Source organism: Lynx canadensis, chromosome B3 (assembly GCF_007474595.2).
Source record: "Lynx canadensis isolate LIC74 chromosome B3, mLynCan4.pri.v2, whole genome shotgun sequence".
In the NCBI taxonomy this organism is placed as follows: domain Eukaryota; kingdom Metazoa; phylum Chordata; class Mammalia; order Carnivora; family Felidae; genus Lynx; species Lynx canadensis.
This window is the reverse complement of record NC_044308.2, coordinates 61,000,740-61,101,853: the sequence shown is the minus strand read 5'-3', so window position 1 is coordinate 61,101,853 and position 101,114 is coordinate 61,000,740. Positions and strand designations below refer to the sequence as shown.

General features: G+C 44.8%; 1 protein-coding gene across 1 annotated transcript; it reads right to left on the bottom strand.

The window, feature by feature from the left end:
* Positions 1–611: 611 nt before the first annotated feature.
* EHD4 (EH domain containing 4) lies at positions 612–88,439 on the bottom strand. Its single transcript, XM_030318428.1, has 6 exons — positions 88,140–88,439; positions 66,994–67,170; positions 57,465–57,562; positions 23,854–24,266; positions 13,562–13,726; positions 612–4,745 (listed from the first exon to the last, which is right to left on the bottom strand). The coding sequence occupies exons 1-6, from the start codon at positions 88,373–88,375 to the stop codon at positions 4,209–4,211; spliced, it is 1,626 nt and encodes a 541-aa protein (XP_030174288.1). The 5' UTR covers positions 88,376–88,439; the 3' UTR covers positions 612–4,208.
* Between the last annotated feature and the right edge of the window lie 12,675 nt (positions 88,440–101,114).

The following is a 101,114-nucleotide window of genomic DNA, read 5'->3' as shown; positions in this document are numbered from 1 at the left end:
GCCAGTCAGGACCCACCTGGAGAGGGGTCTATCTCACCCAAAGCTTGTGGCTCAGACTGAGTGGGGGAGTGCTCTGAGAAGGAAATTCCAGGTCTTGGTCACCACAAGGGTAGATGGGTGACAGCAGGAAAAACCCAGGTGTCTGCTCTGGGGATGTGTATCTGCACCTGTGAGGTGACAAGAGGCAGGAACAGTGCCAGCCAGGGGGCTCCAACCCTAGCACTACTGCAGCTTCAGGCGCAGGGACTTGCCTCCAAACTGGAGAGGACGTCGTGGCAGGTGCTCTCTCCTTTGAGAATGCTCAGTGATGCCCTCCCTAGCCTCAGAAGGGTCTGTCTCCGTGGTTCCTCCAGTCCAGCTTTCCAGTCATCCTCACTTGGGGCTTGGTCCTGGACCTGACCTCTGCTGGGGAGCAGATGGAGTTGCTTTCCGGCTAAAGATGGCCCATTTGGGGAATGTCCTGGCTTAGAGGACACGGGAAGAGTTGGGGGTCACAGGGATGGTGCACAGCAGGAATGCACCCTCCCCCTAACGCCTTGGATCCCTGCTTTACTGCTGAGACAACTGCCACACAGTCACGGGAAAGCCAGAGCCAATGGAGGAAAGCTAGCGAATTTTTCACAAGTTTATTGATCAACAGATTGTGTCTTTTTTTATTTGACACCTGGAAACAGGATTACAAAAAAAAAAAAAATAGAAGCATTGTGTATTAACTGCATTGGCTAATCGACATGTAACCTGATACACTCTTAAATTAGGCCCACGTTCACCTGGATAAACTCAGTGGTTATCTGTCCTAAGAAGGTTATTTCTCTGCTACATTCCACGGAGGAAATACACAGTGCCGCTGTTAAATGCTTCCCTTTTCTTCAAGACAACTCGTCTGGGGTACTGCTCTGGGAGTACCGAAGGCGTGTAATGGTGCAAAGTGGGGAGGTCCCAGTGGTGGTAGTCGGGCCATGACTGGTGGTGAAACCCCACGCTGGACAAGGGACTGCGGTACGAGACCTTCCTGGTGTGGTGGAGAGGCGGCTCCCCAGAGGAACCGGCGGAACATGAAAAAGGGCTGTGCTCAGCGGCAGTGGGGCCATGGTTCTGCTGAGGCTTCTCCAGTGGGCCGAAAATGAGCAGGGGTCGAGAGGAGGGCGGGAGGCATTGGCTTCTCCTCATGTGCTCTCTGACCCACCTGGAAACCCAGTCCCGGACACACAAGAATTCAGCTCCTCAAAGGCCCACCATCCTGCAGGAGGAGTTACGCCTCCAAATCCAAAGATGTGATTGCTGCATAATGACAAGGGCTCCAAGGGGAACCCAGTCCGGCCCTGGAGGGATGGGGGCCAGCTAAATGAACGGCCCTCCCCACTGAAGAGCGACCAGTCCTGGGCCCTGCATAGCGCAGTAAGGAAGGTATCGGTGTACAATGCTGGGCTGGAGCCTGAGGCTGGAGCAGGTTGGGCGTCCCCATGTCGCCACGAAACTGGAGGTTTTGATAGGTCTTGGTGCAACGTTTCTTTGCAGATAGGTTCAGGAGGGCCTCATTAGTAGGTTTACGACTTGGAAGCTGTCCTCGGGAGGATCAGCCTGAACTTGCTTTTTCTCTTGAACTCAAGGCTGCAGAGGTTTGTGTTATGCAGCATCTTGTGAAAGCAGAGTTTCTTCCGTGGAATTGTGGAGAGCGTGGGGAGTGTCACAGTGCTAGAGTTTACCTGCCTCCACTACCCCGCCCAGCTGCAGACACTCCGGGGAGGGGGTGCTTTGAAAACTGGGTGGTGTGGGGAGGGCCACGTGCTGGGTCAGTGTGAACAGATTCGGGAGGGCTCTGCCGTCCCCCAGCCCTGCTGCACGAGGAGGGGTTCTGGACGCAGACTCCGGGAACTTTGTGCGGGTCCTGGGAAGATACGGGTCCTCAGCCTTAGCAGCCATCCCTAATGTCCTCCAGGGACATTGCTCTTTCCAATCAACTCTTCGTGATGACTGACTTCATGTTGTAAGAGATGTTAAGAAAAGTGGGCATGTGACTTTTTTTCTTTCTCAGCAGGGAAAGCATGCAGCTGCCTGATGTTGTCCCACCTGAGCGTATGGGGTAGGGATCACAACACCACCAAGAGAAGTTTCCTTTCCTGTAGAAAGCAGACACCTCAGTCTGCTGTCCTCTAATATAGTTTTCCCGTATGTCTCTGCATAGACGACACTTGGCCATATCTGCATATATGCATGTTGACAAGTGTCAAGAACACATACTCATGTGGTGTATGTATGTGTATGTGTTTATATATGACAACTGAGAAGATTAAAGGAGCAGGATAGTTCTGAGTGGAAAATCAGCTAACCTTGGCACCTCTAAACCTTTGGACCGATGAATTCTCTTTTCTGTTTTTCCCTTTGGTGGGCTCCCTTGTGGGTACACCCTCAGGCAGTCCTCACGCGTTCACCAACCCATCTGCTAATATGAGAGTAGTGACATTATAAACCTCTATAGGTTTCTAATGAGTTTAAAAGTGCTCATTAAGACTAAAAATCATATTATGAATTTATTTCTCTTAAAATGACATTATTTAAAAAGTGAACTAGGGAGTGCGAGGGCTGGCATCTGGATAAATACTTCCCCAAAATAAAAAAAAAAATTGACTCTTAATTCTGTACTTCTGACCCTGATATCACAGGTAACATCAGAAAAAAAAAAATGTGGTTTTTGGAAGGCTCAGGCGGGACTGTTCTGACTTCATTTCACTTCGGTGCTGGTGGGGCCCCATGCCGTGCAGCCATCACCATTTTGCGCCTCTCTTTTTTTAATTGCATAAATAATGATGAAATGAATACCCAAACTGCAGCCCACGAAGGAGGGAAGGTGGTAGTGAGCATTAACCACTTCCATCTGACAGGCAGTGGAGTGTGTGGACCAGAGAGGTTTATACCAGGACTCAGACAGAACACTCAGGAACCCACGTGCGGGATGTGCCCCAATCCTGCCTTGTGAGGGGCATGCATGGTTTGAACCTCACAGCCTTTTAAAGAAAAAGGTTTCATATGAAAGATGCCATCCTATTTGTATAAAGGTTTTTCCTGTAAGAAAGAAAAACTGGACATAATAAAGATGCCTATTTCTTTTCTTTCTTTCTTTTTTTTTTTTTTTTAATAAAAATAGCGTCTAAAGCTAGAGAATGACCTTTTCTACCTGACACCCTGGGGCAAGCTCACCTCTCGTTCCCTTGTGTCCCCAGACCGAGCATGCTGCAGGCACCAAGACATGGTTTTGCTGAATTTAAATCCTGCCATCGTCCAAGGGGCCTTGGGGACCTGTCACCACACTGATAACTACAGAGAACCACCTCATTCCTTTACTATAGTTTGAATATGATAAATAGACTTTGCTACAAATTACTGGACAGACCAGTAAGAAAAGCCAACCTTCAGACTCCAGCATGATTTGAATACTAGAAATCTTGCCAAGGGCTAATAAAGGTTCTGATTTCCAAATTCCTAACCAAATGCAATTTTGCTGGGAAGGGCCCAGGTTGGGGGAGCTCTGGGTGGGCTAGTCAGGGGGGTGTCGGGTGTCACAAATGCTCTCTGCTGGCCTGGTTGCCTGTGCTGCTAGAGCCTGCAGGAGGGACGGGGGTGCACACAGGCAAAGGGGACTCTCCTTTCACACCCAGGGGAAGCAGTCTTCTCTTTGGTAGGCGGTCTGGAGAGAGCAGAAACGCTCTGTGCTCTGCTGTTTTCCACTCTCAATACAACAGGAAATGAAATAAATAAGATCAACTTTGCTCCTTCTGGGTGCCCTCTAAGGGACAGACAGGGGCCAAGGCAGGTGCACAATGATGTGGTCCAGTGCGGAAGGCTCCCCCTGCTCCAGAAAAGCCCCCGGCTCACTCCCTGTGGCTGTCTGGCTGTGCACAGCCCGCTTCCACGTCTAGGTCTCTCCAGGCCTCAGAGTACTCTTTGGTCAATTTCTCTTTTTTCTTAACCCTTCAATCTCCTTATCCACACCCTCCTCCCAATATTTTAATAGAAACTCGGGGAATTTTAAAGGTGAAAGAACCTCATCTAGTGTCCAGTGTGTGCCCTCCTCATTCCATAGGTGGGGAAACTGAGGCACAGAGAGGGAAGTGCCTTGGCTAGGGTCAGTGAGTCAGCAGTGGCACGGGCCTCAGGCACAGGTCCCTGATGCCTACCCCCCGCTGCCTGCCCTGTGAGCGGCCCACCCCTCAGTCGGCCTTCGGCAGGGACTTCCTGTGGGAGGGGGGCACAAGGTGGGGGGGCAGGCTGTTGGGCAGCTCGTAGCCATCGAGCTTGATCTTGATGAGGTGCTTGGCCAGTGCGAACTCCTCCTCGTCCAGCATGCCGTCACAGTCACAGTCCGCCAGCTTCCAGATCTTGCCCAGGACGCTGTTGGGCAGCTTGGATGTCACCATCTCCTTCTTGGCGTTGACGCCCGATATCTTGCCATTGACAGGCGACAGAGTATAGAAGAGCTCGTCGTAGACGGGCTTGTCTTTGGCCACCACCCATTCCTCCTCATCGGCGCCCTCCTTGGCACCCTCCCCGTAGCCCTGGTTGAAGGGGCCCTCGGTGGTGCCGTCGAAGGCGCCGCCCTGCACGAGCTGTGTGGGCATGCTCATCTCCTCCTGGCTGATGAGGTGCATCAGGGACGAGATCTTGCTGCTCAACATGTTGTCCACTGCCTCGATCAGCTTGGGCTTCAGCGAGTGGAATTTGGTGAAGTCGTAGTTCTCGAGCTGTTCCTGCAAAAGCAAAAACCACAATTTGGTCACATGCCCTTTCTTCAGGAAGCAGATAGGGTCGGCTGTTGTCATGGGGGATGCCAAAACGCCGGGGCAGTCGGGAGGAGTCCCCGCAGACCAAAGAGTTCAGCCAGCTACGGGTCGAGGAGGCTGACAAAGTCATCCGAGCAAATGCCACCAACAAAATAACAGTCGTAGCTGAGCAAATCCAACATTTATAAGAACAAGCCAGGAAGGTACTGGAAGATGCTCGCAGAGATGCTGACTTGCACCATGTAGCTTGTAATATAGTAAAAAAACCTGGCAACATTTATTACCTTTATAAACGGGAGAGTGGTCAGCAGTATTTTTCTATTATTTCTCCAAAGGGGACAAGTTGTCCATATGACCTCCTTGGCATTTGCAAGCTACAGCATGACTTGTCCTGGACTCTGTATGAGGATATCGAGAAGCATGATGCTAAAATCAGCATATTGGCCAGCCAGTGGCCCTGCCTCCAAGCACTGAACCCGCCTTCCAGGGACTGACTGACTGAGAGAGGTCTCTGACAAACTGCTCTCACAGCAAGGACTTATCACTATCACCTCCTTGTTGCCCTGATTTTCTGCCTTGATGGGAGGGGGCATGAGAATTGAGGTCTTGTGGGGGAATCATAAACTTGAAAGGAGACACTGTGTGTACATAAATGCTGTCATAATCACTTTCATTTCCGATGGTAATGAATCATATCAGTCTCTTTTGGTATCCTCTGGGTTACTGGTACCCAACCAGTCACTTTCAGAGTATTGGCCAGTAGACTTTCCTTCTCCTTTAACTCCATCTGTTCTCCCATAAGTCAGAGCATTGGAGACAGAGGGGTGTCTTCTACCCACATAAAGGTTGGCAAGGCTTTTTCCAGAGAGGACTGTTTTTAGTCTTTTTTTGTAACTGGAGGTGTCTGAGATTGGGTTGAGGTTGAACATGGCGGGGGGAGGGGGAAGAGAGGGAGAGAGGCAAACCATAAAACAGACTTTAACAATAGAGAACAAACTGAGGGCTGATGGAGGGAGGTGGGTTGGGGATGGGCTAGATGGATAATGGGGATTAAGGAGGGCTCTGGTGATGAGCACTGGGTGTTCTATGTAAGTGATGAATCACTAAATTCTACTCCTGAAACCTGTATTACATTATATGTTAACTAGAATTTAAATAAAAACTTGAAACTTAAAAAAAAAAAGGAAGCAGATAGGGAGTGGGATAGCTGGAGTCAGAATTCTCCTCTAAGTAGACATCCCATTCCTGGGCTGTTCCAGAGCTTTCTCTTTGGTGGGGACCCCACATCTGAATTCACCAGATATAGGAGTGGTTTTCAGAATAAGAAACAAGATGCATGGAATGCAACTTTTTTTTTGTTTTTTTTTTTTTTAAATAGTAGCTAATCTTTGGCTAGTGGCCACACAAGTGATAATCCTAGGGCTTTTAGGTAAACTTCCTTCAACCTTGCCTTTTTTTTAATTAAAAAAATTTTTTTTAATGTTTACTTATTTTTGAGGGAGAGACAGAGTATGAACCCAAGAGGGGCAGACAGAGAAAGGGAGACACAGAATCCGAAGCAGGCTCCAGGCTCTGAACTGTCAGCACGGAGCCCAACATGGGGCTCGAAGCCATGAACTGTGAGATCATGACCTGAGCCAAAACGAAGAGTTGGATGCTTAACTGACTGAGCCACTCAGGCACCCCTCCTTTTTTTTTTTTTAAGTTTTTATTTATTTATTTTTGAGAGAGAGAGAGAGAGAGACAGAGAGAGGGGGGCAGGAGAGAGGATCTGAAGCAGGCTCTGAGAGGACAGCATAGAGCCCAATGTGGGGCTTGAACCCATGAATCGTGAGATCATGACCTGAGTGGAAGGCAGATTCCAAACTGACTGAGCCACGCAGGGGCACCTTGCCTTTTTTTTTTTTTTTTAAGTGCTCTAGAGATTTAGCATTTTATCTTTTAAGGTGATCTTATGATACACTTCTGTTGATCTTTACAACAATGCTGGGAGTAAGGAAAGGCAACTTTGAATAACTCTGTTTTACGGACAGCACACAGGGTGGACTACACCCCATGGCTTCTGCCTCTTGACTAATGCTCTTTGTACTGTAACATGAAGCTTGTCAGAGGGACTGATTTAGGTAAAACAATTATTTAAGGATTTTGTTTTTGGATCAGTTAAAAAAATGTAGTTTAAGGTACAAATAAGTAAAAGTTGAAACTGCTAAGTAGGAGAAGAGTAGAGATGGGGAGGGCAAATGGAAATCCAGCCAATAGAGCTGAGTATCACCAGCCAGCTCAGGGCAGGTCCAGGCTCCACAACCCAGGAGAACAGGCCCATCAGCAGACAGAAGTGCAGAAACATGTGCACTGGGGAGGGTCCTAGGACAACAATTGCCTGATTTGGAGGAGAGCTGACTATAGATGCCACACAAGCCCTGTGGATAGCTCTGTAGAAATAGTCCCTCCTACTCTGGTTCTCCTTGGTTACCCATCCATCCATCCATCCATCCATCCACCCATCCATCCATCCTTTCTCCATTGACCCATCCAACATTTACTGGGCATTTGTTATTGCCAGGCCCTGTTTTGGAGCCTGGGGATAATATAACCATGAAGAGCCATAATCTCTGCCCTCAGGGAGCTTATGCTATAAAAGAGGGAGAACGTTCTAGTTTTTTAGTTTTTTTTAGATCCTTCTTTCAAGAAGGACTTGGCTTAGCTTACAGTGAAAATATGGTAACATGAAATAGAAGAAAGTCGTTAGAAATGGAAAAGCTAAGGGACACCTGGGTGGCTCAGTTGGTGAAGCACTGGATGCTTGTTCTTGGTTCTTGAGTTCTGTGTCGGGCTCTGTGCTGACAACACAGAGCCTACCTGGGATTTTCTCTCTCCCCTTCTCTCTCTCTGCCCTTTCCCAGCTTATGTGCTTTCTCTTTTAAAATAAATAATCTTAAAAAAAAAAATGGAAAAGCTAAGTAATTAAGACAGAGAGGAAAGGGACCATTACATCAGACATCTAAGGTGAGAAAAGTTATTCTCCTCAGCTGCCAGGTTGCTGGGGGGCACACCCCCTCATTGTCTGAGGGAACACACCACCTGTTTGTTGCAAGAAAACAAACTTTGTCTGAATTGTGAGAGTTACCTGTGACTTTTTATGATCTTTGAAAAATGTCTTCAACAGCAGTTTTGCCAAATAAATGCAGAAAATTCCAGATACGCAAGTTTTTATATGGACTTTATGTAAAGTATTTCTGTTAGGAAAATTCTAGAAGGCCAGCAAGGGGCCATCCAGGTGTACAATTTTCTGGAGATGAGGCAGGGAGACTCTTGAGTAAAAGGGGTTTCATATACCCCTCAGACCTGACTATTCTGGGGAGAAGTAATGTGATAGGCAGGGAGGGGGAAAAAAAAGCAAAACTTTGTGCAATCATAAATATCACACTTTTTTTTGTAAAAATTTGGGGAAAAACTGATAGACCAAAAATGTAAATCACTTATAACTCTATCACCCAGCAATAACTTCTTAAAAAAATTTTTTTTAATGTTTATTTTTTGAGACAGAGAGAGACAGAGAGTGAGCGGGGGAGGGGCAGAAAGAGAGGGGGACACAGAATGTGAAGCAGGCTTCAGGCCCTGAGGTGTCAGCACAGAGGCTGATGCAGGGCTCGAACCAACGAACCGCGAGATCATAACCTGAGCCAAAGTTGGATGCTTAATTGACTGAGCCACCCAGATGGCCCCCAGCAATAACTTCTGCTAATGTTTTTTGAGCACACATTTCTAGCCATTTTTATAAATATACACATGCACATAAACACACACACACACACACACACACACACACACACACACTTTAACTGAACTAAGACCACACTGCTTGACACCTTGGATTTTTAAGAAAAAATGTATCTCATCTTTCTGTGATAATAACTTTTATACAATCTTATTCTTCATCTTTTTTTTTTTTTTTAATTTTTTTTTTTCAACGTTTATTTATTTTTGGGACAGAGAGAGACAGAGGATGAACGGGGGAGGGGCAGAGAGAGAGGGAGACACAGAATCAGAAACAGGCTCCAGGCTCTGAGCCATCAGCCCAGAGCCCGATGCGGGGCTCGAACTCCCGGACCGCGAGATCGTGACCTGGCTGAAGTCGGACGCTTAACCGACTGCGCCACCCAGGCGCCCCTTATTCTTCATCTTAATAGCTATCTAATATTGAACTGTACAGCTGGGCCATTTTGCCTTTACCCTGTCCCATGTGGTTGGACATTTAGGTTGTTTCCAATGGAGAGTCAAAATTGTGGTCTCTAGAGTGTACCAGCAGGGCAGACATCCTGTGCTGTTGTTTAGAAGCAGAGCCTTGAGCTTCACATGGAGGGAAAGAGCTGAAAGCCAAACGGCTTGACAGACCTCTAGAGAGGTGCCTCCAACAGTCTTCTCAGCAAACTCTGGGGCCGTCAGGTCTCAGTGTGGTATGGGCTTGGTTTCTAGACACATTCTGATTTGTGTGTCGCTATCCTGACAGACCATGGCCACCTGCAATTCACTCCAAAACCAGCTCTAAACAATGTTACCAACACTGTGGGCTCTTATGGCCAGTATCGCAGTCAGTTGGGGGAACTGAGAAGAGAAAGCCCAGGAGGAGAGAGCAGGCAGCCTACACAAAAATCTGAGTGCTGCTGGGGTAAACAAGTCTGGATTCCCCTGGGTGCACGGACACCTACCCTATTTCCTCATGAATGAGCCTGAGCTCTGAGCGCACACAAAGCTCCTGTGTCTGGCCAAGCAGACGAATGAGGGCGGTGTCTGCCTGAACTTTCCACCCGCCTGCAGGGTTCGCGGATTCAGACTATAAACCTCTGGAAAGCTGGCAAGAAGAAACGGCCACATGTTTGCAGGGGTGGACAGGAAGTAACAGCAAGCAGCCACCCTTGCCCGGAGGGCACATAGGAAATCAACCCTAAACTCTCATCCCTGGGGTACCCCTCACCCCCAAGGCCTGACCAGGGAGTGTGGGGTACAAGTTAAACCACTGCCATCTCTGCCCCTCCACCAAGTTCTCTCCAAAACAGAAATCTTTTTATTGGGATGAATACACACTGGGGAATTTAAAGATTTACCCTTCAACAGTTGTATCCATCAAAGCCACTGAGCCCTGGATCCTGGAACTTCTCCCTCCCAAGCTACAAAGGTCAGTTCCCAGCCCAGTTGTCGCTGGACTATCTCTTGCTCACCTCCTCCCAGAATTCACTAGAAGCAGTTCTCCAATTTACAGGTGGGCTGAGCAGGTGGGGACGGCTCTGCTGCCCTCTGCTGTTGAAACGCTGCCACCTCATCAGCTGAGGGGGCCAAATTCTCCGAGGACAAGTGAGTCTGCAATAAAAGTGGCTTTGCCAGCATTCTCCTCATTCTCCAGTCTGCACCTATCAGTGTGGTAAATCACATTCCCTCGCAAAAGGATGCAGGGCAGACACAGGCTGCTTCACCAGCAGGTCGTGGGCCTCTCCCAGCACCGGGCAAAAGCCTTCACAATACACTCAGTTTATCGCTACAGCTAAGAGTCACCCCAGCCAGCCTGGTCTGTGAGAGCACAGGGAGAACAGAGACTTAAAGCTGGCATCGGCGAGCTCTCTGAGTGACCCTGAGATGTGGAAAGATCATAAAAAAGTGATCTCCACACTTAGGTCCCCAGTGTTGTCCCAGATGTAGTCGATGTGAGCTTAAACACCTGTGTTGAAGGGGATGTCAGATGCTCAACAGACTCAGAGATGACAGAGGCCCTGACCCACACCATCAAGCCCCCAAAGCTTCCTGGGTGACAGCAGACTAGCTGGAAGTATCAGGCGATGGTAAGCATGCCCTATGGGCTCCAGGCCTGCCTTGTTCCTCGAGGAGTCCCTGAAGGGACTGGGGTGGTGTGACCAGGGCCTGGCCACTCTCCCATGAAGGAATCCCTTCCAGATTCCAGGGGCTTGCTCTGAAAACTGCTGGTCTATTCATAGGCCCTGTGCCTTTCTGGGTTAGGTCAGGGTCTGAGAAATTCACTACCCTACCGCCTGCTATGATATAAACACACACTAACTTCTCAGTGAGCTCATCTAACACCTGTTCGTTGGGCACCTGCTACAGCCCAGGTGCTGGGGGTATGTCAGTGAACGAGACATGGATCACTGAATGCCTCGTGGAGCTACAGCCTTATGAGGGAGACGGCCACTGTATAAATAAATCAACTGCTTGGAAGCGCAACAGTGTTAAGTGTCGTAACAAAGAGCACATGTCCTAACAGGAGGCTTTGCTGCCAAAACTCCATTGCCGGCCACAGTCAGTGGCAAATACTGTAATCCAGGGCAGGGATTTTTGTTATTTGTTCACTGATTTATTCCAGGGACCTAGAACAGTGCCTGGCCATGGTAGACTTAATATTTCTTGGTGACTGAGTGAATGAACACAGGTGAATGAGGATACCTGTCAGGTGGCACTCCTTGCATCAAGTCCTAAGGCACTCAGGTGTCTAATGAAGGGGCTAAGGCCTCTCCTGAGATGCTAGAAGAGGGGCACATGGCTTCCTTGTTTTCTTCCTCAGGGACTGCCCTTCTGTTCCAGCTGAGAGGCCTGGGCTTCCTCTGACATGGCCAGGCCCAGGCTAACATGGTCATGAGAAGCTCTCGTAGCGGTTTGCTACCTGCTTTATGGGAGTTCCTCTGGGGACAGGTCCTGAAAGGAGGCTTACGGTGGCTTCCTGCTGGGCTCAGTGGTGCCTCAGGTCTTTGGAGCAACATGTTCCTATGGGTGGCAGGCTAATGAGCCACAGAAGCCCCATTAGGCCAGAGTACACATGATGTATTTATTCATAGCTTTCATTTCAGTCAAGGAACCAATTTCCTTTAAACATATCTGAAGGATGTGGGGCGCCTGGGTGGCTTAGTCGGTTAAGTGTCCAACTTCGGCTCAGGTCATAATCACACGGCTCATGAGTTTGAGCCCGGTATCAGGCTCTGTGCTGACAGCTCAGAGCCTGGAGGCTGCTTCAGATTCTGTGTGTGTCTGTCTCTCTGTCCCTCACCCGCTCACGCTCTGTCTCTCTCTCTCTCAAAAATGAATAAACATTAAAAAAAATTTTTTAAAATATCTTAAGGATGCAAGGAAACATGTCCCCTCAGTCTGGTCATGTGGTGTAGGGCATAACCCAAGGGTGTGAAGGTGAACCCGCTCGGGAAGACTGCTCCAGAGGCCCCAGTAGCCCAGCCATCTTGTGATTGGAAAAAAAAACCCAATTCTTCCTCTGAGTACGGGGATACCTATTTCATTTCAGGAAGAAAAAAAGATATTCTGGATTTATTCTGAAGTGAGCTAAGTCACATCTGACGAGAGCATATATTCCACATGCACTTAGCACCCTGAACCCTGCCATCACAAAAGGATGACCCACTCCTATGTTAATGTGTCCTTTACAGAAAGTTTACATTAAAAAACTCCTCAAGGTCAAAGCTTCTCCTCCTGATGCCTGTTGATCTTTGCCTCCACTCCGTGATCTCTCCTTCTCCTACGCCCTCCTGAGGCAGCCAGGCAGCTCACAGGCCCACCTTCCAGCTGTATATCTCCAACGACTCTTCTTTCAGCCCCGTCTTCCTCTGTGGCTCAAGGCAAAAGATGAGAACTAGAGATCTCCAGGGTATAGCCAGCATTGCAGGGATGCTCTGTTTGGCCTATGTAGTACTTTTTGAAAGTTTGAGCTAAAGTTTGAAAACCAGGGGACTTTACGCACAAATCTAGATTTGCAACTTCTCGTGAACCATCAGGGCCTATGTTCCCACAAGGCGGTGGCCATCGGGGCAGGTCAGGCCTTCTCCACCCACTGAAGCAGGGCACAGATGTCCCAACTGGCCCCCGTGGTGGGTCCCCATAAGTCCTCATTGTACTTGCAGACTCGTTTTCCTCCTGCGAGGGTCATATTTCTCAGAATCCACATCTCCATCAAATGTGGGAAAATGAGGGGGTCAAAGAGGGCGACGTGGGTTTTCTTTCCCTGGTCTGCTTTCCAGAGAGGACTGTGGCCTCTAGTGCAGACAGGTCCTTGCAGTGGAAAAAAGCTGGTCAGTCTGGCTCTGTGAGGAGCCAGGTGGGTGGCCTCACTTGGGAAGATATGGTCAGCATCGATGTGTATATCTAATACCACGGCAGGGCGGTAGACGCACTGGTCAGGCCAGGCTGAATGCAGCACCCATTCAGGCTCATCTGGGGCTGCCCAGGCACAACTCAGGGAGACCCTAAAATCAGGCCCAAAGTTGCCCAACGCTGACTCGTAAGCACAGTCTTTAGTGAGCACAACTTGCTGTGCCCAGGGAAGGCCAGCCATGCCCCAGGAGCCCTCGGAACTCTGATGAGGGCTCTGAGCCTGCAGAAGCACTGTTGCCTGAGCATGTATTAATTACCACAGTGCCTCACAGCGCAGGCTTGCGGAGGCTGCCTGGGGTGACCTCTGAGGTTAATGGCAGCTCTCGTTACCTTAAGGTTCTGGGATTCCCCAAAACAGGTGTCACTTAATGCCAACACATGGCCTGAGAGGGATGCTCATCTGATTTTTTCATGTGACCTAAATTTACTTCTTGAAATGTGTCCCTTTTTGGTTAGTTTTGGGGGCCAGGCAATCTCTGCTTTACTCTCAGAAGCCTGTTCTCATGGATCACCATTAGGAAGATGCATTCATGGCATTCTCTATCCTAAACCAGGAAACCCGAATGTGGACCCAGCAACCAGCCAGACAAGGTCACATTGATGTTGCAATAGGCTCCCAGTACCTGCATTGCCTTGACCTCTGGGAAGTCCCCGGCAGAAATCTGGTATTCTCGCTGCAGCTGAAGGTAGATTTCTGGCAATCTGCTGATAAGCTCTCTCTTCTTGTTTTCCTTTCCGAATACACTTGGCATTTCCTTCTTCAGGTGGCTGATGATGTAGGCATGTACCTGAAGGGGTATATGTCAGTAAGGATGTGTTACTTAGAACTGTACCAGAAAGACAAACAAGATGGCATCATAATACATAACAGGCTCCCATATTCAGGGCCACAGCCCTCAGGACAGGAGGGTAAGGATCTGGGTGCAGGGGGTGGGGGTGGTGGACGTGGTGAGACACAAAGGACACATTACAAGTCTGTTTCTGGGCATGTAGAATGTGAGGTACATGAGGGACCCCCAGATGGCGCTGTCTAAGGGTGCCTGGAAAGAGGGCACCAAGCTCCAGATAGAGCTGGTCTGGGTGCTGGATTTGAGAGCTGGAGAAGAGGTGGTGACCAGAGCCACAGGAATGGTTGTGACCACTGAGGGAAAGTGAGCCAAGAAAACCCCCCCAAGAAGGACCGGGATGGGGAGGAGCCAGAAAAAGACCTCAGGAAGTGGAATGTGACAGATAAGGGCTGTGGGAGGGGAGAGTCAGGAAGAGATGACACCTAAATTGGGTCCTGAAGACAGGTAGGAGGGCTGTGGCTGTCCAGGAGAGGGAGAGCATGGATGGTGGTGTGGCAGTAACACAACAGGGGCCGTATTTGGGGCAGTGCCGTGTATGTGGCTGCTACACATCTCAGAGGCGGGGAAGTAGACCACTGCACATGCCAGGAGCTGTGTAGGATTAGAATGAGCATTGGCTAACCTCACGTGGTGCTGATGGCTGATGACGTTTCTGGGAGACCAGAGAGGCCAGAATAATGCCATGAGTGCCCTGCTTCCTAAGTGGGCTGGTGGTGCTTGCCTGGGGATAGGATGGGGCGACAGGCTTGGGGAAGGTCTCTGGCACAGTTCAGTTGTGCCTGAGGGGCTATTCCATGTCTGCGTCTGTGCAGAGAGTGAGCGGGGTGGGTGGCGCCTGGGCTGAAAGACTGGTGATTAACCACAAGACCTAAAAGAAAGTTTCAGCAGGGCTGGTGCCCAGGAGCACCAGGAAACGAAACTGAAGACTGATGTAAATGTCTGATCTGACGTAAATAGTTAATCTGCATGGAAATCTGTACCCAGTGGACAGTGAGATGAGAGAATTCCTGTAACCTCCCCGTGGAGGGTGTGAACTCCGGGATCTCTACAGGTGGCACTGAAGGAGCCTAGCTGGCTCAGCCGGAGGAGCATGCAACTCTTGATCTTGGGGTTGTGAGTTCGAGTCCCATGTTGGGTATAGAGAATACTTAAAAATAAAATCTTAAAAAAAAAAAAAAAAGATGGCACTGAACTCTTTTCTGCACAGGACTAGCTGCATAGGACCACCTTCCTCTAGGAGAGGAACCCCTGGGGAAATGAGGCGGAGGCTCCATAAACCCTGATCACCTGACACTAGCAGGCCCAGGACTGCACCCGAGGGGTGGTGAACCCAGCTTGGATGGCTCTGCTTGGCTGTGTCACCCCCTTCCTGAACACTTCCACTCTTTTTAAAATTCTTTTTTCTTTTTTTTTTAAGTTTATTTATTTATTTTGAGAGAAGGAGAGATTGCATGAGCGGGGGAGGGATGGAGAGAGGGAATCCCAAGCAGACTTCGTGCTATCAGCATACAGCCCGATGCAGGGCTCCAACTCACAAACCGTGAGATCATGACCCGAGCCAAAATCAAGAGTCAGACGCTTAACTGACTGAGCCACCCTGGTGTCCCTTTTTTTTTTTTTTTTAAATTTTTTTTTTTTCAACGTTTATTTATTTTTGGGACAGAGAGAGACAGAGCATGAACGGGGAGGGGCAGAGAGAAAGGGAGACACAGAATCGGAAACAGGCTCCAGGCTCCGAGCCATCAGCCCAGAGCCCGACGCGGGGCTCGAACTCACGGACCGCGAGATCGTGACCTGGCTGAAGTCGGACGCTTAACCGACTGCGCCACCCAGGCGCCCCTGGTGTCCCTTTTTAAAAAAAGTTTTTTAGATGCTTATTTAATTTTGAGAGAGAGAGAGAGTGCAAGCAGGGGAGGGGCAGAGAGAGGGACACACAGAATCCGAAGCAGACTCCAGGCTCTGAGCTGTCAGCACAGAGCCCAATGAGGGTCTTGAACTCACGAACTGTGAGATCATGCCCCAAGTGGAAGTTGGGTGCTTAACCGACTGAGCCACCCAGGTCCCCCGAACATTTCCACTCTTCTGCTGATTTCCAACTTTAGGACGTGAAGAAATGTTCATTACAAAACCTCTGTTTGTGTATCAGAATTCTACAGAGTAATTTAGAAGTCAAGAAAATAACTAAAAATAGGAACGGATGAAAAGCAGAACAGTGATTACCAAAAGAAAATGACTATGCAGCTAGGGAAAATCCTATTAAAGAAAACAGACTTCTGTAATCTTGTGGAAGAATGGAAATTGAATAAAGGGGATAAGCAGAGACATCCTCTAGCTCAGCTGAGAGCCTCTGTGTATGGACACACACTGGGCACAGCCAAAAACGTTCTGCTACTTAAAATAAGTATGTAATGTAAACGCTGACATGCTCAGACCAGACAATGCTAACTTTCCCATCTATATAAAGGTCATTTAACAGAAACCAACAGTGTCCTGCCTGGCTACTGATCACAAGTACAGATGAGAAGAGATGTGTCTGAACCTTTCTGTTACTAGTAAACTTATTTACTTATTTTTTCACATTAAAACAGCTTAAAATTTTTACATGATTCTTTGGGATAGAGAAACCCCAAATTTGGGAATCCTTTATTTAGAGTGTTGGACTTTAGCTGCATTCCTGAGGGTATGATGAATAAGTGGTAAGACTAGTAATTTCCCTGCCTTGGACAATGAATGTCTGGCTCAGTTTGGTGGGGTTGGGGTAAGGCTGTGGCTAACATTGAAGGACTTGGAGGGTCTGCCACACTCCAGTGGAGAACCAGCTGCTCACCAGCCATCCTTGTGTCATTTCCTTGGCCTCGGTCCTACTGGAACCTCTGGACTGGGCCTATGGATACCTCTCTCTTCCACGCGCAGGCCTGCCCCACTCTGGAACCAGCCCCAACTGAAGCAGGAGGTCCCAAGCGGCATAGTCTACTATCTACCAGGGCTTTTTACTGAACCCCACCCCAGATCCCAGCCCGGGGGCTGTGCCAGACCCCTGCAGGGCTCCCCAAGCTTCCCTCACTACCTCCTAAGGTGAGCCTTTTGAGTTGCCAGGCCTCTGCTCAGGGAAGGCTGACTCCCCACGCAGCCCCCAGCTCCAGTAGGATTGGCACCAGTTTCTAACACTGCTTCACTTGGCCTGACTCTGGGTGATGTGCACCTGCCACAGTTCTCCACCCACAGCCTGGCACCTGCTCTCTCACCTCAGCCCTCATGGTGTTCATTGGCTGATGACCAAGGCTCCCGGATGATGGGCTGCCATTGGACACCAGGCCTCCAGTGCCCTGACAGGAACTGGCCGGTTCTTGCACCAGGCCCCCCCATTCTTTCCTCCTTCCACTTTGTCTGGCACTGAGTCAGGACCATCAGGTACCTTGTTCATGCTTGCAGTCTGCTCTCAGCCTCAACCTCCACTTCCAGAATGTTCTACTGGCCTATTTTGTGAGAGTCTCCTGTTGTGCTGCCTCTGCATGGCTAACCCCTCCTTGCCCTTCCATGGACATCCTAAGACAATAACACAGGGTCAGATACTATTGTACGGGCCCTGCCTTTAAGAAGCTTATCAAGTCATAAGGTAAATTATAATCCTTAGAGTCATGGAACATTAAATCTGGAAGGGACCCCCTGCACCTAACTGAACTCCTGGTTCCAGGAAATTCATATGACTTACTCAAGGTCACAGAGCCAGTTAGGAGGTGCAAAGCCGGCACTGGCATTCAACTGTCTCATTCCTGTCCTTACAGACTTAATTGCTTTCTGTGGGTATGAATTAAAAAATGTTACTAAAGGTGTTGGAAATCTGGAATTGAAAATGAACTGTGTCCTATGGGACAACAGTGTGGGAAACTGCAACTTGAGGCTTTTGTTTTGGCTTAAGCCAAAAACTTTGGCTTTTGATTGTCCCTAACTCCCAGGGACACCATGGGAAGGGCATCTGGTCTCCCTCCCCACACACACACAAATGCATATATTATGGCACACAACACTATGAACACCACATAGGATGTGGGTGAAGACGGCACTCTTCTGGCAGGACGGCACCTTGTAATTTTCTAAAGACTTTTGGTAAACAGAGGGGACAGCCTGGAGGCTCATTCCTGCCCTTCTGTGTCAAAGAAGTCTTTCCAGATAAACACAGGACTGAGGGCCAGACCAGGCGACGGTCCTGGGGAAGGAGGTGGAAACAGTCTGAGATCTTTTCCTCTTTATAATGACAGAAAACTAACTGAGAAGAAGGGGGACAGGAAAGACAAGAGGGAAGAGAAAGAGGAGAAGGAGAGGCATGATGAGACCTGGGGCTGGAAGGCCAGGTTCACGCCCTGCCACCCCTGCCTCTTGTTGAGCAATGCCAGGTGACTCTAGCCCTCCACCTCAGCTTACTCATGCACAGACTGGAAGTTTTAACTCCTACCTCACAGGGTTGTTGGTATGAGAATCAAAAGAGATCATGGATTTGGATACACCAGAAAGAGGAGTAAAAATGTTGCTTGTTATTGCCTAATGGCCAAAGACCAACAGCTAGAGGGTTCGTAATGCCAGAGAAGGCTTGTGGTTGTTTAGTTCTTATGGAATAATGAATAAACTCTTACTGAGTTATTAATAGTTACTGAAATATTAATAAGTTCTATGTATTTGAATAGTAATAGGATGAATCTGGGTCCCAAGAGCTTCATTCACAAGTCAGTGACGTTGAACCCTGGTTGGCTTTTGAACATTCTTATGTATAAAACTGGGAAAGCCCCACTTCATCCAATGGTGATGACTGAGGATAGATCAAGTGGATCACAATGTCAGTTTCTTTATGGGCTATAACTCAATGAGCAAAAAGAGATGTCTTTCCCTTTATTATTAAAAAAAATTTTTTTTAACATTTATTCATTTTTGAGGGACAGAGAGAGAAAGTGCATGAATGGGGGAGGAGCAGAGAGAGAGAGGGAGACACAGAACCTGAAGCAGGCTCTGAGCTGTCAATACAGAGCTCCAAGCAGGGCTCAAACTCACAGACCGCGAGATCATGACCTGAGCTGAAGTCAGACGCTTAACCGAATGAGCCACCCAGGTGCCCCGAGATGTCCTTCCCTTTAAATATACATGGATTTATATCTAGTTCACATATATACTCTGCTACAATTGCATTAACTGTGTCCAGTGACAAGTGTTCATATATATCCAAGGTGGAGAAGCATGTACTCAGAGTGATATTGGATATATCCATCCTGGGTGTGGAGGGCAACCCCAGGCAGCGAGTGCTGGAAGCTTCCAGTGCTTATGGTCAGTAGGAGTGGAAATCCTCACGGAATTTGGGGAGCAGTTTGGAGGGGAGGATTCAGGCTGGGAGAACATGGTTCCACACTATGTGTAGGTCATACTATGTGACCTCATCTGTTAGCTAACACAACCTGTTGGAGACCTGCATCTTTGTAGGCCCAGCTTAAAACTTGCATAGAGCATTTAACATCAGGGGATCAGCGTATTTTAAAATTGGGTTTATGGGGATATAGGAAAAAATCAGTTAATGTAGTAGAGACCCAAAAGGTGGACCCATGGGGTAGTAAGACTGTGAGACTGTAAGAGGCAGAAAAAGGCAGCTCTTGGTTCCCATGGAGCAGGGGGTTTGTTAGTCTGTTGCAATCAAAGCTGGCACCCATAGCACCTGATTCTGAACAGCTTAAAGGGGACTCAAGGGGGCCCACCCACTCACTCATTTGAGGTCAACCTTCAAAGAGACAGGCTTCCCTACATGGACACAAATACTGACACACATACCCACAGCTGACGGAGCTATTTTTAAAAGTCCCTTGGTAGGCTAAGCATTAGTGGGTCGCCATCGGCCACTGTAGAAGGATTTTCACACCTTAGCCTGGGTCCATTTGGCGAATTTCAAAACATCTAACTTCTCTACAGAAGGAATTGGCAGTGTAGACAGATTGGAAAGCTGGGCCCTGGATTTTACACGTGACTGGAGAACACTCTTTGAAGACAAAACTAAGTGCCACAGAGCTAGGGTGAACCCTGAAAATCACTAACCTCTCCTTTTCTTTCTCACTTTTAGCTGTTCCTTCCTTAAATGTTTTTTTTTTTTTGTTGTTGGGTGAAGATCTGTAAAGGAGTAGGAACTTTTCCTACTCTTGGGCAATGTTTATAAAGGGTGGAGTCCTCACTTTTTATTTTTGTTCGTTTATTCCATAAGCATTATTATTTGGGATTTGTTTGCAAGAGTCTAATTTCCCTACTTTGGCTATTTTAATTATAGCTGAATAAAACTGAATTATATTTTTTAAATACTTTTTTGGGCTTTCCCAAAATAGCCCAAAGAATCATGAAATGAGCTTTGATTAGCATTTTAGATTGTAAACAGTCTTCAAAAAAGGATGCATATTGATATCATGAAGATGTGATCTTTGAGGTTAACCAAAAAACCCACTCTAAGGTTTTCTCATTCCTTAAAATAGAGAGTTGTGAAAAAAAAAAAAAATATATATATATTAAGAAGAAGCAGGGAAACCATTACATTTCAAAAGATCTTTGGTAAGAGTGCCATTTTTCAATTATTAAAGTGTCCTTTTTAGGACACCTTGAGTTTGATCACTGTGGAACCCAGCAGGACATTAGTGATAACACTTCTTTACTTCTGGATGGGATGTGACTTCTGTTGAATTAAGGTGTTCTATAAATAGATACAGGGCACACCCCAACCCAGATCTGACATCTCTTAGGTGACATCTGAAAACTTATCCTTCGCATGTTTTCAAATTGTCAGCTTGATGAACCTCTAAACTTTGCAGGGTTCCTGTGGATAAACAATTTTATAGAATACACAGAATGGCAGACTAATGCAGAAAGTAAGGACACGATGAGAAATTATAGATGTTGTCCACTCTGCATTTCAGGTAAATGGTTTCCAGACCAAGGAGTCAAACTAACTACGGCTTGAATTTATATTTTACAACTTATGGGCTGTAAGGCCTTGGGCAAGTTACTTCACCTTTCTGAGCTACAGTTCCCTTGCATGAGAAACAAAGATAATGCCCAGCTTTGTGCAGTTATTGGAGGGATCAGATGAAATAACACATGCAATACAAATTGTAGAGCTTCTGGAATACTGCAGACCCTCAGTAAGGTTGGCTTACAAAACCGGATCAAGAGAAATAAAGATCAATATACCAAAATCAAAGAGCGTTTTCCTGAAATACAAACACTGAGAAGAGAAAAACTCAGGCGACTGACTCCTTGTCCATTTAGGCAACAAGTTTACAAATGGCCATAAAATCGCAGATGGTGTAAAGCAGATGACGTTGGTTAGTGGCTAAGGCCACTGTGTTGAGTTCTGCTTCTTATCTGCCTGAGACTGTTTCCTGTCCCCCTTCGCAGGATGGTACCGCCCAGCACACTGGCACTGAGAGGCTCAGCCTGGAAACATCCATACTTCACACATTTTCCTTTATGAAAAGGAACAAGCCAGATACTATTCTTAGGAAGAAAAAAAAGACAAGCTTTTTTCCTAGAAGTAAGCTCAGCAAGTTGACCGCCCCTGCCCCCCACCCCCTGCATCTACACAAGGCTCTCATTATTCCCAGTGTCAGTACAGAGCAGCATTCTGTGGCCACGCTGATCCATTCAGAGGGCCTGATGCTCAAGGAGGGCAGAGAAGTCCCAAGGCACTTGGCACGCCCAGTGAGCTCTTTGCTCTTTATTTATTTATGTGACCGAATACAGCTGCGTCTTGAGTCACTAGGCCTTCAGCAGTGACTGGTAAAATAGAAATGTCCATGGGCATTTATAAATAGTTAAAAAAAGATCTTCAAATCTCCAAAGCTATCACATGATATCTCTGCTTTGGTTATAAAATAATGTTGGGTATTGTGTATCCTGAAGGGTAAGTTCAGCTGTATCAGCTGAAAAAGAGAAATATCACATGCTAAGGGGTTACCAAATGGGGAAAAAACAGACTTCCTGCCACTAAGCATTAGGCCCAGGACTAGCACACAAGAGAAACCAGCAAAGCTGCAAATACGTGGATTTACAAACTGGTTAGCACCACTGCCTTGCAGAACTGGAACAAAGTGGCCGGAGCTCCAGAAAGGAAGTAGCCTGGAAGAAAGGATAAAGAATGGTGGCTCGCAGGTGCACAGTGACTGGGGATCAGCTGGGCGATCCAGGAGTCCGTGTGAGGATGCACCGGGAGTGATGGCAAGCAGAGAGAAAAAGAGCAGATGGAGGTCCTACATGTGGAGCTGCAGCAACCGGGGAGGCATCTCTTTGGCTATAGAGAGATGCTGCTGGGTGAGCATCCTGGCATGAAGATAGAGGCTGCTGGGCAATGATGAGGAGGCGTTAGAAGGCCGATCGCCTGCCTGCCTGTCACCCTCAGCGAAGGCCTCTTGCCTTTCCTGGCCAAACCCCCTCCTCAGAGCACGGTGTCCACACCTCAATCAGCACACAGCTCACCACTCTGTAATGGGGGGTTTGGGGCCTCCTCTTCTACCAGCCAGGCTCCCCAGTCCCAGCCCAGGGGTGCTGAGCAATACTGACTGAATGAGGCAAGGGGCAGTGGATTCTAGAAGGCTGGCCTGCTGGACCCCAAGGCCAGACCAGAAGTCACTCTCTGTGCAGCAAGAGGATAAGGGAGGGGACATGGTTTCTTTGCCACCAGAAGACAAAGGGGAAGTAAGCTGGAAGTACCCTGACCAGAGTATGAGTGGATTTGGAAAGGCGGGCCTGTGGACTGGTTTCAGCGGACACGACAAAGGCACAGGGCGAGGCTGAGAGCAGGAGGGCTGTCTTTTGGTTCTAGTGTTGTTACTCATGGATTAGGTGACTCTGGAGAAATCGTTTATTCTACCTCATCCTTCTAAACTGCAGGAGTGGATAGACCTCTGGCTTCGAAATGTGGCTGATTATCAGAATCACCTGGGGAGCTTTACACACACACACACACACACACACACACACACACACACACACACGCATGCACACACTCACATATACACACACAGACATGCACAGACACACTTGAATCAGAAGCTCCTGGGCAGGGCCTGGGAATTTACATTGCTTAAAGCTCCAGAGTGCTTCTGATGATCATTGAGACTAGACAAACTCTGGGGGCACTTCCAGCAGTAGAGGAATAGGATTTTTTTTTTTAAAGCCCCAACATGGGGCTAGAACTCACAGCCATGAGATCAAGACATGAGCTGAGATTAAGAGTCATACACTTAACCAACTGAGCCACTGAGGCGTCCCAAAGGAATATGATTTTATGAAATGTGCACACAACTTTTAAAGAACCATCTTTTTTTCCATACTTTTTCTTAGAGGAGTCATGTGCTGTTCTCTCTTCAGAGACGTGACAGAATCAATGACAGTACTCGAGGGTGGTTACCAGATGACCACTTACCCTGTTGGGTACCCACCCCTGGGGCTGCTGAAAGGTTCAGCTACGAGGCGGAAGAGCCCAGAGGCCTGGCGGGCATGCTTACAGGCTCCCAGCCAGAATGGGGATGGGGTGCCACCCCCAAAGCAGCACACTCCGTGGGTCAGGCTGAATCTAGCTTCCTGCCTGGCTCCAGGCAGTAACATCGGGTTCTGCGCCTTAGACCCAGGGTGACTAATGCTGGCATCTCAGCACCATACTGGTCCCACCAATGCCACCCCTCTGGTTCAGCTGGCTACATTCCCATTGGGCTAAGAAAATAGCAGCTTCCATGTGGTGAGTGCATCGATCCCTCCTGTGTGCTCTGCAAGCCCGGTCACCCTGAATCCTCACAAGCACGCTATGATGTGCTCTTACTGGCTCCATTTTACAGATGAGAAAACAGGTTTGGAAAGGTTGACTCATTTGCCTAAGACCACAGAGTAGGAGCCAGAACCTAAACAGACGTACTGATCTTGAGGCTCCCTTCTTAACCTCTTCTGTGCTCCATTCCTGAGGTCCCCTAGAATGGAACCTCTCCCACCCCCACCTTCCCTTAGAGAGGAGAGAATGGGAAGCATCCCCTGCTGCCCACCGTGTCTCCTTGGCTCACCTTAGCCAGCCTCGCTCGCTTGATGAGGTCGTTGAGTTTGCGCACGGCCGCCTTCTGCGGAAGGCTCTGGATGTCTCTGAAGAGGTCCTGGGCCTCGGCCTCGAAGAGCCGGCGGTTATCAGTGTTCTGTAGGGGCTGTGCCCAGAAAGAGCCGATGTAGACTCGAAGGACCTCGGGTGTGTTGATGACCTTGCCCAGGGACCACATGAGGGCCCCGTAGACGCGCATCAGCTGCTGCGTGTCCACTTGGTCGGCCTTGTTCAGTACCACGCGGATCTTGTCATCTTGGCCGCGGAAGGCCTTGATGGCCTCTGAGAACTCGTCTGAGATGTCCAGTTTGTGAGCATCGAACAGCAGGATGATCCTGTCGACTCGCTCTGCAAACCACTGTAGGACCTGGCAGAAGTCATAGCCTAGGTGGAGAGAAGGGCACGTCAGTGTGGCCGACTGCTCAGAAGACACATTTACTAGCAGAGCTGGGGACTCACTGGTTCTCTGGCAGCTGCCAAGGACAGAGCACTTCTTTCCAAGGAGGCAGTGGAGGCTCTCCATGGACTGAAAATCACTTCACATGAGTCCCCTGGGGCTGGATGCATTCAGGAGATAATGCTGAGGACCCTAGGAACCCTTCCCTGGGAAGAAACAGGAACTGAAAAGGTGCTCAAGGGCACTTTGATTGGGCATCGCTTACTTCCTTATCTGTCATTTCATTTAGTCCCCACGAGTCTCTCATTTCACCTGGTACAGTCCTGGGGATGAATGGCAAATTTGATCAATGGCTCTGTAAAACCACAGGCCCTGGGTCAAAAGTTCTCCCTTCTACCAAAGTCTCACTTTTCTGAAAGAAGCAGAAATGGTGAAGGAAGAAAACCCGGGGGCCACTTGAGGTCTCATGGGGGGTCTAGTAAGCACAACAAAGAAGAATTATCTTCTCCTATCCTAAGTTTTTAAGAGTGTTAAGGAGGCCAAAGGTTGGCCTGCCCCAAACTTTGACCAGTATTTATCATTTGGACTATTTATATCTTAAGTAAGTTGTAAATATTAAAAAAAAAAAAAATCATGTCTCACAGCCATTGTGTGAAATGTCTTTTGCCAATTTCTTTTTAAAAATGGCTAGGCCCACAACAGACTCTGTTTAGTTCGGTTTGGCCATGTGCCAGTATACTCCAAATCGTGCAGCTACATAAACACTCCTCACAGGCCATGGTCAAGGCCTGTTTTGGGCATCTCCCTGGGGAGGCAGAGGCACATGAAAAGCAAGTAAGAGGAGACTAGTGCCACCAGGTTTATTTATTTATTTAAAAAAAATTTTTTTTTAATTTAACATTTATTTATTTTTGAGAGACAGAGAGAGACAGAGCATGAGCAAGAGAGGGTCAGAGAGAGAGGGAGACACAAACTCCGAAGCAGTCTCCAGGCTCGGAGCTGTCAGCACAGAGCCTGACACGGGACTTGAACCCACGAACCGGGAGATCATGACCTGAGCCGAAGTCAGACGCTGAACTGACTGAGCCACCCAGGCGTCCTGACCAGGTTTATTTTTAATCTCAGTCTGATTAGCTGTGGACTCAGTCTCAGTGCAGCCCAGTTAAAGCCCAGATGGCAACTTTCCTGACTCCTATTTGTTGCTATCACCCCTTTTAATAGATTTTGAGAACTCCCAAACACACATAAAAGTCTCGAAAATAATATGATGAATGCTGATATACCCAACCCATAACTTTAATAAATTTTGACACTTGGCCTTGTTTGCTTCAGATACTTTGAAGAATTTAAGTCTACTTTATTTATATTACAAAATACTCATACAGCAGTGAGGATGAATTGGATTTTCACTTGTCAACACAGGCCAATCTCCAAAAGACTGGTGAGTAAAAAATCAGGTTTCAAAAGAATGTGTACAGTAGGATAACATTCACTTAAAATGTTAAAAAAACAAAGCAATACTCAAGAGCCAATGGATACATACTATACAAACATACAAAAATATTAATACCAAATTTGGGATACTGACTGACTCTGAGGGATCTGAGGTAGATAAGAATGTGTCTAGGGAATGATCTATTTTCAAAAATAAAGGGGGCCGATTGACTAAAGTTTCCATAAATTTGAAGAACAGGTGTAAGGGGAGTAGTTGAAGAAAGAAAGGATTCAGACACAATTTTAATAAGGAAAACAAAACACGCAGAAATGCTGAAGCCCCCCGCAGACCCCTCCCCAAGCACATCCCCCAGGGGAAAGCACCGCCCTATATATGGTATTTATCATCATTACATGCTTGTATATTTCCCGTTTGTGCTTTTCACTTCTCTATTCTGTCTTTCATGGTGGCACTCCCTGATTCCCTGGGGACAAGGAAGGCAAAGGTAATTGTCAGAATGTGGGTCAGAGTTTATTTTGATCACTATCAGTAGTCAGGTTAGAACAGAGGAAGATCAAAGACCTACTGAACGGGGTCACACTGTAGTATGTAAGGAGTCAGAGTCAAGATTTCACTCTGAGCTCTGTCCCTGCAGGGCCAGAACATAAGACCTCCCAAAGTGGTTCTGTCATTTGAGACAGACTTGGGTGCCAGATAGCCCCAAACCCCAGGTAGGAGACCCTCAGCAGGTGAGTGATGATGCTATGCCCTGGTAGTCAGGTAAGATGTTTTGGAAGTGACCACTAGAAGGAGCTGCATGTGGACACTGGAGTGGATGCAAGTTGAGTTTTGCTGAACACCCTTCCTATTGGGAGGGGTGGGGTCCCCCGCGCATCACAGAAGCTGAAGGTGTGGCAGACAGTCCGTTGCCCCACTCGTTGGCAGTCTGCGGTACAGGCAGGTGATTTAGAACCAGAGAGTCATCTCCTTCCACCAGAGGGGGGTGTTAAATCTTGACAGAAGGATGCAAAGCCATAGGGAAAATGAGAATTTATTCATGGCAGAGAAGCTGAGTTGACAGTCCAGTGGTGGTGGTTTCCTAAGCTAGTTTTCGAGACTAGCTCTCCAACGTACCCATTAACTCGGTGAACAACCTGATTTTCTGCAAATTTCCTTTTCTGCCTCAGGTAGCCAGAATTAGCTTCTTTGATTTGCTACCAAAAACCACGGCTGGTGCATAATTTTCTCCACATGTGAGTATTTCTGTTCAGAAATACTCTTACAATCAGTGCCAAGAGAGACTTGCCGCTCCCCTCACTGTCACCACTGGCACATGTGTGAATTCAGCCATGGAGACACGCATCTCTTCCTCCAAGGAAGGATTGAGTGGCTGGCCTTGACATTACCACGGATTTAAACTTCCACTTAAATTTGGGCTCCTATAGTTATTTTAAATGTCTTTTTAAAAGACATCACTCCATGAAATAAGTCAGCCAGAGAAGGACAGATATATGTTTTCACTCATATATATGTGGATCTTGAGAAACTGAACAGAAGACCATGGGGGAGGGGTGGGGGGGGAGTTACAGAGAGGGAGGGAGGCAAACCATAAGAGACTCTTAAATACAAACTGAGAACAAACTGAGGGCTGATGTGGGGAGTGGGGTAGAGGAGAAAGTGGGTGATGAGCAATGAGGAGGGCACTTGTTGGGATGAGCACTGGGTGTTGTATGTAAGCGATGAACCATGGGAATCTACCCCCAAAACCAAGAGCACACTTTACATACTGTATATTAGCCAATTTGGCAATAAATTATATTAAAAAAATATAAAGATAATCTTCATTTCGAAAAAAAGAAGAAGGCAAAAATCACACACACAAAATAAATAAGTCAAAGACATCATTCCAATACTTCATTGAAATAAAAAGTTAGTGGGAATAGAGCTGCCAGATGTAAGTTTACTGTAAGTGAAGCCATTACTCATCTTTGGAGGAATGGCTGCATGGCCACATTTTCTTGTTTTAAAGTAACAAGGAGAGAGGTGCCTGGGTGGCTCAGTCGGTTAAGTGTCCGACTTCAGCTCAGGTCATGATCTCATGGTTCGTGGGTTCAAGCCCTGTGTTGGGCTCTGTGCTGACAGCTCAGAGCCTGGAGCCTACTTCGGATTCTGTGTCTCCCTGTCCCTCTGCCCCTAGCTTGCTTGCACTCTCTCTCTCAAAAATAAATAAACATTAAAAAAATTAAAGTAATGAGGAAAACGTAAGGTACAGGTAGATAGAACTGTATTCTATTTGTCATTATGCAGGTGTGAAAGGATTATTTGTTACATATTAGGGAGTATAATCAAAGGTGAAGAAATCACTAAGTGTCTCAGACACTAAGTGTCACTAAGCAAAGAATTACCACAGCTGGGAGAGGTTGGTCAGCTCATTTTTCTTCCATACACACTTGTTGTTATTATTATTTTACCATTTTAACCATTTTTAAGTGTACAATTTATTGGCATTAAGCACATTCACATTGCTGTGCAATCCCCGTCTCCAGAAGTCTTCATCTTCCCCAAATGAAACTAAGTATCCATTAAACATTAACTTCCCTTTCCTCCCTCCCCCCAGCCCTGGCAGCCACCATTCTATCTTGCTTGTCTTTATGAATTTGACTACTCTAGGTACCTCATATACCTGGAATCGTACGACATTTGTCTTTTTGTGACTGGCTTATTTCATTTAGCACAATGTCCTCAAGGTCCATCCATGTTGTAGAATTTGTCAGAATTTCTCTCCTTTTTAAGGCTTAATAGGTCTTGCTCAATTATTCTTTGTGATTTAAGATAGGCACCAAGTACCTATCTACCAAAAAGTTCCAGCTGATTTTATTTTACTTTTTAAAAGTTTTCTATTATTTATTTTTACACTTATTTATTTTTGAGAGACAGAGAGACAGAGTGTGAGTGGGGGAGGGGCAGAGAGAGAGAGGGAGACACAGAATCCGAAGCAGGCTCCAGGCTCTGAGCTGTCAGCACTGAGCCCGACGCGGGGTTCAAATCCACAAACAGTGAGATCATGATCTGAGCCGAAGTCAGATGCTTAACTGACTGAGCCACCCAAGAGCCCCATTCCAGTTGATTTTAAAGAAATGACTTCAAATTAATGATGTCATTTAATCTGCCTGCTGAAGGAAAAGTGACTCAGAAGGATCTATAGATCATTGATTCTCAAGATGTGCTCTTGTATTAGATTCATATAAGGCGCTTGCCAAAGTTTAGACTTGTAGACCCCTCCCTAAAAGCACAGAATCGGAATCCCTGAGGCTGGACTTGGTGATGTACGTTGTGCAAACCCTCCAGATGATTGCCATGTTTGGCGGTTTCAGGACTGAGTACCAAGGCATGGGATGGTACAGCTATGTCTACATTATTGTTGGTCAGCAAAACACATTTAAAGTAGTTTCTTTTTATTCTAAAAAGGTACCAATAGATGGTTAGATGGTGCATCACAGAATTGAGGAAACATGGAATTTAAATCTGCTTATTTGAAGATGGATTTTTAAATTAAAAAAAATTTTTTTTAAATGTTTTTATTTATTTTTGAGAGACAGAGTGTGAGCGGGGGAGGAGCAGAGAGAAAGACACAGAATCTGAAGAGGCTCCCGGCTCTGAGCCGTCAGCACAGAGCCCGACGTGGGGCTCAAACTCACAAGCCGTGAGATCACGACCTGAGCTGAAGTCAGACGCTCAACCGACTGAGCCACCCAGGCGCCCCTAAGATGGATTTTTAGATTTAGGAAAGTTATCCTGTCTTTGCTCACACTGGACCTTAGTCCCGGTGAACCCCTCCCCTCTGGCTTAGGATCTAGAAATCTAGCCTAAATCCTTATCATCCTTCAAATACACCTGGCCAAACCTTGATTCAGTTCCATGTTACTTAACTTCCTTAAGCTCCAATTCTCTCATCTGTAAAATTGAGCTGTTGAGTAATTATATGAGAAAATGCTCTTAATATGCTCAGTATAATGTTGGGACTTTTGTAAACTCTCAGTAAATATAAGCTTTTATTATTGTTTCTGTGCCCTCCCCCCAACCCCAACCCCTGCTTTAGGTGAACTCAATTGCTTCCACATCTGAGCTCCCTGAACCTCTTGCTTACACTTTATAATCAGATGGATGTATGGGTCTCTCTCATAGCATCATAAATTCTTTAGCCGCAGGGGCCATGTCTTCCTCATGGTCGCACAAGACATGGTTAAGAGTATGGGCTTTGTACTGGCCTTACTCTTTTTCAAAACTTAAAAAAATTGAGATATAATTGACATATAACATCATCTTATATTAGTTTCAGGTGTCCTAAGAAATCTCCTGACAAAGTGCTTCCAATTAAAAACAGTAACAACAACAATAAATCCTGAGTCAAAAGCAGTTCATAGGAAACAAAGGGAAGGCAGTGGTCAGATTTTTTCTTTTACTGTCGTTCACTTAGGATAAAAGATTTTTGAGGCTCTCCTTCCTAACCTGTTCTTATCTTCCAGTGGGGGAAAGATCTAGGCACCAGCAAAGAATACGGAAAGAACCAAACAAACAACTGCAGTGAAATTTCCTGATGATAGTATATATATGGATTTCCTCATTCTATAATTTCTAAGAGAATATTATGTGCTTATACGCATGATTTTCTATTACCAAATCATTACTCAGAAACTTAAAAAAATAACCTAGTGGTTTTGTTGACTGAACTTGTGAGAGTACAAGTTATTTAAGATAGACAAGTCAATACATCATTAATGATAGGAAACTCTATGATCAATTTGTAAAGAGGGCCATGCATATTTCTGCTTTAACCGTAAGTATAAGAGTGATCACAGTTGGAAAGCTGTAGATAATAATAATAATAATGGGTAGTGCTAATAATATGCTTACTAAGGCACTGTTCTCATCAGTATACATATATTCATTTACTTAATCTTCACATAAGTCTAGGGTAGGCACTATGACTATATTCATCAAGATTACTGTTTTTGCAAATACATATTTCTATACTATGTAAAGTTAATGCAAATTAAACACAATTAGAAACAAGGTGGTAACTAGGTGATGGATGTGTTAATTAGCTTAGTTGTAGTAATCGTTTCCTATATATGTACATTAAACCATCATATTGTACATCTTAAATAAATACAGTTTTTGTTTGTCAATTATGCCTCAACGAAGCTGGAAAAAAAGAAAAAAGTACAGGCTTTGGACTCAGCTGCCTGGGGTCTAATCCTGGCTCCATCACTTACTAGTTTTGTGAGCTTGGGCAAGTTACTTAACCTCTCTGTGCTTCATTTCCTCATCTGTAAAAATGGGGCTAATAATGGCATCCACATACCTCTTGGGGCTTTGGAGTTAACATACGAGAGACATTTAGAATCACTGACATCTAGAAAGCTCTCCAAAAGCTTTCAAGTTATCTACTGGTTATTTTTTTTTTTTAACATTTATTTACTTTTGAGACAGAGAGAGACAGAGCATGAATGGGGGAGGGTCAGAGAGAGAGAGGGAGACACAGAATCCGAAACAGACTCCAGGTTCTGAGCTGTCAGCACAGAGCCCGATGCGGGGCTCGAACTCATGAACCGTGAGATCATAACCTGAGCCGAAGTCGGACGCTTAACTGACTGAGCCACCCAGGCGCCCCTCTACTGGTTATTTAAAAGACCTTTGTAACAGGTGCATGGTGGGAGCATAATAAATGTTGAAGGATGCCTGGTTGGGACAAAGCATAGTCTTCAGCCATGGAGAAAACGCAATTAATTAGGGGAAAGGTGACAGGGCAATGATGCTTGAGCCAAGTGGAAGAATCAGTGTTCAGAAGACAGCTAATGAAAGACACAACTGAGCACAGAACTGCCCACATTTTGTAGAGCTGCTGGAACCTCAAAGATCCAGAGGCCTTTCTTTTCTTGTTTGTGAAACAGATGGAGTTCTACCAGTTGGTCTTAAAGGCCCTGAGTTGCTCCTAAAATAAAGCTATGATTCTAATCACAGACACTCCCTGGCTTACAAAAGTCCTGTGTGTAGCCAGACTGGCTGGGATAACCAGAGCATACACTGGACCCAGTGGGGGGAGAGTAATGAATTTTCGCGAAGATTCTGTTACAGAGGGTGGTCAGGTCGCTATCATCACTAGAGTTCAGCCACACTATGCTAAGGGGGTCTGGGAAAGAGCTACCACTTAAAACAAAGTTGAAAACCAGTGGTCTTGAGACTGAACAAAGTCCTCGGCTCTATTTTGTTTGGCCTACATAGTGTCTTTACTTTTGGAGTTGACTGTTTTTGGTCCAGACACGCACTGTTATTTTTTACAGATAGCCCATTCCACCTGGCACCCACTTCTGAGTGGAAATACCACAGCTCTGACTCAGACCAACCTTTGCCTCTGAAAAATCACCCCCAGCTCCTGGGCTCCTGAGAGGGTCTTATAGCTCTCCAGAGAACTGTACCATTTGAGGTCACAGGTGTTTCCCCCACTGGGCTGTGATCACCCAAGGGTTGGGGCCCTTTTACCCTGCTCTCTACAGTACCAAGACAGTGCTCACCAAGACCAGCCCTCAGCAAATGCTTCCTGAAGGACTGTTTTCTGTGGAAAACTGTTGCAAATTCCCCAAACTGGCTTTAAACAACCTTTTGGGACACCTCTCTCTCTGGAACTTAGAAGTGCAATAAACATTTTGAAATTTAACAATACATTTTAAATGAAAAGTCAAAAGTGGATGAACTAATAATGATCAAGTGTCCAGGATGTGCTTGGAATGGTTGCTGAGGGACATATGTCTGTAGAACAAAGGCTGCTAGCTTTATCCATAATAGCCCCAAACTGGAAACAATCCAAATGTCCCTCAGCAGGTGAACGGATAAACTGTACAGTGGAATACCGCCCAGCAATAAAAGGAATGAGCTACTGACACACAGCCGCTCGGGTGAATCTCAGAAACACCATGCTGAGTGAGAGAAGCCAGACGCTAAAGAATACACACTGATAGGAAATTCTAGAGCAGGCAGAGCCAAGCTGCAGTGACTGGGAGCACATCAGTGGTTGCCTCTGGCTGAGGGCGGCTGGGACTGACTGCAAAGTGGCACAAAGAAGAACTTCTCAGGGGGTTGGAAAGTTTCTATTCCTTGATGATGGCAGTGGTTACACGGGTGTGCATTGGTCAAAACTCACCAAACTGTACAATCAAAATGAGTGCATTATTATGTTATACTTCAATCAAACTGACATAAATAAATGCATAAGAAAGGAAGGGAAGGAAGAGAGAACAAATTCAAGGCTGCTAAACTTATTTAAAGATACACATCTCCAAAAACTGCTGAATGGACAAGGAAGTTGAAATCTGTTCATCAAAGGGACTGCACAGTGCATCTTGCTGGGCATAAGTTGAATTTAACTAAAGCAGGAGCCCTATGCTTTGGTTGAAATCAGTCTTTACCAAAGAGGTTATTGTAAAATTTGGCTCATCCACTGGAACTTTGAGAATTGTGTAATTTCACAAGTGTCCTACCTTCTGGCCAAGGTGATAAGAAAGTTTCTCACGGTGACAGGTCAGGGATGAGAATGCTCTGAGTTTATGAGAATCCGTTCCAGCTAGGTAGAATGCAGCAGACCCTGGGATACATTCAAACGTGTGTGTGTGTGTGTGTGTGTGTGTGTGCGCGCGCATGTGGGGGTAGTGCATGTATGTGTGTATTAATGAGTATGTATGGAGGGCACAGGAATCAATATCATAACAGACTTGTCCCATGGTGCTCAATGTATTTTTAACATTTATTCATTCAATTATAGACATTTCAATTCTATAAGACTTTTTTTTAATGTTTATTTATTTTTGAGAGCAAGTGGGGGAGGGGCAGAGAAAGCAGGAGACAGAATCTGCAGCAGCCTCTGCTGTCAGCACAGAACCCAATGTTTGAGCACAGCTCAAACTCATGAACTGTGAGATCATGACCTGAGTTGAAATCAAGAGTTGGACGCTTAACCAACCGAGCCACCCAGGCTCCCCATCAATTCTATAAGACCTTCTAATGGAACTTTTATTCGTCTAGAACAAAACAAGAGATGTCATCAATCCAACTGGTTAAAAATGTAGTTTCTATTTGCAAAGGGACCCACAAGCTATATAGCTGAGAAAGAGAATTTGTCCTGTGGAAGATCCCAGCTTGGCATCCTGGCTCCACGTTCTGGGAACAAAAGGAGGGGGCAGGAAGGAAGGGGCCACTTCTATCCAATCAGGGGCTTCCATCACAGCCCCCATGGAAACCATGGTCTCCATCTGAAGGCACCCACCAGGAAATGACACCTGAGATTAGAACAGTTGCCCCCTGGCTCAGGTAAATATAGGGCGGGGCCCCTGAGAAAACAAATTTGGCAGTCTGTTTTTAATAGAACAGGAAAAAAAAATGCTTAAGTTCCTTCCCAGAGCCAAGTTGCTAATTACATGAGTTTTAAACAAGATGTGTGTCAATAAAAGGACGCAAGATAATGCAGGACAGCCAGAACTGAGGCCAGGTTCCTCCTGCCCATGCCCCTGGCCCCATTCTTGGGGTGGGCAAGGCCACTTGCCCAGTTGGACATGGCCCAAGACTCTGCTCAGACCTCTCCTCCTTGGCGGGGCACTGGCCTGCCCCTTGTAGAACTAGCAGCTCCTGTCAAATGCCAGGTCCCTCATATCCCTACTGCAGCTGTTACTGGGCTGATTTGTTTGGGTAACACTAGCCTCTCTCCCAGAAGTCCCTTAGGTGTCATATCCATCTTTGTGTCCCTCCAGCACTTAGTCGATTGTCCAGCACTGACTGTCTACACAGCCATTGTGAATGTGCCGGTGGTGCCTCTTAACTGTAGTTCTTGTCCCCAGGATCCTTCCTTTCCAATCTCGTCCTCACATGATTCCCACCCCTTCTCAGAACTCAGAGACAATCTCCAAAACTTTGGGTGCCCTGATTCCTTCTAGAGCAAATGTTTACACATTCTCCATGACTAGTCACCACATTATCCCTCCGGCCTTTTCTCAGGGGCTCTTGCTAAACCTCACCCTCCTCTCCCCATAAACACTGGGCTCCTTGCTGTTCTCCAAAAGCATTCTGTAGCCCCCTGCCTTTGCACCTTTGCCCAGACTTTCTTTAGCTCCAAATGCCCTGCCCCTTTTCCATCTCCAGCTACCCATCCCTCTGGGTCACTTCCCTCTGGGACACCTTCTCTCACCTGAGTAGAATGGATCCTCTCTCCCCATTTCTTCCTGAGAAGATATGTGTTCTGCTGCAGCCCATCCACTGCACTAAATTATAAGCATCCTGAGAGCAGGGGCCAAGTCTTAATCATGCTTGGAACCCAAAAGCCCACCACAGGATACTTTGTACTATCTAAATCAGGTTCCCTGCGACGTATTCTTATAGCACCAATGATTTTTCTTTCATAACCCTTATACTTTCCAATGATATATTTATTTGGTGATTATAAGACAGAAACTCTATGAGGGCAGAGACTCTCTCATTCCATTCACCACTGTATACCCAGTACTCAGAACCTACTAGTGAATGTAGTAGATATTCAAGAAATTTGGTTTATTCCTCTAAAAATGAAAATCAGAACTACCATATGATCTAGCAATCCCACTTCTGGGGATTCAGAAGAATTAAATTCAAAAGAATTTAAATCAAGATCTCAAAGAGATATTAGCATTCCCATGTTTATTGTGGTACTATTCATAATAGCCAAGATATGGAAACAACCTTAATGTCCTTTGGCAGACGAACAGATAACAAAAATGTGGTTTATACATACAACAGAATATTATGCGGCTTTAAAAAGGGAGATTCTGCAACATGGATGGAGCTGGAAGACATTACACTAAGTGAGATAAGTCACTCACAGAAGGACAGATACTGCATGATTTTGTTTACATCAGGAATCTAAAATAACCAAACTTGGGGCACCTGGGTGGCTCAACTGGGTAAGTGTCCAACCTTGGCTCAGGTCACAACCTCATAGTTTCTGAGTTCGAACCCTGCATTGGGCTCTGTGCTCACAGCTCAGAGCCTAGAGCCTGCTTCAGATTCTGTGTTTCCCTCCCTCGCTCCCTGCTCCTCCACTGCTCACTCTCTCTCTCTCTTTCAAAAATAAATAATAATAATAAAAACATTTAAAATAACCAAACTTGGGGCACCTGGGTGGCTCAGTCGGTTGAGCGTCCAACTTCGGTTCAGGTCATGATCTCACAGTTTGTGAGTTTGAGCCCTGCATTGGTCTCTGGGCTGACAGCTCAGAGCCTGGAGCCTGCTTTGGATTCTGTGTCTCCCTCTCACTCTGCCCTTCCCCTGCTCATGCTCTGTCTCTCTCTCTCTCTCTCTCTCTCTCTCTCTCTCAAAAATAAATAAACACTGAAAAAAAATTTTTTTAAATAACCAAACTCATATAATCATAGAGTGGAATGGTGGTTGCCAGGGGCATGGTGCAGGGGAGGGGGATGGGACATTCTTAATCAAGGGGCACAAAGTTTCAGTTAAGTAAGAGGAGTAAGTTCAAGAGATCTGCTGTATAAGATGTGCCCAGAGTTAACAATACTGTACAGAACGCTCAAAATTTAAGAGGGTGGATTGCATTTTAACATTATACATATATACACATACATACACACATACATAAATAAAATATGAAACAGTAAAATAAATCTGATTAACAAAGTGAATTAACTTGAATGAGAAGTGTAACTGATTTTTAGCACATTAGAGGGTTTAGTTGCTTAAATAGTTCTGTGGGTTTCTAAAAAAAGAGCTGTTACTAATTGTAGGAAGTACAAATCATCTCAAAATAAACATCAGATATCTGGGATTGCTCAGGTATTAAATATATTTTTTCAAAAATAGTCACTGTTAACAATAGCAGCCACTTCAGTTAAACATGTGCAAGGAGTCCTTGTATCATTTCCAGGCTGAGTTTACTCTGCAACTGAAAAAGGCTGTTTCTGAAAATGTGATTGGGGGTAGGTACAGAATGATAGCAAAAAATTAAAGACGACAGTCAATATGACTGAGCTCTCTCAATATTCCTGCACTGCCCCGAGAGCTTTCTATTAGCACACTCTCCATAATCCTCACAACAACCCCATGAAACAGGTGCTATTATTGTCCCCCTTTTACAGGTGAGGATACAGAGAATCAGAGAGGTTAAATAACTTACCCAGAGTCACACAGCTATTTCCTAAGAGCCATGTTTCAAACCCAGGCACTTGCATCCCACAGCCTGTGCTTTTATCCATGAGCCCAACGTGGGGCTCAAACTCATGAACTGCAGGATGGTGATCTGAGCCGAAGTCAGATGCTTCACTGACTGAACCAGTGAGGCTCCCCCTTTGTGATATTTTTATTATTTATTTATTTATTATTATTTTTTTAAAACGTTTTATTTATTTTTGAGACAGGGAGAGACAGAGCATGAACAGGGGAGGGTCAGAGAGAGGGAGACACGGAATCTGAAACAGGCTCCAGGCTCCGAGCCATCAGCACAGAGCCCGACATGGGGCTCGAACTCACGGACTGAGAGATCATGACCTGAGCCGAAGTCGGCCGCTCAACCGACTGAGCCACCCAGGCGCCCCTTTGTGATATTTTTAAAAGTAGTTTTATAAGTGTTCTACAATAAATATATATTATTTTTGTAATAAGAATAAGCATACTGTAAAAATTATTTGTCCATATGTGACTCGGATAACAATATTACTAAGGAAGGTTTTCCTTTTCTTCTATAATGGTGTTTCTACCTAGGGTCTGGATTTCTAGCCTTTTCCAGCCTATCACCATCTCAAGAAGGCCTGTGGGTGAAGTAGTACCTTTGCCACTACACATAACCTCCGGGGGAAGAGGCAGTCCTCCATCAGCTGTACTTGCCTGAGCCATGGAAACAAGCTGGTAAGGAGAGGAGTCACAGACACTTTGCTCTTGCTGGCCTCTCCATTTCCTTTCACCCCTAGCTCTCTCCACAAAGCTGATCAGATGTGCAAGTGGTTTGGGGGTAAATAGGGGCGGGGAAGGGGTCGGCAGTGAGTGGGGGTCCAGGCTCCCGCTGGGGGTGGGGAGGGGCTGATACTAAACCCTGTCCTGGAGAACCAACAAGATAGCCAGAGAAGAGAAACAGACAAACTCCGTGGCCTCCATATCTGCACACACTGTGGAAGTTCAAGGAGTGTTCACCTCCAAGTGTTCAGCTGGTAGTGGCCACCTCTGAGAGACTATAACTGGCTACAAGAAGATCCCTGTGGTTACAGAGCTCCCTGTTTCCCTGTGCCTGGCCTGAGGGGGTTTGGCCACTGAACATTCCAAAGTTTAAATAAAACCAAGGACCAAATCTGTCCTTGGATGGGCTTGGTGTTGTTTATTTTCTATTTCCTCCCCCAACTCCTTCTTCCTTTGGAATTTAGTCCAAAACTCTGTGAACTAACTTATCAGGGTCTGTTTCCTCCTAAAATAAACAAGCTAACCTCATAGCCTGTCTCTTTTTCCTCTGGGGATGTTGTAAAGATAACGATGGGACAGATGGGGGCCATGTGACCCTGAAGCTCCTTACATCAAGGATCACACCATAGGGCAGACAGGTGGGGAATGGAGAAAGGTTCCATTTGAGTATTGGGCCTGATGAACGCTGTGGCATCTGGTCATGTGACCAAGTCAAAGGGAAAATTGGGTTTCATATCTTGTTTTCCTTATCAGGCTAAAAGTTAGGTTAAGAAGCAGGTCCATTTAAAGAGGAATGAGCCCTGGAAAAAGACAGCAACATTATGAGGCATTTTAGGTTTTCTGCTGCAGAGAGAATTTGCTGAAAATTGACTAAAAAAATCCTACAAGTTCTGGAGCCTGGTTCAGCCATTTCACTTTGCTGGGCCTCAGTTTCTATATATATCAGATGGGTTAGTTGATCAGTAAGAATTCTTTCCAGATCTTAAGTTAACTATACTAGGTATCAGCTAGTTACATTACCAGCATAAGAATGTAAAACCACTCAGGTGGCTATAGGAATACTCAGTGACTACATCTAATGATAAAATTATCATTAATTACCAAAATAATCATTAATTAAAAACTTGTTACTTGTTAATTTGGCACCCAACTGCAAACAACTCTAGGCTGGAAGAAATTACCAGAGGAAAAGTCACAGAATTGGAGGCATTCAAGGATGCTTAAGAGATCATCAGATCCAACCTTCTAATAATACAAGTAAGAGAATCCAGGAATCAAGTGTCACACCCATGGAGACTGCCCATTCCTCATTTTCCAATGCAGGCAAAATGCCAGTAAGACACAGTCTCCACCCACGCGTGATGAGGCTAAATATTTACAAACACAGCTCCTACCTCGACAATACATCTTGTCATTTCGTGGTTCAGAAGGGCAAAAAGACAATATTTCTCCAAGCTACCATTTTCTAAAGAGAAATGTTAAACCAAGAATATGACAACTGGTGGGGTCAACAAACAGTTGCAAGCCACTTCTGACCCTCGATACCCTGCCCTGCCCTTTTCCTCCTTTTAAACAATTCCAGTGTTGCGTGAGTGTTCTGTGAGCATTTGGACAACAGCCAGTCATGAAGGCCAGTGCCAGCAGCTAAGTTATCAGCTAACCTGCTCCTAAAGCCAAACTACCCAGAGGTAGTTATTTCTGGGTTGATGTCACAGATAGAAAGACAGATCAAGTCAGTGGGGTCCATATTAATCCACACTGGGTTCTTTACTTAAAAAATGGCTCAATTATTTTATTAAATAAAAGTACACGTAGTTACCCAATGCTGTTTCAAAATGGTCAAATGCCTCCAGAAAGGAAATACCTTGAAAATATTTGCAAATATGCAAAGGTGCTCAACCACACTGATAATAAGAATGAAAATTAGAATTATAATGAGATACCATTTACCTATTAGATAATGCAAAGATAAAGGGAAGATAAGGGGAGGGGAATCAGTAATGCCCTGAGTTGGGGAGGGTGTGTGGTGTAAACAGGCACTTTTGTATCGTTGGTGGGAATGTGAAGAGGTACATCTTCTAGACAAGGCATTTTGTCACCAGCTAACACAGTAAAAAGACCACAGTTCCTTTTGACTCAGCAATTTCACTACTAGAAGTGCATCTATTTTTTTTTTTTCAATTGAAGTATAATTGACATGACATTGAAGTATAATTGACATTATGTTAGTTTCAGGTATACAACATAGTGATTTGACAATTCCATACAGTACTTTTAACCTCTGTGACTTATTTTATTTTTAAAGGTTTATTTATTTTTGAGAGAGAGAGAACATGCGTGTATGTGCAGAGGAGGGGCAGAGAGAGAGGGACAGAGGATCTGAAGTGGGCTCTTCCCTGACAGCAGAGAGCCCGATGTGGGACTTAGACTCAAGAACCATGAGATCGTGACCTGAGCCGAAGTCAGATGCTCAAAGGACTGAGCCACCCAGGCGCCCAGTTTTTAGAACTGGAAGTGTGTACCTCTTAATTCCCTTTATCAAGTTCACCCATATCCCACCCACCTTCCCTCTGGCAACCAGTTTGTTCTCTGTACTTAAGAGTCTGTTTGTTTTTTGTTTGTTTCGTATCATATAGTTCCATTTGCACCCTACTGTGCAAACTATATATTTGCACTGTGTGCAAAACTATATTCTACAGCACTGTTTGTAACAAACTGCCAATGATCAGAAGTGGTCTGGATGCCATCCGTCAAGAGGATACCAGCTGTTAATTTGGGCACATCTACACGATGGACAAAAGAAGCAGCTCTAAGATCCTGACACAGATGCGCTCCAAGATTTACTGCTAAGTGGAAAATTCTTGGTGCAGAGCAGCGTGCAGGACTCTCCTGCTCTGGGAGGAACCGAGACACTGCTGGCAGAGTTTGCTCTGGAAGAGGAACTGGGGGTGTGGCTGGGACACTCTTCACCATCTAACTTCCTGAAACTTGAATTTTTCATCTCAAATATGTACACACACTTGTGCAACATGGCACTATACTGAAGAAGACGACAGAAAGGTGAAATGCTGAATGATGGTCTGATTTGCACTTTACTTTGTGATTTGGATTTAAGCAGGAGGTGGTTTTGTGAAAGAGGCTAAAATAATCCTGGCGAAGTGGAGGTTTCTAGAGGAAACTATGTCATGGAGAGTGTGAGAAATATCCCCAGATACCAGAAAGAAGATTATGGAGAAAAGAATTGGAAAAGTGACAAGAGCCGGGGCCCTTGGCCACAAAAGGACACCTCGTCCAGGTCACTGTCTTCAGCAGGTTTTCCCAGCTCCCTTCCTGGGCTGCCTTCCCCTGGCATTCTTTCCACAGGCCTATTGTCAAGTTCACATATTTCCTTTATCGTTCCCTCTCCGTTTTGGGTTTCCTGGAAAAGCAAGGTCCTTGCCGGACTGAGTCCCAGTACCTGCCACTATCAGCTCTCCCTGGGAAAACATCGGAGTATGTGGCCGAGCTAACTTGCACGCTCCATCCGTCTATTCTGGGACCGCCCAATTAATTCCATGAAGCGAACAAAGCTAAACCACTGCCGAATGGTTAATAGTTGTTATGTCACTTTATCCTCAAACAGCCCTTGGAGGGAGAATTTGGTCCCTTTATAAAAGCATGAACTGAGGATCCCACAGTCAAGTGGGGGTGCCAGGATTTGAACTCGGGTCAGCCTCCGCCAGGGCCCACAGAGAGCTTGCCTGCATCTCACCACCTCCCTCTCTGCTTCCCTGGAAAACAAAAATGCCCCTATTTTCAGCATGCGTCTACATCCACTGGCTCAACAGGCCTAGCCACCTAGTGCCAGTGTGTGAGACCTGACTTCCAGCCACACTCTGGGGCCTCTCGCACAATGCACGCTTCATTACTAAAGTCTGTGGAACACTTAGGTATTTACACCAATTATTCAGACCCTCGCAAGATCTAACTCTGTGAAGAAAGTATGTTTCTTCCCATTTTACAGAGGAGGAGACTGAGGCTTACAGAGGTGGAATAACTTGCCCAGGTCACCCAGCTGGTAAGTGGAAGTGCCAAGGGAAGTGGAAAAACGTCACAGGCCAGTGTTGCTCCTCACTATGCAGCTCCACCTTCACCTATAATCCTGCATTTTCTCATTTAAAAATTTTTTAAAAAATATTTATTTTTGAGAGAGAGAGAGAGGGAGAGAGACAGACAGTGTGTGAGCAGAGGAGAGGCAGAGAGAGGGAGACACAGAATCCGAGGCAGGCTCCAGGCTCTGAGCACCCCCCGATGCAGGGCTCGAACTCACAAACCATGAGATCATGACTTGAGCCAAAGTCAGATGCTTAACTGACTGAGCCACCCAGGTGCCCCTATTCCTTCATTTTCAATCTATCACTCCCACCCTCCAGTCTGGGGGTCTCCTTTGGGGCACAGTGACTGTGGGGAGAGGGCTCTTCCCACACATAACAATCAGGATGGAGGTTACATAACAAGAATGTCCTCACTGGGCACCTGGGTGGCTCAGTCAGTTAAGCATCCAACTTCAGCTCAGGTCATGGTCTTGTGGTTCATGAGTTCAAGTCCCCATCAGGCTCTGTGCTAACAGCTCAGAGCCTGGAGCCTGCTTCGGATTCTGTGTCTCTGTCTCTCTCTGCCCCTACCCTGCTCATGCGCTCTCTCGAAAGTAAATAAACATTAAAAAAAAATAATAAAAAAAAAGAATGTCCTTATTATAGCAGTAACTTTTGAACATCTGAAAATGTAAATAAGAAATCTCTTCTTTATTTTTCTTTAGAGGTTCCTAAAACTCCTAACTTTCAAAGAAGTCTAGAGATGTTGGGGGTGCTCCTACATGGAGTGAAGGCACAGGCAGAGGACAGCAGTGTCAGGCCAGGACTCCCTGTCAGATGCCCAAGAGGCTAATGCAACAGCAGTCACCGGGTCGCCCAGGGAACACGGTGGGGCGGGCAGTTACTTCTGCTTCCTTTCAAAGCCCTCGCCTGGGAGGATGTTGGTTAGTTACAGAGCCCAGCTGAGTGCTGAGCTGCCCCCACCCCATCCAAGGACCCCACCCCCACCCCATCCTCCATCCTGGCCTCCAAGAGGGCAGCGTTCACACTGAAACACAAATGTGGGGCACAACTCAAGCCCGTTTTGGTAGGTTTCCCAACTTTGTAATCATCTCTTCTTTCACTTGGCTTGGGGGCGGCAGAGCACACAGGAAAGGGCAGACTCAGCACCACCGCAGATTCCTAAAGTGGGGATCTGCCTGCAGCAGAACTCCTGGACAGGCTGCTTTCCAAGCTCCACTGCACACTCCCCCATGTTGTTTGTGCTGAGGCCAGAAGTAGCCTGTTAACAAGTTCCCTGGAGCCTGAGTATCCCAGCAGGAGGGCTTCATTGCATCATTCGGACTCATCAGCTCCAGGGCAGAAGGGGGATGGAGAGATGGCGACCTATGGACGGGTCCCACCGAAGAAGAAATGACCATGACAACCAGGGAAGAGAAAACCAAGCAACCAAACAAACCCAAAGGAGGGGAGTGGCAGACCCAGGGCTGGTTCTGTTACTGCTCAGTACAAGAACTCCCGGACGCTCAGAGCAATAATTCTAGGTAATCAAGAAAAGGTTAAAAAAGTTAATCCCTCAATGGCTTCTGATTTCTTTCAGAATAAAATTCATGTGCTTCCCTCAGGCCAACAGCTCACACCAGTGGGCCCCCCCCCCACCCCCCTCAATGCCCACCACTTCCTGGCTACTTAACGAGCCTCTAGCCTTCCCTGGACCTGTCAGGTCTTACCTACCCTTGGCCTTTGCCTACAATGCCCTTCCTCCAACTCCCTGCCAGGCTAGTCCTTTTACTCTTTAGGTCTTAGCCTGAATGCCACCTCCTCAGAGACACCTCCCCTGACTCCCCATCTGAAGTAGAATCACCCCTGCTGTGGGACTCAGCAATTACTTTCTTCAAGTCTTTGTTTGAGCTTGCATTTGTTTTGTATTTCTGCTCATCCATCGCCCTCCCTGGTGTAGACTGCAGGAAGGTGTGACAGGGTCTATCTTGTTCTATTAAAAGTGCCTGATACCTGACACATAGTATGTGCTTAAGAAATGGACCAGGAGATGGGGTGGCTCAGTCGGTTGAGCATCCGACTTCAGCTCAGGTCATGATCTCATGACTCGTGAGCTGGAGCCTCGCGTCGGGCTCTGTGCAGACAGCTCGGAGCCTGGAGCCCGGTTTGGATTCTGTGTCTCCCTCTCTCTCTGCCACCTCCCCTGATCATGCTCTGTCTCTCTCTCCTTCAAAAATAAACAAATATTAAAAAAAAAAAAAAGAAAAAGGAGAAATGGACCAGGAGGAACCCAGCAGAGTTTGGTGCATGGCAGACATTCAATATAAGGAAACCTCTTTCCCTTTCTGCTATCCTTTGAATGAGAATGCAGGGCAGTGTATATGGGGTCTCCCAAAGACTACCATCAAAAATCGCTGAAGGTAAAAAACCTAGGAGGTTTGGTGTTTGTAGGGGGAGTGCATCAATTACAAAAACATGCCCCATCTGGTATCCTTCCCCACTGCTGCCTTCTTGTGCGTGTGTTTGTGTGTATGTGTGAGAGAGAGACAGAGAGAGATTGAGAGAGATGTTCTCCTGGTTTGTATCCTTGTCTCCTGTGGTTAAAAGCACACACTCTGGAACGAGGCTGTCTGGTTTGAATCCCACTCAGCCACTTACTAGCTATTTTGATTATTAGTCACCTTAAAACTAAGTGGCGTAGGGGTTGCCTGGGTGGCTCGGTCAGTTAAGCATCTGACTCTTGGTTTCAGCTCAAGTAGTGATCTCACAGTTTCATGAGTTCAGGCCCCGCATCTGGCTCTGTGCTGGCAGTGCAGAGCCTGGTTGGGATTCTCTCTCTCACTTGTGGTGTCTCTCTGTCTCTCAAAATAAACTAACTTAAAAAAAACTTAGTGGCTTAAACAACAACTTATTACTTTCTCAGGTCTGAGGGTTGACTGGGCTCAGCTGGGTGGTTCTAGATGGAGGAGTGTCATGAGGTGATAGTCAGATGGTAGTTGGGGCTGGAACCATCTGAAGGCTCACCTGAGCTAGTTGTCCTTGATGGCTTCTTCCCTCACACCTCAGCTAGGCTAGAGGCAGCCTGAGCCTCCTGGCCTCTCCATGTGACTAGTCTGGGCTTCCCTCACAGTATGGTGGTTTTGGGGTGGTTAGACTTTTTAGATGTCAGTTGGCTGCACATAGATCCAGCTGGAACTTTCAGGGCTTCTGAGTTAGATGTGGGGTCATGAAGCATCACTCTTGCTGAATTCTCCTCAAAGAGTGAGTCCAAAGGCCATCCTAGATTCAAGGGGAGGAGACTACATGAGGGCATGAATATGTGGAGTTCACGGTGGTGGGGGTGGTGGGAGGATGAGGCTTCTTTTGAGACAAGCTACCACCCTTCTGGAAAGCCATTTACCTCTTTGTGCTTCAGTCTTCTCTCCTATGAAATATGATAACAGTTCCTACCTCATAGAGCTTTCGTGAGGAGCAAATGGGTTAATATTATATGGAAAGCAATTTACAATGCACTGCGTAAGTATTAACTATTATTATTATTATTTAAAAGAGTAAGGAGCAAACCTTTTCTCTGATTAACCTCTGTATCCCAATGTCTATGAAAGGTTTGATGATCATGAGTTGCTCTCTACAGGATAGTAAGAAAAGTGACCTTCTCTCCACCAAAAAAAGTTGTTTTTCATTTCAAAGGCTAGGTAGGTTTGAAGTTTTGGTAGAAGCAGTCGTTCCTCGCGATCCAGTGTGCATTTAAAATATTCATAAAAACTAAAAATAGTTACCAGGGCTTGGTAAATGCCATTCTGAGTCACAGTGATGACGGGCTCCCATTAGGGACAGAAGCAGCAACACTTGTGGTGTGGAATTTCCTGTGGCAGCGGCGGAAAAGGAGCCATGAATGCGTTTGTCAGCAAACTTCCCCGAAACAAAAAGGAACCAGGATTTCCTGTTGGAGGCCCAAGAAACGAGTGATGTCCAAGACCTCACACCCCAACTGGCCTTAGCACTGGCCAGAAAACAGGATCTGCCAACAAATCATCGGTGGTCAGCCCCATTCCCTGGGGATGGACACTTTTTTTTGCTGCCAAATTCAAACAAAGCTCTGAAACAAGTCATTGAGCTCAAGCTCTAAATATAAAAATGGCTTCATGAGGACATAGGTTCTCTTCTATGGAATTCTTTAACATATCACCCCTTTACCTCACACTCCTCAGTGTTTCGTGCGGCCTTCAGGACAAAACCCAGTCTCCTGTCACACGTGCCCACTCACCACACGCCCATGTTCCAGCCACATGCACAACTCATGTTCCACCAAAGGACCCCGGCTCACACATCTTCCCCTGTTCTTGCACACACCCTTTCTGCTGCGTGGGAGAGGGTAACAACAGTAAGGAAGGGCAGCCACGGTTACCTTTCTCTTGACTATGAACCAGACAGGTGCTGTGGTAAAAGCTTCACTCCATCATCTCATTGTGTCCATACCCTATCTCATAAGGCCCTGAACTTGCTGGCTGATGAACTCATTGACTTACCTGGAAGCTCTGATCAAGAAGTGCTGTCTCATAAGGTGAGATACATATAGATCAATGAAATAGAATTGAGAGAGCAGAAATAAACCATAGGTCTAGCCAACGGATTTGTCCTTTTTTTTTTTTTTTAAGAGAGAGAGAGAGTGAGCATGAGCAGTAGAGGGAGAGAGAGAATCTTAAGTAAGTTCCATGCCCAGTATAGAACATGACATGGGGCTCAATCTCATGAGATCATGACCTGAGCCTAAATCAAGAGTCAGATGCTTAACTGACTGAGCCACCCAGGTGCTTTACAACCAACTGATTTTCAACGCGGGTGCCACGACAATTCAGTGGGGGAAAGTATTGTCTTTTTAACAAACGGTGCTGGGACAACTGGATACACACATGCAAAATAATCAAGGTGGACCCCAACCTCACACCATAAATAAAAATTAACTTAATATGGACCAATGACCTAAATGTAAGTGCTAGCACTATGAATCTCTTAGAAAAAATATAGGATTAAATTTTCATGAGCTTGGGTTAGGCAAAGTGACAAAAATCAAAACAGATAAATTAGCTTTCATTAAAATGAAAAAATTTTGTGGTTCAGATGATACCATAAAGACAGTGAAAAGACAACCCAGGACATGAGACAAAATATTCTCAAATCAATATTTGACTAGTAGAGAGGATACATAAGGAATATTAAAACTCAACAATAAAAAGACAAACAATCCAATCAAAAATGAGCAAAGAATCTACATAGACATTTCTTCAAAGAAGATCTACAAATGGCTAACAAAGCACATGAGAAGATGTTCAACATCATTAGCCATCAGAGAAATGCAAATTGAAACCACAATGAAATACCACTTCATACCTACTGGGATGGTTCTAATCAAAACAACAGTGTTGATGAAGATGGAGAGAAACTGGAATGCTTATATTGTGCTGGTGGGAATGTAAAATGATGCAGCCTTTTTGGAAAACTGAGCCATTCCTCAAAACATTGAGTTACCATATGACCCCAAAATTCTGCTCTTAGGTATATACCCGAGAGAATTGAAAATGTATGTTTTCACAAGAACTCGTACGTGAATAATCATAGCTGCATTATTCAAAATGGCCAGAAAAGTGGAAACAACCCAAATGTCCATCAAGTGATAAATTCATAAAATGTCACAGAGCCATACAAGGAAATGCTACTCGACCAGAAAAAAGGAATGAAATACTGATACCCATTACAACATGGATGAACCCTGAACACACTGTGCTAAGTGAAAAAAGCCAGATACAAAGGCTACATATTGTTTGATTCCATTTATATGACATGCCCAGAATAGGCAAATCCATAGAGACAGGAAGTAGATTAGTGGTTGCCAGGGTCTAGGGGGTGGGGGAGAATTGATAGTGATTGCTAATGAGTACAATGAGTTCTTTTTGAGGTGATGGAAACATTCTAAAATTGGTTGTGGGGATGGTTGCACAACTTTTTAAATATATAAAAAAACTATAAAAATATATATAAAAAACATATAAGAAATATTTAAAAATATTTAAATATATAAAAAAAACACTACTTGTTAAAAAAGAGAGAGAAAATGCAAAAGAAAAAAAAAAAACAAAGGAAGAGGGAGAAGAAGTATCCTTTCTCTTAGCAGCTTCACTGACTACCTACCGTCCACTACCCACTGGGGGGGGGTGGTGGGGTCCCCTACTCATTGAACTTCTTTACCAGAACTCCTGTAACACACAGGATCAGAGTGGTTTCTTTGCAGGTCCATCCACCACAAATGAGTATGAGCATCCGGGCCAAGGCCTGTGTCCAACTCATTTTGAATCCTGGCATCCAGGACAGTACTTAGCACCTCGTGTATAATCTATATAAATGTGTGTTAAATGAGTATCTCTAGCATGCCCCTAACGTTACCCATCACTTTTTATACCATCACTTCTTCTAAAATAAAAAAAAAATCAAAAAGATCACACACACACACACACACACACACACACACACACACACACACAACGTCTGTTACTTTAAAATTTTCTTTCATCAGGGGTGCTTGAGTGGCTCAGTCGGTTAAACATGCAACTCTTGATTTCATCTCAGTTCCTGACCTCACAGTTGGTGAGATTGAGCCCCATGTTGGGCTCCATGCTGACAGCACGGAGCCTGTTTGGGATTCTTTCTCTCTCTCTCTGCCTTTTCCCACTCACACATGCTCTCTATCACTCTCTCCAAATAAATAAATAGACTTTAAAAAAATAAAAAAATTCTCTTTCATCTAATATTTTTTAAACTGGATGATCAATTAGAGTGCTATCTATTCTCTATGGCTAGAGGGACATATGGTTTCAAAATTTAAAAGTTAACCATCAATAAAATAACCAAGGTATGTGGGGGAAAAGGTAGGAACACTTATCTAAAAATAGAATATTCAGTTCCCAAACAGCAAACTCTACATTTCAGATAACTTGACAAAAATTTGTCCTACTCTATGAGACAGAAGACTTCAAGAGGTGAGAAACCAATATAAACCAATATAAAGGCTGATTAAACTCAGCCTTTGAAAACTCCTTGGCCTTCAACAGTAACAACAACAATAATGCAATAATATGATGCAAGTAATAACAGCTAACATGTATTGAGCACTTACTGTGTGCTAGGTGGGGCATCGTTTTCTGCTTTTTATGTATTAACTCAATTACAACAACATGATGCATGAAGTACTGTTACCCTCCTTTTACAGAGAGACTCACAACTTCCCCGAGGCCATGCAAGTGGTGTACATGGCTGAGCCGAACTAGACCCAGGGAGTCCATTTCGATTGTCCATGCTTCCCGCTACACTACATTCAGGACTTCAGTCCCTTGACTGGACCCAGGAAAGTGATTTGTTTGATTCTGGGTTTATAGACTGGTTGATGTAGGCAACAGAAGAGACCTCAGGGAAAAAAATAAAATAAAATAAAATAAAACAAAACATGAATATTCAGGAAGTGAAATCCATGTGTAAATATCTGACAGCTGAATATCTATTATATTATATATTCCTTATATATCAGGTGGGACATATCTGAATAGACAATGTGGTCAGTCCAAACTTGTAAAACCTTGCCCCACCCCACTCGGAAGACCGGTTTCCTCTGAGCTTTCAGCCACAGTCAGCTTGGAGAGTAGGGCAGCTCTACCTCAGCCCCTATTGTTGAACTTGGTGTCTCATCTGTTTCCTTCCTGTACCTCATGACTATTTACAATGATTTATTCATTCACCCACCTGCTGATCTTATCAGACCCTCCCATCAGAATTTAAATTCCATAAGGGCAGTGACCATGTCCATTTTTTGTCTTGCCGTTGGTTGAATGGGTAGTAAGTGTATTGAGGTGACAATCTGGTGCATCAGTGACTGGCTGGCTGACCACACTAGGCAGCAGCCACTCCAGGCAGGGGCGTACCTTGTTCACCTTTATGCTCTCAGTTCCTAGCTTGGTTCACGGCACATAAGAGATGAATACATCTCAGAGGAACTTGTTCCTTAATGAACTGCTGTCAATCTATTGGCATGCCTCAAAGCTTGCTCTTTCTTGAGCCCTCTCTGCCCAACTTCTAGATCCAAGGGTGAAGGTCCAAGGACATGCTGATGAAGCCTGGGAATGCCCTGAAGCTGGGAGGAGCCACAGTGGACAAGGAGAGGACCTAAGAGAGCATGAACTGTGGTTAGACCCAAAGCCCAAGAAACAAAACAAAAAATCAAGAAGCCCTACATCAATCATGGGGTGGGGAGTTGGGGACAGGAATAGCACCTATGAGGGCCACGTGTCCAGTGAGCTCATGTCACTGCAGTCTCTGGTGTTGCAGAAAAGCTGGGATGCTCCTGAGCTATATCTCATTCTTTTAGGGAAAAGACTCCTTCCTCTTGTGTATGTGTCTGTTGTCCCCCTGGGCCCTGTGGGTCCCTAAGCCTGAGAGAGGAAGTCATTTTTATCAGGCAGCCCTAAATATTCTCTCTCCTTTCTTGGGCCACCTTCAAAATCTGGCTTTTTGTCTTCCAAGTTCCAAAGGCCTGTTAAATAGGAGTGTCTGTATGCTCTTGATTACAGTTTGTTTGTACCTTTGCTATTTTTCCTGCACTTTTATTAATTAATTCCAGGTTGGATTTGCACATCCCCTTTCCCTGGGTCTGTCGGTTCTTTTGTGATATTATGTTTTGGGAGCTTTTGCTGAGTTGTCAGACCCTTGAAACTGCTTATTCACATATCCTGTCATATGTCTTCAGATGCCTTTTTTAATCTTGAGGGCCTTCCTTTATGTTGCTAAAATCAAGAGGACTTAAGGGTGTCTGTATGTAAATACTAAAACATCAGTCAATGATTTTTGAAGCTAATGTGATTGTTCTGTTATTTGAAGCACAGTTCGATTCCTTCTGTTGAATGTACTACCATAATTTATTGTTTACTAGCAGGACACTTTCTGCCCTTTTATTTTTTCCTATCTACTCAGTTGTATTTGTTGACTTATAATGAGAAAGGCTTATACAGTGAAGGACTTAGACATCAGAAGAAGATACTCTCAGATTTTTCATTGACAGGGTGCTGTTCCTGGAGAAGCAGATAGATTTGTTGGAAAATTAAGACCAAGAGTTTTTTCTTTAAGAGTTATTTAGATTTTTTAAAAAATTCATTCATTCATTCATTCATTCATTCATTTTTGAGAGAGAGAGAGAGGCAGAAAGAGCAGGGGAGGGGCAGAGAGAAAGGGACAGAAAGAATCTCAATCAGGCTCCATACTGTCAGCACAGAACCTGATTCGGGGCTCAAACTCATGGACCATGAGATTATGACCTAAGCTGAAACCAGGAGTCAACGCTTAACCGACTGAGCCACCCTAGGGTCCTCCAGGCATCCCTAGAGTCATGTAAATTGTTAAAAGAGGACAATTGTGTTACTTTTGTTTACCAAAGTGAAGTCTGTTGAAGGCATCACAAAACCTCATGCTTTCAGGAAATCACAGGAGTAATTATTCACTGCCAAAACAGAGCCTCCACATGCTTACATGCTAAATAGATGGGCAAGTACACCAGGTGCTCCATTAGGTTTCTTTCACAGTGTTCTCCTTGTCAGACCGGGACATTATGATGAGAACCAGAACCCTGAGGTTTGTACCAGGAGTTGGGAACACACTTGTGTTCATGCCACGTCTAGAAATAAGTCCTAGATGATGTTTAGGTTCAGCATGAATAAACAGTATTTTGGAAAGTAAACAGGCCAGGAGCCAGAATAATAAGAGAGTAGGAATGAAAATAAGGATGTGTGGGTAAGTGTGCTCTTTTCTCATCACATAAAGTCAAAAACCTGGATGTTGTCATGAGGGGCAAAAGATGTTTCCTAAAAGTGACCCGACTCACATTTTACTCATACCTTTCAAGCAAATAATTTAGAAAATCTTGAGAATTGAAACATTCTTTTATTGGCTACAAGAAAAGAACCAGGAAAAGCTTGTAGGACTTTTAGGCAGCTATTACTTGATTAGCATAAAATTATTATAAATATATCAGAACATTTTTATCCATGCATGATGGATATTCTTTATGTCAGCCAAGAAAGCTACAGTTTAGTCACGGAACTCAATCCTTTGTTCCTAAAGATTTTCTGCTAACTATAATTAAACCAAGGAACATCTGAAGGATAATGGGTTTCCATATGGAGTATACTAAACATTGTTTCAAAATCAATTATCCTGGTGGGTTTTATTTATAGAGCTTCCAAACAGATTTAGGTAACACTCCCCCCAAATGTTGACTGTGCATTCTTGTTTTACTGTGAAAACCAAGCAGGGAGGCAAGGGGTCCAGTGATCTGATTTCTAGGACCGGTGTTAAGATTCTGATGAGGACAAGGATGGGCTGAGGCACATTCTAGTTGGTAAAGGTCAGCCCTTCCTTCCTTCCTTCCTTCCTTCCTTCCTTCCTTCCTTCCTTCCTTCCCTTCCTTCCTCTCTTTCTCTTTCCCTCCCTTCCTTCCTTTTCTTCCTTCCTCTCTTCCTCCCTTCTTTCCTTCCTTCCTTCCTTCCTTCTGTCTTCCCTTCCTCCCTCCCTCTTCCTTTCTCTCTTTCTTTCAATTTTCATTGCCTATTTCACCCATCCCCCCATTTGGGAACCATTGGTTTGTTCTCTATAATTAAGAATTTATTTTTTGGGCGCCTGGGTGGCGCAGTCGGTTAAGCGTCCGACTTCAGCCAGGTCACGATCTCGCGGTCCGTGAGTTCGAGCCCCGCGTCAGGCTCTGGGCTGACGGCTCGGAGCCTGGAGCCTGTTTCCGATTCTGTGTCTCCCTCTCTCTCTGCCCCTCCCCCGTTCATGCTCTGTCTCTCTCTGTCCCAAAAATAAAAAAAAAAAAAACGTTAAAAAAAAAAAAAAGAATTTATTTTTTGGTTTCTCTCTCTCTCTTTTTTTCTTTTACTCATTTGTTTCTTAAATTCCACATATAAGATATGGTATTTGTCTTTCTCTGACTTATTTCATTTAGCATTATCCTCTCTAGCTCTATCCATGTTGTTGTAAATGGCAAAATTTCATACTTTTTTATGGCTGAATAATATTCCATGGTATATATACACACCACATCTTCTTTACCCATTCATCTATTGATGGGCACTTGGGCCGCTTCCATAGTCTAGCTATTGTAGATAATGCTGCAATAAACATAGGGACGCATGTGTCACTTTGAATTAGTGTTTTTGTGTTTTTTGGGTAAATACCCAGTAATGTGATTACTGGATTGTAGGGTAGTTCTATTTTTAATTTTTTGAGGAATCTCCAAATTGTTTTCCACAGCGGGTATGCCAGTTTGCCTTCCCACCAATAGCGCACGATGGTTCCTTTTTCCCCACATCCTCGCCAACACTTGTTGTTTGGTAAAAGTTACTTCTGACATAAGAGTGGATCTGCCATGTTTTGCCTCAAACCTGAGACCACAAAATATGAACTGTCATGTAGAAATGTCGAGTGTTTCTTCCCGTCACCTACGACTTTGGCTTAGAGAGGAGCCATGACTGAACACTATGTCCTCCTTCTGATCACAATTCTCCCTCTACTCAGCACCAGGTACAAGGGAACCAGAGTTATGTCAGGAGACAGGAATGAGCCAGGAAGAATGGAGCTGTGGGTGAGGTGAGATTATATTACTGAACCCTGTGTTGAGAGTCCCCACTTTTGCTATCACCACTAACACATCAGGATTCCTTCCTAGAGCTTCACCCTCACTGACCATCTGGCCCCTAGAGGTCTGGATGCCTGGGCAACACCGTGGGGGTTCATGGAGGATGCCAATGATGATGTGGGGCCAGCTTGTCAGTTCTAGTCCCGCCTTCCCATTCGACTCCCAGCAAGGTAGCACAATGCTTCACCACTCCATCTGCCATCGGCCTTTTCCTATGCTGATGGGGAGATCTCTGGGTGTGGTATAGTCAGCACGTCTTCCTGGGGGTGCTCAGCAGTCACCGGCCCCTCACCGCCTCCCCCGCAGCCGCACCACCTATCCAGCATGCTCTCACTCTCAGCCAGGGCTGCAGAGCCCTGCAGCTAGAAGGTGGACCCACAACATCTTCAGCTTTTGGCGACTGCCTGAAGCACCCATCCTCTGAGCCCATTCTCCAGAAGTAGCACCCTGCCAACAATGTTTACTGTTCACTCCCCAGATGTCAAGCTCAGTCACCCATCTGCCTAGCAGCTGGGGAAAGAGTTCTCGTGATCGCTGGAAGGCTCTGCTTTCCCAGGGGAGTGAGGGCACATGCGGTTTACTTGGCCAGGGCCGAGCTTCTGTCAGTGTGTGAGTATGAGCAGGTTTAACGTAGACAAGCAAATCCCCCGGGATTAGCCTGGTGCAGACATACAGCTCAGCACATGGCGGCTGTTCTCGCACTGCTATTATGGATACGCACCTAAAGAGACTTTTTTTTTTCTTTTTAATTTCAGAGAGAGAAAGAGTGCGCGTGAATGAGGGAGAGGAGCGGAGGGAGAGAAAGAGAATCCCAAGCAGGCTCCATGCTTAGCACAGAGCCTGATGCAGGGCTCGATCATGACCTGACCCGAAATCAAGAGTCAGAGGGTAAGATGACTGAGCCCCTAAAGTGGGACCTGCTTGTTGAGGGTTAATTCATCAACTGCACCAAGGGACAAGGGGAAGGCACAGCAGCTGCTACCTTTCCTCTTTTACAGACAAAACACCCGTAAGGAAGTCAAAGCCCCGCTAACAAAGTCAATAGCAGATGTTCCAAATGTCCTGCGGGGTCACAATTTGTATCTGCCACCTCATCCAATGTTGACATAAGCGACCAGTGAAGGTGGTGGTGTGATTTATGAAGCTGGACGGATGGAAGCAGGAGGAGTCTGAATCAGAATGTAGCACTGTCTGCAAAAGTGTCAGCTAAAGCAGCTCTAAAGCAGTATAGACTCTTTGGAGTTAATGTGCTGAAACTGACTCCAGCCACCAACTGTCCCAAACACAGTCTGGTGCTCAAGCTTGGGAACTTCAGCCACAGTGCAGAACGCTGTCATTGTTTGCAGCTCTCGGTCCTTCCCCACCAGCTGCTGTATCTGTCAGGGTGGCAGGGTCTGCCTGAACACTGCCCGCTTGGAACCGTATGTGCTATTTCTGTGCACAGGATGTGAGGAAGTACTGGGCCAGGATATGAATCAGATTCCTATAAAGTGTTAAAAAGAACTGGTCTTCAAAGCATCCTGAAAGCATCACCCCACGCTACACTACTATAAAGAATCTGTAGTCTGAAAGACACTTGTAATTGCTCAGCAAAGAAGAAACCCTAAAGAATGTGGGTGATTAGAATTGGCCAAGTGGTAGATGCAGTAAAACATGGATGGCTCAGAAAAGCTGTGGGACACGGGTTTGCTTTATTTTCGTTTTAAAACAAAACATTTCATCTGCAGAGCAACTTTTATGGTGCCAAAGGAGTGGTCCTAAACTGGCTCTTAAGAAAAAAAAATCTATTGGCATTGAGGCACAAAGGTACAAAAATGATGTCTATGTGTGGCACTATTTATAACAGTGAAAGATTATTAGCCATCACAAGATCCACAAATAGGTTAAATACACCATGTTATGTCCCTTTGATGGAAACGAAACAGCTGTTAAGAGGAATAAAGTAATTTGGACATACTGGCATGGAATGATGTTTGTGAAAGACCATTACGGCAAAAAATCAAGTGGTAGAAAATGTGCTTGGAAATCACATTTCTGTTAAAAATAATATGTTCGTATATGCACAGGAAAAAGTCTCTAAGGAGCTGGAGAACACCATTAACAATGGTCAATTGTGACAGATTTTGTATGTCCCTATTCATTGCTTGAATCCTTTATAACAAACTTTACCTTTATGACAGAAAATATAACTAACAGACATTTATGAGAAAAGAATAGTATTATGCTGGGTTTTTCTATAAGCAAGGTACTTGGAGGCCTCAGGGAGGCCTCATTGCCCACGGAGTCCCTGACCGAATGGGTGAAGGCCCAGCAAAGCGGTTCTGAGCTCTCTGAGAGTCCGTGGAGGCTGCAAAGTCAGCATTCCTGAAATGCCATGAGAAAGGAGGGCTTGCAGACCTTGGGAGCCTTTCTTTACCCATCTTGGGACCTTGCTTTCTAGCTCCTGGGAGTGTCCCCGCAGCCTACGCAGCTGTACTTCTGCTTCATTAGGGCGGGGGGAGTCCACTGCCTAGCCAGAACCCCGGGCCATGACCCCAGACAGGTCACCGCTCAACCCTGGCACTTCTAAACACAGTTTTACTGACTTGCTATTCAAGGAGTTGTGCAGACTTATCAGGGACAAGTGGAAGCAGCAATTCATCTGCTCTGTCTTTTCCCTCCTAGCAAAGCCTTGAAGGACTAGACTTTGTTTCAAGGGCCAGGGGCACCTGACCTGCCTCTGTGACTGCGGGAATCCAACCTAGCACCCTCCCGGCCAGGCATCTCCTCACTGTGAGCAAGCTATGTCCTCGGGGTCGCCCCTGATGGCCCCTTCTCCAGGAGGGCGGGGGAGAGAGCAGGCCCATCTGTTTAACCACAGTGCACAGGGCTAGACAAGGTTAGGGCTCAGCCTTGTTTTCAGGTGGCTGAAGAAGCCCAAATTCACCATCCTTCACAAGCATTTTCTACTCTCTGTTCATCTCTGAACACCTTCTAGTCTCTCCTTCCCCACTGCAGGCCTCCCTTAGGTAGTTCCTACTCACCCTCCAGGTCTTGGCTCAAATGTCGCTTCCATGGGGCATCTTTCCCAACACCCCAAGGCCAGGCCAGGTCCCCTTCCACCCTCGACACAAGGCCCTCATCTCAGAGCACTTATCCCAGTTCTCTCTCTCTCTCTCTTTTTTTTTTTAAGTTTATTTATTTATTTTGAGATAGAGAGAGCACAAGCAGAGGAGGGGCAAAGAGAGAGGGGGACAAAGGATCTGAAGCGGGATCTACACTAACAGCAGTGAGCCCGGTGCGGGGCTCGAACTCACGAACTGAGAGATCACGACCTGAGCTGAAATCAGACACTTAACTGACTGAGCCACCCTGGCACCCCTCAGGTCTCATTTTCTGTTTCCCTATGACGACTCGATTTACATCTGTCTTCCTCATTAGAACATTAGCTCCTTGAGGGCAGAAACTAACCGTACCTGTTTTTGCTGCATCCCCAGCACACAGCACAGTGTCTGGCTCCACAGATACCAATAAGGGCTGACTCATCACAGGGGTGCCACAGAGGCCACGGGCCATGTGCCAACAGGGAAGGGAGGACGAGCAGGGGAAGGGCTTCTCTCCCTGGCCGTGACTACCTACCTCCTTTATTCCCATGTCTAAGGGAATGGTTAGTAGTGATATGCATGTCCCCTCTGAGAAGATTTACACGAGGTAGGCACTAGTGGCAAATGGCAGTGTTTAAAGGAACGAAGAGATTACCAGAAAGTTTTTCAGTTGAAATGAGAACCTTTGATGCCATGCATCCTGGTGGCTTCTCAGAGCCCTACAGCTCTGGACACCTGGGCTTCCCAGGGCTGCTGGAGGCATCCCGGTTGGGGGGGTGGGGTGGGGTGGACAGAATCCGACAGAAACAGAAACCCTCCCCTGGCATGATAGCGAGCCTTAGCAGCAGCAGAGGAGGGTTGGGACAGGGGTGGGCACTGACCTCGGCTGATGCGTTGCTTCTCCCCAGACAGGATGCCGGGACTGTCGATGATGCTGATGCTCTTCAGGACCTGATTGGGCAGCTGGGAGCACATGAATCTGGAAGAAAGGGATCAAAGGTGGGATCAGGAACTACATATCTCTGAGCTCTGAAGAGTTCCTTGGCCTCTCAAGGTTACCGACATGGTCTGTACAGCGGGAACTTGCAGGGCATTGACAGCACCTCCACTGGGGCCATGGGGACGGGATGCCGGACCCTTGGGCAGGTGTAGGAAGGTGCCTTGGTACCTGCTGCCACCAGCCACCAGATCCTTAACTGTTAATTTTGATTTGAGCTGACATTTGCTGAACACTTAGATGTTTACAAACATCGTCTCATTTGTTCCTCACAGGAACCCCTTGAGGAAGAAATTCCTGTTAACATCAGAGAAGGTAAGTAACTTACTCAGCATCACTCAGGGCTGGGCCTTAAGCCTAGGTTAGCTTGACCCAAGCCCGTCAGCCTCGCCTGCCCCTTCTCCAGGCTGCTCCTTGGCCAAACATCCCGGGCTTCTCCTCCCCGGGGAATCTCATGACTCCTCCAGGGTCACTGCCCACTGTCCAAGCTCCCTGCCCGGCTGCTGCCCACTCCCTACTGGGACAGTAGAAGTACCAGTGGCCTGGGGGCTCAGCATCCAGGCCGGTGCCCATATGGCTTCAGGCCCAGCACAGGGCAAGCACCTGTGGGCAATACCCCAAATCCTCCAGGTGCTTTGGAAACCAAGGGATACCCTAAGAGTGGACAGAGTGGCAGGGGCAGGGAAGAGTCCTGGCCAAGCGTCTCAAGCCTCTTTCCTTGGCCCTCACTTGCCTGTCACCGTCTCTTCCTTCTCGTCCCGATCCTCCTGCTCTCAGCTGCCCTGGTCTCGGCCTCACGGAAGCAGAGGGGAGTGGAAGAAAAATATGGCCTGTGGGTCAGCAGACTGGGTGCAGGCTCAGCTCAGGCTTTGTCAGAAATTTGCTGTGGGATCCTGGACAAGGGCTTCCCAGCTCTGGGCCTGTGTCCTTATGTATAAATGGAGACACTTGGACAGGGACTGGTGAGGTCCTTTTTAGCTGTAATACTGAGTAACTCTAGAGTAGCAGAAGGAAACACTTTGATACTTTTTCACCCAGGCAGCAGGGCTCAAGGTGGCTCTCTGGTAGGCACTGTGTCTGTTCTAAGGCACACACTGCAGATAGAGTGCCTCCCCTTTTCCTGTATTGTAAATGGCTAACTTCTGGATCTGTGTGGGCAGAAAGCTGGAAAATCCTCTGTGAAAGCTCAATTCTTCCATTCAGGGGAACTGGTGGGATCACTCAGAAAGTAAATATGCTGGGAATGCAGGACAGGGATGCCATGCTGGCCTTCACAGTGCACACGTGGCCAGCACAGCCCCACGGGGAGGGTGGGGGCGCAGCCGCATGGCGAGGGGTGGGCAGTCCTGAGCAAGAGGTACAATTACTGACATTTCAAATCAGCTTGTTTTGAAGGTGCTCAGGACAAGTTTCCTACACATTCTTTCCTACCTTTTCAAGTCAGCCCAGGAAAATGTAGGAAAAGATACTATCATCATTTTGCAGCTGGAAAAGTTGAAGCACAAAGGAGTTATGACATCTTGAGGTCATATCGTTAATGCATGGCTGGCTGGAGACCACAGACTAATATTTCTGATGTCAGCTGAGTAGAACTGAATCCATAAAGTTAAAAAGCTCACAACGTTAAAAATAAAGGGCCAAGTTAATTTAAGAAAAGCCCCTCATTTCTGATTTTCTCCTGCCCATCGTGCATCCTCCAGACCTGTAAGTAAACCCCACTGCCCAACACTGGGAGAGCAGACCCATGAGAATAAAGGACACAGAGATCACGAAGCATTCGTTCTTTGTAAGTTCACAAAGAAAAAAAGAAAACCACTGCATGTAATGCTCTAGAATCGAGGTAGGAACAGAGTTCTGAGCATATCCGCGGTAGACCGCGTTTCTTGTCAGTAACGATTCAGTCTCTTACCACAGTCCCATCCTTTTTATTAGATGGCTTGAGGTATTTGACAGTGCCGAAGAATCGCACATATGCGAAACTATTTTACGTAAAGTATTCCTGTGAGAGGCTGACCTTTCTCCAAAACCACAAGCTCACACTCAATATCAATTTTTCCAAAACACAAAACCCCTAGATTCTAGTGTAAAGTTAACAGAGGGATTCAAAATTTATAAACTGTCCACTCCCTCACTGCAAAGTGACAAACTTTCGACAACTACCCTGCCTCCTGACTCAACAGCAGAGACAAAATCTGTGAGCCACAAACCAAGATGTGGTCAGATGTGGTGACATTACCACACAATAAACAAGACAGCAGGCTGAGTGGCCCACAGGGGTAATTGCAGAAAAAGGGAGGAGGGGGAAGAGGAGGGAGGAAGGAGAGGGGCAGGGGAGAGGGGGGAGAAGATGGGGGGGGGGAGAGGAGCAGGGAGCTCTCCAGGAGCATCCTGAGAGGGCATGGTTGGGTTATGTGTGTAAAAGCAGACTACACTCCATGAAAGAAAGCAAGGAAGCCTCGTGGGGGAGGGGGAGGGGGAAGGACTGGGGTGATGGTGGTGGGGGTGGGGGGCAGGGGTGGGGAGGTAGGGGGGAGCACAGAGCAGAAGTCAGCTTTCAGACCCCCATGTGGGGGCAGGCCTCATACACTGGGGTTGGAACCACACATATTTTCTTAAATAATTATATTGTAACCAGAAAAAACCCTAATGGAACACTGTTACAACAATCCTGTCTAACTTTTAAGCTTTAAGAAAGCAAGGTAAAAGACAAGGTTATTTACTGGGTGTCTTCTCGTCAGCCCTCGGTCAGGCCTTTCTTGCTTATGTTTGTGTGCTGAAATGTTCCCAATCACAGATTTGCTATCCCAAGATGGATTTCCTACCCTTGCCAGAGTGACTAACATAAATGTACCTGTGCCTTGCTTTCTACATTTCACACAAAATACGCAGACATGTGCTGGCTAAGCCCAGGAGCCTCACAGAAGCCGTTACGGAGTGTTTCCTCATTCAGGGCTGACCTGATGCATCTTGTTCTGATAAGAGGAGGGGAGGATGAGCCCAAACCCTGTGCTTGACCCCCATTCCCTGCCACTCCCACACCCCAAAGGCTCAGGGGTAGCAGAAAGGGGGCTGGATAAAGGAATAGTCTGGGCAGGTCTTGCTGCCTAGTAAGACAAGGAAGTGAGAGGATCAGAGATTTTTAAGTTGCCTCTAAATGCTAGCATTCCAATTCGATGATCAATATTTAAAAAGAACCGGGCAGTGCCCTAATGCTGCTTTTGGTTTCCAAGCAATATAGTGATATCTAGCAGTCACAGTAATAATAAAATGGCACAAACATTTACTGCCCACTCACTATGTATCAGGCAATGCTCTAGATACTTTCTGTAGACATTAACTCACTCAATCCTTGCCACAACCCGAGACGTAGGGGCTGTGCACTGCCATTTACTCAGGAGGAGACTGGGGCACATGCCAAGTCACATGGCTGTAAGGGATGGAACTGGTATCTAACCCACTAGTTTGGACTCAGGCCCAGGTTTTCGACTACTAGGCTGCTACCAGCATTTCGTGCATTTGAGCCACTGCTCTGTGCCTTATCATAGAGGGCGACATTCCAAAACAAGGGAGTGACGTGCTGTAGCCCTGGAACTCCCCACCCGAGGCTCCCTTGTGACTTGCTCTGGGCCCACTGCTGGAGGGCCTGGAAGCAGAAGCCCTTGCTTACTCATGGTGTAAGCTCTAGGTGTCTGAGCAATTCTACCAGCCCGAGAACTCCCAGGTTGTCATCAGGTTCAAATTAATGGATGCTGACAATGGAGAGAGTATCGTGCAGTTTCAAAGCATCTTCTTCAACCGCAGCTCACTCACTGATTAGAGTAAGGCATAGTAAACAGCACACCAGACACGAAAAGACTTTGACAACCAACCCATGATAATTGTTACATTAAAATATCATAGTTCTTGTTACATGGTCCTATCACAAACAGCTGATCTAACCTTCCACTGCCCAGGAAGAATTTCACATTCAGACTATAAAAAGCCCACAGTTACCTCTTACTTAGATTGAATCTTACAGAATTACCACTGTTACAGAATTACTTACATCTTTTACAAGTAAAAGACGGTGGAATATTGGCAATTTCATGTGGTCCAACCTAAGGATGGATACTTTTCTAAACCAAGCCTCTCTTTCCTGACTCCCACAGCAGGGAATGCCAGGTGCAATGCATCAGTGCTGGGAAAGTCTGCCTGAGTCCAGGGAGAAAGACTGGTTTTCTGGAATGTCAGGACCAGGCCGTACAGGCAGCTGCCAATGAAGAAATACGGTTAATGACCTGGCAGCTACCACGAATCTTGAGGTTAAAGATTAATGGGAAGTGCTTCAGGGGGATTATTATGGATAAGCATGCCATAAAACAAAGAAGTAAACAAACAAAGCCAGTTAATCACTCAGATTTAAAAAGAAACAACAACAAATTTGCTGGTGATTCTTGGCAAAAGTCTATTTTCCTTAATCTCTGAGGCTAAATTAGCTGACAGAGCCAGCTTGTATCTGGACTGATGCTGTATACTTGAACTACATCTGTTAAAAAAAACTCCCAATGGGACTAAGTGACTATGTAACATTCATATATTTAAACAACAAAACAAAACAAAACAAAAACCTCCACTGCTAAAGTCTCATTTAATTACAGAGAGGCAAAAAATACAATATAAGTCCAAAATTACACGTAAGTATTCTATTATTGCTAAACCATCATACAAATGTGAGATAGTGGGGTTTTTGTTTTTATCACCACCATCATCAGGACTGGCTAAATGGACGGGTGCACAGAAGTACCCTTCAGATTCCTTTAGCTCAAAATCCCTAGGGCCACTGATAAAAGTTACTTTTCAAAAGGAAACAGAGGCAATGAGGAAGTAAATGAGATTAAGAATTTCTTCTGTGGATAACTACAATTATTTTTTTAAGTTTATTTATTTTGAGAAAGAGAGAGCATGAGCAGGGAAAGAGCAGAGACAGAGAGACAGAGAGACAGAGAGACTCCGAAGCAGGCTCTGTGCTATCAGCACAGAGCCCTACGTGGGGTTTGATCTGGGATCATGACCTGAGCCGAAACCAACAATTGGACACTTAAACTACTGAGCCACCCAGGCGGCCTGTGGATGATTACAATTTAAAATTAACACTAAACTAGATCCTAAACGAAAAACAACGTCTGCAGCTATCTGGACTAAAAACAAACAAACAAACAAACAACAAAACAAAAAAAACCCCAAACCACCCTGTTTAGAAAAGTAGATTAACAGAAAAACATAACACCCAATTCAAAAGCAGACTGGTTGGGGGGAAATGTCAGATGCCAAATGTGACACTTCTAGAACTGACCAAAATACCCTGGAGCCTCCCAGGACTCGTGCCCTCGGGTGGGGCTGGTTGTCCATCTGCTCCTGTGTGAGTTGGAACTGCCTCCTGATAACAGGCTGTGGAGCCATTCCCACGGAGAAGCTCCACGACAGGCCTGACTGTGGAATCCCTCTCGAAAGTAAGGTAGCATGGCAGAGTTTCAGAATGTTGCATTGAAGTTGTTTTCAGGGGCGCCTTGGGTGGCTCAGTCGGTTGAACGTCCGACTTGGGCTCAGGTCATGATCTCACAGTTCGTGAGTTCGAGCCCCACATCGGGCTCTGTGCTGACAGCTTGGAGCCTGGAGCCTGCTTCGGATACTGTGTCTCCCCTTCTCTCTGCCCCTCCCCTGCTCACGCTCTGTCTCTTTTTTTTTTTAAGTTGTTTCCATAGAACTCTTGTTGTTCTAGACTCAACTCCTTTTACTGTTTGAGTATGGAATTTCTATAATTTGAAGCTGCCTTCTGGGAATTTGTCTTCTTTTCTCAAAGTGTACGTAGCCCCTCTGTTGCTTTCTTAGAAACCAGCCTTACATGTTGAAACGCAGGCTGCACTGGCTCGCTTAATGCTTTGAGGCTGGTGTCACCTTGTGAAGTGCTAACTAACCTCTTTTAAAGATGCCCTTGGGGGCAGATCCTCAAGCCAATGCCCCGTAGTGAGAGGGCCAGGGTAATGAGACCTATCCCGTGGGTGATGGTGGTTGCTTGGTGGCTCCAGGGAAAAAATTCTCCCCTGTGGACAACCAATTCCCATTCCTACTAAGTACGGTTATTTTGACCTCGTTCCCAGAAAGTATGCTGTGTAACAAGAAGTTTGCCTGCCTTTACAGCTAGCTTTGCTGGTGTTCCCATAGGGATGCTGTAATTACATACATACATTTGAGCGCCCTGTGCTAATTGATTTAAAAAAATGTTTATTTAGTTTGAGGGAGGGAGGGGGAGGAAGAGAGAGAGAGAGAGAGAGAGAGAGAGAGAGAGAGAGAGAGAGAGAGAGAGAGAATCCCAAGCAGGCTCTGTGCTAGCAGCACAGAGCCCAGTGTGGGGCTCAATCTCATAAACCCAGAGATCATGACCTGAGTCGAAATCAAGAGTTGGAGACTTAACAGATTGAGCCACCCAGGTGCCCCAAATTGATTTGTTCTTACATGAGCCTGGGGGAAACAACAGCACTATTGTGTGGCTATGTCTTAGTCATACTGTTTACTCTTAAGTGCGATGAGGTACATCCCTTACACGTGAGCCTCACATATGCCTGGCCACCAGCATGGCTAGAACAGAAACTTCTTTGCCAGGGCTTCATGAGGTGGAGGGTGATAGGAGGGAAGAAAAAACTGAATTCTAATCTTGCCTCTGCCTTTTCTTGGGTAAGTCATTTTACTTCTTTGCTTTCAGTTTTCTCATTTGTAAAACAGCCATGGTAGCATTGTTTTATTAACGCAGGAAAAGTAGTGTATACGAAATCATTTATCTCTAATTTGGGACATAGTCATCACCTTTATCATTATGGTTAGTGGTTATATTAGGGACAGCCTTAAAAGTTAGGGAGCAGCAGGCAGTGATTCTCAGTCCAAATGTCATGCCATTCGGCAGTTCGGTGGTCACTAGTTGGGACTCTGGGCCATATGGCCTGAGCTCCAATCCCAGCACTGCCGCATAACAGCTGAGTGACCCTGTGGAAGTTAGATGAACTTCTAGGCATCAATTCTCCCTGTCTACATTGGGGATAATAGCAGCATGCATGTCACAGAGTTATGGTGACGATTTACAGCTAAAAGTAAAGTACCATATCTGATACCCAGTAAATGCCATATATTATTTGCTAGTAGTTTTCTATGTATTCTCAATTTAATTAACACTTGATTATATAAGGCATGGATTATTTTCAGCAAGTTTTAAATCTCAGATAATGGACCTTGCCATTCAAAATTTTCTTTTTTTAAAAAAAAAGTTTATTTATTTTGAGAGAGAGAGAGAGCACAAGTTGGCTGGGGGCAAGAGAAAGGGAGAGAGAGAATCCCAAGGAGGCTCCACACTGTCAGCACAGAGCCTGATGTGGGGCTTGATCTCATGAACCATGAGATCATGACCTGAGCCAAAATCAAAAGTCAGACCCTTAAATGACTGAGCCATCCAGGCATCCCCCCAAATTTTCTTAAATGCTTCTTTTCCATACTCAGATATCTGCTGTAGGTTTAGGACTTGAAAAAAGATAAATTTGTTGGGAAAGTAAATCATCTGCCAAAAGAAAACAAGCCAACAGCCATTCTTCCAGGGTTTTCCTTTGTGAATATGGACTCCATAAAATAGTAATTTGAAAAAAGTGGCAGCTTATTTCTTTTTTAAGCCTTTGTTGGGCAAAAAGAGAGTAAGACTAAAGGCAGTGGGAATGAAACCACAGGATCCCAGGCAATCTTCCATGGAGAAGGACCTTGTGCCCTGCACTTTCCAGGCCTCTGGAAGCATCTGGGGCCAGTCTTGAGACAGGAGGCCTGGCTGTAGCCTGCTCTCTGACCAGGATGCCCCGGGAGGCCCTGATTGGGGAGCTTCTTGCCCCACCTTCCCTCAATTGTCTCAGGAGACCCTCTGGTGTTCTCCCACCTGGGTTCTAACCCCTACTTCTCCCCCAGGAGAGGCTCTGGTGGCAACCAAGGCTGTTCTGGAGATGAGGAGGAAGTCCTTCCCAGAGCATCCTGCGGGTGGAAAAAATCATCTGGACAGTATTCTGTAAACCACTGTCAGCAGTAAGATGGAATTTCTCTGTGAGCCCATCTACATCATCTGTGCATTTCTATTTATCCCACTGCCATGCTCCCTGGCTGCCATTTGGATGCCTCCTTTAATTTGTGATAAGAGCATAAGAAAGCCAGTAGAGCCCAGTTTTTCCCAGAGGCACCTGGGCTGCTCCTGGCAGAGCCACCTGGGCTCTTTGTGCCTGGGCACAAATTTATCCCCTAGTGCTTGTGAATGGTGCCTCCTGGAGCTGGGTGATGGGTGCCTCAGCCTCTGGGAGGATAGCAGTTGGCTAGAAGCCTTTATTCTTATTTTCTAAACCATCTAAAAAGAAGTATAGTTCAGGACTTTTGTCTGTCAGCTCTTCCTAAAGGGGTTGAGATGACCCCTCCCTGGCTTGGCACCCCCACAAGCCCATTCCCCCAGAGTAACCGGTCTAAGGCAGGAGACTCATAAAAGAGGGGAAGGGAGAGGTGAGGGGTATGGCAGGAGAGAAGAAAGGGAAAAGGTTTAAAAAAAAAAAAAAAAGCTAGGAGTGACAAAGAGAAGGAAGGAGAGGGAGAGAAGAGCAGGTCATGTCCAAGAGTGCACAGCTGCTTCCAGGACACCTGCTTGCCTCCACATCCCTCTGTATCACTGGGAGCTCTGGAGAAGGGTACAGAGTGGTATAAATAAAGCTCATCTCCAGTTAAGACAGAATCTGAGGTGTCCCATGACTTCACATCTGTAATATCATGAGCAAGTAACAAAATGAACTTTTCGTGTGGTTTTACCTCTATTTCCCCTGCCCTTGCCTTAACGAGTAAGGAAGCAGCTCAGAGTGAGGGAGTGAGAAGCCTAAGGGGCAGCCAGGCAGGCAAGGTGACCTGTCCTGGAATAATCAACAGGCTGAACGTGGGGGTCAGGCGAAACCCAGGGGTCATCTGGGTTAGGTTCTCTGTGCAGGACGCCCCAGCATACCATGCCTGAGAGGTGGCCATGCAGCAACCGCTTAACATTGTCAGTGATGGGGAGATCACTTCCTCACAAGGCAACTGGATCCATTTCTGTGCAGCTGAAACTATTAGAAATTTATTCCTTATACTGTGCAGCCTTATAATGTCTAATCCTGGGGATTAGCTCTGTCCTCTGAAGCTACCCAGAATGGGTAATAAATGATCATTTTCTATGATAATCTTTCAAATATTTGAATACAATAAGCATATTCTCTATAGCTTCTCTGTTCTAGAACAGACATGCTCCATTCTGTTTTTGAACCTTTATATGTAATTGGCAAGAATACAAAGAAAAGGTTTAAACAAAGGTTGACCAAAGATAGCAGTTTGCTGGTCCTTACCGATTCAGGAAAGCATTTCCAAAGCGACTAAGCTTTCGGAAGGGCTTTTTGGGGTCCACAACTAAAGCGTTGCCTGGGGTGCTGCCCTCAGTCTCCCCGTACATCACAGCGATGAAGGAATCGGTGGTGGGCTCTGGGCCAATCCTCATGCCTGGGAAATCTTGCTCCAGTAAGTATCTGGGAGGGAAAAAGAAAAGAAACTTGGCATGTTGTCACAAAGCAAGAGGCCAGGAAGCTTTCTGGGGCTACCAATTTTTAACATAATCATTTAAAGCCCTAGGAATATAGACCCCAAGAAAAGGAGAATGACTGGCATTTTACTCTTTTACTAATGACAAATTTTCAAAGCTTAAAATCTACAACCTAAGTCTCCCCCCACCCCTATAAGAGGCTTTGTAACAGGTCAGACATCTTGTAGACTTCCAGGAGCTTCTGAAAAAGTACCTTTCCTTAGCACAATTCCCGTTTCAGGTTCCATGGGCACCATAGGCACCACCCCAGGGAAGTGTACCCAGCCAGCTCCCGTTGCATCCTGCTAGAGCCTGCTCAGGACCAACTCCGTTTGGGAAGCGTTCCTGTCCTTCCAGTGTGTTGGGCACACCTCTGTGGGCCCAGGGCACCCTGTGCCTGCAGCCATCATAGTGTTTACCAGGGGCACTGGACTTCTTTGTTTGTTGGCCCTTGCAGGCTGGCCCGTGTCTATGGCTAGATGCCTATTCCCAGCACCCAGCACTGCACCTGCCCAGAGAGGGCACTCAGTGTAGTGAATGAAATAATGAACCCTCTCCCTCCTTGTCACTAGCAATCATTGTAGCCGTCACATCCCCCCTTGTGCATTTTACAGCTCCCTTGGGTTCCTGGAGGTCATGGCCATGGAAGATGATCTCCAAAGAATTCAGCAGCAACAGAGGCTGCTATGGGCGATGGGGTTGAAGGAGGCAGGGGGCAGGGGTTCAGATTAAATACTGCCAGGGCCATTACTAGCCTTATGTGCGAATTGGAAAAAGATGCTCCTTCCTCCAGGTAGACCCAGCCCTGCACTAGGATTTACAGCTTGGTAAGCTAGCTGGATTCCACCCCCGCCCCCACATGCCCCTCTGCCCAAGTGCCTTCACGTGGCTTAACCTGTACAACTGCACACAGTGGGCCTAGCAAATATCATTGAGGGCTCTTATTTTAGGGGGCTGAGAAGACCAACCCATGTGATACAGGCCAAAGACTGGCTCAGTGATTTGGCTGGGGTTGTGGCAAGGTAGCCAGAAGTAGAGTGGTGGGGAAAGTCTGCTTTCTGTGGGAAATGCTTGAGCCCTAACACAGCTCCCCTCCACCACCAGCACTTCATTCAGTTGAAGCCACTCAGAGCCCCTCCCTGCCTCCCTCGCGACCAAGATTTCCTTTCCACGAGGAAGGAACACACTAAAGAGTAGTTATGGCAGGGAGGTGAGCAAACACTACTCCCTCCTTCCTTTGCAACCAAGAGGAACATGAAGAAAAGAGTATTTTGGAATACATTTCCCTCATTCCCAAGCAACAGGTGGAAATGCAACAGCTTCAGAGAACACTCCACAGTGACTGTCAAAAATTCTGGGGCGGGGGGGAGTGGTGGAGAAGAATCCCTGTTTGAGGTGATTAGGACAGAGCCATGTCCCAGCCCCTCCAGGGAGATGATCCGTCACCCTGCACAACTTTCTCCAGCTCCCCAATCCTGCAGCCAACAATCTATTTGGTCCTAGCCTGGAGTACCTAGGCATTTAGCCCCTAGTCCTAGGGGTGCCTGGGTGGCTTAGTCGGTTAAGCATCTGACTCTTGGTTTCAGCTCAGGTCATGATCTTATTGTTCATGGGTTTCGAGCCCCTTGTTGGGCTCTGCGCTGACAATGCAAAGCCTGCTTAGGATTCTCTCTCTCTCAGCCCCTCTTCTGCTCACACTTTCTCTCTGTCTCAAAATAAACAAATGAACTTTAAAAAGTAAAATTAAGAATAAATGTCCTGACTGATCAAATTTTGGCCCAGAACCTGTGATTTTATTTCCAGGGATAGAAGGAACTGCATTACCAACTGTCCAACACAATTTTGCCATCTTTCTAAGAATAAGAAATTAGGCCACCCCTTACACTTACGTTTTTTATGTCAACAAAATTGAAATTCCTTAGCGATCTTAGCAAGCTATATTCTAAACATCTAATTGATTTCATTGCTAGTTTCAATGTCATCCAAAGTTTCTATCTTTCTGTGAAGTTGTGGAGCACCAGAATAGATAACATTTAAATATGTCCCCTACATTTTGAGGAAATGTGAAAAAACAATCGGATAATAGCACAGCATTTACCAAATACTCACTATTTATGTGGAGTACAAAGGCCCTCCACACGCACAGTTGTTCAGTTGTTCTGAGTGTTGCGATCCCCGTAACACTCTGAGGTGGGCACATTTTACAGTTGGGAAAACTGGGGCATCAGAAAGGCTAAGCAACTTGCCTAAAGTCACACAGTTAAGTGTTTCAGTGGAAATGGAATGCAGGCAGGTGGACCCCAGGTCTTGTGCTGTCTCCAGATAATGTTTAATTAAAAAAAAAATTTTTTTTTTTTTAACATTTATTTGTTATTGAGAGACAGAGAGACACAGAGCATGAGCAGGGGAGGGGCAGAGAGAGAGGGAGACACAGAATCTGGAGCAGGCTCCAGGCTCTGAGCTGTCAGCACAGAGCCTGATGTGGGGCTCGAACCCACAAATCACAAGATCATGACCTGAGCCGAAGTCAGATACTTAACCAACTGAGCCACCCAGGTGCCTCTTGTTTAAATTTTTTTTAATGTTTGTTTATTTCTGAGAGAGAGAGAAACACAGCATGAGCAGGGGAGGGACAGAGAGAGAGGGAGAACACAGAATCTGAAGCAAGCTCCAGGCTCTGAGCTGTCAGCACGGAGCCTGATGTGGGGCTCGAACTCAAGAACTGCGAGATCACGACCTGAGCCAAAGTCAGACGCTTAGCTGACTGAGCCACCCAGACGCCCCATCTCCAGATAATGTTTAAACCTGGGTTTGAGCTGGTGGTTTGCTCAGAGATGAGGAGCACAAGGGGGGTTCAGGGCCCTCATGCAGAGGGTGGCACTGGCCACAGGCAGCACTATCTTGTATCTCCTCAAAAGTGAGAGGTAAGAGCTCTCCCAGCTGTCTTCGGGCATGGTCCTGGGGCTGCCCTAACAATGAGGGGTCAGCTCTCCCCATTCTCCCTAGAAAAAAGCTGCACAGAGAAGGAGCTACTTTTCAGAACATGTTCAAATTTAATTTTTTAAAATAATTTCAGAACTTTTTCAGGCACCTAGTAGACTAATAAATAAAAACGCTTAGGAACAGAAATGTTCATGTTTACAAATTCTTGTGAAATTCCTCACAAATCTTAGAAATACTGGTGGAAGTCAGCAACAGCATCTCACGTTCTGTGAAACTCCAGCACTTGTAGAGTGTACGTAGAGTGTGTGGATTTCACATACACACATGAATGTGGAATTTAGGTTTTACAGCTCCTCTGGGATCTCAAGTCTGAAGTCATTCATCAGCAGAGCTAGAATTCAAGTCCAGAGCACACCCCTCCCAAGTCCACTTAGACTTCAACGTCCCATGGCCTGGATGAAGCTATATGCCAGGAGATCTGAGATCTGTGGGACAGAGGAAGGAGGATGACTGAGGAGAGGGGCCAGGGCTTAGAAGAACAGCAGCCAGTGTCACCAGGCTCCCTGCAGCACACACAGTTCTCACAAAAGGGTTATGTTCAAGTATTGGTTTGAAACTTGACAGGCACTTTCCCATAGAATCAACGTTAACAGCAATGGCTGGCTTGCAAGATAGGCTGCAAAGGTCACACACACCAATAAAATAGACAAAGCAGTCAAGAACTGTAGCACTACCTTTTGGGGGAAAACCTGATGTTGAGTCCCACATTGGGGGGCTCTCTGCAATCTTGCCCCTTCTCACAGCCTTCCTAGGCATGGGCAGGGGGAGGGCCCTCCAGCTCCAGGACCAGGGAGGTGAGGATGGGGCTCAGGCAGGGGTGGAGGGGCCAAGGGATGCTGTAGTTCAGCTATGGGTCCTCAGTGGGGCAGTAACTCACATGTAAAGGTGTATAAGTCAGGCCATCATCGCCAAGGAGAGTCTTAAACACTTCCTGATGTTTTGTTTATATAGAAGCACAGGAATCCCCACTAACTTTGGAATAACAGGGGTTTCAGTGAAAACCCTAAAGTATGAAATTGTTTAAAGAAAAGTGGGTGTAAAAAAAAAAGAAAAGCAGGTGTTTTTTTTTTTTTTTTTTTTTTTTTTTTTATTTATTCTGAGAGAGACAGAGACAGCAGCACAAGTTGGAGAGAGAGAGAGAGAGAATCCCAAGTGGATTCTCTGTGCTGGCAGTGCAGAGCCCAATGCAGGGCTCAAACTCGCAAAAACTGTGAGATCATAACCTGAGCTGGAACCAAGAGTCAGAAGCTTAATCTACTGAGCCACCCAGGCGCCCCCTTACTTTCAAGTCATGATGTGATTGGAGCTAGAACTTCCTAAGTAGCAACCCTACCAGACGGAACTTTAATACATTATTTTTCAAGTATACTTAAATATACTTTGGTATATATTTGACAAAGAAATATTTGCCTTCTACAGCAGAGAAGCAGAACTAGGAAGAGGTATTGTATAGCTTGCTTACATTGTTAATTCGCTTAGTGATACTTTCTCCCACAGATAATCAACAGCCAAAATTCAGTGTTTAATTTCATTATGAAAGCAATACCAATTAAAGACATAATGTATTAACACTGAAAGAGCTCATAATACTCAACACTAGTGAAATAGTGTAGTAAAATAAACACCTTTATATGTAGTAAAATAAACACCTTTGTATATAATCAGGTGGTCTAACCTCACTGAAAAGAAATTTGATACTTTGTGTTAAAAGCATTTAAAATGGGGATAGTTCTACTTTTTGAAATCTATCCTTAGGAAAAATCCTAGATACATGAAAAAGATTTTTGTGTGAAGATATACACTGCAGCATTATCTGTAATAGCAAAAAACTTAGAAAAAAATTGTGTTCTCTTTCCATGGCTCTCCCATAATATAAAATCCACTTACTGTATTTAAGACTTCCTATTCCCTGTGTCCACCTGGTAGAGTTATGCTGCGGGAAAGCAGAGCTTTTAGTCTCTGTTGTTCACTAATGCTTCGCACTTGCTTGGAACAATTTCTGGCACACGGATGAGGTAATGAATGTTTGAGTGTCTGATTCCACTGACCTTTATACCACCTTTTCAATAGGCCAATGCTATTCCCACCTCAGGATGGCTTGGAGGGTCCTCCCGCAGATATCTGCATGTCACATGGCACTTCCCTACCCTGACAGAGTAGCCTCTCCAGTCTGGTCCCCCTGCCCACCTCCCCATTACCTACTCAGAGCACTTATCAGTAGCTGACATTCTGTCATGTTCTTGTTGGCATGTCACTGTCCCAGGACATTAGGAGCACTTTGAGAGACGGGCCCTCGTTCGTCTGGGTCACCACCATATCCTAGCATTTAACATGGTGCCTGGCACATAGTAGGTGCAGAACCAGTGTCTGGGGACCGACCAGCTTTCTCCTCGCCCTCATCCAGGTGGCCATCTGGCTCTGGCCTCCGTCCCTCACTTTTCTGCCTCCTCATCACACCTCGTGTGGACTCTGGCCACTTAGTTCTGCCCAGCTGCCTCCCAGCCTCCCTCTCCCCCATCTGTCCTGCAAGATCAGATTCCTTTTCTGAAGCACCACTTTAACCCGACAGCCTTCACCAACAACCCAGTCCTTCCTAGATGACTTCCATTCCCCCCACAAGCCACCCCCTTCTGCCTTGCCCTCTGGGTTCTTGCTCCTCAACTACTACAGGCTCTGTTCCCTCCTTGATTAGTCTCTTCCAGGGAAATTTCTGCCCCTCACTTCCCTTATTTCATTCCCTCTGTTTGGCAGGGAATCATGTCTCAGGGTCTCTACTCTCTATCCTACTTACTCTGTCAAGTCACTTTGCAAAACATCTCCTCCTGTGGGCAGTCCTCCCTCCCTGAGCACTCCAGGACCTTTTTTTTTCTGGCCACTTCCCAACTTCCCTTCTCTTGGGAGCACCTGGGATTGGTGTTATTTGTGGGCCTATCTCTTCTTTCCTGATAGGCTGACATTTCCTTCAGGGCGCACGATCCACATACTCAGAACTCTGGAGCCCCAAACTCTCTTAGGAATCATTTGGTTCAACCCTGGGTCTTTATAGATGAAGAACCTGTGGATTAGAGCAGGCAATGACTTGCTGGTCAGACTCGCTCTGTGCAGGGCTTGGAACCTGGGGCTCCTCCCGCCTGGCCTGAGGCTCTTTTGCTTTTACACCAGGCTCAGCCCCATTGCTCTGGGCTTCCACACAGCCCCCATGTAGGACCTGTCAGATACATGAGTTAATATATGACACTCTAAGCTGACTTCCCACAGGAATTTTACATTGGAGGGTGGTGACACTCAGATACACTTATGTCACACTGCCGGGCAGGCAGGCACAATCCTATGCAGTGAGGGAACTAAGAACAACCAGAACACAGAATATCTGACACGAACAACGTGAGAAGAAAGCGATGAAGTACAAAACCAGCAACCCTGAAGAGTCTGAGTGGATCCCGAGGTACGATGTACAAAAACAGGTCACCCACAGGCACAAGGCTGACCAGCTGTGTTAAACTTTGACATATCAGAGGCTTTCTCAGAGCTATAAGCTCCGGGGACTTGGTGGTGTTATCTGCAAAAACAAGAATTCAAAGGAACAAGAGGCCACAGGAAGACTCTAGAAGAGCATCACCGTAGTTCAGAGCCAACAAGCCCACTGCACAGGCATCCTGTGCATTAGATGGATTTTTTTTGTCCCAGGCTCCACCTTGTTCTCCTTTTCCTGTGTTCTCAGAAAGGGCTGCCACTTCCAGTGGTGATTACTCCAGGAGTCTCGAGCCAAGCCGTCAACGTGGAAAAAGACAGACAACTGGGATTCCAAGTAGCTGAGGGGAGGGGTTGGTGGGGAGGATGAGAGACCTGCCATCTCCTCGTCCCTGTTTGTGGAAGACCATGGTGTGGCCTCGTCCCAGTGGCTCCTGGGCACACTGGCCCAGCCTAGGTTCAAGGAGCTGATCTCATGCAAGAGCATATGTGGACAGAGTCTTTTTCCTTCTATTGCTTACATTAGAAAAAAAAAAAAAAGATTTTTCATGTCGTAGGAAAAAAATGTCACTTGTGACAAGGGGAAAATAAATCTTCAGGACAATGAAAGTCCCTCAAAGTACTCTTCTCAAAGATGGGCTTAAAAATGGGGTGCCTGGCTGGATCAGTCAGTAGAGCGCACAACTCTTGATCTTGGGGTTGTGAGTTAAGGCCAATGTTTGGTATAGAGATTACTTTAAAAAAATAAAACCTTTTGGGGCACCTGGGTGGCTCAGTCGGTTAAATGCCCAACTTCGGCTCATGTCATGATCTCACAGTTTGCGAGTTCGAGCCCCGCGTCGGGCTCTGTGCTGACAGCTCAGAGCCTGGAGCCTGCTTTGGATTCTGTGTCTCCTCCCCTCTCTGCCCCTCCCATGCTCATGCTCTGTCTCTCTCTGTCTCTTAATAAGAAATAAACGTTTAAAAAAATTAAAAAAAAATAAAACCTTTAAATCTTTTTTTAAGAACGACTAAAAACAAACAAACAAACAAACAAGGTGCATTATTCAATGATAGACTTCCAAAATTCTAGGTGCCAATTTTGTCTCCCCTGGGTATTCATCCAGGCATTCTGTCTGGGTTCTGACTTATCCTTAAGATAATAGAAAAGGCATTAATTATTTTAGTAAGACAGTAGTCTCCCCTTACAGAGGGAATACATTCCAAGCCCTTTCAGTGCATGTCTGAACCCTGTATGCACAATGTTTTTTCCTGTTATACACACCTATGATAAAGTTTAATTTATAAATTAGGAACAGTAAGAGATTAACAAAAATACCAACTAATAAAAGAGATCAGTTATAACATTAAACTGTAATAAAATTATGTGAATGTGGTCTTTCTCTTTCCCTCAAAGTATCTTACTGTACTATTCTCACCCTTCTTGTGATGACATGAGACGATAAAATGCCCATGTGAGAGGAGGTGAGGTGACCGAACGCAAGCATTGTGACACAGCATTAGTACCATACGTCAAAAGGAGGATCATCTGTTTCTGGACTGCGGTTAAGTGAAACCACAGAAAGTGAAAGAGTGGATAAGGGGTTGGGGGGGGCTACTGTATACCTAACTTTCGAGGACTTGTTATGTGAAGTCTTTATCTGAAAAGACTATTTTATCCTAAGCACTTTATGGGGTAGGTTCTACTTTTATCTCCATTTTTACAAGGAAAAAATTAAGGCTTGCGTAGGTTAAGTGGCCTTGTAGAACCTAGATTTCTTACTAGTCCTGCAAAAGCACTACCTGCGCGAAATCAGAGCTTGAGAGGCTGAGTGAGCCTGCAACAGGTTACAGGAATGAGCTCTGTGAATCATAGCAGATATACAAGTCTAAGACTTTTTAGTAAGTATTCAGTAACCAACTAAGCATTCTAAAAAGTAATATGCCACATCTATTTGGGGTGTTTAACGAGCATTATTTTTAAATTCTCAACCCAAAATCTAGAGAAATGGCCTGTGTCATGATGAGATTTTTAGGAATGTTTGTGCATACATTGGCATCTGTAGATAGTTTAAGAGTTCAGGTCATTGATAAGGACTGGGACTTTTTTTTTTTTTTTAATTTTTGTTTATTTTTGAGAGAGAGAGAAACTGCGAGCAGGGGAGGGGCAGAGAGAGGGAGACAGAGAATCCGAAGCAGGCTCTGTGCTGTCAGTGCAAAGGCTTCAAACCCAGGAAGTGTGAGATCATGACCTGAGCCAAAGTCGGATGTCCAACTGACTGAGTCACCCAGGTGCCTTGGACAGGGACATTTTTAAAAAGAGCATTCAACTAACTGCAACAGTCACTTTTTTCTTTCTTTTGAGTATTTGTTACTAAGGCTTTCAGCCAAATAGATGTGAAAGAAATATATAAAGCACAGCTTTTCAGTTCAGTGGAGAAGCAGTTGTATTTTCTTATTTTAAAATCCAAGCCTGTGAGTTTAAATACATTTCAGTTTAGAGTAAGTGTTGGAAAGCTTTACATAATGTGTTCTTTATTGATAGTACTCCATCTACCATTTCACTAGGAGAGTAACCGAAAAGAAAGGGTTAGTCCTTCAAGTTTGATTTGTGTTGAATCTAGAAATGATGTTTCTAAAGCAGTTTCCTTTGTTTATCTTCATGCTCAATACCAAGAAATGGAAGAGAGAGAAGAATCAAACGTGTTATCACAAAAGTCTTATAAAATGGTCAAGAATATATAATAGTTTCCTAGTAAGTTACCACTACCACCACCACCACTTCTGGACGCCACCAAACAACAAATTATTATGAAACCACACTGTACAGTTTGTTTATAAGGCATTTCACATGTGTTTTATCTCTTCAGCCTCACTGTGGTTGGAGCAGGTGTTTTAGCCCTGGTTAGGACAAGGTAAGCAGCTTGCATGAGACTGCATTAGCACAACACAAGATGATGACTACTTTTAACATTTTGATATATTTCCATCCAGTCATTTTTCTGTGAATGTAATTTTTGTTTATAAAATTGGGATCAAAATGTTTAAATACTTTTGCGTCTAGATTTTTCACCATTAGTTTTGCCTTGTGCCATCAGAAATTACTTGAAAACAGGGGCACCTGGGTGGCTCAGTCGGCTAAGCGTCTGACTTCGCCTCAGGTCATGATCTCGTGGTTTGTGGGTTTGAGCCCTGTGTCGAGCTCTGTGCTGACAGCTCAGAACCTGGAGCCTGCTTCAGAGTCTGTGTCTCCCCGTCTTTCGGCCCCTCCCATGCTCATGTTCTGTTTCTCTGTGTCTCTCAATAATAAATAAACGTTAAAAAATTAAAAAAAAAGAAATTACTTGAAAAGAATTTTTTAATGGCTGCATACTATTCTCAGATGAATTTCCTATATCCTTACTCTTGGGCATTGATATAGCTTCCCATTTCTTCCTATTATAAATCATGCTGAGATCATCACGTCGTTCAAAATTTTAATCTTTTTGAGTTACTGAAAAACTAAGCCAGGCCAAGCCTCGTTTCCATTTTAAAACTCTATGTCTTCCTTAAGTGTAAAACCTAACTTTTATTTTCATTTTTGTTTTTCCCTTAGTTAAATCATGGACATCTTATGGCCAGGGCTGCTTGTTCAGATGACATCATCTTTGAAACTGCTGTGCCTACGAAGGAATCTACATTAGCCTGTGGGATCAAGAAACTGGAATTTGCTGGATAAAGCTGTTTCACAGTTCTATTTTTCCAGCTATGAATGCTATTTAAACCACGCAGGGCTGAGATGTGCTTAAGGCACACTGCTGTCTAACATGTGCCTGTACCCGGAGCTACTCAGGTCTGCCTTCCATGCTATTCTGGAAGGAGGGCAGGAGAAAGAGAAGGAAAGAAAGGGAAGGAGATGAAAGGGAGTGGAGGTTCACTGGAATAAAAGGCAACATGCTTCTCCATTTTTTATAGTCCTGTTAATTTTTCCAGTCATTCATTTGCTCACACATGAAGATCTGTTAAGTGTCTTCTATGTTCGGTGTTGTAATTTATGAATGTGATGACAGACTTTGTTTAGGTTGATCTGGGAGCACTGGAAAACTACATGAGGAAGCTATAGAACACAGCACTTCCCAAAGTTACTTAACCATAGAACCCTTTTTGAACACCTATTAACAATCTCCCATAATTGCCTTTCATAGAACACAGGGTTAAAGGTAAAAGAAAAAAGCTCAACATCTGTTCTAGTTTTTTCTTTTCAAGTGAAATTCTTTTCAAATTAGTAATAGGAAGATAATTTCTTAATGTGATTAATTTATAAAATATTAAACCAATAACTAACATCATATCTTAGGGTGAAATAACAAAAGCATTATCATCACAATGAGAAGCTTGATATGGATGTGGCTTCCTAGTACAATAAAAGATGAAACAGAAGAGGAAAAAAAGTAATCATGAATATAATCGATACAGCTGTCTATCTAGAAAACCCAAGAGAATCTACTGAAAATGTCAGAATAACTTCAATCAAATGAACAGATACAAAACAAAAATGTGTAAAGATCAGTAGCTATCTTGCATACTTGCAGTACCCATCTAGAAAATATAAAGGAAAAAAATCTGATTCATTAAGAGTGAAGGAATATAAAACACCTAAGAACGGCATTAATAAGAGTATACAGAACCTATATGAGTAAATCAAACACCTTTCTGAGAGGTATAAAAGGTCTGAGTAAAAGCCATGCTGAGTTCCTGCTTGGGAAGAGCAAATACCAAGATAAATGCAGTTCCAATACAAATGGATCCCAATGGGATTTTCTGGGAAGAATCTAATAAAGTAGTTTTAAAGTTCTTCTGAAAGAATAACAGGAAATGATGATTGACAGTATTTAGAAAATAGAGAGAAATGAGATCAGAAGGGTCTGTGTTACCATTTAATTAAAGAATGTTTTAAAATGACAATCCTTAAGACAGTATGGTCTGGGCATAAGAATCTACCAACAAAACAACATAACAGGAGAGAAAGGTTCCAAGAGATCCCAATATAACTCATTGTGTTTCCAAGTGGATTAAAGAGTTAACTATTGGAAAGATTTTTTTAAATTTAAGGATTCTGTAATATTTAAGGATTTTCCAGGGACATCAAAGACATCATCAAAGAGGAAAAAAGTGTTTGAGTTGACCACAAATATTAAATATATCTCCATGTCAAAAATGATCATAAAAAATTAAAAAGGTAAAGCTCAAACTGGAAAAACATAATTATGACAAAAGACTAAGAACCATTATTGAGCAAAACATTTAAATATCTACAGGATAAAGTGTAGTTGGGGCACCTGGGTGGCTCAGTTGGTTGGGTGTCCAACTTTGGCTCAGGTCATGATCTTGTGGTTTGTGAGTTCGAACCCGGCGTCAGGCTCTGTGTGGACAGCTCAGAGCTTGGAGCCTGCTTCGGATTCTGCACCTCCCTCTCTCTCTGCCCCTTCTCTCTCTCTCTCTCCAAAATAAATAAACATTAAAAAAAATTAAAAAAAGATAAAGTCTAGCACTCCAAAGGAAAATTGGACAAAGTTCACAAATAACTCTCAAAGAAATAGAGATGATGGCTACACATTTTAGAAGTTCAACTTCACAGTAAAAAAAAAAAAAAAAAAAAAGGCAAATTAAAAATTTTTTCCTATCACGTTTATTTGTTTTTAATAATAATGCATAGTTTTCCTGACAGTTTGGTGAAATAATAATCTTCATATTAGACTCTGTGGTGGGAGTCTAATTTGGAATAACTTTTCTAAAAAAGGAACATATGTATATAGACATAGTCAGAATAAAACATGCAATGTTCTATTTCATGTGCAACCTTGGATGGCGAGTAACTTGTTCTGCGAGTGTTCTGCAAGATGAGCAAAGATTTCTAATAATTTTAACTTGATAAACGAGCGATGTCTTGCAACACAAGTAGTATGTGATGCCGAATATGACATGATCACAACTGAACCAATGGTTTTTGAAATTCGCTTTGATATATAAGTGCTTTGGATTACGAGCATGTTTCTGGAAGGAGTTATGCTCGCAAACCAAGGTTTTAGTGTAAAATATGTATTATTTATATGTTATATATATGCATGTGTGTATGTATGTGTGTATATATATATATATGTATGTATGTATAAAATCAGGAATATATATAAACCTGAAAAATATTTATACCTTTTGATGTAGTAATTCATACTCAGCAGAATAGGCTTTTTTCTAACAGGAAAAAAAAACCGAGATACACAAAGATTACAAGCCAAGAATGTCCACTGCAATATTATAGATAATAGCAGAAAATTAGAAACAATGTTCCAAGCTGTATGATAGACTAGGGTGCAGTCATGAAAGCTATTTCTGAAGATTACTTAAGAAAAAGTTTATCATATCATATTAAGCGAAAAGGGCTGTTTATTAAATTGCATTTTTTGCATAATTACCAGTTTTGTAAGCATGACTTCCATGTCTTCACCTAGGTCATTTGTCAAAAATGTGAACAGATGGAGCTTGGACCACTTGCCATAGAAGGGCCATCAAAGTGAGACTCTCTTCTGGGTTGAGACGGATCTACTTCTCAAGCTTAAATGGTTCAACTATCATGATTCCATTAGTTGAACTTTTGCCTTTCAGTGGTTCCCAAATATTTCCTGCAGGAAACTACCTAAGAATTACTCTGAGAGGTGGTTTATAAAAACCAAAAGCAAACCAAAACAAAAATAGGTTTTTGACCCTCTCCCACAGAGATTCCAATTCAGGGGGTCTGGATTAAGGCCCTAGAATCTGTTTTTGGTCTCCCAGTGATTCTGTCCAGCAGCCAGATCCAGGAACTGTAGCATTCTAGTTATACTTTTCCAAGGTTTTGAAAAATACTGAATGTCTTCTAGAAGTAAGCTTCTAAATGTGAGTTAAGGAAGAGAATTTCATAATTAAAAAACAAAAACAAAAACAAAATACATTTCCCCTTACATTTCTCCTAATCCTGTGGCATGGCTGCCATTTGTCAGGTAGATGATGTAACAAGTGAACAAGAGGTTAACCTGCAGTGTCTCCCAGATGTGATTACTGCCACTGATACCACATTCACCCTGTCCTGGCACCCCCACTCCCCTGCTCTGAGTCCTGCCCCTTCTTAGGTTTCTGAAATACCAGCTACTCCCTTTCTATAGGCCCCTTCCATCTACTTATAATAGGCTTTCACTGGAATGCCCCAGACCAGGGCACGGCTCCTCCCCTCCAGTACCCAGTTGCTGAGAGTTTTCTATATTTGACACTTTGCCTCCCACTCATTCCTCAACCCACCGCCACCTGGCTTCCATCACCACCACTTACTGGCATGGCTCTTGCCAAGGTCACCCTGGCTCCTGATGGCTAATCCACTAGATCCATTTCAACCCTTTTCCCAGAAGCATCTGACCCTGTTGACCATGCCCCCTCTTTCTGTGGCGTTTGTGAGGGCTGCCTGACGTCTCATCTGTTGAGCAAATGCTTTTTTTTTTTTTTTTTAATTTTTTTTTTCAACATTTATTTATTTTTGGGCCAGAGAGAGACAGAGCTGCTTTTCTTTTTTTGTAGCAGCACCCTGAGGAGCCACCTTTCCCCCCCTCTTAGTCCACATGGTTTGGGGGCTGACCACCCCACTGCAGGCATGGGTATTTCATTCCCCTGGCTTGAGGAATTGGTTCATGGATGGATACCAGGGCTAATCAATGAGACTCAAACCTAAGACTGTTGCAGAAACCGTTGGGAAAAAGGTTCCTTTTTTCCCCTTGGGGTTGCTGAGCTGGCGGAACGTGAGTCTGGATTTGGAGATGGCCAAATGCCCACCCCAAACTGCCATGAGAAGGAAGCCAACATGAAGAAGGCAGCAGAGCTGAGAGACAGAGACCAGATGGCACCACTCAGAGTCCTAGGCCAGGCCTGAAACCAGCACACCCCAGTCTCATCGGTTTCATGAGACAACATACCTTTTTACTTAAGCCTTTTTCAGTTGAGCTTCTGTTAATCACAAGGAAAAGAGCCCTACAGTGGCTCCAAATTCCCATCTTTCCCTGGCAGTGACTCCACCTCTCTGGTGCCTTGTCCCCGTGTCTCCACAGTAACTCTTCCTTTTACTCCCAGATCCATATGTCCAACCCCTCGTGGACTCTACACCTGGGCGTCCACTTCAACATGGGTTTAAATGTAAACTCAAATTATGCCCCCACTCATCCTCTCCCTGTGTCCACATCTCAGTGAATAGCTCCACTGCCCACCCAATTATCCAAGAAACCTGGGCCTCATCGTTGACACTTCTTGCCCTCATTTCCTGGTCTTGTTTGGGCAGCTAATTCTGGCTCATTCCTCAGGGCTCAGCTTTTAGGCTGTGTCATCAGGGAGGCCTTTTCCAACCTCCAAGCCTGAATGAAGGGTCCTTCCTATGCCCCCATCCCAGCCTGCACTTCTAGTGTCATAGCTCTTGTCACTCAGAGCCCTAATAGCTTGTGGATTCTTATCCATATTCCCCATGAAACTAAGTTCTGGGATAGCCAGGCCCTTCCTGGAAACCAATATTATTTGAATAAATGGACACTAGGATATACACGTATGATCTTATATATTATAGATAGTCCATTCTTCTGTAAAAATCAAATATGTTGGCATTTCAGAAAGATCCACAAAGGGCATGGTGTTTGGCAGAGAAGACTATCGCTTCCAGGGGCCCCAGTGCCTAGCTGACAGTAAAACCACTAAACTGGGCTCACGGTGTTTCCTTAACAGGATTTTCTTGGTAAAACTAGGCTGACTCCTAGGGAGTGCCTTCACTTCTCTTTGCTTTAATAACTGAGTCTAGAGCTTATCAAAGGGATGAAGTAGAGCTTTGTTCTTTAATAGAATCTGTGCTCCCCTTTTTCTGAAAATGGGGCCATTTGTCTGCTTCAAGTTTTCTGATACTCCTCATATTCTTCATAACTTCTTAAAAAGTACCAAATACAGTTCTTTGAGCACAACTACACGTTCTTCCTAAATGGTCCTGCCATCTGTTCCCCGACCTGGGTATTTACTGGGCCGTGCCTGTGCAGCCCCTGGAGGGTTCCTTGTCCCCTGGGCTTGAATCCCCTCAAACACCACAGGACTCCCTTTCCCGTCTCTGGATCATTTGTTTTTGAGAGAAAAGGAGAAAAAAGACTAACGGCTGACGAGTTCTGCTTTCTGTGAAAGTTATAGCAAGAGTCCCAAGAAGTGGGTCTATCACTTCCTGATTCTTTTTCTTGTTCTAATCCTACCAAAAAAGGCTTTTTATTGCCCAAGGCATTTTTGCCTTCCCAGCCACCAGCTTGTTAATGCTTCAAACTGTCCATAAACTTTGTTTCCACACTTGCATATGCAACTCATGCCCTCTTTCCCCTCTAGGAACACTATATTTAAGTGATATTTAAAGTTTTAAAACACAATTACTTTATCAAGAATTTTATAGGAAAATATTATACTTTGATTTTACTAACGAGTGTTAGGAAGAATGAACATGTTTATACACTGACAAGAATATACAGGGGAAAAAACATATTGTGGGGATTGTGTGATAGCTATTTGTACTCTCAATTCCTTCATGTCTACTTCTCAGTTCCTTTCCTTCGTGTGTTCTTTTTTTTTTTTTTAAGTTTATTTCTTTATCTTGGCGAGAGGAGTGGGGGGGAGGAGCAGGGAGGGAGAGAGAATCCAAAGCAGGTTCCATGCTGTCAGCACAGAGACCAGCTTGGGCCACAAACCGCAAGATTATGATCTGAGCCAAAACCAAGGGTCGACACTTAACCAACAGAGCTACCCAGGCGTCCCAGTTCATGTGTTCTTTTAGCTTATTCCCACTTTTTTTTGGCTTGCCTTCTTTCTGGCAACCATTTTTATTTTAAATTATTGCATACAGATGCAGAAATTACCTGACTGGAACTAACTGCAGAATTATGGAAATTAAAGAAATCACAGGATGCTGAACTGTTGGAAGACTGAATTGTTTGCTACTTTTAATGGAGATACAATTTATATACTACCATAAAGCTTACCCTTTCAAAGGGTACAATTCTGTGGCTTTTAGTATCTTCACAAAGTTGTGCACCTAGTACCACTATCTAATTTCAGAACATTTTCATCACCCCAAGAAGAAACCCTGTTCCCATTAGCCATCACTCTCTGTGCCTTTTGCAAAGTGGATATCCAATTGTCCACCATCAATCATTTGTTGAAAAGAATGTTCTTTCTCCCATTGAATTGTCTTGGAACCCTTGGAAAAACAAATTTACCAGACATACGGGTTTATTTCTGGACTTTTGATTCTATTCGGTCATTCTATGTCTATCCATATGCTACTATCATACTGTCTTGTTTATTGTAGCTTTGTAGCAAGCTTTTAAATGAGAAAGTAGGAGAACTCCAATTTTGTTCTCTTTCAAGACTGTCTTGTCTATTCTGGATCTCTCATGTTTCCAAATGAATCTTAGAATCAGCTTGTCAATTTCTGTAAAGAAGGCAGTTGGGATTTTGGTAGGGAATGCACGGAGTCACAGATCACTTTGAGCAGTACTGCTCTTCTAAAAATATTAAGTCTTCCAATCCATGTACATGGATGTCTTTCCTGTGTTTTGTTGTTGTTGTTTTAGGTTTTCTTTAATTTTTTTCAACAAAGTTTTGTAGTTTCCAGTGCATAAGTTTTACACTACTTTTGTTAAATTTATTTCTAAATATTTTATTCTTTTAGATATTATAAATGGAATTATTTTCTTAATTTCAGATTGTTCATTGCTAGTTCATAGAAATATAACTGATGCTGTATATTGATCTTATATCCTAACACTTTGCTGAATTTCCTTATTTTAAAAGTTTTTTTTTTTAGGATTTCCTTAATCCTTAAGATTTTTTTATACATATGATCATATCCTCTGTGGAAAGAGATGGTTTTACTTCTTTCCAATCTACATTCCTTCTATTTCTTTCTCTTGTCTAATTGCTTTGGGCTCTACCCTTTTAAGGCATATACAGTTTCTTGAGTGACTTCCCTCTTTTTTCCTCATTAGAATAAATTTTTTTTGGGAGGGACAGGATATAGGAGGAAGAGAGAAAATGGAGCTCTTTGAAACCAAAATATGCAACCGTGGCTTGATTTCCAGTGAGCCTCACATCTTCTCAGTGGAAATGTCTTCCTTCACAGCAGCTGGGCCCAGGAATTTTCTAGGGGAACCTGTGAAATCTGTTTTCCTCAGATTTTGGATGCAAGTCTGACTGAGCCCAATATCCACCCTTCCTTGGCTGTTATGTAGTCTAAGGCAACATGGCCACTTTCCCCCATGCCAGTCTCTTCTCCTTTTTTGGCCAACTCTTTCTTGCTGGTTAGAGGTAGAGTGAGCACCCATGGTTTCTCTCATAGCATTCTCTGTCTTCTGAGAAATAAAATTGTCAGTAGGACAATAGGTTTATCAGCTGCTCTTCTTCTATCCAAGGAGACATTGACAAATAGCTCCATTACATTTGAAGTCTTCTTCTGGGCCAGTTTTGTGACCCATGTTAGGAGGGTCTACCAACTCTCCCTCCATACACATCCAAAAATAAGTGTAGTTTTTGGCACTCAGGCTCTTCATCCACCCCATCTAGAAGACGTTTTTATTAGAACAAGGCACACATTTAGTTTCCTCACTCCAGACGAAGTTCTGGCTCACCACGTTTTAGAGGAGCTCTTACTTCTTCCCAGTCATGGGACAAAAGGAAGGAAGAGTCCAGTTTTTTTTTTTTTTAATCTTTTTTTTTTTTTTTTAACGTTTATTTATTTTTGGGACAGAGAGAGACAGAGCATGAACGGGGGAGGGGCAGAGAGAGAGGGAGACACAGAATCGGAAACAGGCTCCAGGCTCTGAGCCATCAGCCCAGAGCCTGACGCGGGGCTCGAACTCACGGACCGCGAGATCGTGACCTGGCTGAAGTCGGACGTTTAACCGACTGCGCCACCCAGGCGCCCCAAGAGTACAGTTTTATTAAAGGTATGCAATGCACACCAAAAGCCTTGCTGAATGGCTTTAGAATGAGAGAAGTTTCCTTCCTATCAGTGCAGGCTGTGTGTTACCAGTGACCTCTCGGGATATACAGGAAGCCAAGTGGATGAGAATCTTTTACTATGTGGATAAGTGCACTCCACAGCCAAGTATGAACTTCTAGTGTTCAATGGCTAGTAGCAAACAATCCAGCCACTGACCAGTTTCAGAGAAAAGACAGCCATGGATGCAAGCAGGATCCAGGATGGTCAGCACCCTGGGCCAACCCCTCTGCTTCCCAGTGCCAGGGAAGGCTCTAGAGAGGAGCTGCCCTTTCATTTGGGGATTTCCTCCCAGGAGTTAAATCTCTTCCTCCTAGCTCCACTATGAAACCAAACTCAGGTCTCTGGTGCCTCACCAAGCTTCCTGTCCACCTTGATTTCCTTCTAACCTCACAGGTCCAGTTTATGCCCACTGCCTAAGGACAAAGTCACTTAGGTAAAGGAAGGTCTCAAAAGCAAGTGACTTCTTGGTAAGGTGACTCCTCCTTCACCCTGAGGTCGCACATGGCTCCAGTGCCTGAGAAGTAGTCCATTTGGATGATGTTGCCAGGAGTCAAATCTCAAAATCCTTCTTAAAACTATGCTTAGCTATTCCACAAAGCTCCCTTCAAATGATGAAAAAGAAGAGTGAGGCTATGAGAGCAGAGAGATGGCCACATCACATCCAGGTGGGTACAGCACCAACAGGGCTCCCTGATCACACACAGCACAATAAAGCCTCATGGCAGAGACAGACAGGAGGAGCTGCCCAGGGTGCTGTGCATATGTCACTGCTAATGTCTGCAATTATTGTAATTACAATGCTAGCTCCTTATCTTTGACCTGTATATTTCAAAAGGCCCACCTCCCACTCTTGTCAGTCACAATACTTCATTTTCCCATATACTTAAAAACTGGTTATATTACTAAGACCTTAAAGGTATTGTTTGTCATCTTTCAGGGTACCAGTGACTATAACAATTCTATGGTTTGAGTGTCTGGGGTGATATACTGAATACTATTTTCACTTTATTAATAAGCACCAAATAAATCAACTTAAAAATTATTTCCCTCAGTCTTCCTTTACATTCACTTTACTATCTAGAACGATATTTCCATAGAGTATATTTGCTTTGCTCATTTCATTCATAGTGTATCTGTAGGTCTGGATTGAGCATATTTCCTGTAGTGACAAGTACTCTATTTGTAGGAACTATTTAGGTCACTGGAGTGGAGAAAAAGAGGCCGCTATTTAATAGAAATGGCATATATCCAAATATAGATGCAGTTTTCTGAACATCTATTGAACATCAATAATGATGAGATTGTTACAGTTTCCCAAACCCTAGACCCAAACCTTAAATGATTAGTCACTTTGTTTTTAACTGACACAGGGTTTAACCCAGGAAAACAAGTTTCCTAACCAAAGAAAGTAAGTCTTAAAAGTATCTTACTTCTGCTTTAGAAGTAACACAGTCTCTTCAAAAGGCAAGTTGTTTCAGTGTAAATTATTTCCCAACAAAAATCGCTTCGGAGGAAGCTATATGATTTGAACCCTAGCGCATGCACAGTAACTGCTTTTAGAAACAGAGCGAGCATGACAAATATTTTCAGTTGTCAAGGGAGGAAGGAATGACCCACCTAAGAAATGGAAACTAACGAATAGTAGTAATATGACACTCCCCCTTGGTTCCACTGGGCGCTAGCTGGGGCTGCTACACACAGCTAACTTCCTTTGGTCGGATAAAGGCGAGGCTGTGCAAGAGCTGAATAAAAGCGGCCTCTCTACCCACTGGCCCCAACAATGTGTTGGGGGATGGCAAGCAAGGACCTCAAAAGAAAGGGGCACTGGAAATACACTCTACTGTTGCCATTCATTCATTCGTCATGCGCTGGGGGCTTAATTCTCCAACTGACTCAAGAGCCCATTCTGATATCCCACACCTCTGTCCCCATTTCTAGCCCTAGGCCTCACTCGCTCATCAAGAAGATGCTTATTATAGCTTCGTTCTTCTCCCTCCCTTCCCCGGGTCCCCAGGCCACGGTGACAGGATAAAGCCAGCCAGAGGAGTGCCTTCACAAGAGCAAGGAAAGAAGGCTCAGAGTACACAGTGAAGGGGTTCCAGGGACCTTCCTGCCAGCGTGGGGTAGAGCCAGCCCCTTCTGGGGCGGCCGCGCCCCGGGGCGAGGCTGCGGGCACCTGGGCACCGCGCTAGGGGCGGGAACCTGAGGTCACGCCGGAGCTGGAGAGAGAAACAGCAGCGAGGGGATTCCGCACAGGGGAAGTGGGCGCTGCAGGATGTCCGAGGGCGGCGGGACGCTGGTAACAACACGCGCACACGTGCTGAGGACCGCTAGCACCTAGGTGGTGGGAGCAGGGGTCCCGGCGGCATTGAGGAGCCGGCGGGGCGGGTTACCTGATGAAGGTGGTCTTGCCCGTGCTGTACTGGCCCACCAGCAGGATCATGGGCTTGTTATCGAAGTCGGCGTCCTCCAGCGCTGGCGAGTGGAACTCGTGGAAGCGGTACGCCTCCTCCAGCGGCAGCACCTTGCGCAGGTAGAGCGAGCGCAGGCCCCCAGTCACCGTCTGCACTGCGTCCGCGCCGCCCGCGCGCTCGCGCCCGCCAGCCTGCCGCCCCATCCAGCTGAACATCCTGATGCAGCCGGTCCGCCCGTCGCGGGTTCGCTCCCCTCGCCCACCCTCTCACACCCCGCGCTCAGTCCCCGCTCAGGGCTCGACCCTCCCCGGCTGGCACTGAGCTGCTCCGGCCCCTCTCGCCGCCGCCCGAGCTGGCCCCGCCTCGCGCAGTCGCAGCCAATCGCTGGTCTCTGCGTCACGACAGCTCGTTTACTATTCAGAAGGCTCTCTCAAGTCCTTCCTCATTGGGCCGCTGCCAGCGCGTCTCAGCCAATGGAGAGGAGGTTCTTAATGAATTATTGATGACGGAGTCCGTCGGCGGACTGGCGGGGGAGAGGGTGTCTCCACAGCCCCGGGGCTCAGACTGGTCTCGGAAGCGCCCCCTTAGGTCGCCGGGGCCCCACCTCTGGCCAGGTGGCGTCGGCTTCCGGGCAAATCTGAGCTGGCAAAAATGAGTCTCCGGAGGCTGCTGAGTCTCCTAGGAAGTTTACTCTTCCCAGGCTTATGATACTGGGGACAAAAGTTCGGAAAGTTGACAGACAGGTTCTTTCTACTCTCTGGAAGGTTATTATTTACATATTTTGTTAGTGAAGAGATCTTGACTCAAGGACATACTGACAATATTTGACTAAGGGGAAGAAGACTCCAATCTGCTTGGGTAGATGTTTCTCCTACTTCACACTGCCTCCACTAAGTTCTGGATGAATTGAAGGCCTCTTGCCCTTAGTTTTATTTGATTTTCTGTAACATTAAAGATTTAATCATCATCCTCATTATTACCACCTAATTACCACATGTTGACATGTAAAAGAGTTACTGTTACCTCTTAGTTGTCTCTGTTTCCAGATTAAAAGGACGTATCAACATTGAGACTGGGAGAAACAATCAGCCATCACTTTTGGCGTTCTAGGCAACAGTTTGAGAATATTTCTCAGTTGTTTTAGAGCATTCCTCAAATGTCACCCACGGAGCCACCTGCATATAAGAATAACCTGGGATACTTGTTAAAATGCAGATTTCAGGTCATCACCCCCAGACCCACTGAGTTAAAATATTGAGGAGGGATGGAGCTCAACAAGTGCTCCCAGGTGATTCTGACGTACCCTAAATTTGGGGGAATATGATGCACAATAGTACTTCTCTAACTTGATAGAAATGCAGATGCTGATTCCGGGGTATGGGGCATGGGTTGAGACACCAGACTGCGTTTCTAATAAGCTCCCAGGTGCTTCCAATGCTGCTTGTCCATGGGCTATACTTTGAATGCCAGGGCTGTGGTGAAGAGAGAACAGGACTTGGCATCAAAAGACCTGGGTCTGAATCCTGATTACATATATTAATGGCTATGTGGCTTTAAATGCAACGAGCTACCTCTCTGCCTCAGTTTCCTTGTTTGTAAAAGTGGGAACTCCTTTGGAGTTGCTGTGTGGATTAAATATTTAGAGGAAGCTGTATGTAACTAGGGAAGTGAAAAGAAAGCCAAAGGAAAATGAGCTTAGATATTGTCTCATGTCAAAATAAAACAAAGATTGAAATGTGAAAATAAAGGAAAACCATTGAACTACTAGAAGAAGGTATTTGTGAAGATTTATAAAATTTTGAAAGGGAAAGCTTTTCTGATCAAAACCAAATACAGAAATTATGAAAATAAAGGTTGACAGGTTTGTCAACAAAAAAGTAAAAGCTTTAGTGTATTAAAAAAAACCAAACAAACAAACCCATATAAACGTACTCTACCATATGATCCAGAAATTGCACTCCTTCGTATTTATTCAAATAAGTTGAAAACATATGTCTGCACAAAAATTGCACATGGATGTTTATAACCCTTTATTCACAATTGCTAAAAGTTAGAAGCAACCAAAATGTCCTGTACTAGGTATACTTCACTATGGTACAACCAGATGATGGAATATTATTCAGTGCTAAAAAGAAACACTCTATCAAGCCATGGAAAGACATGGAGAAACCTTAAATCCACATTACTAAGCAAAAGAAGACGATCTGAAAAGGCTACATGCTGTATGATTGTAACTATGTGACATTCTGGAAAAGGCAAAAATATGAGGACAGTAAAAAGATCTGTGATTGCCAGGGGTTCAGAAAGAGGGAAGGGTGAATAGGAAGACCAAGAAGATTTATAGGGTAGTGAAATAATTCTGTACGATAATGTAAAGGTGGACACATGTCATTATACATTTGTCCAAACCCATTGAACATATAACACCAAAAGTGAACCCTAAAGTAAACTATGGATTTTGGGCAATAATGATATGTCAGTGTAGACTAGGTTCATTGATTATAATGAACTGTGGTGTGGGATATTGGTAGTGGGAGGCTATGTACTGAGGAGGCAGGAGGTGCATGGAAACTCTCTGTACTTTATGGTCAATTTTGCTATGATTCTAAGACTGCTCTAAAAACTTCTATTAAAAATAGTATATATAAAAAATAAATTCATAAACAAAGGTAAAAGGCAAAAGACAAATTGGGAAAAATATTGCCAGACATATATAAGAAATATATTTAATGAAGGATATTAGACCTTTAAAAAGCTACCATAAAATTATTAAGAAAGAAATGAATACTCCATTATAAAATGAGCAGAGGACATTGACAACTAACAAAACAAACATTAAATAATGCTAACCCCCATTAATGATCAAAGAAACATAAATTAAAAATAAATAGGTAACATTAAGAATGGTAGACTTTTGGGGCACCTGGGTGGTTCGGTTGGTTAAGTGTCAGACTCTTGATTTTGGCTCAGGTCATGGTCTCATGATTCGTGAGATCGAGCCCTGAGTCAGGCTCCACACTGACAGCACAGAATCTGCTTGGGATTCTGCCTCTCTGCCCCTCCCCTGCTTGCACTCTCTCTCTCTCTCTCTCAAAATAAATAAACTTAAAAAAGAAAAAGAATGGCAGACTTTTATTTTTTTAAGACAATGCCTAATGTTGCCAAGAGTGTAGAAAAAGGTACCATCTCAGACATTGCTGGATATGGTGCAAACTGGCACTTTTCTGGAGTCCATACTTATCAAAAATCTTGAAAATGCACATTCAAGTCTTCTGCAACATCATACTTAATGGTGAAATAACTGAATGTTTTCTAAGATTAGGAACAAAGTAAAGATGTCTACTCTTATCATTCTGATTTAATGTTATACTAGAGGTTCTAACCAGTATCCAGAAAAGCAAAGCGTATTCCAGGTTAAATAAGAAGAGGTAAAATTGTCTTTATTTGCAGAAGATATGACTATTTATGTAGAGAATTCTATGGAACCTACAAAAAAAAAAGCTACTAGGACTAATAAGTGGGTTTAGGAAGGGTACTGGATAGAAGATACATATACAAAAATCAGCTATGTTTTTGTATACTGGGAGTGAATTGGACAGTGAAATAAAAAAAATCAATGTCATTTGTAATAGATTCAAAAATATGAAATACTTAGAGATAAATCAGATAAAAACTGTACAAGGTGTATACACTAAGAACCACAAAGCATTTCTGAGAGAAATAAAAAAGGCCTAAATAAATAGAGATATATACCATATATCATGCCTATGGATCAGAAGATTCAATATTGTTAAAATGTCAATTTTCCCCAAACTAATATATATAGATGTAGTGCAATCCCAGCAGGCTTTTATTTTTGTAACAATCGACAGGCTGATTCTAAAATTTATATGTAAATGCAAAAGACCTAAAGTAGCCAAAATAACTTTGAAAAAATTAACAAAGTTGGAGGACTTACACTACTTAATTTCAAGACTTATAAAGCTATGTAAATTAAGACAGTGTGGTATTGGTAAAATGATAACAAATAGAGTTCATAAATAGACCCACACATATATAGTCATTTGATTTTTGACAAAGCGCAAAAGCAATTCAATGGATAAAGGAAAGTCTTGTAATCCATAATGCTAGAACAATTGGATATCCCATGCAAAACTATAAACTTTGATCCATGCCTTGCACTATACATAAAAATTAACCCCAAATGACTATAGACATAAAGGTAAAACTTAAAATTATGAAACTTCTAGAAGAAAACATAGTAGAAAATCTTTATGACATTATGCAGGAAAAGGTTTCTTTGGTGATACCAAAAGCATGATCCATAAAAGAAAAAAATTAATAAACTGGACTTCATCAAAATTAAATACTTCTGACCTTTGAAGGATACTGTTACCAGAACAAAAAGACCAGGCAAAGAGTAGGAAAATATATTTTCAAGTCACATCTATAGTAAAGGGCTTGTATCTAGAATATAAAAAGACCTTCCTAATTCAACAGTAAGAAAACAATCCAATTTAATGGAAAACATATTTGAATAGGTACTTCACCAAAGAAGATGTATGGGCAAATAAGCACATAAAAAGGTGTTAAACATCACTAGTCATTAGGAAAATGCAAATTAAAACTACAACAAGATACTACTACCTACCCAAATGAGGTATGCCCAAATGAGAAGACTGATCGTATCAATTGTTGGTGACAACGTGGAGCAACTAGAACCGTCATACGCTGATAACGAAGTGTAGAATTATACAACTCCTTTGGAAAACAGTTTGACAATTTTAAAAAGTTGTTTTTAAGTTTAGTTATTTTTGAGAGAGAGAGAGAGAGAGAGAGAGCGAGCACACATGCATGCACAAGCTGGGAGGTGCAGAGAGAGAGGGAGACACAGAATCCGGAGCAGGCTCCAGGCTCTGAGCTGTCAGCACAGAGCCCCACGCAGGGCTCAAACTCACAAGCTGTGAGATCATGACCTGAGCCGAAGTCAGATGCTTAACTGACTGAGCCACCTAGGCACCCCAGTTTGGCGATTTCTTAAAAAGTAAAGCGTATACCTACTACATGACCCAGCAGCAGAGGAGCATAGGGAAGAATTACAAAGGGCATAAGAAAAGTTTTGAGGGTGAAGGATTTGTTCATTACCTTGATTGTGGTGATGATTGACAGTTGTATACACCTGGCCACATTAATCAAATTGTGTTCTTTAAATATGTATGATTTATTGTGTATCAATTATACCTTTATTAGTTAGAAATACTCATACTTCTAGACTCAGGAATTTTATCCTCAGGCAATAATCAATGTAAAGCTTTATCTAAAGAATGCTTATCAGGGGCTCCTGGGTGGCTCAGTCGGTTAAGCGGCCGACTTCGTCTCAGGTCATGATCTTGTGGTCCGTGAGTTCGAGCCCCGCGTCGGGCTCTGTGCTGACAGCTCAGAGCCTGGAGCCCGTTTCAGATTCTGTGTCTCCCTCTCTCTCTGACCCTCCCCTGCTCATGCTCTGTCTCTGTCTGTCTCAAAAATAAATAAACGTTAAAAAAAATAAAATAAAGAATGCTTATCAGCATAACACTTGTAAGAGTGAAAAGCTATAATTAGATGTTCCCCCATGGAGGATTAATTAGATAGGTAATGGATTCCTATGCAGTCTCTGAAAGCTGTGTCAAATAAAAAGAATATTAATAACCTGGGAAAATACTCAGAATATATTTTTAAGTGTAAACAAGGCAGATTACAGAGTGAATACATTCAATTTCTATGGAAAACAATGTGGCGATCCCTTGAAAAATTAAAAATAGAACTATATGATCCAGTAATCCTACTTCTAGGTATATATCCGTATATATCCAAACAATTTAAAAGTAGGATCTCCAAGAGATACTTGCACATCCATGTTCACAGAGGCAGTATTCACAATAGCCAGGAGGTGGATGCAACCTGTTTCCATTGATGGATGAATGGATAAACAAAATGTGCTATATATATAATGAAATATTATTTAGTCCCCAAAAGGAAGGAAATCCTGTCATATGCCACAATCTAGATGAACTTTGAGGACATGATCCTAGGTGAAATAAGCTAGTTACAAAAAGACCAATAGTATATGATTCCACTTATCTGATGTATCTAAAATAGGCAAATTCACAGAAACAGAAAGTAGAATGGTGGTTACCAGGGGCTGGAGGGAGGAGGAAATGGGGACTTGTTCCTTGGTATAGAGCTGCAGTGTTGCAAAACGAAAAAATTCAGGCGGTCACAACAATGTGGTCATAGTTAACACTATTGGACTGTGCACTTAAAAATGGTTAAGGTGGCAAATTTTACATTATGTATATTTTACCAACAATTAAAAAAATGAATGTATAGCAGTTTTGTACTATTATAAAAAAATCAAGGCATCTAAGGAAAATTTGGGAAGGATAAACCCCAAAATAATAATGATCTCTGGGTTTTGGAATGATAAATGATCTGAGTTTTCTTCTTGATACACTTCAGCATTTTTATTTTCAGATTTTACACAAGAATCATGTTCTTGTTTTATTTATTTATTTTTAAATGTTTATTTATTTTTAAGGGAGAGAAAGAGAGGGGGGCAGAGAAAAAGGGGAGACAGAATCCCAAGCAGGCTCCATGCTGTCAGCGCAGAGTCCGATGTGGGGCTAGAACTCACGAACCATGAGATCATGATCTGAGCTGAGGTCAAGAGTCAGACACTTAACTGACTGAGCCACCCAGGCATCCCTCATGTTCTTGTTTTATAAACAGCGATAAATTTGAAGGAAGAAAAAATTATTGCCTTTAATCTTTCAAAACAATAAAAGTTCTGAAAGAGCCTGGCCCAGAGGACACACCATAATGTCTTACTCTTCTTCCTTCTCTGTCTTCATAAAGCTCAGCCCTGGTTTTTGTGTTCTTGATCTGTCCTCGGTGGTGTGGGAGAGAGACTGGTGCTTCCCAGAATAGTCATTTTGCGTCCATTTGCAAGTTGTGATCCTCTTTCTAGTTATTATATATATATATATATGTACATATATATAATATATATATATATTTAATTTTTTTAACGTTTATTCATTATTGAAAGATAGAGACAGAGCATGAGCAGGGGAGGGGCAGAGAGAGAGGGAGACACAGAATCCAAAGCAGGCTCCAGGCTCTGAGCTGTCAGCACTGAGCCCAATGAGATCATGACCTGAGCCGAAGTCGGACGCCCAACCGACTGAGCCACCCAGGCGCCCCTTTATATATTTTTAAGTTTGTTTATTTTGAGAGAGAGCAGATATGAAGGTGGAGGAGGGGCAGAGAGAGAGGGAGAGAGACAATCCTACTACCAGGCTTGATCTCAAGGGCTGTGATATGACCAGAGCTGAAACCAAGAGTCGGATGCTTAACTGACTGAGCCACCCATGTGCCCCTGGTTTTCTTTCTTCAGACTAAAACAATCCCAATTTCAGTCAACTTTTCTTTTTTTTTTTTTTAAATTTTTTTTTCAACGTTTTTTATTTATTTTGGGACAGAGAGAGACAGAGCATGAATGGGGGAGGGGCAGAGAGAGAGGGAGACACAGAATGGGAAACAGGCTCCAGGCTCCGAGCCATCAGCCCAGAGCCTGACGCGGGGCTGGAACTCACGGACCGCGAGATCGTGACCTGGCTGAAGTCGGACGCTTAACCGACTGCGCCACCCAGGCGCCCCTTCAGTCAACTTTTCAAATGAATCCAATTGTGGTTTTTTTCAGGTTAAATCTTATTTCAGGTAGTTTTACAGGGAGTGACATTAGTTACCTGGATTTTTGTTGTATTAAATAATTCTTGGGTGCCTGGGCGACTCAGTTGGATAAGCATCTGACTTTGGCTCAGGTCATGATTCTGTGTCTCCCTCTCTCTCCCTCTGCCCCTCTCCTGCTCATACTGTCTCTCTCTCTCTCTCTCTCTCTCTGTCTCAAAAATAAATACACATTAAAAAATTAAATAATTCTTAAAATAAATATTTTGATAAGACTCAACAACTCTCTTTGCTATATGGAAACTTTATTTCTTTATTTTTATTTAAAAAATTTTAAGGTTTATTTTTGAGAGAGAGAGATAGCATGAGCAGGGGAGGGGCACAGAGAGAAGGGGGGACAGAGGTAACGAAGCAGGCTCTGTGCTGACAGCAGTGAGCCTATGTGGGACTTGAACCCACAAACTGTGAGATCATGAGCTAAGCCAAAGTCATACACTTAACCGACTGAGCCACCCAGGGGCCCCATTATATTGAAATTTTAATTGTAATTCTTGTGGAAGCTTTTTTTTTTTTCCCCTTCGTCTTGTTTTTGGTAATTTGATGCTCACGAGGTTTGCTCTAGATTGTGTTCAGTGATTGGCTCTAAATGCCTACCAAGTCCAGTGTCTTATTCTGATACTTTAAATTCCAGAGTGGTTCAAGGCCTGAGAGACACATGCTGGAGAGATTAGAGGAGGTACTGTGGCCTGGGAAGATTCCTCTTCATTCCCAGACACATCTCTCCTTTCTCTGTGGCCACTTAGCCAGGTCACTGCTGCCACTTGGAGATATAGCTTATAGGACATGCGGGTAGAGATGTCCTGTAGGTACTTGCAGTAAGACTGCCAGCTGCCTCTAAATTGTCCTTCTGTTCAGAAACAGAACTCTCATTTTCAGCGGGACCCATTGCTGCCCAGGTAAGAACAAAATTTTCCAGTCTCTCTGCAATTCAGTATGATCACAAGACCAAGTTCTGGGGGCTGCTATGTTACCTGAAGGATGTGTGGGACTTGCAAGAGGTCTCCTTTAGAAAGAAAAGTGTTCAGTCTTGCTCTCCCCTTCTCTCTTGTAGCCTGGGATATAGTTATGATGGCTGGAGCTGCAGAGCTCATCTTGGACCGTGAGACCAAGGACTATGTACGGGATGGTAAATCAGAGCTAGAAGGAGCAGAATCCGGGATGAATCATGGAAGCGCCGTGCCAGCCGTGGACTGCCTCCCTTGGGCTTCTTTTACAGGCATGTGTTTAAGCCACTATTTGTCAGGTCTCTCCTAGTCAGAGATGAAAGCAGTTCCTAATTAACACTGAATTTGTTACTGGAAATGGAGTCTGCAGTAATAGAACCCAAAATGTGACATTCATTTAGTGAAAGAGAGGGAAAGTCAACATTAAGGATTCAATTATTGCAGGCTGGGATTTCAAATATAGCCACATATATTTTTTGACATGCCTCCTATCGAGAGATGGGATGGATCTTTGTCCCCTCCCCTTAAATCTAGGCTGGCTTGTGAAAGCTTCTGCCAATAGAGCTACTGTGGAAGTGGGGATATGTGACTTCTGACACCAGGTCACAATATGCCATGCACCTGCCACTGTGTGACATCACTCTTGGAGCCCTGAGCTGCCATTTAAGAAGGCTGATTATCTTGAAACCACCATACTAGGGAGGTCACATGAAGGTGCACTACAGTCAATCGAATGGAAACTGTCCTTCATCCCTCTCCGCCCTCCCCCCTCAGGCACCAGACCTGTGAATGAAGGTACAGTCTCAGAGGCGGATCCTTCAGCTCCAGCTATTCCAGATTCCAGCCATCTGAGTCCTCCCCAGGCAGTCCAAGTCATTTGTGCTGAGGCCCCACACATGTATAAGCGTTGTCCTTGCTGTGCCCTTTCTGAATTCCTGACCCACAGAATCTGTGGGTGTCATAAAATGGGGGTTATTTTAGGCCATGATATTATGGGTTTTTGTTTGCTTTGTTTTTGTTTGTTTGCTAAGCAACAGATAATTGGAACAACTGGTAATTCTCATTATCTTGTTAAGATAAAAGTTTAACTTTCTGTCACAGGAAAGAAATTCAGAGCTAGGCAGACCAGGGCTAGTGTGGTGTGTTCATTGTGGATGGCTGGAGCTCCAGCAGCCATATTGGACCAGGAGGCAAGCTTGAGGAATGCAGAAGAGCTGAAAGGAGCCTGGGTCTCCAATAAGAAAGAGAGGAATAAATTTCTTCTATCTTCTTTAAGTCACTCTAACTTTTGATCTTTTGATTATATAATAAAAAGTAGGGGCACCTGGGTGGTTCAGTGGGTTAAGCATCTGACCCTTGATTTTATTCTTTTTTATTTTTTATTTTTTAATTCTTTTTTAACGTTTTATTTATTTTTGAGACAGGGAGAGACAGAGCATGAACAGGGGAGGGTCAGAGAGAGGGAGACACAGAATCTGAAACAGGCTCCAGGTTCCGAGCTGTCAGCACAGAGCCCGACACGGGACTCAAACTCACGGACCGCGAGATCATGACCTGAGCCGAAGTCGGCCGCTTAACCGACTGAGCCACCCAGGCGCCCCTGACCTTTGATTTTAGCTCAGGTCACGATCTCACAGTTCCTGAGATGGGGCCCTGTGTCAGGCTCTGTGATGACAGCGTGGAATCCACATGGGATTCTCTCTCTCTCTCTCTCTCTCTCTCTCTGCCCCTCCCCTGCTCATACACACACTTTTTCTCAAAATAAATAAATAATTAAAAAAAAAGTAATGCTAACTGGTATGGAATTTGAATACCTGAATCAAGAACTTAGGAAACTGGTTTGGCTAGAGCTAAAGGTTTGAGAATTTTCAAGATGGAAGTGGTAATTGAAGTCCTGGGTATCGACACGTTTTCCTAAGGAGAGTATGGAGCGAACAGAGAGGAGAGCTGAGGAGAGCACCCCAGGGGATACCAGCAGTTAATGGAGAGCAGGGGAGGTGAGACCAGAGGAAGGGCTGAAACGTGGGAAGAAATCCAAGATGGATGGGTGTCCAGCAAATCTGGCCCCTTCCCCCTAGGGGGAGCCTGGCCGGCAACCCTTAATGCGTGCCCCGTGTGTACGCAGCTAATATGGAACTTTCCCTCTGTTTTGCAAGGCGCTGTTTTTATGAAGCCCTCCTACGTGGGACCAGAAGGAAGCTCCTTGAGGTGTGGGGTCAATTGTTAATCGTTTTTATTGTCCCAGGGCCTAAAAACAGTGACCGGCATGTAGCGAGAGGGTGATAAATATTTGCAGGCAGGTCTGAATGGAATGGTTGTTGGCAAGGAAGCCATGGGAAGGGAGGGTTTCAGGAAGGAGGAGTGGTCTGCGGTGGCAAATATTGAGAACAATCAAGTTAAGATAAGGCCTGTAAAGGGCCGGTGCCATTTGGCTCAGTGTATCTGGTAATTAGGGCATTGGCGACCTTGGGGAGAAGTGTTTTCGTGGGGAAATAGGGACAGAAAACATCCGCCGTGGGACAGGTTGAGCTGCGTGGCAGTATGACATCCTGGCCGGTCTCCTGGGAAGGTAAAGGGGAGACAAGCAGGGACGGACACTGGGGGAGAGAGGACTTTTATTTAATTTTTTTCTATTTAAGTATATGACGGACAGAGAGCGGGGGGTCTGAGGAGGGAGCCTTCCTGGCCTCCCCACCACTGTACCCTTGCCTCTGTCAGGGTCGATGACACTTTGTCCTTATCCCTTGTGCGGTCCTGGCTCCTCTCCTGCTCTGTGACGTTGCCGGCATTGTTTCAGAAGTGAAGTCACTATTTAATTTCTCAAATTCATATAAAAATCTTGTCATTGGCACAAAAACAGACACACAGACCAATGGAATAGAATAGAAACCCCAGAACTAGACCCACAAACGTACGGCCAACTCATCTTTGACAAAGCAGGACAGAACATCCAATGGAAAAAAGACAGCCTCTTTAACAAATGGTGCTGGGAGAACTGGACAGCAACATGCAGAAGGTTGAAACTAGACCACTTTCTCACACCATTTACAAAAATAAACTCAAAATGGATTAAGGACCTAAATGTGAGACAGGAAACCATCAGAACCTTAGAGGAGAAAGCAGGAAAAGACCTCTCTGACCTCAGCCGTAGCAATCTCTTCCTCGACACATCCCCAAAGGCAAGGGAATTAAAAGCAAAAGTGAATTACTGGGACCTTATGAAGATAAAAAGCTTCTGCACAGCAAAGGAAACAACCAACAAAACTAAAAGGCAACCAACGGAATGGGAAAAGATATTTGCAAATGACATATCGGACAAAGGGCTAGTATCTAAAATCTATAAAGAGCTCACCAAACTCCACACCCGAAAAACAAATAACTCAGTGAAGAAATGGGCAGAAAACATGAATAGACACTTCTCTAAAGAAGACATCCGGATGGCCAACAGGCACATGAAAAGATGTTCAACGTCGCTCCTTATCAGGGAAATACAAATCAAAACCACACTCAGGTATCACCTCACGCCAGCCAGAGTGGCCAAAATGAACAAATCAGGAGACTATAGATGCTGGAGAGGATGTGGAGAAACGGGAACCCTCTTGCACTGTTGGTGGGAATGCAAATTGGTGCAGCCGCTCTGGAAAGCAGTGTGGAGGTTCCACAGAAAATTAAAAATAGACCTACCCTATGACCCAGCAATAGCACTGCTAGGAATTTATCCAAGGGATACAGGAGTACTGATGCATAGGGGCACTTGTACCCCAATGTTCATAGCAGCACTCTCAACAATAGCCAAATTATGGAAAGAGCCTAAATGTCCATCAACTGATGAATGGATAAAGAAATTGTGGTATATATACACAATGGAGTACTATGTGGCAATGAGAAAAAATGAAATATGGCCTTTTGTAGCAACGTGGATGGAACTGGAGAGTGTGATGCTAAGTGAAATAAGCCATACAGAGAAAGACAGATACCATATGTTTTCACTCTTATGTGGATCCTGAGAAACTTAACAGGAACCCATGGGGGAGGGGAAGGAAAAAAAAAAAAAAAAGAGGTTAGAGTGGGAGAGAGCCAAAGCATAAGAGACTGTTAAAAACTGAGAACAAACTGAGGGTTGATGGGGGGTGGGAGGGAGGGGAGGGTGGGTGATGGGTATTGAGGAGGGCACCTTTTGGGATGAGCACTGGGTGTTGTATGGAAACCAATTTGTCAATAA

Coding starts and splice junctions, on each gene's coding strand:
- EHD4 (XM_030318428.1), bottom strand. CDS start 88,375: ATGTTCAGCTGGATGGGGCGGCAGGCTGGCGGGCGCGAGCGCGCGGGC. Junction 67,171..88,139: donor GGCAAGACCACCTTCATCAG/GTAACCCGCCCC, acceptor TTTCCCTCCCAG/ATACTTACTGGAGCAAGATT. Junction 24,267..57,464: donor GAAGCAACGCATCAGCCGAG/GTCAGTGCCCAC, acceptor CTCTCCACCTAG/GCTATGACTTCTGCCAGGTC.